Here is a 144,179-nt window from a genome sequence, read left to right as displayed (position 1 = left end):
CAAGTTGAAAAGACATTAAAGGACTTGTCCTAAAGTCGTTCCTGCACAGCACTTTATGGAAGATGAGAAAATATCGATTGTTTATATCAACGATGGGGAGGAGGAGCTGATGAAGTTGGAGTGCATGGCCGACACTCAGCACCCAGCCCCTCTCCCTTCGCCCTTCACTTCAGTGCCTGTGACCCCACTTCTGGCACCTGCATGCCTCTCTGTAAAGGCTTCCTCTTACCCCAGAACCTGCCTCAAGCCCCTGAGGTGTAATTGTCACCCAATCCCTGATCAGACTTTGTGAATAAATACTGCAGCTCACTTCCCCTAGGGTAGGTAGCTGTGGAACTGGCTCCCAGGGATTCCCAGGAGGGTTAAGCCCCAGTCCCTACAGGAGTAGCCAGCTGCATAAATCCTGTGGTGGCTGCTTTCCCTCCCCTGTCCCGGCTTCCCACCTCTCCTCCTGTTCCCTGCACATATGAACTGCTTCCCCCCGAATCCCTGTCTCAGGGTCTGCTTCTAAGGGAACCTGAACTGAGAGAGGGTCCCTTGGCACAGTCACTGTATTGAACACAACCATAACATATTTTAAAACATTTATGCCAGCTACTCGGGAGGCTGAGGCAGGAGAATCGCTTGAACCTGGGAGGCGGAGGTTGCAGTGAGCCAAGATTGCGCCATTGCACTCCAGCCTAGGCAACAGAGCAAGACTCCATCACAAAACAAAATATTTGTGAGGGTGAGATAGAAAAAAAAAAAAACCCTATCAAAAATAATTAAAACACTAAATGCAAACTATCTGCTTTGACTACTTACTGTCTGCTATGATTTGGATATTTGTCGCCTCCAAATCTCATGTTGAAATTTGATCCCCAGTGTTGGAGGTGGGGACTAAAGGGAGGTGTTTTGGTCATAAGTGCAGATCCTGCTTCATGAATGGCTTAGTGTCAATCTTGATGGATTGAGGGAGCTCTCACCCTTATTTCCCATGAGATCTGATAGTTAAAGAATCTGGCACCTCGTTCTCTCTCTCGCATCCTCTCTTGCCATGTAATCTCTGCACATGCCAGCTCCCCTTTTGCCTCAGATGCTGGTGCCATGCTTGTACAGCCTGCAGAACCATGAGTCAAATCAACCTCTTTCCCTTATGAATTACCCAACCTCAGGGATTTCTTTATAGCAGTGCAAAATGGACTAAGACACTACCCAAGAGACTGGTCAAAATGATAGCATTCTCAAGCTTCTTAAATTCCTTTTCTGAACACAGTGTTCTATCCTATGCATCCACTGAGGGGCATTTAATGATTTTAATGATTAGTAAAAGGGAACGGGATTTTTTCACCTTGAAGTTGACTATCGCAAAGCATATGTACTTAGTTACTGCTGTATTTCAACTCAACTTGAACATGCTTATTTGAGTGTAAAGAATGGATTTAAATTATAAAATCATTTATTTTTGAATTACCCTATGTGGGCCAAAATATTTGGATTAAATGCTGTTTGTTTCTGTGCAAAATGGAATATATAATCAGATATTTTGTTTTGAGCCTTAAAAAAGCAACAGCTAAGAAAAGGGTCTTAAACGAAACTAGCTAAAATCACCTCTGGTTTCTTATCCTTCACCACTGAGAGATGATGAGAGCAAGAGATACTAAAATGCAGCAGCAATATGTTAATAAAGACCTTTCTCCAGTGAATTATGGCTTTCATTAATGAATTAATGCATAGTTGTACTTTATAATTAGGGTTAATATGCAGTCTATATTTCACACAGATATTCAGAAAATAGGAAGTAATTCTGAAAACCCGAAAGGTTATTTCAACTGCTTATGACTGATGTTACAACCAGAGCAAACTCAGCTGTAGATGTGTTTTTGTGGCTTGCAAATTTTTTGAAAATTGGTTGCCAATGTTTAAAAACTGGAAAATTTCATGTAAAAATCTAGGTTCCAATTTCTCTTGAGAAATTGTAAGAACTAGCCAAACCAGGCCTGCATTCCTAAGCAGTGGAAAAAAAAAAAATCAACTGGAGTTGCCTTTTTAGCTGGTACCTCCCTATCCTGCCTGGCCCCTGCAGGCATTTGGGGTTTAAATGTCAGGCTTCTGACGTTAGAAGAAATATGAGATAAAAGGAAGAAACACAAACAAATAATAAACCTTACAGTTTTCAGGCAAGAAGAAACTCTTCCTTGCATATTTACAGTTGTGTGGACAGTGTTGTGCTTTTGCTTGTTTGTCAGAAATCTCTTCTTTGGCTGTGGAATGAGGAGCAGGTAAGAGCGTGTGGGGTCATTGCTATGGAAACAGGAGAAAACACTAGCATCAAGCTTGTGGGCGTTACCTCACCCAGTGATCTTTACACAATTCCCTGAAGTTTCCCGCAGTTACATTTTACTGTGTATAAGAGGCTAATACTATACTGTTTAGGGGCATTTTTGTGATTTCAGTAATGAATAATTACAAAATATTTTGCAACTGTGGATTGCCACCAGGAAATGGAACCACATGGATGACTGTGGCTGCAGAGCTAGAAATAACAGTTCTAGCTTTCACCATGATGACACAGGTGCCTGGAGGTCTCAGGAAAAGTTCCCGAACCATGGGCTTTTCTCCCAGAGCTCTTCCTTGAAAGGGCAACTGAGAGGCCACTGTGTGCTCCTGAGAGGCTGGAGTGAAGAACAGCTTCTGTTCTTGCTCAGCAAGGCTGGTGATGTGAAATTGCCTTTGAGAGCATTTGCCCGCCTGGCTGTGTGCCTGGCACCTTTTAGATAGACTTTGATCAAGCGTAACTCCAGTGTGCACGGTAATCATGGAAATTTTCAGCTTTCCTCTCCAAGGAGAAGCTGATAAAAAGAACAAACTGCCCTTGGCTTTTTCCGAGCCGTGGAAACAGAACAGTTCTAAGACTCAAAAAGTCAGGGCACATTTTGCAAAGGCCTGATTCTAGTATTTGGCCTTAGTTATAAATACCATAGCATTGGACCATTTGGTCACAAGTTTAATTTGTCCATGTGTTCATTAAACATCTATGGAGCCTTCTCTCTACTCAGGGATTGCGAGTTTTGCCTTCTTGGTTTTGTGTTCAGCCAAGGCCAGTTATGACGCTCAACCCTGATGGCCATGTTTCTAGAAGTGGGTGCATCACATTTTTTTCTGTGCCTGAATTCGTTTCATGACTGCTATGCTGCAAGTGGGCTCACAGTATGTGTTTTCTCCCAACAACCTGAAAGGGCTTAAAGAAAATGGATAATTGCATTAATTCCTTCAGGCAACTGTAACTTTCTCGGCTTCCTACCAATTCTAATCTATTGGTGGTGTCCTGAGTTAATCTGGTCCAGCTGCCGTATTTGATTTTAGCACATTCAGGGGTGTATTATCTTAATTGGTCTTTTCTCACAACTGAACACAAAACGTCTGGTATCCACGCTACCCTTGATACTATAGCAATAACAATGCTAACATTTGCTAAGTAGTGTTCTTGCAATGCATAACGTGCCATGCTAAGCGCTTTACATGGATTTTTTTTACTTAATCCTCTTAACAGCCCTAGAAAGTAGTCCTATATTTTCTCCCCTTTGCAGGTAAGAAAACTCAAGCTTTAAAAGTTAATTTAACCAAGGTCACATGGCAAGAAAGAGCTAGAGCCAGGACTCAGTCCAGGCCTGGTTGAGTCCAAACCCCTATACTTTTCGTCATTTCCGCAGCTCTGCAAAAACCAATATGTATCTAGACAGAGTTGAGAATTTCTCTCTATAGTGAGAGGGTTGATTTTGTATCTTTCTGACTTAGTGAGTTTATCAGCAGGGATCTGGGAATCTGGTGCTCTTTAGAAAGCCTAACCCTCCTGGTTTCTGTCAGGAAGGAGCTCTGCAGGAGGGTGAGCTCATGGAATTTTCCATGTGCATAGAAACTCATGCTTTGATTGAGATGAAGTATAGAAATGAGAGTCACTGCTTTTTTTTTTTTTTTTTACATTTGAAGTTGAATATCTGTGTTTTAAATCTGACTTTACTCCATCAAAACATTATGTTTAACTCTGGTAGAATCAAAGACAACAAACTTCCCTTGAATTTGGCCCTTCTCTCTGACTGTACAACTTCTGTTTATGGTGCTACCCTCCATCCTGGCTTCAAGCTTCAAAGTCTTGTTGGATTCCTTCTTTCCACTTCACCTCTATATGAATCTTACTGAGTTTCTTTGCTGTATTTCTCATACGTATTCCAAATTTTCCAGTCTTGGTATCACACTCTGGTTTGGGTTATTATTCTCTTACACCCAAACCGTTTTCATCAACTCCTAACTTGCCTTTCTGTGTCCAGGCTTTACCTGTTCTTATAAACCCTACACACCACTGTCAGATTATCTATTCACCTATTAAAATCCCACCTAGACTTGAGGGTGCAAGTCAAATTCTACATTCTCAAGGAAGCCATTAAGTACCTACAAAAAAGTAATCTCTCCAGTCCCCTTTTTATGGCTCATAATTTACGGTTATGTGTGGATATATCTGTTTTGTTTTTTTTGTTTGTTTGTTTTTTCGAGATGGAGTTTCGCTCTTGTTACACAGCTGGAGTGCAATGGCGCAATCTCAGCTCACTGCAACCTCCGCTTCCCGGGTTCAAGCAATTTTGCCTCAGCCTCCTGAGTAGCTGGGATTACAGGCATGCACCACCACGCCTGGCTCATTTTGTATTTTTAGTAGTGACGGGGTCTCTCCATGTTGGTCAGGCTGGTCTCGAACTCCCGACCTCAGGTGATCTGCCCGCCTCGGCCTCCCAAAGTGCTGGGATTATAGGCGTGAGCCATGTGTGGATATATCTTATCTCACATGGCAGAGATGGCCAGATATTTATCCAGTATTCATATTCTTTACTTTAGCCAGAGAATGCTAATATTGTCAAGTGCAGTTATAGTCCAAGATCTAAAACGATATTTCCCAGCTTCCTTATAGATAGGGCTGGCCAATGATATACCAGCTGAAGTTGTCAAGTGGTGTCTTAATTTGGATCCCCCAGAAGTAGACCCTGAGACAAGGATTCTAGTACAGCTTGCTTAATTTGGAGGTTGTCTCAGGAAGCATCAGTAGTAGAAAGAGGCCAATAAAGCAATGCTTATTAGGAACAGAATCACTTTTGGTGACTGGAGTTTCATCCTACTGGGGAACTCTGGGATGTAGCTCAAACGCTAGAAGTTTCCTTCACTATCATTAACACTTAACACTGAACTTATCCTAAAATTGGAGTAGAGTGCATTGTAAGGGTAAGAGCAAGGAAATATGGTTGAGTTTTTAAAAAATATTATTTTCACTTTTACTATGAGCATATACAACTTCTTGAAATGTAGTGATATAACAAAATAGAAAAAAGCTAATGATTTAATGCTGTGTAGAAAGAAGTAGGATATAAAAATGTTTACCATAACTGTAAGTACAGAACACAACAACTGATGCATAGTTTTATGGAATGGGGGAACTAAACCAGAATGCTCACAGCAGTTGCTCACCTTTGCAGTCCTGGCTCCTAGCACAATACGTATGCAATAAGTATTTGTTATTCTTAAATAAGTATCAGGAGGCCGGGCGCAGTGGCTCATGCCTGTAATCCCAGCACTTTGGGAGGCCGGGGCGGGAGGATTACCTCAGATCAGGAGTTTGAGACCAGCCTGGCCAACATGGTGAAACCCCATAGCTACTTAAAATACAAAAATGAGCCAGGTGTGGTGGTGGGTACCTGTAATCCCAGCTACTAGGGAAGCTGAGGTGGGAGAATTGCTTGAACCTGGGAGGCAGATCATCGTGCCACAGCACTCCTGCACTCCAGCCTGGGCGACAGAGCAAGACTCCGTCTCAATGGCAAAAGAAAAAAAAATCAGAGTTAAGAATGAATTCATTTATTTTCCAAATTTTCTGTAATGAGCTTATATAACCTTCCTAATGAAAAAAAAAAAACTGTATACAAATAATACTGATTTTACAACCCAAAACAATAACGCAGGTGAAGAGGCTTTCATGCTTTTGCTTGGAAGACTTCGAATGTAGCATTGACAACAGGGGGGCTTCTGGAAAGCTTCCTCCAGGGAACATGTCCTTCTTCCTTCTTCCTTCTTCCTATCTGGAACATTGACAGGATATTATGGCAGCCACCTCAGACCAGGTGTTGACCCAAGAGATGAAACCATGTGTTAAGGATACTGGAGGAAACGCACAGGACATGCCTGCATCTCTGATGACTCAAGAGCAGCAATACTAACTCTGCACTGACTGCCCACTGGCCCTCATTATGTGTAACAGTCAAACAATGTGCCAATGAAAAGTCAAACTCTAAAAAATTTGAAGAGATGTATTCTGAGCCAAATATGAGTGACCATGGTCTGTGATACAGCCCCAGGAGACCCTAAGAACGTGTGCCCAGTTGGTCAGACTACAGCTTGGTTTTACATATTTTAAGGAAACATAAGACATAAATTAATACATGTAAGATGTACATTGGTTCAGTCTGGAAAAGGTGGGACAACTCGAAGTCGGGGTGGGGTGGGGGTGTCCAGGTCACAGGTGGATTCAAAGATTTTCTGATTGGCAAGTGGTTGAAAGTGTTAAGTGATTATCTAAAGACATGGAATCAATAGAAGGGAGTGTCTGGGTTAAGATAAGGAGTTGTGGAGACTAAGGTTCTTATTATGTAGATGAAGCCTCCAGATAGCAGGCTTCAGAGAGACTAGATGGCAAATGTTTCTTAACAGACTTTAAAAGGTGCCAGACTCTTAGTTAATTCTCTCCTAGATCAGAAAAAAGACCTGGAAAGGGAAGGGAATTCTCTATAAAATATAGGTTTTCCCCGTAAGAGACAGCTTCGCTGTGCCATTTAAAAATGTGTCTAAGAAATATATTTTGGGATAAAAGATCTTGATTTCTTTCAGGTCCTGCTGTCTGTCATGTTGTTATCTTATTGCTACACAGAGTCTGTTTCGTCAGTCTTATGGTCTCTGTTTTAATGCTAATGTTAGTCAGCTGTGCCTGAATTCCAAAGGGAGCAATATAAACTGAGGCGTCTCTGATCACACATTCCCATCAAGGCCTGAGCTGGTGCTTCAGGCTTATTTTAGAATGCCCTTGGCCAAGAGCAGAGGTCCATTCAGTTGGTTGTGAGGCTTAGAATTTTATATTTGGCTTACGAATGAAACCTACCATGTTGTTTATACTGCCATTGTGTTACCATTATTTGTAGACAAACCTCATCCTCGTTTGTGTTTCTAAGACCAGGAACCTTCTTTAGGGGAATTGTCTCTGTGTCTTTTTTAATCTCTATCATAGCATCCATACAGTGCACATAGAACCAAGTCCTTGATAAATATTTGTGGAATGAAGAAGTTGAATTCAACCAACTTGGAGAATGGTGTGGAAAGTACTGGGCTAGATGACGTGGGTTCTGAAGATGAAGAGAACAGTATCTCATTCTCAAAGAACTGATAGTAAAATTGCATGTGGGTTGTGGGTGTGTCACTGTTTGCCACCGACACACCTGGGTGGGGTCAGGCAGAAGGTGCCTGTCCTCTGTGTCTCAGTAAAACACAAGATGCCCATTCACTTCTGGTTTTCTCCTGGTATTCTTGGCTCTTCGGTGTCTGCTGGAAAAGCTGGGCTTTTCCCAGTGTTACCATGACGTCTGAGCTTTGAGAGCTGTTTCTTTTCCCCTTGGAGCCTGAGAGAGATTATTCCAGTGATATCTGAATAGCTTGAGTTCACTGGGTATGAACACAGAGGAAGTGGTTCCCTAGCAACAGGCACCTCTGAAAGCCTCTTAGCACTCAGTACTTCTCCGGGCTTTTTGTTTCCCCTCGTCCATGCTGCCTGTCAGCAAATGGCCAGAGTGATTGCACCTGCTCCAAATTAGGGCCGGTCAGTTCGACCCCAGCAGTTCAGTTTTACTAAGTCAAAGGGCTCTGTTCCTCTTTCGGTCAAGCTTCCTTGTTGAGGCCTGGGGCCTGTTTTGCCCCTGGTTAGACCATAATTACCTCAGATCACACTTCCTTCTTTGTTGTCTAGATTTTGACCAGAAATGGAAAATACCGAAGTGACTGAGATCATTTTAATTGAATTAGTAAAAGAATACTTTTTTTTTGGCACATCTTTTCAAATATGCTAAACCTCTTAAGAAAATGTTTTATATCGCCTTTTTTTTCCTGCTAAAAATGGATTCTCACTCCATTCTCTCAGTTTCTCGGCAGAAGACTTAACAAATTCTGCCTTTCTTAAGAGTGTCAGCATCTCAATACATATTTGAATATATGAGTTGGTTGGGGCAATATTAGAGGGTGTTTACCGCATTGCCTTGGCGTCTAGAGACAGCCCTTACTGAGGGTGTTGGTCATTGGTACAGACCATGGCATATAACTCTGAGATGAGTCCAGAATTGTTGACTGCAAATGCCTTGTTTCATTTTCAAACAGCAATCCATATTACTGTTTGAATTAGCAATCTTTTTTTTTTTTTTTTTTTTGAGACGGAATCTAACTTTGTCACCAAGGTTGGAGTGCAGTGGCGCGATCTTGGCTCCTCTGCAACCTCCACCTCCCAGGTTCAAGTGATTCCTCCTGCCTCAGCCTCCCGAGTAGCTGGGATTACAGTCACCCACCACCACTCCTGGCTGATTTTTTTTTACTTTTTTTAGTAGAGACGGGGTTTCACCATGTTGGTCAGGCTGGTCTCAAACTCCTGACCCCAAGTGATCCGACCACCTTGGCCTCCCAAAGTGCTGGGATTACAGGCGTGAGCCACCGCGCCCGGCCTGAATTAGCAATTTTATAGCAGATGATTATACGTCTCTGCCTACCAGTTGGTTAATATCGATTTGCAGCGCTGAAAATCTGGCCAAGACTGTGGTGATGAATGACAGCATACAACTAAATTATAATTGAGCCTAACAGCTCCCAGAATTCTTCTTGTCTGTACCTTTTAAAATATTTTCTTTCCTTCATTCAACCAACAAATATTTGTAATTATAATTGAGTATCTGCTATGTGAAAGACTTTCTGTTATGTCTTGTGGGAAAAACATGAATGGCCCATCTTAGGAAGATCTCCATTTAAAAGAGGAGAAAATGGGGCCGGGCGCGGTGGCTCACGCTTGTAATCCCAGCACTTTGGGAGGCCAAGGCGGGCAGATCACGAGGTCAGGAGATCGAGACCATCCTGGCTAACACGGTGAAACCCCGTCTCTACTAAAAATAGAAAAAAATTAGCCTGTTGTGGTGGCGGGTGCGAGGCTGAGGCAGGAGAATGGTGTGAATCCGGAAGGCGGAGCCTGCAGTGAGCCGAGATCGCGCCGCTGCACTCCAGCCTGGGTGACAGAGCGAGACTCCGCCTCAAAAAAAAAAAAAAGAGGAGAAAATGGAAGGTAAATCAGTACAACCTCTATGGAAAACAGTATGGAGAGCTCTCAAGGAACTAAGAGTAGATCTACCATTTGACCCAGCAGTCCCACTGCTGGGTACCCACCCAGAGGAAAAGAAGTCATTATATCAACACCTTGCCCTTATATGTGTATTGCAGCACAATTCACAATTGCAAAGACACGCAATCAACCTAAGTGCCCATCAAGCAATGAGTGGATAAAGAAAATGTGGCATATATATGCTATGGAATACTCCTCAGCTATAAAAAAGAATAAAATGTCTTTTGCAGCAACTTTGATGGAGCTGGAGGCCATTATCCTAAGTGAAGTAACTCAGGAATGGAAAACCAAATACTGCATGTTCTCACTCCTAAATGGGAGCTAAGCGATGGGCATACAGAGTGTTACAGTGGACATTGGAGACTCAGGAGGAGGGAGGGTGGAGGGGGGTGAGGGATGAAAAATTCCCTATTAGGTACAATGTACACTATTCGGGTGACAGGTACACTAAAGGCCCAGACTCCCTCACTATATAATTCATCCATGTCACCAAAAACCACTTGTACCTATAAAGCTATTGAAATAAAAAAAATTTTTTTTAAGTGGGTAAGGTGCATACACATGTAACTAATGACTGTCAAGCAAGATCACAGCCTAAAGAAGGATAAGCCATGCATTACGGACAATCTGTTTAATCACCTCTTCCCCGAGAGGGCAGTGGTGGAGTTTTAGGGTGACCCACCTTGCAGAGTGATCAACTGGAGAGGAGGGAAGAGAGCTGAGAAGGTTGTGTCTGTTCTGCAGATAAATCGAGGGCTTGTTTCCAACACTATTAGTCCAATTCTTATTGTTAACCTTTCATTCATTAAAACAACAAAACCATAAAATCCCCTCTGTGTCATGATATTCATTTCCACCCAATGGGTTATTTTTCGTCAATGTTAAGAGCTTGACATATATCAGCCAAAGTGATGTATAACAGAAATCAGGGAGAGAATTTATCTGGGAGCTGGTAATAGTAAAAAAATAAAATAAATCCTAGCTTAGGGGAAATTGGAATTGCCACTGTTTGTCTTATTTTCCTCCCAGGCGTTATTTTCCACTTATAAATGAGAAAGGAAGAAAAATACGTCTCAGTAGCCAAGCCCTCTGGGAGAGAGGTTCTCTCTTTAACAGCCACATCCCCCTACAAGCTGAGGAGTCTCTCCAGGGTCCTGTGCTCAGTTACAATCACGGTCACAGTGAACCCGAAATAATGAGTTATAAATGAATGGAGATGTGGGGGTGAGAAAGGACCATCTGAATCAGACAGCCACGGCGTGTTCTTTCTCAGGCTTGCTTAGACAAATGGGAAGCAGAAACCTAAAAGCCATTCTTGGTGTATACAGGTGACAAGCCCTTGGGGATCATTTCGGACTTACTAAAACAGCCACTGCCTTCTGTGCAGTTGACACCCCTGGAAGATTTATAAAGTGGAGAATGTGACACAGGCAATAAAGGAGCTTTTTGTAGCCAAATAAGTGATTTGCACCCTTGGGCAGAAAGGACAGTCAGGTCCCGCCCATGAAAAGAACTACGTTTCTCCAGCAGCATGTCCTGAATCACAAGGCTGGGGCCCTGTTGTAACCAAGCGGTTCCTCAGGCATAGTTCCCTCTCCCCACCACACTCAGTATTTTCCATTCTGAATCAAATCACGTACAAGAAAGATAATGGCTGATTATTATTTTTAGAATCCTGGAAATGGATTCCCCGTGACACTTGGTGAGCAGGTAGGCACCAGGCTTTGACTCCTATGCCCATTCATGCAAAGTAAGGAAATTAACATTTATTGAGCACCTACTAGACCAGACATGCTATGTATATCCCTTCTTATAATTAGGAGGCAATTTATTTCCTGCTTTGTGCAGCTGGCCACAAAGATGATGGGACAGAGGAAGCATCTAAGAAAGACCTCTCCTGTCTGATGCACAAAAAGGAGGAAGGTTTTTGTGTTTTGTAGTAAGCACACTCATACCAATACCTGCATTTGTATGGCATTCTTCATAATGCTTTCACAATCATTTTATTTAGACCTGCCATTAAAATGCCTTGGCATAGGATGGGACAGATAAAAATTTCACTTTACAAGAAATTGAGTCATAGAGAAATTAAGCAATATGTTAATGTCATATGGCAAATGAGAAGCAAAACCAAGATGAGATTTTCACATTTTCTGAGTTCTAGTGCAGAGGAGAACATCAGACATATCTGTATTATTTATTTCTGTTAATGTACGAATGTACATGGTGTAATGGGTCTTACTTAGCTGGGCAGGCAGCATACGCATGAAAGAACAAAATGGGCCATGCTGGATGCAAATCCCAGCTCAACTTCTGGTTTGTTGTTTGACTTTGGGAAACGTCTTTATCTGTAAAATAGAAATAGATAAATGACCTACCTCATCAGCTAGGTGTGAAGATAACACAATGTAATATATGGAATATAGTAAAGGGTTAAATAGAGAATTAAACGAGAAGAGTGTCTGGAACACCGTAAGCATTTGATAAATGTTAGCCATCATCATTATCATTGTATCATTGTAAATTTTCAATAAATGTTGGTCTCTTCCCCCATGATTCTATTATCTTACTGCAATAACAGGATTATGTATACAGAGTGAGAGAGAATAAGAATACAAAGAGAGAGAGGAAATATCCTTCATTCTTACCCTCCATCTCTCCTTCTCATTAGGCAATTTCTAAGTAAGTAATACAATAGCAGCTATAAAAATTCTTAAATTGGACAGCTGTTTTCTTATGTCTTTGACCAAAGTGATGTTGTTGAAATTGCCTTCTTGAGGAATTATTTCCTAGAAGACTGCAGTTGTTGTGGAGTACTAAAATCATGTACCTGAGGGTCTGTGCAATGATTAGTTTTATGTGATAACTTGAGTGGGCCTTGGGGTGCCAAGACATTTGGTCAGACATTATTCTGGGTGTGTCAGTGAGGATGTTTCTGGATGAGATTAATGTTTGAGTTAGTTTGCTGCATAAAACAGACTGACAGCCGGGCGCAGTGGCTCACGCCTGTAATCCCAGCACTTTGGGAGGCCGAGGTGGGCAGATCACTTGCGGTCAGAAGTTCAAGACCAGCCTGGCCAACATGGTAAAACCCTGTCTCTACTGAAAATACAAAAATCATCTGGGTGTGGTAGCATGTGCCTGTAGTCCCATCTACTCGGGAGGCTGAGGCACAAGAATCACTTAAACCCAGGAGGTGGAGACTGCAGTGAACCAAGATCATGTTACTGCACTCCAGCCTGGGTGACAGCGTGAGACTCTGTCTCAAAAAAAAAAAAAAACAAAACACAAAAATTAGACTGACCTCCGTAATATGGGTCTTTGAAGACCTGAATGAAGCAAAAAGGCTAAGTAAGAGGGGATTCCTCCTGCCTGACTGCTTGAGCTGGGATGCTTGTCTTTTCTAGCCTTCAGACTTGGACTAACATTGGTTCTTCTTGGGTTTTAAGCCTGCCAGCTTTTAAACTGAAATTGTGCCATCAGCTCCACTGAGGCTCCAGCTCACTAATTGTAGATCCTGGGAATTCTCATCCTCCATAATCACATGAGCTAATTCCTTATAATAAACCTATATATCTATCTATCTACCTACCTATCTACCTACCTACCTACCTATCTCCAGTCAGTTCTGTTCCTCTGGAGAAACCTAATACAAATTTTGGAACCAAGTAGTGGATTGCTACTGTAACAAATACTTAAAAATGTGGAAATGGCTTTGGAATTGGGTAATGGCTAGAGGCTGGAAGAATTTGGGGGTGCACACAAAAATATGAACATTAAGGGCAATTCTGGCAAGGTCTCAGAAATGAGGATTGTGTTACTGGAAATTGGAGGAAAGATGATTCTTTTCATAAACTAACAAAGAACTTGTATGAACTGTGTTCTAGAGTTTTGTGAAAGACAGAATGTGTGAGTGATAAAATCAGATATTTAGCTGAGGAGTTTTCTAAGCAAAGTGTTGAAGGACTGGCTTGGTTCCTCCTGGTTGCTTATAGGGAAATGTGGGAAAGAAACATTAATCAAAGAAGGAATTATTAAGCCAAAAGAAACAAGAACTTGCAGACTTGGAAGATACTTCATCTATCCATATTGCAAAAAAAACACCAAGGTCATGGCCAAACTATCACTTGATAGTGTTTATAGGGTTATATGAGCAGAAACAATGCCAGTTTGAACTGAAGGGGATAGAGACATGACAAAATGAAGGAAGGCTATTGGAATTCTTGGATTTCACTAGATGAGAAAGTAGAGGTACTTGGAACATGCACTATTCTCCCAGAAGAGAAAAAAATGATGCTGAAGTTGATGCAGAGCTCATCAGGCCCAGGGCCTTGGTTTCAACCACTGGAAAGCCCCTACCTGAAGCTTAGCAGGAGGACCATCCAGAGGAGCCTTGGGGACACAGCCTTCTGACAAGACCCAGGGTCTGCAAGAACCACAGGGGCAGGACCCCTGCCTGGAGCCATTGGAGTGATGCTTCCACCCCAGTGAGCCTGGAAGATGGGACGTTGAGCCAAAGAGGATAATTCCTGAGCCTTAAGATCTAATGGGATTTGCCTTGCTAGGTTTTGGACTTGCTTGGGGTCTGTCACTCCTTTCTTTCTTCTGAGTTCTCCCTTTTGGAATGGGAACATTTATCTTATGCCTGTCCCAATGTTATATTTTGGCAGTGCATAATTTGTCTGGTTCCACAAGTTCACACCTGGAGAGGAATTTTGCTTCAGGATAAATTGTACCTCACATTTCACTCATATCTGATTTAGATGATATTTAAAGGAGACTTTGGACTTTAGACACTGCAGTTGGTGCTGGAACAAGTTAAGACTCTTGGAGCTGTTGAAATGGAATGAATATATTTTGCATACAAGAAGGATATGAATTTGGGGAGCCAGGGATATAATGTTATAAGCTGAATTACGTCTCCCTCCTGCCCCACTGCAAATTCATATGTTGAAGCCCTAATCCTCAATGTGATGGTATTTGGAGATAGGGCATTTGGGAGATTTAAAAGATTCCCAATTAGGTTCAGATGAGGTGATGATGTTGGGTGATGTGAATAGTGCCCTTAGAAGAAAAGACATCAGAGATCTTCCTCTCTCTCTCTTTCTCTCTTTGTCATGTGAGAACACAACAAGAAGGTGGCCATCTACAAGCCAAGAAGTGAGTCCTCACCATAACCTGACCATACTGGCACTGAGATCTTGCACTTCCAGCCTCTGGAACTCTGAGAAAATGAATTTCTGTTGTTTAAACCACCCAGACTATGGGATTTTGTTATGGCGGCCTGAGCTAAGAGAGCCAGTCATCTGAAACTAGCCTAACTTGGTTTTGCATCTATTAGAATAGATGTCTAATCCAAGTACAGAGCTCAATGCAGCAAACCAATGTTGGCTCATGTGCCAGAGGACCGTTTAAATATTTGTTACAGCAGCACTCCACTACTTGGTTCCAAAATTTGTATTAGGTTTCTCCAGAGGAACCTAATTAATCAGAAGTCTCATGTGCCAGAGGACCCCAAAATGCATTTTATCTGTTTATCTGTCAAAATTGGTACTTAATATATAGCTTGGAAATTGTAGCTGTTAGAAATGGAAATTACCAGCTTGGTTATCATATCTACCTAAGAAAAAACTACAGAAGGTGGTAGGGCTTTGTTGATGATCAGTTATATTATTTAAGCAAACACATTTGGTGAAAGCATGTTTTCCCCTTCTGCTAAAGCTGCTAAAGTAATCTCTTCATTTGTGAGACAAAAGAACATTCACCTAGCAGGACATTATAGAGTCACCATAAATCCTTTGAGTCCAAGCCAGTTTGGAGTGGAGACCATAGATAATTACGCTGGGTTAAGGGGAGACAATTAAATCTAGATTAAAACTTCTTTAAAGCAAGTTTTTTTTCTTTAAAAAAAGGGAAAAATGTGAGAAATGGGCAGTCCCCTTGAAGAAAAGGAATGTGCCATATCCTTTGGGAGTGTTTTGTCTCTTCTGGACGCTAACCCAGCAATCATTAACTAGCTGTGTGACCATGAACAGTTTGACTATTTTGCTGATCTAAGCCTCAGTTTCCTTATCATTAAATTAAGGGGTTGAGATGCACCATCTATCATTCCAGTTGTTAAATTCTGTGACATTAACTAGCATTTATGCAAGGTGCTATCCTAGGGAATCCAGTAGACAAAAAGAAAATTCACTGGTTTTATTTTGCTTGCAGGAAAGCACCTCTTTATTATCCAGTATTTGCCACTCAGCTAGGTCACACTGGGCTCATCTCAGAGCTCTGTTGGTCCAGGGTTGACCAGTTCTCTGCTTTGTTTCCAAGAGAACTCAAGCAGATGGGAACTTTCCTTGAGAGATGTGGATCCAAAGAGAGTTTACTTTGGGTATGCTAAAGTGATCAATGGAGGCATATGGAAGGAACAGCTGATCACCTTCTACCATTCTGGAGAAATCATTCATTTGGGCACCCATTCATTTCACTGGCACTCACTGAGAGGCAGCAGAGCATGTGGTTAATGGTTCAGGCTCTGTATTCAGAAGCCCTGGGTTCAAATTCTGGTTCCATCACATGTGCTTTGTGGCCTTGAACAAGATACCTAACTGCTCTGTTCCTTCATCTATAGTCCTCATCTCAAAGGCTGGTTGTGAGGATTAAATGAATTAATAAATGCAAAATATCTATAACAATGCCCAGTTCATAGAAATTATTCAGTGATGGGTATGGGTTACCATGGCCAAGCTGTGTATTATTAACAGATACAGATGGGATCTCTGAGAGATGTTGCTATGGACAAGATCAGCATCAGCATACAAAGAAGCAAACGGGTGGCAGTCAGGGTGAATTTCATAGAGAAGGCAATTTCAGCTGAGTCTTAAAGTTAAAGTTAAGATAAGCCTTTGTTAGACAAAGAAAGAAGGTCACTCCAGGTAGTAGCAGCAGTGTTAGCTGAAGGAGGAAGGTGCAATTCATGCTTAGATTCAGATGACTGTGCTGAGTGTGGCGGGAGTATAGGAGAAACGGAAAGCAAGGTGGGAGATGAGGCTGGAAGAGTAAGTGAGGTCATGGAGGGCTCCAAGATGGGGGCAGTCTATGCTCTATGGAAGCCATTAGAGATGTTTTAAGCTGGGCAATACCATAACCAGGAAGCCCTCAGGTTTGGAGCAAGGCTGGAATTGGAATGATAAGGGAAGTCAAGGAACGGCATTGAACTCAAATCCAGGGTCTGGTGGATCTTGGAGGTAGTCTTGAGAGGAATGAGAAATCTTGTTAATTTTTGCTTATTTCAAGATTCCCAGTCCCATGTCACTTATTTATACTGGATTTCCTGACTAATCCCACATTTGCTGAACCAAAAATCAGGCAGCTTTTCAAATCTGAGTCACAATCTTTTAAAATGGATTGAATACTTGCTATACGGAAAGGACTGTACCCAGAACAGATATAAAGATGTAAAGCTGGTGGTACCTAACCCTAAGGTTGCTGGTCTTGTTTGAGTTCAGAGGAGAAAGAGGTGTTTTTGGCTTGGTTAGTCAGAGAAAGCTGCCTGGAGGAAGCTGTCTTTGAGCTGAATATTTAAAGATAGGTAGAATTATTATTATTATTATTATTATTATTATTTTGGAGACAGGGTGTTGTTCTGTCACCCAGGCTGGAGTGCAGTAGTGCCATCACTGCTCACTGCATCCTTGACCTCTCAGGCTCAAGCGATCCTCCCCCCTCAGCCCCCCCAAATAGTTTGGACTACAGGTGGGGCATGACAATATGCGTGGCAAATTTTTTAATTTTTTGTAGAGATGGGGTCTCACTATGTTACTCAGACTGGTCTTGAAATCCTATACTCAAGCAATCCTCCCACCTCAGCCTCCCAAAGTGCTGAGATTACAGGTATGAGCCCCCATGCCTGGACAAAGTAGGTGAAATGTTGATAGAGAACACTCTAGAAGGAAGTAACCACCTGAGAAAATTGAGGAAACGAGAATGCAAAAGAAAGGGCATTAAAGAGAAAATAGTGCAACATCTAGACATGAGATGGTGAGAGCCTAAACTAGGGGGATATTGGCTGCAGCACGGCAAAAGGAGAAGCCGACACGAGAATACTAAGGAAGAAAAAAGAGCTCTTGGTCACTAACTGGATAAGGGGTGAGTGAAGGTGAGCACTGGGAAATGATGAGGAAACAATCCCCTGAAAGGCAGGCAAAAATAGGTAGCAGGGATTTTGGAAAGTAAGGTGCTTAATGTCAAGATAAGACCTCCAAAAGGAAACTATTTCTAAGAGGCAGCTAAAAATGTGGATTGGCATTTTGAGAAAAAGTTAGCATTTGAGATAAAGTTGAGTCTCAAACTTAAAGGCTACATGCCAACATTGGGAGTAGGTGGATTTTCTGGAGAAAAGAACATTCATTCAAAGAGAAGAGAGCATAATGCTTCTACTTTGACTGGAAACCTTTAAGGCGTCTTCCATTTCTAGCAATATGGAGGACTTTATAACATGAAACATATCCAGCTTACAGAGGGGGAAAAAACCCCTTAGTAGGCTGTATGCAACATAAGATTTTTGTAAATCCACAGCTAATTGTTAAAGAAAATAATAGAAATTCCCAGGGACCAAAAGCAAAGAAGAAACTGAAAACCAGAGTAATAATTTTACAAATTACTCTTATCACTGCTCTTGGGGCAGGTCTTAGAAATCTTTGGCCTTGGGTTTGGTGACCATCTGAGTTCGGAGAGTATATTAGTTATCCTTGGCTATGTTACCACATATTACCACAAACTTAGTGACAAAAAGCACAACATATATTTATGATGTTCCAGTTTCTGTGGGTCAAGAGGCTAAGCATGGCGTGGCTAGGTTGTCTGCTTGGGGTCTCAAATGACTGCAATCAAGGTGTCTGCTAGGCTGAGGTCTCCACTGGAGAGGAATCCACTCTTGTTGGAAGAACTCAGTTCTTTGCAGGTGTAGGTAAGATTGAAAGCTTCTGTTTTTTTCCTGGTTGTCAGCAAGTACCCCACCCTTAGTGCCACATGGGCATCCTAATATATGCCACCCCAACATGTCAGCTTGCTTTGTCAAAACCAGGAAGGGAATAAGAGACTCCAGCAAGGTGAATAAAATTATCTTGGAATCATGTCCATCCTGTCACCCTTGCCGTCTTTTTTTGTTTGTTTGTTTTGAGACAGGGTCTTGCTGTTGTCCGGGCTGGAGTGCAGTAGCATGATCACAGCTCATTGCAGCCTCAGCTTCACAGGGTAAAGCCATCCTCTGACCTCAGCCTCCTAAGTAGCTGGGACTACAGGCACCACAAAAAGTTAGCCACCACACCTGGCTAATTTTTGTATTTTTTGTAGGGATAGGTTTCGCCATATTGCCCAGGCTGGTCTCGAACTCCTGGGCTCAAGTAATTCACCTGCCTCAGCCTCCCAAAGGGCTGAGATTACTGGCGTGAGTCACTGCAGCTGGTCTCATATTCTATTGGTTAGAGTCAAGTTACAGGTCCTGCCTACACTCAATAGGAGGGTATTATTCTAGGGTATGAACACCAGGAGGTAGGGATCGTGGGGGCCACCCCAAAAATCAGACTGCCACAGGGAAAGGCCTGGGTGCTAGGAGGGGCGTGGTGTTAGAAATAAGACCCTCGTGAAGCTGAGACCTTGAAGAATGACACTCTTGTTAAAAGGGAGACACCGATGAAGCTTGTTTGTCTCGGCATAAGCCCAGAGTAGGAACAAAGTCTCCCCTGAGAATTCATGATCACAGCTTACAGAGTGCATGAGTTTGGGATTTAAGTTTACCTGTAGAGTATAATGACTTCCTAAGTTGAAAAATGAACATACAAAACATCCTAGATCAGTAAATCCTCCAGGACATCTGGCAAAAACAAATGCACAACCTCTTTAGAAAGATATGCCCACAATCCTTTGGAAGGATACCCGCAGATAAAGCTGCATGGGCCATCAACTCAAGCAATTCCAAATTATAAACCCTGCAAGGAGCTGAGCCATAATGAGTTGGAGTTCAAGGCTATAGCAGCAGGATTCAACCTCCAAGAACTCGACTCAGTAGACAGCAATATGCATTATGGGCTGAATTATCTTCATACCCACTCCCCCACCCCCCCTAAAATTCACATGTTGAGCCCTAACCCCAGTACTTCGCCGTGTAACTGTGTTTGGGGATGGACCTTTAGAGAAGTGATTAAGTTAAAATCAGGCTGTTAGAGTGGACCATAATCCAATATTACTGATGTCCTTAGAAAAAGAGAATATTTAGACACACAAGAGATATAGTGTTCAGTGCTTTGCTTTTCTACTGAAATCTGATTCCTTGGTTCTTATTCTAAAATGTATCATCATTACTTTGAGTTATTAAATAGTTCATATACTCTACCCCCAAAAGGAGTTAGAGGTATGTAGACAACAGGCAGAACGTATACATTTAGTTCTATGTGCACATAGAAGTAGACATTTTTTTCTCTCTCTCTCACATGATCCTGGAATTGTTGTTGGCTTTTTTTTTTTTACTCCTTTTTATAAGAGTCACACTATGGCAAAATCGTGAGTGCTTATCCATCCTATTCTGATTGGGCATAGGATGCCACCATTGTGTATGGGGATGGGGGGTGCTCAGATTGATTGGTGAAGGAAGACAGTCTTGAAGCCAAAGGAGCATCGAAGAAGTAGTTGTGCTCCAGGAATTTCAAAGTGTGTTGTTTGAAACTTGGAACACATTTTCTCATAGAAGCAATAAGACAAGTCATGGTATTATTTGTAGATTGGTGTAAAGACTACTGAATTCATTGTGCACCTGGCTCCACAGGAGCTATCATTTATCATAGAATTTCAGTGGAAAACACATTCTGGCCAGGCATGATGGCTCATGCCTGTAATCTCAATGCTGTGGGAGGCCGAGGCAGGCAGATCACTTGAGGTCAGGAGTTCAAGACCATCCTGGCCAACATAGTGAAACCCCGCCTCTACCAAAAATACAAAAATTAGCCAGGTGTGGTGGTAGGCGCCTGTAATCCAAGCTACTTGGGAGGCTGAGGCAGGAGAATTGCTTAAACCCAGGAGGTGGAGGTTTCAGTGAGCTGAGATCATGCCACTGTACTCCAGCCTGGGTGACAGAACAAGACTACATCTCAAAAAAAAAAAAAAAAAAAAAAAAAAAAAATGGAAAAACACATTCCAAGTTCCAATCAGGGAGGTTTGAAACCTTTCCTTAGAGCAGAACTAAGTGTGTGTGCAATTGACATTTTGAGTAGAGTAGAACTTCGTGGTATGGGGCTGTCTCTTACAGTGCAAGAAGGGAGATCCCTGCCATATCCCCACCACACAATGGAGGATCACTGGCAGAGGGTATCGATTGTTTGTTTTAATGAGTGGTGAACAATAGCTAAAATCTCCGTTTAGTTCTTTTAGCCTTAGGTGGGCTGCTCGAAGTCTAATGGTTGCAAGCAAAGTTTAGGCGTCAGCCAAGCATCTGGGCAGAGTTCCTGCAGAGAATTTAGGGCTTCCTGGTTTCTTGCTCCTGTTCTGCATATTTCTCCTCTTCCTCTTCCAGCTGCCATGGCCCCTGACTGACCCCCACCCTAGTTCTTCAGGCCAAAAAAACAGGTTTGTTTCCTTTTCTTCCCCTCTCTCCCTCCCTTCCTTCCTTCTTTCCTTTTTTTTTTTTTTTTTCTTTTTTTTGGAGACAGGTTCTCTCTTTCTTGCCCAGGCTGGATGGCAGTGGTGCAATCTCAGCTCACTGCAGCCTTCGCCTCCCGGGTTCAAGTGATTCTCCCACCTCAGCCTGCCAAGTCGCTGGGATTACAGGTGTGCACCACCACGCCTGGCTCATTTTTGTATTTTAGTAGAGACGGGGTTTCACCATGTTGGCAAGGCTGGTCTCGAACTCCTGACCTCAAGTGATCTGCCTGCCTCAGCCTCCCAAAGTGCTGGATTATAGGCGTGAACCACCACACCCAGCCAAGACTGAGGTTTCTATCCAAGTGTTAGACACACACCCTGCCTACCTCTCCACCCCAACGGTGATGACATCATCTGACTTCAGGCCAAAAGCTGCAAAAGCGGGAAACTCAGCTAATGCCATCCTCCTCCCAAATGTAAACCCTCCCTGCTCCACTTTCTGCCTGCTTTTGGTCACTCAGGTAGTTGGTTTTGGGGTGTTTTTTCTTTTTTCTTTTTTTAAGCTGGCAGCTGTTTTCTGTGGGAGAGTTAATTCCATCATTACTGGAAGCAGAATTTCATCAACTTTCCCTCTATTTACTCCCATTCTCTTGAAAAGCTATTTCCGTGCACATAAACCCAGCTTTGCTTGCCTGTTATCCAAAATGTGGACACCAAGTAAATATTTTGAAAAAAAATTTTTTTTTTTTGAGGCAGAGTCTTGCTCTGTGGTCCAGGATGGAGTGCAGTGTGCACTCTTGGCTCACTGCAACCCCAGCCGCCTGCGTTTAAGCGATTCTCCTGCCTCAGCCTCCCAAGTAGCTGGGACTATAGTTGCCCGCCACCATGCCTGGCTAATTTTTTTTGTATTTTTAGTAGAGACGGGGTTTCACCGTGTTAGCCAGGATGGTCTCGATCTCTTGACCTCGTGATCTGCTCACCTTGGCCTCCCAAAGCGCTGGGATTACAGGCGTGAGCCACAGCGCCTGGCCTGAAATCTTAAAAGCTGTTTCATATCATTTTAAAAATCAATAGCAATGTCTTAAAAACATAACTCAATTAGGGACAAAACATCACAGTCTACTTTATAGCACTATGGAAAAGCCTGCATGAAATGTTACTGTGTCTCTTCACTTTGGGGCGTGTGAGTTGAGGTTTGGTCATTACAACTGGTTTTATCTCTTCCGTAAGTTCTATTTATGCTCCACAAAGTGATGTAATGATTGACCAGAAAAAGAAACATTTCAAGTTTCTTGCTATACGGGAAGCAAAAGAAATATGAGATTAATTTTGTAAACCAGGTGTCTATTGAATCAATATCTTCTCTAGCTGCCTTATGAAAAAAAGTTGTCAGGTTGCAGAATGGAAAATTATAATTCTGAGATTTGGGGGTTAATAAGGGATTTGTTTATGTTTTATTGACTGGCTCAACAAAAATTTGTTAGACCCCTACTGAATATTGTTTAATTTAGCCTATCTAATGAAAGCTAATTTAGTATTCTGTGAATTACAGATTAGCTAGTATATTATGCTTTCATTCATCAATAAATTAATATATTTTATGAATGTAATTAAGTTAATGTAAGAATGAATCAATGAAATAATTTAATCCATCATTAAATTCCTACTGGTTATTCAAAGGTACTAGAAGATCTTGGAACACCTTCCGCAGTATTAGGTTGATTAAGTTTTCTCAGAATAGTTTTAACATCAATTATAACTTGTATAGTGGTATTTGAAAACCAGGAGTCTATGTGTATATGTATTGCTTCTCTTAAGGAATTGTGTAGATTCTCTTTTTCATTAGTTAGTTTCACAATTAAAGACTTATGTAAATTACACATGATCCCTCCAAGGGGCCATCACTTTGACCAGCTGTATGATTTTTTTTTTTTTTTGAGACGGAGTCTCTATCAGCCAGGCTGGAGTGCAGTGGCACAATCTTGGCTCACTGCCACCTCTGGCTCCTGGATTCAAGCGATTCTCTTGCCTCAGCCTCCTGAGTAGCTGGGATTACAGGCGTGCACCACCACGCCCAGCTAATTTTTGTATTTTTTGTAGAGGCAGAGTTTCACCATGTTGGCCAGGCTGCTCTCAAACTCCTGACCTCGGGTGATCTGCCCGCCTTGGCTTCCCAAAGTGCTGGGATTACACGGGTGAGCCACTGTGCCCAGCCTCCACTGTATGATTTTAAATCATTGCTCATTCCTGCAAATGGGTCTCCAGCCTCATCTCTGAATCCCTTCCCCAGTTGGCATTTCTTACCCTGCACCCCTGTCTCTGTAGTCTGCTAGTCAGGACCCTCAATCACTTTGTGACATCTCGTGTCTCTCCCTTCCTTTCCCTGCTTCAGACGCTATCTTTTCTCTCCCAGCCTTTCTTTGTACTCACTCTTTCCTGAGAAAAACTTTCTTTTGGATTTCTTAACATAATTCTTAGATGCTGATTTCTGAATTCTCTCTTTTTTTTTTTTTTTTGAGACAGAGTCTCGCCTTGTTGCCCAGGCTGGAGTGCAGTGGCGCAATCTCGGCTCCCTGCAAGCTCCGCCTCCCGGGTTCACGCCATTCTCCTGCCTCAGCCTCCCGAGTAGCTGGGACTACAGGCGCCCACCACCACGCCCGGCTAATTTTTTGTATTTTTAGTAGAGACGGGGTTTCACCGTGTTTGCCAGGATGGTCTCCATCTCCTGACCTCGCAGATCTGCCCGCCTTGGCCTTCCAAAGTGCTGGGATTACAGGCGTGAGCCACTGCGCCCGGCCTTTTTTTTTTTTGAGACAGAGTCTTGCTCTGTCACCCAGGCTGGAGTCTGGAGTGCAGTGACGCGATCTCTGCTCAGTGAAACCTCTGCCTTCTGGGTTCAAGTGATTCTCTTCCCTCAGCCTCCCAAGTAGCTGGGATTATAGGTGCACGCCACCATGCCTGGCTAATTTTTGTAGTTTTAGTAGAGACGGGGTTTCACCAATGTTGGCCAGGCTGGTCTTGAACTCCTGACCTCAGGTGGTCCGTCTGCCTTGGCCTCCCAAAGTGCTGGGATTACAGGTGTGAGCCACTGTGCCTGGCCAGATTTCTTAATTTTATCAGAGGATTCCAATGGTCCTAATGGCTCAGGAACCTGCACTTTTTTTCATGGGCTACAAGCTGTGTGGTCGTGTGGCAACCTACCTTATAAAAGCCATCACTTGGCTTAATGCTCTGCTGTCACCCTCTAGAAATGCTTAATCATTTGGTGACAAAGGGTCACAGATTTCCATGTTGCACTGGACCTCACAACCTGGGTAGCCAGCCTGGCATTGGAGAGAAATGCTCATGGCATGGGGTTAGAAGGGGTGCAATTCACTGTGGAGCAAAAGGGCAGAATCAGGGCTGATGATGAAGTCGCTGGGGTGGGGACCCAGGAGGTTAGAGAAGGCAAAAAGAGGGGTCATTTTTAGTAGTGCTCACTTTTTCCCTGGAAGTCTCCTTGAATTGCAGGGCTAGGTTTGGGGCGGGGCATGGTGATAGACTTCCTATAAATCAATCAGGCAGGAAAATGATCAAATGGTCACAGTCAATTCTGATCTGCTCTTAAGGAATTTCTGCCAAATTCCAGAAAAGAAATCTGTCTCTAAAAATAGATGGATTCTAAAAGTTGTGCTGTAGAATTTATACACTGGTTCATCTCTTCTGTTTAAACAGATAACCCAATATAAAAGGATAGACAAGATTATCCCAGGAAAGCCATGACAAATCTTGTCCTGACATGGTACTTTATATGGATGTTGCCTAGAAGGAGATGTTATGGGGGCAGTTCACGAAAGAAATCCTGGAAGAGTAAACTAGGAAAGGGACAGTGATGTAGTTCTGTTGAAGGGATGATAGGATGCTGCTCAGGCCCAGCCAGGGGATATGCACCGAGACTCATCTGTGAGAAAAAAGATGTGAGATAATTACAAACTGTCCCAGGGAGAAAAGTGTCTGTTTATCCCAATAGAAAGGTTTTTGTAATGATCAGTACAATAGAAAGAGAGGCAGGGTTTAGTTGACAAATTCATGCCTTTCTGTTTGGTTTTCATTCATTGTTTCACTGGCTCTCAATAAATGTAAAATAATCAAAGTCCATTAGGTAAACCATTTCAAGCAGACTAGATCCCTACATATTCATAGAATTCAGACAATAGCATTTGAAGGTCCTTTACTGATGTTCTACTTTATTTTATTTTAAAATTTTTGTTTATTATTATTATTATTTTTGAGACGGGGTCTCCCTCTGTCACCCAGGCTGGAGTGCAGTGGCACGATCATGGCTCACTGCAGCCTCAACCTCCTGGGCTCAAGGAATCTTCCTGCCTTAGCCTCCCAAGTAGCTGGGACTACAGGCTAATGCCATCATGCTTGGCTAATTTTGGGGGTATTTTTATTTCAGAGGGTATTTTTATTTTAGAGGGGTATTTTTATTTTAGAGTCGCCCAGACTGGTCTCGAACTCCTCGGCTCAAGCGATCCTCCCGCCTCAGCCTCCTAAAGTGCTGAGACTATAGGCGTGGGCCAGCCTAATGCCATTTTTTTAAAAAACACAGAACTGACTGCTTTTAAAGAGAATTAACTTCAAAACATAGTTTTGAAAGGGAAACTAAGAAATATATAATTTATGTATGTAAAATTCAACTCTGCCTCTGCATTTTTTTTTTCTTGTTTGTTGGGATTCTTCAGGAGCAGTGGGCATTTGTAGGCAATTCTATATTTTGCTAATGATCGCTTTGGTAAATCTTGCAATTCAGCAATTTTTTCTGCATTTCTATTTCCATCTTTTTTTTGTTTGTTTGTTTTTTAGCATCAGGAGAGAAGTGAGGCATAGTGAACTGCATAAGCATGTCTTAACGTTGTATATGGGACATAAACTGCTTACTTTAGGTGAAACTGCTGAAGTGAGCAAGAGAAATACATTTTGCATGTTTTCCTAAAAGTCTTGATTCTTACGCTGAGATTTAAGTATGGAGAACAGGAAATTCTTCAGTAAAGGAAACTCTACTTTACACAGCATCCTGTGGAAGGAGATAAAGCTCTATCAAAGTTGCACGTGATAAATATTGTTCATTTGTTGTGTAACATCAAAAAAGATATATCCATTTTCATGTATCTTAAGTTGAAAGTGTGTTTGCAGTTTTGTGATTCATGTGGTTTTTTAGTATTAATACTTGATTTTAAAAAGTAAATGTAAAAATCATGGTTTTTTTCTTAGATTTATATCATATTATGCCATATATAATAATAATAAATCTTAAAAATTATTTTTATGGGCCAGGCGTAGTGGCTTACGCCTGTAATCCCAGCACTTTGGGAGGCCGAGGCATGCGGATCAGGAGGTCAGGAGATCAAGACCATCCTGGCTAACACGGTGAAACCCCATCTCTACTAAAAATACAAAAAAATCAGCCGGGCATGGTGGTGGGCGCCTGTAGTCCCAGCTACTTGGGAGGCTGGGGCAGAAGAATGGCATGAACCTGGGAGGCGGAGCTTGCGGTGAGCCGAGATCGTCTCACTGCCCTCCATCCTGGGCGACAGAGCGAGACTCCATCTCAAAAAATATATATATATATATAATATTATATATCTAATATAATATTATATTATATAATATTATATATCTAATATAATATTATATTATATAATATTATATATTATATTATTAATATAATATATATTATATATAATATATTATTAATATATATAATATATATAATATAATATATATAATATTATATTATATGATATATATTATATATAATATATTATATATTATATATAATATATATATAATATATAATATATAATATATAATATATATTATATTATATATAATATATATTATATATATAATATATATTATATTATATATAATATATATTATATTATAATTTATATTATATTATATTATGTTATAATTATATAAAATATTAATTCTATATTATAATAATATTATATATACATTATATATAATATATTATATATACTATATATATTTTTATAAATTTTATAATTATAATTTTTATAATTTATATTTATATAATATATTATATAATATATATTTATATAATTTATATTTATATTATATATTATATAAATATGAATTTTATATATAGTGTATATATATATTTTTATGTCCTTGGTTAATATTTGGTTCCACTTAGAAACTTAAACTCCTTTAAACATCTTAAATTGCATTCATATTTACAAATTTTATATATTTAGTTTTCTTTCTAAATCCTTCAAGTTTTTAATACCACAACTTTCCTGAGACTTGTAATATAAAGCTAATATATATATAATATATTTATAAGCATTTATGTAAACTTTAATTCTCCTAAGCTTTTCAGTACTGTTTACAAATTTGGTTTTATTGTGTCAACTTAAAAGCACGAGTCTAAATCTATTAGTCATACCAAATTATTTCATTTTATTTTATTTTATAGAGATGGGGTCTTGCTGTATTGCCCAGGCTGGTCTCAAACAACTAGGCTGAAGCGATCCTCCCACCTCAACCTCCCAAAGTGCTGGGATTACAGGTGTAAGCCACCATACACTGTTCCCAAATTATTTTATACAATACAGACATTTAAAATATAAGGCATGCACAAAACTATTCCCTATATTAACACACAAATCATACTGTGAGTTTGATTTAGTTAATCATCTTTAGGCTTGACTAGGATCTAACCTTGCCTGGGGTTAAAATATATTTACCCACCAAAGAACCAATTACAGTATCCCACATTCATTTCATTTATCTTTCTAAGAAGTTTACAAATACTTCCCCAAGGATGTTGGGGTTTCCATTCCTAGTGCATTGGGGTTACCTTCTCAGAGACTGAGTAGCACATAAACTGGAAAGAGCCATTTGGGTAGGAAAGATAGAGCTATGGGCCGGGTGCAGTGGCTCACGCCTGTAATCCCAACACTTTTGGAGATCAAGGCAGGTGGATCACCTGAGGTCAGGAGTTTGAGACTAGCCTAGCCACATGGTGAAACCCCATCTCTGCTAAAAATACAAAAAAATTAGCCAGGCATGGTGGTGGGCGCCTGTAATCCCAGCTACTTGGGAGACTGAGGCAGGAGAATCACTTGAACCCAGGAGGTGGAGGTTGCAGTGAGCTGAGATCGCGCCACTGCACTCCAGCCTGGGCAACAAGAGCGAAACTCCATCTCAAAAAAAAAAAAAAAAACCCAGCAAAACAAACAAGCAAACAAACAAACAAAAAGAAAGAGTTATGGACTTCCAGCATAACTTTTCTCACGAATAGACTGCCGTATTGACCTTTTCGTAATAATTGTGGCTTATACCAACCATGGACTCCAAGTCCGTGTCTTCTGCCCTAAGCCCTTGAATTCACGCCTACCCTTCGTAGTTACTCTCAATTATATCTTGTGGTTAAGGCAAATGACGTCCTGTGACCTTCCTTCCAAACCCTGATTCTGACCTCCCTCTTTATGCCACTCTCTCATTGGATTCAACCAATCTGTTAAATGCTTATTTCTACTCTGATTTTTTTTTTTCTTTTTATAGAGACAGGGTTTCACTCTGTCCCCTAGGCAAGGATGCAGGTGTGTGATCCTTGCTCACTGCAGCCTTGAACTCCTGGGCTCAAGCGATCCACCTGCCTCAGCCTTCCAAGGAGCTGGAATTACAGGTGTGCTCAACCACGGCTAATTTTTAAAATTTCTTCGTAGAGATGGGGTGTCGTTATGTTTCCCAGGCTGGTCTCAAACTCCTGGCCTCAAGTGATCCTCCTACTTTGGCCTCCCAAAGTGTTGGGATGACAGGCATGAGCCATTGCACCCAGCAATGTATTGTTTTTACATTCTATCTTCCTGTCTAGCAGAGCTGCTATTTTAACAGATATTTGCATGATTTTAACAGGTATTTGCGTGACACCCTTTAGATTCCGCAGATCTCCTCCTGTCTGTTTATCCATATGGTCCGTTTCTAAAACCATTCTAATGATAATATTCCGAATATAACGTTAAACAGCTTGGGATGGAGAAAATCAGGACTGTGATGAAAGTATGTTTTGGTAGAATCAGATTGCAATACTTTAAGAATTAATAACATCTATTTAGGAAATTTTCCTTTTTAATCTTATGACCACAATTTAGACTGCTGTTCAAACCATGGTAATTTACCTAAATTGCCCTGGGGTAATTGGTGCCTGGCAGGAACTAGGTCCACCAGTGTCTGTCTTGTAAATATCCTGTTTGAAGCTCACCTTCAGGTTATGGTCATATCTAATTAAGAGTGTCCGGAGAGGGAAGAGATGTTGATGAGAAGAGGGAACATAGCCATTTGGTGCAGAAGCAAATCCAGATAATAAATGAGGATTTAAATCCAGATGCCCAAAAGATAGAACGAGGTACAAATAGATCAGGCGGGTGCAGATCAAACACTAAATCAGAGGCCATCGATGATGTGCTCCGTAGTACTTTTTATGCAAGGCCAAAGAGCTTTGCTGAGATACACGGAGTCTCTTAAAGGTACCAAGCAGCACAAGACAACTAATACTATAAAATGATCCATCTCAGGTGGGCAGATCACGAGGTCAGGAGATCGAGACCATCCTGGCTAACACAGTGAAACCCTGTCTCTACTAAAAATACAAAAAATTAGCCAGGCGTGGTGGCAGGCGCCTGTAGTCTCAGCTACTCGGGAGGCTGAGGCAGGAGACTGGCGTGAATCCGGAAGGCGGAGCTTGCAGTGAGTCGAGATCACGCCACTGCACTCCAGCCTGGGCGACAGAGCGAGACCCCATCTCAAAAAAAAAAAAAAAAAAAAAAGATCCACCTCAAATTCCACAGTTTGTTTCCATGAAAGTCAGGTCCTGTGATAACTAACAACCCAAATGAGAAACCAAATAGCAGAGGTATTGTGAGAGAGTATGCTCTTTTGCACCTAAATTCCAACATTTCCAGCTCTTAGACAATTGCACAGTCCGACTGAAAACTGTAAAATTCCCTTCAAATATAGACCAGCATTGTTTTTATTGTTTATGTAATGAATCGTTTATTGAAGACAGAGGAGAAGGGAGCGATCTCAGTGAACTCATGCTATATGAAGAGAGTCCTCTGTAAATCCCAGGCGACCCAGGGGCTGGCAGTGACCAGCAGTGACCAACCTTCAACAGAGTAAATAAAATCATTACCATAAGAGAAGATGGCTTTTCTCTTCTCTGCTTTGCCAGCTTCAAAACAACCACGGTCTTAAAAGAGTCCCAAGTGTACTGGGGGGGACCCAGTGTCCCAAGCCTCCCCTTGGATCTAATGAGGAAGGAGGATGTGCTTTGCTTTGATGTACAAAGCTGTATGTTCTCTAACGATGTAGGCGACAGATCAGATTCCATTATGACTTCTCCTTTAAGCCTTGATTATTCAGCAGCCCTGTTGAAATTAGCTTTTTTTTTTTTTTTTTTTTTTTTTTTTTTAAATCCATGAGCAGCTGCATGGAGGTCGGATGGTTTTGCTTGTTGTGTTGTACTGAATCTGTCTGGGCCAAAGCACTCTTGAATATTTATTTAATTCAATTTCTTCTGGGCCACTTTTTTTTTCCTTCTAAGCAATAGCACTGGACTCTGAAACCACGAGAATTTCACCATAAAAATGACCAAGAAATTTGATCTGGATTGTAAAACGCAGCTCAGTTCTAACAAGAGATAAATCCTTCTGTCCCTTCCGCCTGTTTCTCTTGCACGCGACATTAATGCCTATTTTGGCACACCATGTCACAGCTGCCAGGCAGAGCTGGGCCCTCCTGTTTCCCCGTTCTTATGAGCTCCCTGCAGAGCTGCCAGGATAGTTGTACTCATGGCTGTCAGGCCCTGGCTGGAGCAGTACAAAGGCTTCATCTCAGAGCAGGGGGCAGGCTCTGCTCATTGTTCTGGAGAGGTGTTTGGGACTAGATGAGGCATCATCAGAGAGTCAAGGAAGATGAAATGAAGGATAACTCTGAGACAAAACAGAGATTTCATGGCAGGTCGAAAAATTCCCAGGGCTGGGAGGGATACACACACACACACACACACACACACACACACACACACACACACGACATTCCTTGTTTTTTTTTTTTTTGAGTCAGTCTTACTCTGTCACCCAGGCTGGAGTGCAGCGGTGCCATCTTGGCTCACTGCAACCTCTGTTTGCCCGAGTTTAAGCAATTCTCCTGCCTCAGCCTCCCAGGTAGCTGGAATTACAGGTGCATGCCACCACGCCTGGTTAATTTTTGTATTTTTAGTAGAGACGGGATTTTACCATGTTGGCCAGGCTGGTCTCAAACTCCTGACCTCAAGTGATCCACCTGCCTAGGCCTCCCAAAGTGCCGGGATTACAGGCGTGAGCCACCACGCCTGGCCACACATGACATTCTGATCAACAAAACTATTGTCATCCACCTAGATCAGTGGATTACCAGAGTTTCTTACCCTTGAATATTTACTGATCTAGAGAAACGAACTTCCTTATGTATGTGCTTCTGTTTCTCATACCTCTGTATTATTGATTTAACAGCTCCACCCGCTCTGTTTTTCTTTTCTTGCGTTTGCCAGCTGCTTCAGTTATTTTATGACATTTGTCGTGAGTGCAGCTTGTTGTGCTCAAATACGAAAACGGACTCAGGGACGTTCAAATTGTTTGGGAGTTGACCCTCAAGTCTTTTTTTTTTTTTTTTGTGAAACGGAGTTTTGCTCTGTCATCCAGGCTGGTGAGCACCAGCAGGATCTCTGTATATTGCAACCTCCACCTCCTGGGTTCAAGCAACTCTCCTGCCTCAGCCTCCCGAGTAGCTAGGATTACAGGTGCACACTGCCACACCTGGAGTATTTTTGTATTTTTAGCAGAGATGGGGTTTCACCATTTTGGCCAGCTGGTCTCCAATTCCTGACCTCAAGTGATCCACCCGCCTCAGCCTCCCAGAAGTGCTGAGACTCCCCCAAGTTCTTTTGATTTTGAGATGGGGCAGGATAGACAAAGCTGTGACCCAGTGGAAACTGGCTTGGCCATTTCTTCTCCAGCTTTTCCCACCAGCCTTGGGACAGCTTCCACACTTCTCACGTCTTCTGATGGCTTTCATGGTTTTATTCATCATCCTTATAGCCACTCCATTGTTTGTATAGTTAATAGATCTCTTTCAAAGCCTCTAGCGGTTTTTTAATGATCCTCTGTGGGTTTTGTGAATTGGGCACCAGCTTCCCTCACCTGCCTCTCCATTGTTTTATGTTTCCTAGGAGCCCTTTAGGGGTCAGTACAGTGGTTGCTGAGGACACAACTGATATATTGTGATGCTCCATTCTTCAGGAGAAGGCTTTGTAACAAAGGGTGGCATGTTTATTAAAATAGTGGTGTCTTCACTAGGTTCAGTGTTGATGTTGAGAAAGATGAGTTTGACATTCTCATTGAGCAACAGAAAAATTAAGGAAAATGAGTTGTTTCATATGCCATTAAGATACATAGCCCAAGTGTGAGCAATTTACTTATTTATTTAAGACAGAGTCCCTGTCTGTCCCCCAGGCTGGAGTGCAGTGGGGCCATCTCAACTCACTGCGGCCTCCTCCTCCCAGGTTCAAGCAATTCTCGTGTCTCAGCCTCCTGAGTAGCTGGGATTACAGACCTGTACTACCATGCCCAGCTAATTTTTATATTTTTAGTAGAGATGGGGTTTCACCATGTTGGCCAGGCTGGTCTCAAACCCCTGGCCTCATGTGATCCGCCCGCCTTGGCCTCCCAAAATGCTGGGATTACAGGCATAAGCCACCACGCTGACCCAATTGTGAGCTAGTTAGCTTGAAGCCTGAGCTCTCTCGACAACTCCTCTGAATATGTGTGCTTCCTTTGTGCCCATCTCAGCTCTCTGTGTTGGTCACTCTCCTTTGAATGTCTGTACCTTTTCTGCAGTAGATGTTTTAACAGATCTTTACTTAGCCACAGTTGGGATTAACTGTCACCTAAATTCCTGATGAAAGATGCACAGGATGAGTCTTGTGGCCTGCTGGACTTTTGCAGGTGATAAGCTGTCCTCCACCTACTTCTGTGTCTACAGATTGAGTTGTTTGCTTAAGAAGAATAAGGTGCGTTTGCCTTATTGCTTTATTGCGTTGTGCTAGTTGTTATTTTAATACTGTTGTATAATTAAATATTAAATCAACAAAACATGAACACCAAAAGAAAGAGGGTTGTGATGATCAAAATCAAGTCAATTGCTTTGACAAGAATGAACATGAGCAGCTTAAAACAAAATGCTGTCAAATTAGGTGTGGGTAAGAGAATTGTATCAGATGGATAAACTAGTATCAGTCAAGAAGGATGCTTTACTCAGGTTGTTTTGCAATTCTCTCCACATTCCCGTTCCCCTTTGAAGAGGCAAACTAGAAATTGTGTAGTTAATGAATGCATTAGGAGTGTGATTTCTACAGGAAAGAACTCCCTGTGATTTCTACAGGGAACTCCAATTAGAAGATTTATGTTTAAAGGAAAACTGTGAGCCTACAGTCAAATAAACTGGGACACAAATGCTCAACATATGTTTTTGTTAAATGAAGTGTTTAAGGCATACATTATGTTTCTGTAATTTCCTGTTCTGATTAACTGACCATGTACTTGAACCAAAATAGCCAATAAGAGTATGTCTAGCGTACGGAAGCTTTAATGTGCTGCTTAGATGCCTTCTCCTCCAGGAAGCTTTCTGACTTTCTCTCTCTGGCCTGGTTTGAGAATCTCATGCCTGTAATCCCAGCACTTTGGGAGGCTGAGGTGGGCGGATCACGAGGTCAGGAGTTCCCGAACAGCCTGGCCAACATAGTGAAACCCCGTCTCTACTAAAAATACAAAAATTAGCCAGGCATGGTGGCATGCACCTGTAGTCCCAGCTACTCGGAAGGTTGAGGCAGGAGAATCTCTGAACCCGGGAGGCAGAGGTTGCAGTGAGCCGAGATCACACCACTTCACCCCAGCCTGGGCAATGCAGCGAGACTCCGTCTCAAAAAAAACAAAAAAATGTCTCATATTGGCTCCCAGGTGCTTGTCCATCACAGCATTTGTTGTATTATGTTTGCTCCAATGTCTGTCTCCTCCGCTAGGCTGTAAGTCTGCTGAGGGCAGTGACCTCATTTTTCATCTCCATATTCTTAGGTCCTGACATATTGCCTGGCCCCCGTTGGATGCATGGATGTTTATTGAATGAATGTTGAAAGATGGACTTTATTAAATGTGTTGATGGAAAAGCCAAGATGAAAAGCCAGGCATGTTACTCCATGGAGAGACTGTGGAAAAGCTTTGTTGGTATAAGGGGTCATTTTTTGGGGTATTTAAGATGCATATGATTAGTTGGAAGAGAAAACACCTGGAATCACAGAGCAACTTGAACATATTTTATTTTTAGTGTTCGTTGACTTGGCAGACCCTCTCTTAACTGCAAGGTACTTTTGTACATCTTTTTTTACCCCGAAGAATTTTTCCTTCCCTTTCTTTTTGCTTTCCAAGCGTTATACTCCACTTTCAGCAGCTAACAAGCGAGCTGTGGAATGGGGCTGGTGGCACCCCACATCAGCTGGGAAGGCCTCAAAAAAGCCAAATCCTGTTTCAAATCTTGTTTATGCTCCTTCCTCTCTTCCCCAACTTCAAATCAACAGATGCTTCTAGTCTAGGAACCTAGGGGAATTCTCAAGGCCATGTATCCTGTTTCTTTTAATAGAATTGCAGCCTGACTAAGGTAAGAATTAGTTTCCTTTTTATATTCTTTAATTCCTTGTCTTCACTCTTTAATCAAATGTCTTGTTTTAATTTTTCCTTGCCCTGTGGCATTGGCTTATGTCTAGCCACAAAATGTCCCATTTCATATACGTTTTAAAAAGTGGACCACAGGAGGAAATATTTTATCCAAAGGGAACATTATAGTTTCAACACTTAAGATCTAGAATCAAAGAGTCTGCAGTAGGAGTCAGTCACAGAACACAAATAACAGGGGCACAGTTTAACAGAAAAATTTAGAAAGGAATCTACGTAATATAAACAGCAGTTTAATGTTGCTTTCAAAACATCAAAATGTGAAACCAAATCTCATTCTCCTCACTGGCAGTGGACATGCCTCTTCCCCTGAAATTCCCTGAAAAGAATGCCAAATTTAAAAAAACACAGACACTAAGAAATAAAATGGTCTTTATTGCAAAAGACATGATTATCTACATTAAAAATCCCAAAGAACTATTTAAAAAATGACTAAGAACTATAATATGTGAGTTTGTCAAGTTCATAAGCTACAAGGTCAATCTGTGGGAATCAACTGTATTTTTATATACAAGCAATAAATAATTGGTAATTGAAATTCTAAAAATGTATAATTTACAATAACATCAAAACCAAGAAATACTTGGGGATGACTTTAACAAAATACATGTAAGGTTTGTATGCTAGAAAGTATAAAACATTGATAAGGAAATCAAAGAAGACCTAAATAAATGGAGAGATATACTATGTTGATGTGTCAGAAGACTATATATTAAGACATCAGTTAAACGCAGCATGTTCTCACTCATAAATGAGAGTTGAACAATGAGAACACATGGACACAGGGAGGGGAACATCACACACCAGGGCCTGTGCGGGGATGGCAGGCTGGGGGAGGGATAGCATTAGGAGAAATACCTAATGTAGTTGATGGGTTGATGGGTGCAGCAAACCAACATGGCACATGTATACCTATGTAACAAACCTGCGTGTTCTGCACATGTGTCCCAGAACTTAAAGTATAATAATAAAAAAAAAATACAGTAAGCATTTTGAAAAAAGTCAACATTATTCTAAAATGTATATGAAAGCAAAGGGCCTAGTACAACCAAAATAATTTTGGAGAATAACAAAGTTAGATGACTCACAAAACCTGGATTTTAGAGCTATTGTAAAGTAATACAAATAAGATAGGGTGGTGTTGATGAAAGGTTAGATATATACAGACATGGAACAGGATAGAAAATCTATAAATAGGCTGGGCGCGGTGGCTCATGCCTGTAATCCCAGCACTTTGGGAGGCCGAGGTGGGTGGATCACGAGGTCGAGAGATCGAGACCATCCTGGCCAACATGGTGAAACCCCGTCTCTACTAAAAACACAAAAATTTGCTGGGTGTGGTGGCACATGCCTGTAGTCCCAGCTACCCGGGAGGCTGAGGCAGGAGTATGGCTTGAACCTGGGAGTGGAGGTTTCAGTGAGCCGAGATCATGCCACTGCACTCCAACCTGGTGACAGAGCGAGACTCCATCTCAAAAAAAAAAAGAAAGAAAGAAAGAAAGAAAATCCAGATGTAGATAGACACTTATACAGTCAACTGATTTGCAACAAAGCTACCAAGTTCATCAATGTATAAGACATAGTCCTTTCAAAAAGAGAACAATGGAACATCTGTATACTAATGAAAAAAAAGAAATTCAACCTTTACACCATTGCCTAGCACGATACGAAAATATTAATTTGAAATACGTCATAGACCTAAATGTAAGAGCAAAAAGTATAAAACTTCTAAAAGAAAACATAAGAGAACGTAATTGTGTGCTTAGCTTGGGCAAAGGTTTTTTTTGTTGTTGTTTTTTTTTTTTTTTTTTTTAATCTAGGACACAAACACAAATCATAAAAGAAAGCATGGATAAATAAGCCTTCAAATTTAAAGTTTTTTCTTCTTCAAAAGACATTGTTAAGGAAATAAAAAGAGAAGTCATAGATGGGGAGAAAATATTTAGAAAACACACACCTGTAAAAGAACTCTTACAACTTATTAAGAAAACACACACGACCAATAAAAACTGGATAAAAGACTGGAACAGACGTTTCGCTAAGGAAGATACATGGATGGCAAATAGCACATGAAAAGGTGCTGAACATAATAAGCCATTAGAAAAATAAAAATTAAAACCACTGTTCACCTATTAGAATGGCTAAAATGAAAAACACTGCTAGTGTCGACTGCTGATGGATCATAGAGCAACCACGACTCTCATGCATTGCTGGTGGGAACGTCAATACCGGTACTTTGGGAAAAAGTGCCCATTAAGTGAAATATACACTGACCGTACTGCCTTATTTTCCTAGGGTTGCTGTAACAAAGTATCGCAAAGTGAGTGGCTTAAAACAACAGCAATTTATGTCTCGCACTTCTGGTGGCTACAAGTGTTGGATGAAGGGATCTACAGGCCTTGCTCCCTCTGAATCCCTCTGAAGCTCCCTCTGAAGCTCATAGTAGAGTTTCCTTCCTCACATCTTCTAACCTCTGGTACTTGCTGGCAATCCTTGGCACCCTTTAGCTTATTGATACATCACTCCAATCTCTGCCCCTGTTGTCACAAGGCCATCTTCTTCCTGCGTATCTGTTTCTGTGTCTTGTCTCCTCTTATGAGGATACCTACCAGTCAGATTAAGGGCCACCCTACTCCAATATGACCTCATCTTAATTACATCATCTGCAGTGACTATTTTTTTTTTTAAGACAGTCTCACTCTGTCGCCCAGGCTGGTACCCAATGGCATAATCTCGGCTCACTGCAGCCTCTGTCTCCCGGGTTCAAGCGACTCTCCTGCCTCAACTTCCTGTGTAGCTGGGATAACAGGTTCACACCACCATGCCTGGCTAATGTTTGTATTTTTAGTAGACACGGGATTTCGCTATGTTGGCCAGGCTGGTCTTGAACTGCTGACCTCAAGTGATCCACCTGCCTTGGCCTCCCAAAGTGCTGAGATTACAGGCATGAGCCACCGAGCTCAGCCCGCAATGACTTATTTCCAAATAAGGTCACATTCTAAGACTGGAGATTAGGACTCAACATCTTTTTGGGGGGCGTGGGGGCAAGGGACAGAATCCAACCCATAACACCATACAACCTGACAGTCCCACTCCTAGGTTTTTACTCAAGAGAAATGAAAACATATGTTCTCACACAGACCTGTGTGAGACGTTTATAATGGCTTTATTCATAGTCACCCCAAACCGCAAACAAGCCAAGTTCGTCAACTGTAAATGGATAAACTGAGATAAACAATACAATGGAATACCACTTGGAAATAAAAAGAACGAATTACTGATACACCCAAGAACATAGAGAAATCTCAAAAGCATTGTGTGAAGTGAAAGCAGCCCCGAAGGAGACTGTGAACTGTGTAATACCCTTTATGTTGCATTCTGGAAAAGGGAGAACTATGGAGCAAAAATTGCAGAGACTGTGGGTGGGGAGGACGGAACTCACCACAAGGGGACATGAGTCAACTTTTTTTAGGTGGTGAAATATTCCCTATGGTAATTGTGGAGGTGGTTACACAACTTTATTACATGAGTCAAAATTAATAGATCTGTAGACTAAAAAGAGTAAATCTTACTGTATATAAATTTCACTTCAAGAAGCTGGGTGTGGTGCTTCACGCCTGTAAACCCCACTTCCCAGCTTCAAGCAATTCGCCTGTCTCAGCTTCCCAAGTAGCTGGGAAAACAGGCATGCGCCACCACGGTAATTAGGCACCAAACTCTGGGTCATGGGCCTGTCTGAGGCCTTTTTTTTTTTTTTTTTTTTTTGGCCTCTACCTGAAACTGTCTCTAGTTGTTTATTCTTTACTCCTGACCGGACAGCACCTTCCTAGATGCAGCGGTGTCCTTTCTTCCCTACCAGGACAGCTTGCTCTTGCTTTACATGTGTTCAAGCTCTGAGCACACAGTTTTATTTTTGTCTCTGCTCAAACATAGATAGCCACTTCCGTGTTTCATCACTTCTAAGCAGCCATCAATTGTGAAATTAGGATATCTTAAGCTTCAGATGCCAGAATGTACAATTTTATGTTAAATCATATTCAGTTTAGACCATTTTTGAAAAGACAGTGTCTCCTGAGTGGCTTGACTCCTTGGGAGCAAGACCCGGGCTCTCCCTCACTTCCTGTTGCAAGTTTGAGAGATCCGCATCCTCCCCAGGGATTAAAACCAGTAAAGCCCCCCGCCCTCTGCCCACCTCCCTGTCGGCTCCACGTTCAGGTGCAAGCCCCTTCTCTTTGCAGATGCTTTTATCTTGATATGCAACAATTGCTAGCAAGGTGCAGAGCAGGAATTACACACAGGTCTCAACAGGAAAGGCTTGTTTCCTGAGTCTTTCATTCACAGTGAAAACTGGGGCGTGATCTTCAAAAAAAACTGAAAATATCCCGAGTCGGTGAATTTCCTTTTCCTTTCCAGCCTCTTTATTTCCTTTTCTTCACTCCTGCCGCATTCTTGTCTGTATTAGTTCTTCCTCTCGGTTCTCTTTCTTCTCTCTTTTCTCCTATTGCTCCTCTCCTTTTTCTTCTCTTCCTTATCCTTCTCTTATTCACCCACCTGCCTGCCTTATTTTTATTTTTACTTTCCTTACTCTCTCTCTGTCTTTTATTTTATTTTTATTTTTTTGAGACAGGGTCTCCCTCTGTCACCCAGGCTGGAGTACAGCAGCACAATCATGGCTCACTGCAGCCTCGACCTCCCAGGGCTCAAGGCATCCTCCCACCTCAGCCTCTGAAGTAGCTGGGACCACAGATATGTGCCATCACACCCAGCTAATTTTTGTATTTTTTGTGCAGAGACAGGGTTTCCCCATGTTGCCCAGGCTGGTCTCCAACTCCTGGGCTCAAGCGATCTGCTTGCCTTGGCCTCCCACAGGGCTGGGATTACAGGCGTGAGCCACTGAGCCCAGCCTCCTTACTCTCTGGAGTGTACCTTTCATTACTGCTGTTCTTATTCAGTAAAGTTTTGTGTTCTCCAATACGCCTAGAAGAAAGTCTGCCACAAACTTGCCAATAATATACCCACTGGGTCTTTCCATTTTTTATACCAGGCTGACCTAGGCAATGGAACAATACCTTTTATCCACTTCTTGGTGTGATTACAGCTCATGCATATTCATTTTCAACCTCATTGATAGTCCCCTGGGCTTACTTTATGTCATCATCAGGAGAGTGAGAATTATGGAAATCTCAGTAAAAACAATGCCCCTTGTCTTTTCATTTCTGTGGTATTTTTGAAGCTTGAGTTTCCAATAGCTCCGTAGAACTGCTGATCAGATTTTTTCCTGTATATAAAACTGAGTCTTAAGAATAGTCATTCCAACAAACGTGCAACATGCCCTTAGTTCAGCTTTATCGAAATTTTCAATAAAGATACTCAGTTCAGTCATCCACAAGCAGGTCAATATTATTATTATTTTTTTTAAAAACCGCTGTCCTTAGGCTCTTTATTTAACACAGCAGGGACATATCTAACCACTTTTAGAAAGTTTTAAAATAATTGTTACAAAATGTTTGAAGGAATAAACTATTAAGGGAAGTTTTTGTGATTCTTTTACACAATTGGGAAGTATGCCTAAGTAATTCCTTCATATTTATTTTTAATTTAATTTGATAAATATCTATCTAGCTCTGATTATTAAGTACTTATTGTGCTAGGCACGAAAAAAGATTAAAACATTGATTCCTGCCTGCCTTTAAGGTTGACAAGGTAATCAGGGAACACGTACAAAAAATTATTACATAGGACAAATAAGAAGTTTGTTAGCTTCTTGAGTATGGAATGGTGCTTTTTATTTAACTTACTCTGTTCCCAAATCTAGCTCACTCTTTTCCACACAGATACTTAGTAAGTAATTTATAAATGCTCAGTGCTATTAAAAAATTACAGAAGCACCTGTTCTAGATTATGAAAGTTAAGGAAGGCCTCGTGGCAGATCTAAGATTTGAACAGAAACTTAATGCATGGGCAAAACTTGGATCTGCTAACAGAGGGGAGGAAGAGCATTTCTGCCACAGGGAACATCATGGATGAAGATTGGGAGGTGGAAGTGAATGTATTTATGCCTCACAGGAAACTTGGCTAGAGTAGAGTTCACTTCAGCGAGGCCTAGGCTTAATGTCCAGAAGACTAAAAGATATCCATTAATTCTCTGCCTACAAGATCATTCCTAGCAGCTTACAGAAAATTATTCGTTTCTGCCTTTTTTTTTTTTTTTTTTTTTTTTGAGATGGTGTCTCACTCTGTTACCCAGGCTGGAGTGCAATGGCATGATCTCAGCTCACTGCAACCTCTTCACCTCCTGGGTTCAAGTGATCCTCCTGCCTCAGCCTCCCAAGTAGCTGGGACTACAGGCACATGCCACCATGCCCAGCTGATTTTTGTATTTTTAGTAGAGATGAGTTTTCACTATATTGGCCAGGCTGGTCTTGAACTCCTGACCTCAAGTGATCCACCCACCTCGGCCTCCCAAAGTGCTCAGATTACAGGTTTGAACCACCACACCCAGCAGTTTCTGCCATTTTTAAAAACAAGCAAAACAATGAAACAAAACCTTTCTTGGCCCTGGATTCCCCTCCATCTACTACCCTTGACAAAGCTGCCTATACTAGCTGCCTCCAATTCTTCTTTTCCTATTATGTCTTGAAGTCACTCCAGCCAGGTCTTCATCCCTGCTGCTCCCTGAGTGATTCTTGGGTTGGTATACAGTCCCTGTCTCATGCAACCTGGTAGCAGCGTTTCACAAAGGTGCCCATCACATCCTCTCTTGCTTGAAAGCCTGGTCTCACTTGGTTTCCAGGTTTCATTCATAGCTCCCTTGGGTCCCATTCACTTTCAGTGGACATTCCTTCTCTGTCTCTCTTTTTTTTTTTTTGAGACAGAGTCTCGCTTGCTGTGTCGCCCAGGCTGGAGTGCAATGGCACGATCTTGGGTCACTGCAACCTCTGCCTCCTGGGTTCAAGAAATTCTCCTGTCTCAGTCTCCCAAGTAGCTGGGATTACAGGCATGCGCCACCACGCCTGGCTAATTTTTGTATTTTTAGCAGAGACTGGGTTTCACCATGTTGGTCAGGCTGATCTTGAACTCCTGACCTCAGGTGATCCACCTCCCTCAGCCTCCCAAAATGCTGGGATTACAGGCGTGAGCCACTGCACCTGGCTCCTTCTCTGTCTCTTTTGCCAGTTCCCAGCAGCTCCCCGACCACTAAATGCAAGGGCGCCCTGGGCACAGGCCTCAGTTTCTCCCTCGGTGATGAATGCAGGCTCCTGGCTTTCAGTATCACACACACACTGATGGCTTCTGATCATGCTCAGAGCCTCTAAGAGCCCACAGGACCTCATGTGATCTGTGACCCTCACAGGACAACAACTGTTTAGGGGGAAAGAAAGAAGCAACTTCAAATTTTATTTATGTATTTATTGAGATGGAGTCTCACTCTGACGCCTAGGCTGGAGTGCAGTGGTGTGATCTTGGCTCACTGCAACCTCTGCCTCCCACATTCAAGTGATTCTTCTGTATCAGCCTCCCGAGTAGCTGGGACTACAGGCGCCCGCCACCACTCCTGACTAATTTTTGTATTTTTAGTAGAGATAGGGTTTCACCATGTTGCCCAGGCTGGTCTCGAACTCCTGACCTCAAGTGATCTGCCCACCTCGGCCTCCCAAAGTGCTTGGATTACAGGTGTGAGTCACCGCCCCCAGCTGACTTTGAATTTTAATAAAAGAAAAGCCAGTTGTCTGGCTTTGAGGGGAAAGCGTTGTATAATTTGTTTTACTAGATTAGCCTAGCTGATGTGGCCTGTTTGTGAGATGACTTGAGTCATAGCGTATACTTGTGTGGGGCAGACGGAAGGAGAGCGGTATTAGTGGATATGCCCTCTGAGGATTGTGTGTCTGTGGGCCAGGCAGAATTTGATAGAGATGGAGAGAAAAATGTAGATTTGAGAGAAATGATAGAGAAAACAATGTCTTGGTTTTGTCACCAAAGTAGATGTAGGGCGTAAGTGAGGAAATTAAGATTATCTTGAAGTTTGTGCAGTGAAAAAACTGTCAGGGTTAGTAAGGGGGCATAGGGGTAAGTAAGGAAGTTCCGAGTAAAAAGAGAAGTTCTGCTTTTCATTAGTCACATGGATAAACTGTCTTTTAAAAGATTATGAATCTCTCCAATCAAGCTAAGAATGGTCATAAGCAAATCATTCTTAAAATCAATTTCCATACCACTAGGTTCCTCCTGTTCAATGATAACATTTTAATTGCCAATTCAATTCATTGAAAGTTTATGGGTTCGGTGCGGTGGCTCACACCTGTAATCCTAGCACTTTGGGAGGCTGAGGCGGGCAGATCACTTGAGGTCAGGAGTTCGGGACCAGCCTGGCCAACATGGTGAAACCCCGTCTCTCCTAAAAATACAAAAATGAACCGGCCATGGTGGTGCACACTTGTAATCCTAGCTGCTCGGGGGGCTGAGGCGGGAGAATTGCTTGAACCTGGGAGGTGGAGGTTGCACTGAGCTGAGATTGCACCACTGCACTCTAGCCTGAGCAACAGAGTGAGACTCTGTCTCAAGTAAATAAATACAATTTAAAAAAGAAAGTTTACCTATTTCATCCTGAGTCACTTGTAGCTACTTGTATTTTTCTAGGAATTTTTATTTCATCTACATTTCCAGACAAAGTTGCTCATCGTGTTTTTGTATGCTGTTTTTAGTTTTGGGGTACCTACAATTATGTCTCCATTTTTATTCCCAATCTTTTTTACTTGTTCTTTCTCCCTGTGTCTTTGTCTCTCAGCCTGTCTGTCACTTATCATTTTGGACAAAGCTCTGTTATTTTCTTTGGTCTGTCAAAGACAAGGACCATTCTATCATATCTTTGTATTTCTTTATTTTGTCCTTGTAATTATTTGTGTATGAAATGATACAAATGATAGCAAATGGCTGAAGCAATTGTTGCAAAGAGAAATAAGCTGAGAAAAGCAGGTGCATGTCAAAGTATAGTTTTCTGCAATGTGTGTTAGCTGCGGACTTAGAAAAAGGAGGCCACCAGAACAAGCTGGAATCTTGGACAGGGTAAGTAAGGAAGGACAGGGCAGGTTGTTCTGAGTGCTGATGGCAACTGAGAGATGAACAAGGAGAATTGCAAAACCTTTCCAGAAACTTCCCTCAGCTGCCCAAGAAGGACTCTGTCCTTCCATCACGCATTCATTCTCTCTTTTTCCTTATAAAGTTCCAACTTTTATTAAATTAACATTATCCAGCTAACACTAACATTAGTTAGAATTTTAGTTCATGTTAAATTTGGTGGAACAAACAGAAGAATGTTATTACTTGAACAGCAATTTTAAAAGTCCAGTAATCATTAGCAGTTCAAATGTGTGGGTCACACACTTCTCTAAGCAGAGTTAATAAGCAAACCTTCTCTGGCACAATTTAACATTAGCTGCAGTTTGAACTTTACTTCTAAGGTTGGAGTGCATCACACAGCTCCCTCTTCCAGCCAAGCCTGAGGAGCAAAACAACTAAAGCTGGAACTTTTTATATAAATAAGGACTTACATATATAACATGTATATATACTTACACTCATACACACACACACATACACATATACACACATATATAAGGACATACAAATGTTTTATATGTATGAGGATATAAATATATAAATATGTGTATTTGGTGGCTGAGAGTGACTCCCAGCAAATAACTAGAAAGGATAAATATATACATATATATTTTTATATATATTTATAAATGAATGAGCTTAGAAGAGGACCTTGAGCTCCAGACGACATGAACTATGAGCCCTGCCAAGATCTTGATTTTGATTTTGGGAGGCCTTCAGCAGAGAATGCAGCCATGCCACTTCTGGACTACAGAAATAACTATGAATTCATTTACTGTTAAGTCCAGAGGAAACTGAAGCTTTGGATAAATTTCTTATCCAAGGTCACCAGGCAGATCTCTTTAGTCCTAGCCTAGCCTTCCTTCCATTCGTCCATGAACTTATTTTATTGCAATTAGTAGAAGTTAGGGGAATATATATATATATATATAAAACTGGCATTCAACTAGTTATTAATAATGTAAGCATTCCAAGGGATACTTCCTGCTAATGGAAATGTCTGTATCTAGAGCGAATATCAGAAAGAAGAAAAAAAAGTTGGAGCAAATTGTAGAATGTTCACAGAAATTTGGCCATTTGTATTGTATGTTAGTTATTTGAATTAGGAAATTTACAGAAATTATCTTCATATTGCTTAATTGCAGAGATGGTTTGTTTACTCATTAGTGTCGACCATTAAGGTACCTTAATATTTTTGACAGGATGAGCGCGCTTAAGGATTTTGTTCCCCCTCTCTTTGCTATTTAGAGATTTTAGTTTTAATACACAGGAAGACTCTCAGGAAATCCTTTTTTCTGGTTTTGGATTCATGTAAAGAAAAAAAACGTAAAATGCAGATCTTTGCATCATTCAGTAGTCGTTTATGTGAGTAACAGCTGTTTATCTTGATTCTTCGTGATGTACAGTTACAAGTTAGAACCACCATTTCATAGAGTCCCTTTGATTTTAAAATTGTGAATAGTGAAAAGCAAGTGTTCTTTAAAAACGAAATTAAGTGTTTTAGGCAATACATATATTAAATGTTTGGAAAATAAAACTCCTGAATTTTTAAACTCTCTAGAATTGGCAAAGTACTCAGTTACATTATGAAATATAGCTCTGTTTTGGAGCTTGCAAAATGCTTTTGTAGCAGATAACTACTGCAGGGGACAATACTCATCTTTACTGTTGGTGCTGTTAGCATATTTAATGAAGTAATTCCATTCCTGTGTTCACAAATGCTCATGTACAGAGGCTGTTTTAATGAAACAGCTTATCATCTGGTTTCTAGCATGTTCTTTCAGATTTGCGCATATCATTTTGATCCTTCCTAAGTACTATTAATTTAAAAAGGTATGCATGTGCTATATTTGCTTGGCAAACCACACAACTTTTCACAAAAATTTTCCACAAATGAGTTCTCTAAATCTCTTTATTGAAAAGCATTATATTCCTGGGTTATGGAACATTACATTAATGTCATACAACAATTGTGCAAACCAGTTAAGCAAAATAAAGGAACTTCTGTTATATTTACATGATTATGCTATTTAAATGATAAAATTAGGATGTCATGTTCTTTTTTATTTTTTTTTGAGATGGAGTCTTGCTCTGTCACCCAGGCTGGAGTGCAGGGTGTGATCTTGGCTCACTGCAAGCTCTGCCTCCCGGGTTCACGCCATTCTCCTGCCTCAGCCTCCCGAGTAGCTGGGACTACAAGCGCCCATCACCATGCCTGACTAATTTTTTGTTTTTAGTAGAGATGGGGTTTCACCGTGTTAGCCAGGATGATCTCAATCTCCTGACCTCGTGATCCACCTGCCTCGGCCTCCTGAAGTGCTGGAATTACAGGTGTGAGCCACTGTGCCCGGCCTAGATGCCATATTCTTAACTTTGTTTTCCTTTCCCTATTGTTTTCAGTATTCAGGTCATCAGGGTTCAATGACGACTTGGTAACCACTGAACCATTGTGGGAGCTCGGTTATTACTCAATAAGAATTCCTTCTTAGGCCTGGTTCCTGGTTTACTGCTGAGCTCTGCATGTGATACCTCTCCAAGGTTTCCACCTTCTGCCTGCCCTGACATTCTATGTTTATATTAAAGAGCATCTGTCTGTTTGCCTGTTCTTCCATCTATCATAGAATTCTAAGATAGCTTCCACAATTCCTGGCCTCTGGTATACACACATCTTCTCCAGTTATTCAGTCATACCCTAATCTAGGTATTGCTGCAACGGGATTTTGCAGATGTAAGGAAGGTCTCGAGTCAGTTACCTGTCAAGATAGGAAGATGATCTGGGTGTGCCTGACCTAATCACATGAGCACTTTAAATGTGAGTCCAGAGCCCTAGATGGTTGAGTCAGAGACTGGAAGCATAGAAGGATTTGTTGAGACACTGCTGACTGGAAGATGGGGAGGGCCACATGACGAGGTTTCTGGGCAGCCTTTAGCCTTAGCAGCTGAGAGTGGCTCTCAGCTGACAGCCAGCAAAGAAACTGGGTCCTCAGCCCCATAACCACAAAGAACTGAATTCTGCCAGCAATCTGAATGACCTTAGAAGAGGACCTTGAGCTCCAGACAAGATGCTATGAGCCCTGCCAAGATCTTGATTTCGGCTTTGGGAGGCCTTCAGCATAGACCCCAGTCATGCCATTTCTCGACTAAAAAAAGGATGAGTCAATATATGGGTGTTATAAGCCACTAAGTCTATGGTGAGATGTTATGCAGCAGTAGATATCTAAAACACTGATTTAGAACCCAATCCACCTTAGTTGCATTATAGTCCCAAAGCCTTTGTTGTTTTTTCTTTCCCCCATCTTTTTCTTATTTAAACCAAAAACAAATAAGCAGGAATTAACTATTTTCTCTGACCTATCAATTGAGGCCATGAGGCCAATACCAATGTATTGCATCTGTCTTTGTGGGTTTTATGTTGAATACCAAAGTGCTTTTGTCTTATCATCAGAAAGATTTCCCTTGAGACTATTGTTAGCACCTGTTACTTTGCCCTCCATTCTGTAGTTCCTCATGTCTGATTCAGAGGAAGATTATTTGTAAGGACGGCCACAAGAATTCCTCCTCTCCTAGTATTGCACTCAAGCCCTATTGCAATATGACTATTGCTTCTACCATCAAGGGGGGTCTGTTTCTCCAAATCTTGGATTTGGGCTGACCTTGTGACATTTTTAATGGTAGAATGTAGCAGAATTGTATCGTTCTTCTAGACCTATAATGCTAGAGCTCCAGGGGCCTTACCACTTCCTCTTTCGCCCCCTCCTGGACCGGGCTGTTGTGTGAGGAAGTCCTATCTACCCTGCTGAGAGGCCATACAAGGGGATCTGAGATGCCTGAACTGACAGCTGCCATCAACTTCTGGACTTCGAGACCACTCAGGGCAAGCCAGTCCCTGGCCAACCTCCCAGTTGACTGCAAACGCATGACAGAGCCAAGCTAATGCCACATGGAGCAGAAATAAGATATCCCAGCTGAGCCTTGTCCAAATTGCCAACCCACAGTATTGTGAGCAAAGCATGTGTTCTTATTTTAAGCCACTAAAGTTTTGAGGCGATGTGTTATACAGTCATAGATAATTGACACAGAATGAGAAGAGTGTGGCTTAAAAATAGGATTTTAAAATTAAGACTTTATTTCTTTTTGAATGGATTATGATTCAAATGTCCACGTACACAGTGCAAAATTTAAGATACAAAAGAGTATACATGTCAAAACAAATTTCCCTCCTCGAGGGCATTGTTGAGTTTTTCTCATCTCTTTGGAGCTCTTCAGCATGGTGGTTTGGGTGTAAAGTAACAATTTTAAGATTATGCATGAGCAAAATGACCAAAGTAGAAGATAAAAAAGCAACACGTCTTATTCCAAATTGATTTGCTTTGTATCATTTTACGTCCCCAAATAGTCATTTCTGCTTTGTTCAGTTTTCCTTAGGGGTGAATTTGCAAGGTCCCCAGATGTCCAAGCTAAAGGATGAGGTCACAGTGGAGTACATAGGTGACCCTGTAGGCTGCTGCTCTGAAATGGAAAATTATTATGTATGTTTTCCAGTAATGCAAGATCAGAGAATCTATCACCAGTGATGGGTTAAGTGACTCAGAAACCATTCAGCGGAGTGTTCCCTTTGTATTGTAAGGGAAATCAGTATTTGTATTGAAAGCAAATCAGTAAAGACCCTCTAAGCCACCTGATAAACTGGGTCAGCCCCAGAACAAAATCTTAAATACAGCCCAGCAGGCTATTTAGGCCACTAGTTCCCTTGACTTTTTCCAGAGTCCTGTCTACATTCAGAATGTGAAATCTACAGTATATCAGACTCAGGCTGAGGGTCCGGTGTTGCCCGTTATAATCCTCGGAAGTACCAGGCTTATTCATTCCACAAACATCTATTACACACAGAGTGATATGTTGCAGACACTGTGGTGGATGGTATGGATACAAATGGAAATATCACCATAGCGCATAACCTTTAAGTTTTTATTTCCTGGGATCCACCCACAGTGGCTCCAGGGGTCCCAAACCAAATTGGATGCTTGATCTTACCTGTATTAAAATCCCACTAAGATTCCCTAGGGATGTGAGATATTCAGCCTAAAAGAGCGGATTTAATATATTGATACTGACCTCCTGTCTTTTATTTGAATTAATAAATTCAAAGTAAATATTTGCTCTTATTTGTTTTTGGTTTAAAATAAATTATGCAAAAGGTAGCATCATGATTTTGAGCCTGTAGGCATTTATACCCCAGAGTATGGAACAAGCCTTTGTTTCTATTTCTCTCACGGGGCAGGGAAAAGACCTGGCCACTTACCACATTCAGACACTCTGCATGTGGCCTTGCATCACAGATGTTCGTCCAGGCTACTTTGTATGGAGAAGTCAGGCTCACTGCTGGGATGGGGTTTAGAATCTCGAATCCAGTGCATCTTTGGTTAGAATCTTGAATCCAATGCATGCTTCTCCTATTCATCTGATGGGGCTGCCATAACAGAATACCCCAGACTGAGTGGCTTAAACAAGACATTTCATTTTTCCACAGTTCTGAAGGCTGGAAGTCCAAGATCAAGATGGCAGCAGGGTTGGTTTCTGGTGAGGCCTCTCTTTCTGGCTTGTATTGGCGGCCTTTTCATTGTGTCTTCATGTGGCCTCTTCTCTGTGTTTGGGCAGAGAAAGAGAGAGTGGGGAAAGGGACAGTGGGGAAGGAGGGAGGGAGAGAGGAAGAGAGAAGGAAGGAGGGATCTGGTGTCTCTTCCTCCTTATATAAGGCCACCAGACCTATGAGCTTAGGGTCACACCCTTATGACCTCGTTTAACCTTAATTACCTCCCTATATGTCCTGTCCCCAAATACAGTCACATTGGAGGTTAGGGCTTCAACGTATGAATTATAGGGGTACGTGGTACACAGTTTAGTCCATAACACTTCCCATATGCCAGATATTACATTAGGCAAGTGGGTATAAAGATATGTATATATGTCAAGCACAAACTCTGGGCTCACAGAGGCACATATTTACGATACAGTGCAATAACGGCAATACCATGTTGGGTATGGGAGGGGCAGAAAAGATCCATTTAGTGTGAGCAGGTCAGGAAAGGCTTTCCAGAGAAGACTGATTCTCAGAGAGGAGAGGAGCTCTTGGGGATTGGTGAAGATCTGCTAGGCAGAGGGGAAGCCTGTGGAAGAGCATGACAAGGCCATATATTCATTATTTCATCCAGTCTTCATCACAGAGCAGGGCCACTTAGCAAATACGGCACTCTGGCTGAGTGGAGCCTTGGACGTTTGCTGGGGAGCTTCGACTTGATCATGTAGCAGGAAGCAGGCACTCACTAAAGTGTTTCAAGCAGAGGAGGAAACTGAGCATCTTGCACCTGGAAAGTTCACTTGCACCCCAGAAAGTTGAGAGGAAAAGCATGTGTTAGAGGCTGAGGCCAGTTAGGAAACCCCTGCCACCATATTGTGACTGAGCCCAAAGGCAACGGTGGCAGTGCCAGCAGAGGGGGAGGGAGATAGCCAGGAATTGTGCACACTGCACAAGCCTTGGAGTTGATGCCAATGTGGGGAGGGAGGGAGAGAGTTTAGGCTGGATCCTAGGTTTTGGTTTGGTGACTGGTGGAGCCATTGCCAAGAACAGAAACACAACTCAAGGACGGGAGACAAGGAAGAATCATAGGAAACACCATGTATAAAGTTCATGGAATTCAGCTCCCTGAGCTGGGAAGGAGTTTCTTTAAGTTCTCTGACAGCGATTCCACCCCTCAGTGGGTTCCAGGGACCCAGGGACGGCCAGACCCTTACTTGGCTGGCAGGCTGTGGCTTAGAGCATGGTGTGTGATAGGTATCTTTGGAATAAGTAATTTGTTTACCAAAATCTGTAACTGATGTGACTTTTCAGTATGACTATGACCCAAACTGTCTTAGTCAGAAAAATTTCCCCATAAATAAACCCTTAGTCATCTGTTGCCAAGACAGTTAAAAAGCTTTTGATCTGAAATCCACGAACCTGTTGTCCTTTTTGCTACGCTGAAACAGATAACTGTTTCAGTCCCTGATTTTGTACCTGCTGTGATTCAAGTAGATTGTAATCTCAGAGCCTTAGGGTTAGCCAGAAAAGCACTTGTAAGAGAGCTGAAGAAAAGGAGATCAGAGAGCAGAGAAGAGGCAGAATAAACCCTTTCTTTCTTGCATATTTAAATTTTCAATTACCCTTTGATGAAGGGAGAGGAGGAAAATGGGTGAATCCCCAGGTCACTGGATTTTGGGTCCTGGCTTGACCGTAAATTTGTACAATTACAACAAATGTCTCCTTTTCCTCCCTGATTCCGTCTGCGTTTTCTTCCAAGAGGAATTGGCAGGATTTCTATGGGGACGGCCTCTGAGCATCGCAGACTTGCCGGGGAGACGGAGCCCGGACATCCAGGAGCCAGACGCTCTTGGGTACTTAGTGTGTGAGAGAGAATAAGAGAGAGAGAGATGGGGGGTTGAGCACAGAGAGAGAGAGAGAGAGAATGAAAGAATGGGACAGGGGAGAGAGAAAGAGAATGAGAATGAGGGAGAGAATGAGAGAAAGAGAGACAATGAGAGAGAAAGAGATTAAGGGAGAGAGAAAGAGATAAAAGAAAACAAAATGTGTGTGTGTGTGTGAGAGAGAGAGACAGAGAGGTAGAGGGAGAGAGCGAGGGAACGAGGGAGTGAGAAAAAAGGAGAGTGAGCGCCCCGGAGCTTTGTGACTGTGACCCACGCGGCCGCCTTCCCACTTTCCCGGTCATCCGGGGCCGCCGCGCTTCCCCTCCAGCCCTCGCGACCACCAGGTCCCCGAGGCCGAGCGCTGCAGCCCCGGCTGGCGCCCCTCCCGGCGCGGACGCCCGGCCTTTCTGGATCTCCGCCCGACGCGCGAGAGCGGTGGAAGGAAGGCGGGGGCGGGGCTGCCGGGGCGGGGCGCGTTGGGGGCGTGGCCTTGCCGCTCCGCCCCGCCCCGCCCCGCCGCTTAATTCGGACGCGCGGGGCCGCGGGCAGCGAGAGCCGCCCTGAGCCAGACTGGCTTGCGGGCCGGGCCGCCGCCTCCGGAGCCGCCCTCGCGCCACCTCGGGCCGCCGCTGAGCAGTCGGGCCGCTGGGCGCCGCCGCGGGCGCCCGGAGCGAGCCGGGAGGGAGCCGCGCGCCTTTGTGCGCGCCGAGGTAGGTTCGCCTCCCGCACTTACTTTCCACACAAAGACGAGGGGCGCGGGGAGGCGGGCGGCGGCCCGGCCCGACCCCGGCCCCGGGGACCCTCTCGGCTGGCGGCCGGGCGGGTGGGGGGGTTCCCGTGCGCTGGAGGGCAGCGGGCGTGCGGGGACCACGGGTCACCCCGCGCGGCGCCCGGGAGGTGCCGGGGCTCAGGGCGGGCACGCGGCGGGGCCGGGCGGGGGGCGCCGCGGAGGCGGGGGCCGTTGCGGGGAAGGGGCCCAGCGGCCGCCAGGTTCATTGTTGCCTCCTCGGCGCTGCCGCGGGGGAGCCCTACCCGGCGCGGTGTGCTCTGCCTGGCCGTGTGCGCTGTATGCCCGTCCTCGGCGCCCCTCGCCCCGCGGCGCCCGGCGTGGACCGGGTCGCGCCCCGAAGCCAGCACCCGCCCGGCAGACAAAGCGGGGCAGGGGAGGATTGCCCCGCGCCGAAGGTGGCCGTGACACTGACTCCAGTCTGCAAGTAACTTTTCCTCTTTTGCCTCTTCTCTTTCTCTACTGTTCCAGTGAACCCAGCATATGGGGTGGTGTAACACACACAAGGAGTCCTAATTCAATTTGGGTTCCATAATTTCCCCCAGGCATCTTTAGGTTGGAGGTGGCACTGATGCGTATGGCCAAGTGTTAGTGTTGTGTAGGGGATGGTGTCCACCACTTGTGAAATCTGCAAGAGTAATTAGGTTGAGAGGGTAAACTGCAGATTTCATTCTCTGCTGCAAGGTACCAAGCCTGCTTCCTTCCTCCCTCCCAAAGATTTTAGGCAATGACAGCGGAGCAAAGTTACTTGATGGGATGGGTGGATTTTGAGGGGTCATAAAGAAAAACGGAATGAGGCCTGTTCGACTTCACATTCTTAAACTTGCGATTTCTTGCTATCAAGTACATCGGTTTTCTCCTCCAGCCACGTTTTCCTAACATCACTTTGGAAATTCTATCTATCCAAGTGGCTTTAAGTTGAAATAAGTGTCTGGGCTGCCTGTCCAGAGAAGATTTCTTAGCGCCGCTGGTTTCCGGTTTAAAACTTTTCATTAGAAAATTTTATATATTAATTAAAAAATTGAAAATATATAGAAAAAAACCACTCATATGCTCACCACCCAAACACACCCTAAGGATGAAGGCATCTTTGCTTAATTTATGACTTGGCAGCCATAGTGTGTGTGTGTGTGTGTGTGTGTGTGTGTGTGTGTGAGATAGAGAAAGAGGGAAAGAGAGAGGGAGGGAAAGAGGGTGAGGTGGTAAATGAGAGCATTACTGATCAGCCACATCAGCCTAAAATATATTTAATCATGATAATTCTACAATATTTGTATGCCACTTACATCCAAGATTAATACGGACAAGTTGTTTTGAAATATATTTTCTTATAGGTTTGCAAATAACCACCTGTACAGAAGGGAGAAGAAAGATACAGGAAAAACAATGTAAATTTCCAGCTTATTTGGAAGAATGGGCTGACAAAAAAGTTTCATGGACTGTATTTTTGAATTCAGGAGTCATTTGGTATTGACTTTTGTCTTTAAATGAAATCTTTCAGCTTTAAAAATATTTTAAAGGTAACATTGTGTTCTGAGATTCATGAGAAATATGTGATGGAAAGGAATTCTTGTTTGTGGAACAAGGAATAGCAGTGATTGTACAACCGGGTGCGTGCTGGCTTCTTAAAGACCTTGCACTGAGGAAGTAAAATAAAGGTTTTCCTGAGAGTCGTGAGTTGTGTTGAGTGTGTATGTTCTTTTAAAATAAAATCGTTCTTTAGCCACAGATTTGGCCACTCGAAGCTTTTGTCATTACATTCTTTTATTTTCCTCTTGTAACATTTTTTGGACTTTTGAATTCTCTAATATGCAAAATAGAGGTCTTTGAGACAACCGTTTAGAAGTAGGTTGATCATTAGGATGATGCAATACATTTTGAAGTTAGAAGAATTTACAGGAAGGAAGTTGTGGCTATGTCCACTCAGGTGCATTTTTGTTGCAGTTCCTAACACTCGGGGCGCTTTAAATCTGCACTAACGCTCAGGGGAGCGTTGCGGTGTAGTAGTGGCCTGTGAGTGAATGAGTCATGCATATGCAGTCTGCTCTGATGATCGGCATTCCTTCAGGAGTCGTGATGCCTTTCTGTCTGCAAAAGTCAAACGAAGCTCCAATAGGAAATGTCACAATCTCCTACCCCAGGGGACTGGAGATCCCCTTCCTTGGATGGTTAAAAATGGACTTGATTTGCGCTTCTGAGAAATTGACATGTGAAATCTTGTTCCTGATGTGGGAGGATGGATGGCGTCATTCATTCATTCATTCATTCAGTCTTTCCTTTGACTCTTAATTGTTTAAAATGTCACAAGTGAAGGTGGAAAAGAGTTTTACTGATTTTCTTTGGGAATGTTGGAGAGGTAGAAGACTTCTCTCCTGATGGAAAGAGGAAAGATGAGGAATATGGCTTGATGTTATTCCTAACTTACCTTCTGCCCCTTCCCTCCAGAATTCTGTGTGTAAGTGTTTTAAGGAAATGAGTTGGGAGTTTGGGTAAGTGAGATCTAGATTTTGGGCATTTGTAGAAGTCCCCGGCTATCTGGGGGAGTTGTCGCTCTTCTTTCAGCCTAGAGAAGGTGGCTATGGGTGCTAGTGTGCTGTGGGGCACACTCGGGGGTGGGAAAGCTGCTGTGGAGTGGGATGTCCTCTGTGCATCATGGGGTCTTGGGAGTGTGGCCTTGGGATGACCTCATGAGACCTTGCTGCATTTCCTTATATAGTTCCCTTGTCTAATCATGGCCTATTTTTGCTTTTCCTTCTAGAAACAAGCCATTTTTCTCCCCTTTTCCTTTCTAGTTCAAGAAGGGCTGGGCCTGATCCATCTGAAGTTTCCCTCACCCTAAGTACTTAGGAAACGTGCTGAAGAGGAATGGACAGTCTTACCCATCTCATATCCCTGATTCCGGTACCCCATCAGTGAAAGAAATAAAGATTATTTGGCAAGCTGGATTAGATTGCCATTTAGTCATGGTGCATGGACAAGGGGCTATTTTAAGGTTGATGGGGGAGGCTTTGCTTGTCATTTACTCTCCATTCACCAGACATTTAGTGCCCGTCACGTGCCTGGCACTGGGTTTACTGCTGTTAACAAGGCTACAAGGCAGGTGAGGAAGATATTTAAAGAACTGGGCTTTAATCCCAGTGCTTTGGGAGGCTGAAGCAGGAGGACCGCTTGAGGCCAGGAGTTTGAGGCCAGCCTGGGCAACATAGTGACCCTCACCTCTACAAAAAATTAGCTGGGTGTGGCAGTGCGCTCCTGTGGTTGAAGCTACTCGGGAGGCTGAGGCAGGCGGATTGCTTGTGACCAAGAGTTTGAGACCAGGCTGGGCAACATAGTGACCCCCATCTCTACAACACATTTTTAAAAATTAGCTGGGAGTGGTGGTGCATGCCTGTAGTCCCAGCTACCTTGGAGGCTGAAGCAGGAGGATCACTTGAGCCCAGGAGTTCGAGGCTGCAGTGAGCTGTGATCACGCCAGTACACTCCAGTCTGGGTGACAGTGTGAGAGCCCGTCGCTAAAAAATACATATATATATACATAAAAAAGAATTATACAGAATTACACAAAAATTGTTTAATTAGTTAAGAGCTGGGAAGGGAAAGCAGTGCTTGGTGAATTAAGGTATCTCAGAAAGAATGATGTCAATGCCAGTGAAGGTGGGGGTTGAGTTTCTGATGGTGGAAACGTCAGGATGGGTGGGTGCGGCAGGCCATGGAGCCGCATGGGGATTTGCCCAGCGCCCATCAGTTCAGAGCCTGCCGGTAGAGGCTTAGCTGAGCAGATGAGGTGGACTGTTCAGTTCTGTCTGGAATTTGGCTGAGGGGTTTGGACGCTTTGTTGTTTGGGATTGAGGTGGATCGGGAAATCGTATGGTTCTGTCCCAGTGTCCTTGCTGAAGGTAAACCTCATGGCCAGTAGCCCTGGGAAGCCGGTTGTGGTAGGACGTGGTGTCCTGAGCTGGCCTGGATTCCAGGAGTGAGGACTTGTATCATGCAAAGGGCACCTGACTATAGCTGTGCCCACCAGAGGTTTTGTTGCAAATGAAAAGATAAGAGGAATTTATGGGGAAAGAGTGAGAAGACTTATTTAAGAACATTATTCGGACTAGATGAGCTGTAGGAAGGAAAATGGGGAGAGAGAGATGCAGAAAAAGGAGGTAATGTTGCATTGACACCAGGTGAACTCTTGACTTTGGGACTGACTTTTTGTTTTTAAGTGAAAATAAATCTTTCAGCTTTAAAAATATTTAAAGAGTAAAATTGAGTTCTGAGGTTCACGAGTTGTATGTGATGGAAAAGAGGTTTTTTTTTGGTAGAACAAGGAATAGCAGTGATCCCACAGCAGGATACATGCTGGCACTGAGAAAGAAGGGCTTCCCCATGAGGAGTGAGTTGTTGAGTGTGTATGTTCTGTGGAAATAGAAATCATTATTCAGCTGCAGATTCTACATTCTTTTATATTCCTGATCAAAGATGTTTTACCAAAGATGTGAGTTAAGCATATCTTTTTTTAAAAAACTGTAGAGATGGGGTCTCACTGTGTTGCCCTGGCTGATCTCGAACTCCTGGGCTCAAGTGATCCTCCTGCCTTGGCGTTCGAAAGTGCTGAGATTATAGACATGAGCCCTCAGGCCTAGCCTACCAAGGATGTGAGTTAAGCACCCGTTAATAGTCCTAAAACAGGCCCTGTGGTCTGTAGTGGTGTTGGGCGTGTGTGTAAGTCACATGGTTTTGTGACAGTAATGTTTCCTCCACACAGCAAAGTCTTGGGGTTCCTGCTGTGCCAGAGAGACTGGGGTGTAAGAAGAGCACCCCCTTAGAGGCTGTGAGAGGGCAGGGGACCCTCTGGGCTGCTCAGCAGGCCTCTTCCTGGTGGGGCTGCTGAAGTCCTTAGCAGTCAGGAGACTTAGAAGTCTTGAAGTGGGGGGACACTGAGCCCCAGCAACCCTCAGGTTATGTATGTGTTGTCAAGTCTCCCATAGAAACAAGGTAGAAAAAATGCAGGTTGCAGACTGGCTCTTCCGACCATGGCAGGTTTAGGTGCATGTGGTTAGAGGGTTTTGCCTCCTCATTCTCTCTCTCCTTTCTGTTGTCAGTGCTGACTTGAATTATGCTGGAACATCCCTAGGTGACAGCCCTGCCCGGCCACAGCCTGGGCCAGAGGAGTGGAGTTGCTGAACGGAGCAAGGTGCTTAATGTGGTGTAGGGGAAAGTTGTGGAGCTGTCAGCCTGGCCTGTCAGGGTGAGGATCCAGGCCCCAGCTCTTTGACCTCCAGCCAGTCCCGTAACCCCTTTGAGCTCTAGTGTTCTCATCTGTGAGGCCGCCTTGGTTATATGCACCTCCCATGCATGGTGGGGACATATGGTCCCTGAGATTTGGCAAATGAGGGGTGTTTATGCTGTTATGCCAGTGCCCACAGCCTTTCAAAAAAAGTTCTTTGCAAAATGTTACTGTGATAAGAGCACTTAACATGAGATCTACCCTCTTAACAGATTTTTAAGCGTACGGTGTTTTATTGTTGACCTCAGGTGCAATGTTGTAGGGGAGCTCTCTAGAGCTTATTCCTCTTGCTGAACTGAAACCTTGGGCCCATTGATTGGTGACTCCCCATTTTCCCCCACTGCAGTCCCTGACAACCACCATTCCACTCTTCAAATCTATGAATTTAGCTACTTAGATGCTTCATCTAAGAGGAGTCACATGGTATTTGTCCTTCTGTGCCTGGCTTCTTTCACTTGGTCCTCCAGGTTCATGCATGCTAGTGCATGTGGCGGAACTGCTTCCTTTCTAAGGCTGCCTGGTATTCCATTGTATGTATATTACCACATGTCTTTATCCACTCATCTGTCCTTGATGGTTAAGTTGGTTTCACAGAACTCCTGAAAGAAAACATAGGGGAAGATGTTCAGGACACTGGTCTTGGCAGTAATTACGCGGCTGCCATACTAAAAGCACGGGCAACAAAACCAAAACTAAACAAGATTGCATCGAACTAAAAAGCTTCTGCACAGCAAAGGAAACAGTCAACGGAGTGAAAAGGCAACCTGTGGAATGGGGAAAAATGTTGGCAAACTACATATCCAATAAGGGGTTAATATCTGAGAAGTATAAGGGATTCCCACAAATCAACAGTAAAAAAACAAAGAACCCAACTCAAAAATGGGCTAAGGACTTAAACAGACACTTCAACTCAGCGTTTTTTTATTATTTTATTTTTTTGAGACGGAGTCTCACTCTGTCGCCCGCCCAGGCTGGAGTGCAGTGGCGCCATCTCGGCTCACTGCAACCTCCACCTCCTGGGTTCACGCGATTCTCATGCCTAAGCTTCCTGAGTAGCTGGGATTGCAGGCCTCTGCCACCACGCCCGGCTCACTTTTGTATTTTTAGTAGAGATGGGGTTTCACCATATTGGCCAGGCTGGTCTCGAACTCCTGACCTCAAATGATCTGCCTGCCAATCCCCTCCCAAAGTGCTGGGATTACAGGTGTGAGCCACCGTGCCTGGCCTCAACTCAGAGTGTTAGTAATGCAGCCGGCAGTGATGTCAAGATGCGGACACGGGGACACTTGGGAGGGAGGATGGGAGCTTTGTCCCTTGTCCTCACCTGCTCCTTAGTATCTCTTCATGCCTACAGGAGAGTTTTAAAGATAACCGGGTTTTCATATTAGAAATAGCCTGTTTTATTCTATTCTTGTTTTGGCATTGTTCCTAAAGTGTCATAGTCAAGTGTATAGGAAAGAGGGCTGTCATACTGTGATATAAGCTTTCCTGTGCCATTATTAATATATGAGACAGAGCATACTTTGTGAAAGTTAAAACTCATGCTTTATCCAAGTTTTAAGGTGCCTGGTGAATGCTAATGAGTTTACAAAAATTGTACAGTCTCATTATGAAATCCTGCAGTATAAATAATCACAAGTGGTATGTGAGTGTTTAATGTAGGTGTATCAAAATTCCCGTGTCCTGGAGGAAGTTGAGAATGCCATTTGTGCATATGCATATGTAGAGGGGGCTTTGTAATATTCTTTCCCTTGTAACTTGATTGTATTTGAAACATGTAAAACTGGTCAGGGTTCTTTTTCCTTTTTTCTCTTTTTGGTGGATGTGCAGGGTAAAGTAGTGTATTGGAAAGAGAGAGGCCTAGACTTGAAAAATTTTCAGACTCTTAAGCATAAGCTTGCCATGAATGAGTATATGACTTTTGAGCGTGTCATTATTTCTGTTTCCCAGTGTCGTCTTCTGTAAAACGGAAACAGTCACACTCACCTACCTCTTAGAGTTGTCTTAGGGTGAGATAGAAGCCTGCATTCTTTATGCCTGCTTGTCCTTCTAGGGAATGCTCTGGAATTGGAACAGCATGTGGGCCACCCCTCAGGAGAGGTGACTCTTAGAAGGTGAGAGGAGGCAGGGCGTGGGGTGTGCAAGAGAATCAGCTATATCATCTTTCAGGTTCCTGCTGCGGTGGGTGAATTCTGTTATTCTGTGCCCATGGAATGGGAGGTGTCTTAGAAGTCATAGACATCAGACGTAGAGTTTGACCTGAGTGAGTCAGTTGCCCTCTTGGGGCTCGCATATTCTTACCTGTGAAATGCAGTAATAATACTGGTAATATTATTATTATCATCAATGAACAGTTCTTGATCATCTTATATGTGGCCATGCATGGGGTCAAATTCTTTATGACATTTCTTCATTCATTCAGCAACTATTTAATGAATGCTGCCATATGCCAGGCACTGTTCCAGGCTCTGGGGATCGATCGGTGGCATCACTGGCTGGGTTGGTGGATGGGACTGACAGACTCCCTGCCTGCATGGAGTTTATATGCTAGTGCATGACAGAAGGTAAATAGATACATGGATGAGGTGATTCCCGTGGTCAGTGCTGTAAAGAAAACTAAGTCAGCTAAGGGGGCTAAAGTCTGGTGGGAGAGCAGGTTGTGTTTTTATTAGGATGAGGCTCCTCCGAGAAGGAGAATTTGAGATCTCAGTGAGGCAAGGGGATGAGCCTCGCAGAAACGAGTGCAAATATCAGCCCAGTGGCTGGAGGAGCTTGCTGTGGAAGGAATGGCCGGAGGGCCCGTGTGGGAGGAGCCAGCAGGCAGGGCAGGAAGAGAGCTGTGCGGTGGGGTCCGAGGAGGCCTGGCAGGCCACGGTGAGGACGTGGCTGATGAGGAAGCCACAGGGGAGTTCTGAGCAGGGCGTGCAGGAGATGGACCTTGTATTTTGTAAGTGTGTCCCTGTGGCTGTGGAGGGCCGCGGGGACTGCAGAGGGCCAGGAGACCAGAGCAGGAAGACCAGCCAGGGTGCCGCTGGTGAGATGGATTGGAGTTGATACAAGAGAGAAAGGCATTGCAGTGACGTCTGCTCTTTTGGCCTCAGCCTTTGGGTGAAAGATGGTGCCATTGATTGATATGGGGAGACTGGTGGAGGATGAGCTTTATGATGTTCACATCAGCCTCTGGACTTAGTGTTGTTTTGTTCCCATTTTATAGATGTGGAAACCAAGGGGGAGAGAAGTAAAAAGTTTGCCCTAGGACTTGGCCAACAAGGTCCTGAAACCTGTCTCTACTAAAATTACAAATTTAGCTGGGCGTGGTGGCGCACACCTGTGGTCCCAGCTACTTGGGAGGCTGACGCAGGAGAATCGCTTGAACTCAGGAGGCAGAGGTTGCAGTGAGCTGAGCTCGAACCACTGCACTGCAGCCTGGGTGACAGAGCAAGACTCCCTCTCAAAAAAAAAAAAAATTTGCCCTAGGAAGAAGCTGAGCCAGGATTAGGATCCAAGTATGATCTATGCCCAAGCCTTGCGTTTTCAGTCATTTTTGCTGTACTCTGTAAATATCTGCATTTACTCTCATTGCCAGATTGATACAAAAGTACCTGCAGAAATGCTTGGGAGACGCATCTGTTTTGTTTTTAGCATAGCTTTATTGCGATATAATTTATATTCCATACAATTCACCCATTATACGTACACAGTTCTGTAGTTTTTAGTAACTTTGTAAGGGTGGGCAGTCTCCCCCCAGTCCAGTTTTTAGACTTTGAAGTCAGTTCTCCCTTTCACCCCCAGCCTTAGTTAATCAGTGATCTTTTCTCTGTCTCTAGCGTTTTGCTTTTGTACAGGTAGAATCACAGTGTGGCCTCTTGTGTCTGGTTTTGTTCATGTAGCATAGTGTTTCTGAGGTCCATCCATTGTTGCCTAAGACTTCTGCTTTTAAGGAACCTTCTTGGCATTTGTCATCTGTCATAAGAGATACTCTGTGCTGATGAGAAAAACATCCACTGAGATGTGCCTTAAGATGAGAATAAAAATAACAGTGGCCAGCATTTCCTGAGCATTTGTTATATGCCAGGCACAGTTATGGCCATTATTTTCTGTGATTTCTAGAAATCAGTTTTAGAGGCACCAACCAATGCAGTTCCATGAGAGGTGCCATGATCAGTGTTTTTCAAGCGAGGAAGCCGAAGCATAGGGAGGTTAAAAGCTTGCTGAGGGTTTTAAGAGCTGCGATCAGACTTGGGCCTTTTCTCCTCATAGAGCTGTGTCTTTACTGCTCCTTCACACTCCCTTCACCATGTGTTTCAGGCTTGTGTCTTCGTAGCCTCACAAAGAGATTGGGATTCCAGTTGAAGAATGCATTTGCCAGTTTTTTTTTGTTTTTTTTTTTTGGTAGGGTCTTGCTCTGTCATACAGGCTGGAGTGCAGCGGTGCCACCCTAGCTCACTGCAGCCTTGAACTCCTGGGCTCAAGGGATCTTCCCACCTCAGCTTCCTGAGTAGCTAGGACTGCAGAGCGCTTCACCACTCTAATTTTTAAATTTTATATTTTGTAGAGATGAAGTCTTGTTCTGTTGCCTGGTTGGTCTTGAACTCCTGGCCTCAAGCAATCCTCTTGCGTTGGCCTCCCAAAGTACGGGTGTGAGCCACCATGCCTGGCTGAAAATTGTAGTTTTAAGGGGAATATTTGTACTGAATTTTTATTTTGGCGTTACCGTATGGAGATGATAGTGTCTTAAAGTGATCCATTTGTGAAGTAGTTTTCTTAGGCATAGTGTCAGAATGGCACCAAATTAAAAACACGTAATTATGTCATCAGGCAGAGCCTGTGTGTTTGAGTTGTTTTAAATGTTGTGTTTACCAGAAATGCCATTTTTGTACAGTGTCCCAAGGCTGTTACCCTATTAATGAATGGAATTTAATTAGGCATCATGCATTTTTCAAGATGTTTATCTAATTGTATTATATATTAATACATTTTACTCTCGAACAGTTCTATATCTAAATGGTATTTTTTCCTGCCACATATAGTCTATATTGGAAGATTTCGTAGTTTTGTATTGCAGAGGAATTCTTTGTATATCACAAGAATTCTGAAATTTTGGAAAAGATTTTAAACACCTTACACACTCAAGTAGCTTGGTAAGAGCTGGTTACATAATTTTAGCCATGATAAGCAATACTTTTTTTTTTTTTTTTTTTTTTTGAGACAGATTCTCACTCTTGTCCCCTGGCTGGAGTACAGTGGTGCGATCTCAGCTCACTGCAACCCCCACTTCCCAGGTTCAAGCGATTCTCCTGCCTCAGCCTCCTGAGTAGCTGGGATTACAGGTGCCGACCACCGTGCCTGGCTAATTTTTTTTTGTTTGTTAATTTTTATTTTTAGTAGGCATGGGGTTTCACCATATTGGCCAGGCTGGTCTCGAATTCCAGGCCTCAAGTGGATCCGCCCACCTCGGCCTCCCAAAGTGCCACTGCGCCCGGCCAGCAGTAAACTTTCTGGAATAAGAATTAATGTTACACTGGGTTCTACCCCTGGTTTCTGGTAGAACAGTTTTTACTGGTGTCACATCTTCCTAAACTTTCTCAAATGGAATTATGGTGTCGTTAAACTTATTTTTCACGTTTAGTATGTTTTTCACTTTTAAGGATTTTTAATTATAATTTTAGTTTACTAGCTCAAAGTAGCAAACAAAAAAGCTTTTTATGTTAGAATACCTACTTTTAAGAATAAAAATTAAGAATTAATAATATTAAATTTTAATTTAAAAAGACTTCATTCAAATCTTTGTTAATCTCTTTATGTGGTTAGGACCCCAGGGAAGTCTGCCATTTTTTAAAAGAAGATTAACCCGCAGAATGGTAGGCCTTTGAAATGAGTGAAAGAGGTCAACCATTGTTCCATATTTGTTGGGCAATTCCAGGCAGTGCAGTGGCCGGTTAGAAATCCTCACGACTTGAGCTGGAAGCCTGGGGGAAAGTAGGATTTAGGGGAAGAGGTAGGTACTGGAATGGTGCAGTGAAGAAGCTGTTATCTTCCATTGCCAAGGGACTCTGTTAGCTTTAATCTGTGTCCTGGCTGGACGGTGCATGTCAGCTGCCTAGGCTCCCAGTGTGCAGGGCGCAGGAGTTAGAAGCAGGCCCCAACCTGTTTCTTTTTCCATTCCAGAATCGCTTCTGACTGGCACATGCCTTGAGGAGAGGAGATATTATCTTGCAAAACTGATCCAAGTAAAATTGAAATTGCAGAGAGTGAAAATTGGGCTGTACACGTAACGCATGCACTTTATGCAAGTTATGCCTCAATTATATATTTTTAAAAAGATACACAAAAAACAAAGCCAAACCACAACACCCCTGGGTAGAAATGCAGGATTAGACACTGTTAAGGATGCAAAATCTAAGCCACCTCTTAGGTGTTGCCTCTTTTTCTCCCCTTTCACTTCAGAGGTGCCTTGTTTTGATTCACGTGATAAATTGACTCTGGGCAGACCTGTGATTTTATGCTTTTTTATGTGAATGGCTTTCCCATGAAGCCTCAGGGTTGCTACGAACCTGCTAGCAAAAATTTCCAGCAAAGGAACCTGTACATTTACTCTCTATTAGCCCCAGGAACTGCCTCTTCCTTTGCCAAACCTGAATCATCTTACCTGAGGTTATGCCTTTTAAAGCTATATACATGTGGAACAGTTCTTCTGCCCCCACCCCTTCTCCCCATGCTATTGACTTGTTGAAGGAATCAGGTCACTTGTTCGGTAGAATGTTCCACATTCTGGATTTGGGTGCTGGTTTTCTTTTAAACTCATCCCACTAGTCCGTGTATTTCTATAAACTGGAAGTTATCATGAAAGCTTGATCAGATTCATGTGCAGTGTTTTTGGCAGGATTAATTTGTTGATATCATCTGGCTTAACGTTGCATCAGCTTAGGAAAATGTCTGACTGTCTCACATGTAGTGATTCTAAAACTGAGCGTTGGGGTCCTGTGGTGGGTGGCAGATTGACCCTTTCATTTCCTCATCGATCTTTCTCCCAATGCCGTTAGCATTCATTGGTGACTGTTGTTTGAATTAATTATTTCATCAGAGATTGTTGATTCTTCTCTCTTAATGAGATGGCAGTGAGTGTGGGATGAGATTTAAACTGACCAGGGTGTCAGGGAAAACTGACAACATTGATACAGCTTAGGTGCATCTAAAGAATCAACAGAAAAAAGCAAAGATTGGCTTGACTCTTGCAGTTACTGTGAGCGCCTCCTGTTATTAAAGCTAATTACCGTTTGCACGGTCTTCTATGGATGTTACCATGTCAGGTTAATTTTGTTATTTAAGTCTTGAGTGGCAGCAATATTAAATTCTGTGCATATATGCTAACTCTCTTTTTTACGTAACTTGGGTGCCTGTTCACCTAAGTTAGGAGAGAATGACGTAGGTTTAGGAGGCAGAATTCCCCGTGATGGTGCAGACCATGATAGAGAGTATCTTTTTCAATTGTCATTTTAAATTTTCTGACTTGTAAGGAGACATTCATGCTCAGTCTTTTCTTATAAAATATCAGTCATTGATGAGTTTAAAATAACTAGAGGAGAATGATACATCTGAAATAGTTTTGTGTTTTCTTCTGCAAACATACAGAAGAAATGGATCTTTTTTTTTTTTTTTTTTTTTTTTTTTTTTTTTTTTTTTTTTGAGATGGAGTTTTGCTCTTGTTGCCCAGGCTGGAGTGCAACGGAATGATCTCGGCTCACTGCAACCTCCGCCTCCTGGGTTCAAGTGATTCTCCTGCCTCAGCCTCTCAAGTAGCTGGGACTACAGGCGCGTGCTACCACACCCAGCTAATTTTGTATTTTTTTTAGTAGAGACAGGGTTTCTCCATGTTGGTCAGGCTGGTCTCGAATTTCTGACCTTGGGTGATCCACTTGCCTCACCCTCCCAAAGTGCTGGGATTACAGGCATGAGCCACTGCACCTGGCTGAGAAATGGATCTCTTAATGGCACCTCTCAACTTCATTGTTAAGAGTGTTTGGAGAGGGTAGATGCTTGCATTGTTTCCGTTAGGAAGAAATTGAGAATTCCTTTGAAAGGAGCATGATCGTAGCGAATGAATTTAGTTTGTATATGCTCCATCAGCACCAGGCTGCACGGTGACATACTACACCTGCAATTTGATTTTGGGACAACTTCCATAATTGAAGGCAACCAGAATGGAAATATATTGATTCTAACTATCATGGGCAAGCCTGTCTTTTGCCGCAATGTGTTGTTTGAAACCCGATTGTTAAAAGGATCATTATAAAGTAGGTTCTAGGATTCCCATAGTCACAGTCTCATTCTAAGGAGTCATGCTGTTGACCAAACACTTGATTTCATATAAATCATGGCTGTGACCAAGAAGTCCTAGAAGAAAGGTGTGAAAACTAGAAACCTGAAAGAGTTTGAAATCATAAATGATGCTTCTGTTGTCAGAGAGGTCTTGAGCTTGGAGAAGCTATAGAAATAAAGGGGTCATCTAATCAAGATTCTTCATTTTTGGTGAATAAACCAACGCTTAGATGTGTTAAATCGCTTGCCCAGGACCATACAGCTAATGATTTGTAGAGTTGGAACCAAAGCTCATCCTGGAATAAGGACCGTTAGTACGTAAGTGTTTCTTTTGAACATGTTAAATGCTTTTTACATGCATCATTTTTGGATCCTCATGACAACCGTGTGATTTAGGACTGTAATTGGTTTTATTTTCTGAGGAGGACGTTGAGGCATAGAGACATTGAATATCTTGTCCAAGATCACCCAGGACTGCGATAGATTCACTACAAAGAATGCACTCTTTTTTAAAAAAATTTTTTAAATTTTTAAATTTTACTTTCTGTTCTGGGCTACGTGTGCAGTACATGCAGGATTGTTACATAGGTATACATGTGCCACGGTGGTTTGACGCACCCATCAATCTGTCATCTAGGTTTAAAGCCCCGCATACATTTGGTATTTGTCCTAATGCTTTCCCTCCCCTTGCCCCTCATCTCCCGAGAATGTACTCTTATTCACCCTATGGTGTACTGCCTTCTGATTCATTCATTCATTCGTTTCTTCCTTTTTATTATTATTACTGTTTAAAATTCATTATTTCGTGTTAAAGGAATGCCTTATTCCTAACAGCCTGTAAACATTGCCTTTCAAGGACTTTCCATATACTCTTAAAATCTATATTTTTAAAAACCTACCAGCTCTAATTATTGCAGACATGGTCAGTGGAAATCACTAGCTATAATAAATGTTATTTTAATAATTGGTAATTGTGCCTGGCTTACGAGTATTTGAAAAAGCTTTCAGATTATAGATGGTTCAGGACTCTTAAAAGATGTCTAGGTAAGTTTGAACTGATAGTTTCTTTCTTTTGATAAATGTCCTGTGCCAACCCACAGCTTTAAAAATAATTCCTTTGACCATTCTTTTGAAAAGTCACCACTTACTCTTTTTTTTTTCTTTTCTTTTTTTTTTGGAGACAGTCTTGGTGTGTCACCTAGGCTGGAGTGCAGTGGTGTTATCTCGGCTCACTGCAACCTCCTGGGCTTAAGTGATTCTCCTGCCTCAGCCTCCCAAGTAGCTAAGACCACAGGCATGCACCACCATGCCCGGCTAATTTTTGTATTTTTAGTAAGGACGGGGTTTCACCATGTTAACCAGGCTGGTCTCGAACTCCTGACCTCAAGTGATCTGCCTGCTTTGGCCTCCCAAAGTGCTGGGATTACAGGCGTGAGTCACTGCGCCCAGCCTCAGCACTTATTCTTTAAATTCTTGGAAACATCATGGAGGAATCGACTTGGGATGGGTTTGGAGCCCTCATTCTCTCTCTTCCTCCTTTTCACTCCCCTTCAGTAACATCCTGGGCAGCCCTGAAGCTGAGATTTCATAAAGATCAGATGTGTTTTTGGGAGACAGTGTGTGTGGGGTGATGGGTGGGGAGGAGTGGAGGTGAGAAGTCACCCTGTGGCATGGGAGAGGGTGTTTGGTGTTGATTTTCTGAATGTCAGCCTCTTGTTTCTCAGGATGGTTGGTCGACTGTTCTTTTCTCTATTTGCGCTGCCCACAAAGAGCTGGATGTGGGTGCCTCCGGGGGTTTATGTGACCCACTTACCTGTGTGAAGCTGGCTCAAAGAGGGGGGGAGAATGGGTAGACCCTTGTAGCGTCCAGGGAGACTTTCACGTGGGCGTGGTTTGTACTCTGACCCACTGGTGACTTTAAACAATTTGTCATCAAATACCACAGTTGGCTTTGCAGCTATCTGGTATTTGTGCCCGGAGTAGGTTTGTTTGTTTTGTTTTAAATGCTTCTAAATTACAATTCTTTCTGAGCTTCCTGTTTCGTACTTACAGCTGAAATATGTGATGACTGAATCTACCAGGACTGCTTTTTTCCCCTTTTCTGCATTTGTGCTGGAAACAGAACAGCTTGCACGCACAGCCTGGAGCATGTTGCCTGCATGTGCTTCTTGGTGGACCATAGCACATGGCTGACTAATTTCAAAAACCGCCTATTTATATCCTCTTCAGAATCGCTGTCAGACATTAGGCACTCTCTCTACTAATGTCATGTCGATTAATATGGATTTTAAAATGGAGGTAAATTACTTTTTACTCATGGGTGAGTCATTAGATAGTCTTCTTTAAATATACATCCCACCATTTCTCTCAATTGTGTCAAACTGGTAATTGGCCCATGCTGGAGTTTTCAGCAATTATCATAGGATTGAATGCAGGACGAGGCCGTGGAGAACACCTAACCCTCTGATTTTATAGATGAAACGACAGCCCAGGCTTGCGGAATTACTCAGAGCTCAAAGCTCCTTGGTGCAAATCTAGGACTAGAGCTCTCTCCTCCTGTAGCTTCGAATTGAGCACAGTGTCCTTTACTATCACCCACCTTGCCTCACCCTACCTACCCCACATGCTGGCACTTGCCATCACAAAGGAATAAAAACAAGGACAGGAAATAAAACTTCCTAGTTACTAGGGTTATGGTGATGATTTTGTAGCAGAAAAGAAAATAATGTTTAAAATATGTAATCCTAAAGAAACTGTCTTTTTTTGGATGTTCGTGTGAGACAAATTCTTATTCATACTAATGGAAAGTCTTAAAAACATTAAACATGAAAAAGAGTTGTTCATACCATGAATATAAGCCTAGGCATTTATTTAAATGTATGAGAACTATCTTTGTCGACTGTGTCTTGTTGTCCACATTTTGACTTCTAGGGCTAAGCAACTTCCTGTGATTGGATAAATATGGGATTTCTGTCTAAATAAGTATATGAGAATATATTTCTGTGCATAAATACATGAGAATAAATACATGAGTACCTGCACCGTGCCTTACACTGCCATTATCCTCAGGCTTTTTTCAGATGTGTGTTATCATTTATTAGTTCCGACACTGGCGCATTAGAAGGACGATGAACTTTATGCTAGATAGACCTAGGCGGCATGTCGTAAGTGCTTTTATCTTGGTGAGTTCAAGTTTTCTCATCTCTGCAGTGTGACTATTATCAGGCAGGAAAAGCACCTGGCACAGTGCCTGTACACAGGTGTGAACAGAGGTTAGTGTCTGCTCCCCCAAGTTGGTGTTGTGATGTGATGTCATACGTGATTGTTTACACTCTCACCTGATGGGCGAGACTATTCAGTTCTCATAGGACTCAATGAGAGAGAGTTTGTCCCAGGATTGGGGTGAATGTTTCACCTATATCATTCTCTTGGGCCTTCTCCACCTGAAATGTAGCCTAGTTTGATAAGCAGTGGGAGAATACAGAGACAGGTTAGGAACCTAGTGGGGGTAGAGGGTCCATACTGGAGCTCTGGGGTCTAATTGGAGAGTTGAGGAGTGACCCTGGGCTCAAACGTATGGCTGTCTTCATCCGTTTGGGCTCCTGTGACATACCACAGGAATGTGAAATACCACAGACGGGGTGGCTTAAACAGCATTTATTTCTCACAGTTTTGGAGGTTGGGAACTCCAAGATCAAAGATGCTGGCAGATTTGGCATCTGGTGAGGGCTCCCTTCCTGTTTTGCAGAAGGCCACCTTTTTGCTGTATCCCCACATGGTGGAGAGGGAGATCATCTGCCTGGTGTCTCTTTTTCTAAGGGCTCCAATCCCATTCATGAGGGCTCCACTTTTATGATATAATTACTTCCCCAAAGCCCCACTTCCAAATATCATCACATTGGGATTAAGGCTTAAACAGTATGAATTTATGGTGGAGGAGGAACAAACATTCAGTCCATAGCCATGGCCAAGGTGGGCAGAGGCTTCAAGTCTATGGGCAGGCAGGATTCTCACCTCGTATTTTTTTTTTCTTTTATTTTTAAATCTACCACAGAGACATTCTCTGCTACAGGTAGGATTCTTAAAAGCAAAGAAGTGTTCTGTAGAGAAGGTAGGTTTTCAGTGGCCTGGGATGGAGGAGGATAAGGAGGATGTGAGTTGTAGAAGTGAGAGTGAGGCTGTAGGTCAGGAATTGAACTAGCACATGAGGAATTCGGGTCAGGAGGTCACCAGTAACCAGGAGTTGACAGTGATGCGGACTCAGTGCTCTTGCCCAGGTATTTTCTTGCATGCTGGGTTCCTGTTTATGCAGGAGCTGATGTGCTGGCTGGGGGCACCCCTGCACGCCTAAGCAAGAGGAATCCAGGGTCAGCAGTTAGTGGCAGGAGAACCCCCTGAGGGTGCCTTGTATGCAGGGAGAGTGCATCTCCTGTTTGGTTTGGGACGAGCCTGGTCCGGGTGTAATTAGTAACAGAGGCTTCCTCCACACCCAGCAATGACTGCTGTGGTCAACAAATAATATGGTCACCCTACTCACGAGTACTTGGTTGCAGAGATTATTTGTTATGTGTATGAGTGAAGATCCTAACCAAAGATTTGACCAACAGAAGGTTCTGTGGTGAGTCCATGGTTAACCTGTCTCATGGGCGGAGCTTGGCTGCCTCTCTTTGTGTACTTGTTATTTGAATTCCAAAGAACGTTCTGCGCCACACTTTTCAGAGCTCTTTTCTCCCAGCGTGTGTTTTAGATGGCCGTCTGTTTTGTCATTGATAAGCTAATTCTGTAAACCTCAGGGCAGCTGCACACACAGCATCTGTAATTGCACCTCTGTAATTGGCTGGAGTGCTTGAGAGACTGTACTTGCTTTTCCTGGCGCCCCCCAGGGTACGTGGCTTCACCTAAAGGCTTGGTGGCAGTGACTGGTGAGAGAGGGAAGAGGAAGAGAGGAAGGAGAGGATGCTTGGTCTTCTATTCATCGGCCTGATTGACAGGGGCTGGGAAAGTCTGATTCTTAGTTGACTGCCGGGAAGATGGGGCTTGCGAGAGTGGAGGTGGCTGAGGTGGGGTCCAGGTGTTACTAGTGGAGGGTGTCCAGGTTCTTGGCATTTTGAACAAAGAATTGGACAACACGCACAAACAAAGCAAGGAAAGAATGAAGCAACAAAAGGCAGAGATTTATTGAAAACAAAAGTACACTCTACAGGGTGGGAGCGGGCTGGGCATAGGGGCCCAAGAGCCCAGTTACAGAATTTTCTGGGGTTTCAATACCCTCTAGAGGTATCCTGTTTGTTACTTGGTGTACACCTTGTGTAAATGAACTAATGGCTCACTATCGGTCTGATTGGTTGCAGGAGGGGACCAATCAGAGGCAGAATCGAAGTTACAAAGTTACACCCTATGCCAACATCCGATTGGTTGTGAGAAGCAACCAATTAGAGGCTGAAGTGAAGTTACAAAGTTATACTCCTATGCAAATGAAGACTTGGCCTGTGACCAGCCTGATTGGTTGGGAGAGGGGACCAAGCAGAGGTCCTTTCAGTTTTTCACCTGCCATGCAGAAAAGGTGGGGGTTGCAAGGGGAGTGGCCTCAGGTCCTTTTGTTATGTTGGTGTGGAAAGTTGGGGTTTTCCTTTTGATTTAGTTCTAGGAAGTCAGTGTGAATTGGCCTTAGGTTCCCTGCCTCCAGCCCCTATTCTCCTGCCTCACAGGGTCCGTATCGTGGAGCTGTTTATAATTGTAGGGAGAGCACTGCACGTGTGTTCCTGGTTTTCTTTTGGCATGGTTTCTCAATCCCTTTTGGGAAGAGTTGATGCACTTCCTTGAATTTCTGCACCAACTATTTTATTTGGATCACAGCATCTTACAGGCTGTTGTCATGTTTTGAGACTCTTGTTTATGGTGAAATGGAGTGAAAGACTCTGAGTGCCGAGGGCCATGGGGTGCGAAAGCATAATTCTCATCGGCAGCTGGACTTGGGAAGTCCTTTTCCACCTTTGGGTTTTCCCCTGGTCACTTGGTTATACACTGAGTTTTTCCATATCTGGTTGGCAGCTCTGAGGACAGGGACCCTGGCGTCCTCATCTTTGTGTCTCTTTAGGGTCCTATAGGGATTAAGTGCTTCTTCCTGAGTCATTGCTGCTGCTCAGCTGAGACACCAACAAGCTACCCAAATCAGACCCGGAGTGTTGCTGCTTATTTAGGTGGCAGCCTCAGGGCTGGGCATCAGGAGGGCCTGTCTTGCTTGGTCCCTTTGTCAGTCTTTGTTTCGGACCCAGTATGTCTCAGCATCTGGATCTGCTGGAGTAGCTAGGAACTCCTGCTGAAAGGCAGCGTTTATTTCTGTGTTGGTGTCATTTTAGTCCCACACTTCCTGAACTCAAAACCCTCTTTCCTAAGACTTGCCATGAAACACTCCCATGAACAATGGTGACCACAAGGCCCTTTCGGGGAGAGTGTCGTTTTGTACTTTGTATTGTGTCCCAGGCCCTGGATCCTGAGGGGTGGCCTTGGGTCTAGGAGAGTGCCCAACAGTGTTCGCCTATAGAAGATTCTTCCAGTGAATGGACGAACTTGTGGCCTTGTGCGGTGGTTTCTTTTCCTTTTTCCCCTCCTTCATGGCAGCAGATGTTGGCAAGGACGTGCCCAGATTAGTTAGGCCCAGCCTCTTCTTCTTTCTCTGTCCCCACCCACCTTATCTTTAGGACTGGGGTGGGGTGATGTGTCTGGCACAACTTCCGTGACCGCTTTTTAAAAAAATTAAAAATGGAGAGCCACGCCACATGCTTGTGACTTCCACAGGTGAAAGAATACTCAGCTCTAGAAGGGCGGAGGTGAGTGGGTGGTGACTTCCCGCTAAGGTGAGCTTAGGTCCTGTTTTCAGAGTTCTGTGGTCTGTGCTGCGGTCCTGCACTTCATGTCATCTGTCACTAAGGAGCAGCGGCAGCTACTTTCCCTGCGGTATCTTCATCTCCGACTCTACCCCGCCAGGGCCCTGACTCTCAGGTAAGACACAGGCTGTCCTATTAGCCAAGCAGAAGGGATATGTCCTCTTCTCTCTCCCTGGGTAACTTCTGCCAGATGAAGAATTTTTCTCCTTCTGGTTTCTTTAGATGGAGAAATAGTAATAATATGATTTGATTTGTCAGGCTCTGGAATGAGACTGCCAGGTCCACCTTCCAGGTCTGCCATTTACCAGCTTTGTGATCTTAGGCAAGGGAGTCACCTGCCTGAGTTTTGACTTTCTTTTTTTTTTTGAGACAGAGTCTCGCTCTTTCGCCCAGGCTGGAGTGCAGTGGCACGATCTCCGCTCACTGCAGCCTCCACCCCACTGGGTTCAAGCAATTCTCCTCCCTTAGCCTCCCAAGTAGCTGGGATTATAGGCGCATGCCACTACGCCCGGCTAATTTTTGTATTTTTAGTAGAGATGGGGTTTTACCATGTTGGCCAGGCTGATCTCAAACTCCTGACCTCAGGTGGTTCACCTGCCTTGGCCTCCCAAAGTGCTGGGATTATAAGCATAAGCCACCATGCCCGGCGAGTTTCGTCTTTCTTATCAATAAAATAATAGTGCCTCCTTCATAGAGTTATACAATAATAAAGTTGGTATATGAGTAGTGTGCCTCTGTGGAATAAGTACTCAGTACAACGTTAAAACATGTGGATAGGCCGGGCGTGGTGGCTCACGCCCGTAATCCCGGCTCTTTGGGAGGCCGAGGGGGGTGGATCACAAGGTCAGGAGATCAAGACCATCCTGGTTAACACAGCGAAACCCTGTCTCTACTAAAAATACAAAAAATTAGCCGGGTGTGGTGGCGGGTGCCTGTTAGTCCCAGCTACTCGGGAGGCTGAGGCAGGAGAATTGTTTGAACCCAGGAGGCAGAGGTTGCAGTGAGCTGAGATTGTGCCACTTCACTCCAGCCTGGGCAACAGAGTGAGATTCCGTCTCACACAAAAAAAGAAAAAACAAAAACAAACATGTGGGTGTGTGGTTGCAATAACTTACACTTCGATGCTCTGGTACTGTTTTTAGAAGGACCATTATTTATTTCCTAGAGGTGTGGTCACAGTTCATTATCTAATCAGGATTAGAGTGAATTGTTTGAAAACTAAGTGTATATTTATGGGGATAGCAAAGCAGGATATTTGAAATTGAAGTATCTTAGAAACCTTGGATCCCTTTGGTAACCCATGGCAAACAGGCTGCTGCTGATATTCTCTGTGGCTGAAGACAGGGTTTTATTCTTATGTGCCATAACTGGGAGTGTTTAGTCACAAAGAATGTGTCAACAATATGCCAGAGTTGAAACTGTCAACTTGGGCAAGCATCCTATACAATTTTAAACAATACCAAATTCTGTACAGCATGTCTCCTTATGATAAATGGGCATTGATTTTATTTATATTTATTTTATTTTTTTGAGACATGGTCTTGCTCTGTTGCCCAGGCTGGAGTACAGTGATGTGACCACAGCTCACTGCAGCCCCAGACTCCTGGACTCAAGTGATCCTCCCACCGCAGCCTTCCGAGTAGCTGGGACCATGGGTGTGCACCACCACGCTCACCTGAGTTTTACTATGTTTTTGTAGAAACGGAGTCTTGCTGTGGTGCCCAGGCTGTTCTCCAACTCTTGACCTCAAACAGTCATCCTGCCTTGACCTCGCAAAGAGCTGGGAGTACAAGTGTGAGCCACCGTGCCTGGCTGGGCATTGATTTTAAAACTGCTCCTGGTGTGGACACCTGCCGGTGATGGCAGCCAGGATTAGATGTCTGCTGGGAACATCCTGGTGGCTGGATGAGACTGTGGCGGGGATGGCTCTGAACGAACGTCTTTCAGGCCAGTTAATTTTTCCACTGCATTTGGTGGCCTGGAACTCTGACACTTGAATCAACTGCTTCTTGAGTTGTGGACTGCATCTGAGGCTGAGCCTGACCCGGGTTCCAGCCGCTTCCCTCCTGGCACCCTGCCGCAGCCACATTGGCCTCTTTGCCGTTTTCCCTAAGCAGCGACTCATGTGCTTGCCCAGGGCCTCTGTGTTTTTCCAGATCCCTCTCAGGAAAACTTGCACCAAATGTGCTGCAGAGGCCTCCGGGCCACCCTTTATGAATGCGACATCTGACCCGCGATGCTCTCTTACTCTGCTCTTGTTATTTTTCTCCGAGCACTGCACCAGACCGACTGCAGATATGTGCGTGCTCATTTGCAAATTGTCCGTCGTCTTCCTCCCCTGGCCCGGCTGCTAGAACCTGCATTTCATAGACTTTGGGTTTTGTACTTGCTGTTTCCAGCAGCAGAGACTTGCTTTAGTTCTTGCTCTGATTTGCTGTAACTTCAGGTGCATTCAGCCAGGTGAGATTGCTTATTGAACTTACCAAAGCAACAGAGTAAGAGTTCTGGAGGTTTTAATCACTGTGCTCTCAATAAGCCAACAGAAGGAAATGGTCTCTGGGAAGAACGTTCTGCAGAATACATTACGTTCCATCTTGGTGTGAAGTTAGGATCCTGGGAGGCCAAGTGTGAGGATCCTGCTAGCATTTTCTTTCAGTGAATTAAAATGATTTAAAGACCAGTGAATTAAAGGGTAGGCATAATCCTATGTCTTTGGCCTTTAACAGTTTTTTTGTTTTTTCTTTTTTGTTTTTTAATAAAACACAGCCATGTGTTCAGTGTGCTTTTATTTGGCATAAATGAATAAAGGCTTTTGTCCATGCTGTAGTGCGTTGTTCCTTGTGTAACATTCCATGTGGAAAACTTCTTTTAGGCAATCATGCCATGATATTGTTTTCTTTTCCTTGAGAAGATGGATACTTATTTTTTTTTCTAAGAATGTATAGTATGTACCTTTTTATTTTTGGTCCTGGCCCCCAGGAAACTCAAAACCACACTTAATACAGAGATCTGGAAATTATATTAGCCCTTGTGTATAACACTTGCTGTTTCTTTTGTAGGGTGGCCTTGACTTACTTTCTTTTTTCTTTGGCATGGAGTCTCACTCTGTCGCCCAGACTGGAGTGCAGTGGCGTGATCTCGGCTCACTGCAAGCTCCGCCTCCTGGGTTCATGTCATTCTCCTGTCTCAGCCTCCCAAGTAGCTGGGACTACAGGTACCCACCACCATGCCCAGCTAATTTTTTTGGATATTTAGTAGAGACGGGGTTTCACCGTGTTAGCCAGGATGGTCTTGATCTCCTGACCTCATGATCCACCCACCTGGGCCTCCCAAAGTGCTGGGATTACAGGCTTGAGCCACTGCACCCGGCCTGGCTTTCTAATGTTATTTTATTTACCTAGTTGAATGTATGACTTTTTTTTTTTTTTGAAATGAAGTCTTGCTGTAACACTCATGCTGGAGTGCAATGGCGTGATCTCAGCTCACTGCAACTTCTGCTTCCTGGATTCAAGCAATTCTGCCTCAGCCTCCCAAGTAGCTGGGACTGCAGGTGCCTGCCATCATGCTTGGCTAATTTTTGTATTTTTAGTAGAGACGGGGTTTCACTGTATCGGCCAGGCTGGTCTCGAACTCCTGACCTCAAGTGATCTGTTCTCAGCCTCCCAAATGCTGGGATTACAGGCATGAGACATGTATGACTTTTAACACACTCTAAATCTTCTTTGGAAGGAACTAGTGAATGACAGAACAGTTTTATCCTCCTCTTATCTCCTAATATGGGGTATTGAATAACAAACTTGGTTTTGAAATTCTGTTGCCCTTGTGTGCTTTTACTTGGGTAATGCAACTAACAGAAATTTCTGGATTTGCTTAAGTAGAATTTCCATTTCTTTGCTTGATAAACCCCAGGGTTGCAATTTTAGGGCAGTTGCCAGCCGGGTAGAGAGGTAGGAACGGTTTTGAGATGACCCTTTCACTGGTTTCCTCTGTTTATTCTAATTGTGAGATTTTGGTTACTTTGCGATAGAGGCTTTAGATAGGCACTGCTTTACAGCAACCAGGTAACTGGCTTCTGAAGATTGAAATACGGTTTCTTCAGCATTGCTGTTTCCAAGAGAGTTTAGTTTGTTTTCATTCATCGACTTAGTGCCTTCCTCTGTTCAAGGAATTCTACTCATTGGTATGGTTGTTTCCAAATGATGCTTAGCTGGCCGACCCTTTTTTGGAGAAGCTTACATTTTAAGAAATTAATTTTCACAATGGGTATGTCAAATTGGTAATTATTTCAGAAGCAAATTAAGATAACATCTTAGAAAATGAATTTACGGACTTGAGCCGAGTGCTTCATACACAAATGGGTTTTTTCTAGGTGTTTGTCACCAGGGATTTTCCTGAGAGGCTTGTATATATTAATGGAAAAGGAGTGTAGCTTTTTTTTCTCTTCGTTATAATTTACATAAAGTCTTAGTGTGTGAACAAGGCTGTCATTTTTAGCTTGCGTTTGAATGAAAACATGCCATACTTTTTGGAGACTCTGACTGAGTAATCAGTACTTGGGGTAGTGATAAACCACAGGTGAGCTAACTTGTGGCATTCTTTAGATTAAAATTTGATTGTCATTGTTTGTTCCCAACAATGATTTGCCAGGCATGATATGCATACTCCTCTTCTGCCCCATTCTTCCTTGTTCTAATCTCTTCTTAAATAGTTCTGTTTTTCTTTTGCTGAACAGGAATTCCGAAGTAAATAATTCTTTCTTGTGACTGAGGGTGCAGTTGGTGAGGTCTTCTTGTCTTCCGAATGGCCAGTAGCTGCTTCCGGACTCCGGAAAATACGTCTCAAATGAAGACTGCTATCACTCACTCTATAAACAGGACCAGAAAGTGAGCAATTTGGCAAGGTCCCCTCTCTCGGCAAGTCTGATGGATTTCTTTTTTTTCCCCAGTGAAGACTTGTCATATTTATAAGCCAATGGTGTTATTTCAGAATCTCCGAAGGAAATGTGCCTCCGTGATAGGGAAGCAACTTGTTTATTCTAGACTTTTCTTCACTATATTTCTAACGTTGAGGAAATTGCTCAAAGAGGATTGGCAGAGTGAAGACAGATAAGAGAGACTGGATTGAGTTTGTGGAATGTATTAATTCAACTGATGTTTGTTCAACTCCAAATGAAGGATCCAGCATCCAGGGCACAGATCAGTGCAGGATATTCGCCCTCAGGGAACTTCCTGTCATTAGGGAGGCTGGCACCTGCTTGCAGTTAACAGAAATGTTAGCGTAGTTGCTCATTCTGCTTGGAAGCGGAGTCATTACCATTTCATTTAATGAACTTTTCCAAATGGAAAGAAAGCTTTGTACCCGCACGCACTGACTCTGGATGTAGAGGTTGAGAGCCCTGTGAAGCTCTTATTTAAACATGAAAATGGGTGTCAGCTTTAGGACTAAGTTCCGTTGGGAAGAACTGGGGGAAGGGAGCCATTTTTACGTGGCATTAGCCATACCACCTTTAATAAAAAACTAAGTGTAACTCAATGCATTTCCTGGCTGGCTGCAGTTACAGAAATCTTAACTGTCCAAAAATGTTTATTTTAAAGAGAAACGACTTCAATATTGGAGAATGCACAGAAAACTGTAGATTATAAGTAAATATTTTGTTCACATTGGGAGTTAAAAACATTGAGCCTGCTTCATCATGGTTATTAACGTGGACCTGTGTTGTTACGTTATAAGCAGAGGTTTACAGATCTGAGTTTCAAGGCTTGGCACTTGGAAATGAGCTGAGATTAGCATTAGAGAACAAGGCCTCTCCTGCCGTCTTGGGAGCTGAAATCCCAGGATCTCAACCTGAAAATCAGGGGCTAACACTCTGATATTGATCTATATACCTTCAGAAATACAGTTTTTAAAAAGAAACAATTTTTAAAACTAGAACATTTCTTTTTTTATTTCTTCATACTATGCAAGTTTATATACGTAGCTGTAAAAGGCAAAACGTAAGCTCGCTTTTTTAAAGATTCACGTGAAACTGTTTTCTTTCTGTGAATGGAAGAGTTTGACAGAGAAACACCTTGGTAAGCACCCATCGAGAATACGTTATTAGAACATGATTCTTTCTCCATTGGGCCCCATGAGGCCAAGCAGAACAATCCAGCAATAGAATGCAAATATGAGCATGCTTTCTTTAAGATGTATGATAAACTGTTTTCTGTCAGGAATGGAAGGATTTGACAGAGAAACACCTTTGTAAGTACACGTCGAGAATACGCAATTAGAATATTTTCTCAGTTGGGCCGTGTGAGGCAAGGAGGCATATCCAACCATAAAAGGCATTTGCATGTTTTCTGTAAGATTTCATCATAAGCAGTGTTCTGTCAGTGAATGGAAGCATTTGAATAGAGAAGCTTCTTTGTAAGCATACATTGACAATATGAAGAAACAATTATTGATCGAAAAAGCCATGCATTATTATATATTTTTTCCAATCTGCTTGTAATCAGTGTTTGTGTTTTTTCATCGTGTTTAATAGAGGCAACACATGACTGATCCCAGATACTCTGGGAAGATTTAATCTAAAATACCCCTTCTCTATTCAGGGATCTGATCATTTCTGTTCTTAACTAGGTTTTCATTGGTATTCTCTACTTTTCTAATAAAATAGTTTTTGAGCATTGCAATTTTCTTTCATTTTGTAGTAAGTAGCCTTATTCCTGTTTTATAGATAGAAAAAAAATAAAGTACAAAGATGTGTTTGCACTGTTAGAATTCTAATGCCACAGAATACTACTGTAAATGTTTCATTCCAATTGTGCCAGTTTTACTAATATCACATAGTACAGAAAGCCATAATTTTGTAAGAGTTTTCCCACTGTTCATTGCTTTCTAACTCAGTGGCTTTTTGTCCCGTTGTTGTTGTTGTTGTTTTTGAGATGTGGTCTCGCACTGTCGCCTAGGCTGGAGTGCAACTGCACGATCTTCACTCACTGCAGCCTCCGCCTCCCGGGTTCAAATGATTCACCTGCCTCAGCCTTCTGAATAGCTGGGATGACAGGTGCCCGCCACCACGCCCAGCTAATTTTTGAATTTTTAGTAGAGACGGGGTTTCACCATGTTTGCCAGGCTGGTCTCGAACTCCTGACCTCGTGATCCACCCGACTCGGCCTCCCAAAGTGCTGGGATTGCAGGCATGAGCCACTGCGCGTGGCCAACTCAGTGGCTTTTTAAAAAATCGTGGTGAAATATACATAACAAGGTAAGCCATTTTAACCACATTGTTGTGCAACCATCTCCACCATCCATCTCCAGAACTTTTTCATCATCCCAAACCAAAACTCTGTATCCATAATACAATTCCTCCCCATTCCCTTCTCCCAGCCCCTGGGAAGCAGCATTCTACTTTCTGTGAGTTTGACTCTTCTAGGGAGCTCATATAAATGGAATTGTACAGTACTTGTCTTTTTGTGACTGGTTTATTTCACTTAGCCTGATGTCTTCAAGGTTTGTCTATGTGGTAGCATGTGTGACAATTTCCTTCCTTTTTAAGGCTGAAAAATGCCTAATATCTGTCTTGTATGGATAGACCACATTGCTTATTCTTTCATCCCTTGCTGGATCTGACTCAGTGTTTTTATACTGAGGGTCACAGCCCGCATTTTAAAACATAAAGTAGATAAAGAAATATGTGCCCATATGAGGTATTTGTATTGTTTTGTGAGCCCGTGCACACATGTGTCTGTCTGCATTGTGATGTAAAATGTTTTTCTGGTTGTCAGTTGCTGTTAGAAAAGTTCAGAAGCTGTACCCTAAAGATCTTTTAGATGTTAGGTTTCCCTGGGCCCCTGTGCCTGCGTGAGCTCCTTTGTGACGTGTGTGGTGTTCCCTTGGTGTCCAGGCCATCACACAGTGCTTTTTCTTGGCTGTGTTTGTATTGCTCTCCATTGAAAAACTTCTTGGCCGGGCACAGTGGCTCATACCTGTAATCCCAGCACTCTCAGAGGTTGAGGTGGGCAGATCTCTTGAGGTCGGGAGTTCGAGACCAGCCTGGCCAACATGGTGAAATGCCTTCTCTGCTAAAAATACAAAAATTAGCTGGGGTGGTGGTGTGCTCTTGTAATCCTAGTTACTCAGGAGGCTGAGGCAGGAGAATCGCTTGAACCTGGGAGGTGGAGGCTGCAGTGAGCCAAGAGTGCCCCACTACACTCCAGCCTGGGCGATAGAGCGAGACTCCATCTCAAAAAAAAACAAAACAAAACCAAAAAGCTTCTTTAGCATGTGATCCCTAGCACAGGGAAGTACAAGCTACTTAAACTAGCAATTCTAAAAAATATGCCACCTGCTTTATTCAGTGCAAGAAGCTTAACCCCTTTTTAGTGCTTATTATTGACTCATACAGATAACTTAGTATTAGGAGCTACTTTCCCAATGGTCAGTAAAGTCAGTGTTTTCATTAAAGGTCAGTATGAAAGACTGTTAATAAAGGAGGCCATATTTCTTTTCCTGGTGTGTTCTCCAATGGGGCACACTGTGCCCTAGAGTAATATGAGTTTTGGAATAAAACAGGCCTGGATTCAATCATCCTGTTATTTGCTAACTGTGGCCAATTATACACGAATTACAAAGAGATTTCACCATCTTCATACAGAATTTATAGGGCCATATATGACTTGTGTCCGGAGTGGAGATGCTTTAGGGAAAAGTGTGAATGTAATGTTATTAAAAATCAAGTAATTTTATTTCCTACCCTTCGTACTAACAGTATAATTTCATAATTCTTTTTCTAGGAGTTGACTAAAATGTACTAATAATATGTGAGAGGTCTGTGTGCTAAGCCTTTTCTCAGTCTCCTCTCTTGGCCAGTTGTGGTCCATTGGATAAAAACAGTATGTCTGGCCTGCTAGTCTGATTGGCTGCCAAGAGGTGGACAGTTGTGATCAGCTACATGGGCTTTGTTCTGAGACTTGGGTGACGGCGGAAACTCCTGATTGGCAGGAACTCTGCAAGTGTAGGTGGGAGCAGTGTTTCCCAAATGCTGTTTGCCCAGGGCACACTTGTACTGGTCTGCAAAATGTCCTACTGAAGATCCTTTTTAATAATGTGTAGGTTAAAACAACAACAAAACCAGGGTTCAGTTTTGAGATATTGGATAGATTATATCCACCGTGCATACATATTGTGATGTCTCAGGGTACAGAATGTAAAGAGTAACAGTTCACTCTTACAGATTCAGTTGGGAATAACTGTGTCAGGATGCCTGAGGAATATCACCTTGTTATCTATTTATTAAATACTAATTCAAAATTTTTTCTCAGGGTGGCATGCATATTCAGTAGTGTTTGTGTATTGTACTAAACCCTGTTCTTACTGAACTGATATTTTGCATTTTTTATAAGCAGAGGGAAGCTGAACCCTTAAGTATCTACCCTGGTCTTGTGGCATTTCATGTTGAGAGCACCAAAATATTTTCTGTGTCATGGGATGGGTAGATTATGAGAGAAGGAGCAGAAAGAGCAGATAAACTCCTGGGCCCTAGGGTGTTTTTTTTTTTTAAATATATCATGTATCTACAATGATCATTTGGAAGGAATCCAAGTGAATCAAGTGTGAGTCAAACAGCATTGTTTATAGAAGCTGTTGTAGTCTGTTCTATGCTGCTGTAGTGGAATACCACAGACTGGGTAATTTACAAAGAAAATAAACTTATTTACTTATTTATTTATTTTGAGATGGAGTTGCCCAGGCTGGAGTGCAGTGGTGTGATCCCAGCTTACTGCAACCTCTGCCTCTGGGGTCTGTGTGATTCTCCTGCCTCTGCCTCCCAAGTAGCCGGGACTACAGGCATGTTCCACCATGTCCTGCTAATTTTGTGTGTGTGTGTGTGTTTTTAGTAGAGATGGGGTTTCACCATGTTGGTTGTCTAGGCTGGTCTTGAACTCCTGACCTCAAGTGATCCTCCTGCCTTGGCCTCCCAAAGTGCTGGGATTGCAGGCGTGAACCACCGCACCCAGCCAAAAATGTGTTTCTTATAGTTCTGGAGACTGGGAAGTCCAAGGTCGAGGGCCTGCATCTGGCGAGGGCCTTCTTGCTGCATCATCCCATGGTGGAAGGTGGAAGGGCAAAAGAGGAAGGGGGCCGAACTCTTCCATTTTATATCCCACTTCCACGATAACAGCATTACTCCATTCATGAGGTGGAGCCCTCATGGCCTCATCACTGTTGCATTGAGGATTAAGTTGCAACATATGAACTTTGGGGGACAGAGTCAAACCTTAGCAGACAGTTTTCAGAGCTTTCCACCGAGCCTGTTTCTCTCCACAGTGCACTGACTGAGCAGGGCTGCGGCACTGGGAGGTAGCTGGTGTCTGCCATGCACTGGGCTTGGTGCAGGAGTTGAAATGTACTTGTGGGCCAGATATCACCAAGTGGGCATCTGTATGTGCCTCTGCAATGGTAATTCTACTCTTGCTGCTTTGATATGTATTTGCTATTTCCTGATAATTTAGTAATAACAATCTAGAACTGGAAGGAAACTCCTTGTTTTAGAGGGGGAAGGATCCTTCAGCCCAGAGATCAGACAGATATAGTTGGGCAGAATTGGGACTGGAACTCAAGTCCCTTCTGCTTGTAGTTTTTTTCCACTCTAATATATATGTATATCTATGTATACATACACCTATACATACATATATACACACACACACTCATATATATATATATATATATATATATTTTTTTTTTTTTTTTAAAGAGGTGGGGTCTCTCTGTCACCCAGGTGGAAATTCAGTGGCTATTCACAGATGTGATCATAGCGCACTATAGCCTCAAACTCCTGGGTGCAAGCGATCCTCTGGAGTAGCTAGGACCACAGGTGCACACCACTGCACCTGTCTTCCGCTATGTTAAACATAGCCCTTCCCCATAGAGAATTCTCAGCACATTTTATAAAGTGGGCTGTGATGCCATGAATCCCAGCCTCGGGAGGGCCATTCTGATTGGTCTCAGGCCTCCATGCTGTAGGTGTTGTGGTGATGCTCTAAGAAGTGCGAGAACTTGGCCTCCTCCAATTGGAGATTGACTCACGCATGCGTCCTGCAGTCAGGTTGTGTGAGTGTCACAACGGGGATGGTACCCACCCAGGGCTGGAGAGGTCTGCGTGCATATTTGCTTACAAGTAGAGGAGCTGATTTTTTTTTTACCGGCAAGTACATTTCACCAGTGCTGCCAGCATGTTCTCTTGGTCTGGAAGGCCAGTAACTGGTACCAGAGTTGGTACGGTTTGTTTTTCATTGTTTGCTCTGGCTTCTGTGCCGGATGAGGTCATTCAGTTGCATACAGTTCCTGCTTTCAGAAGTTGCTAGAGTGTTTCTCTTTGAACTTGAACTGTGGCTCTTTTGATATCCAGAAAGAGAGTTCTTTGGGGGGATGGTTAATTCTTGTTTTGGGTGCTTTTCTTCACCGCTCTAAGGAACTACCACAGTCAGAAGGTGCATTCTTACTGCGATCTTTTTATTTGCTACCTTGGGCTTGAGGAGCCTGCCTGTATCTACCGAGGTGAGGTTAGGTCAGTCTCTGTAACCGTTCGTCACTTAGGCCTTGATGGGTGACATGGATGGGGATGACTTCCTGGGCTAACTCTTCTCTTGCTAACGGATGATTTTTCACCACCTTGAATGCTCATGATTAAAACATAAACAAGAAAATAGATATCCGAGGTAAGAATAAGCACTGGGACCTTTCTACGGCTGTTGAATAATGTAGTCCTTCTCTAGAAAATGTTGTGTGAACTTAGACTTGTTAACAGAATAGCAGACCTGTATGAGACTAAATAAAAATTATATGTTGTTACAGTGAGTGGTATTGAATAGTGTGTCTTTGCTAGGAAGAGAGCTTTGTAATAGGCTGTGTCTTGTGTAGTCGTGAACTATTTTTTTTTCCTAAAATTTCTTCAGATGCCAACCATGTCTGTCAAACTCTGGATGAGTCGCCATTTACTTCGCTTTTTAAGAAATCTTTTTGGATCCACTAACTTGTATCTGCATTATTTTATCCATGCTCTATTAAGTGTCTAGGATCCTGATAATTACGCATTTTCTCTGAAGATATCTATTTCCAGTAAAATTTGACTGTCTAGTGAAGATTGTAGGCCTGATAATATATTTTGAAGTACTTGTTATGGTCTGACTGTGTGTGTCACCCCCAAAATGCATATGTTGAAATTTGAACCCCTTATGTTATGGTTTTAGGAGGAGGGGCCTTGGGGAGTCCTGAGAATGGGATTAGTGCTTCCAGGAGAAGAGACAGGAGAGCTTTTTTCTCACTCTTCCTGCTGTCCACCATGTGAGGACACAGCCAGAAGGTGGCTGTGTGCCAGTCAGGAAGGGAGCCCTCACCAGACACCCGATCTGCTGGCACCTTGATCTTGGACTTCCCAGCCTCTAGAATTGTGAGAAGTAGACAAGTGTTGTTTAAGGCTCCCAGCCTATGGCAGCTTGTTATAGCAGCCTGAGCTAAGACATATTTGATTTTAGCAAAATAGCACTTGATTTGAAAGCATTCTGCTCATTGCCTTCACCTCTTCGTTCATAGTTGTGGATAAAAAAAGAAAAAAAAAAAGAACACGCGACCACAACAAAACACTGATAGGTGCTGAGTTTAATTTGCTTCTTTTTTTTGAGATGGAGTCTTACTCTGTCATCCAGGCTGGAGTGCAGTGGTGCAGTCTTAGCCCACTGCAACCTCTGCCTCCCAGGTTCAAGCGATTCTCCTGCCTCAGCCTCCCAAGTAGCTGGGATTACAGGAACTCGCCACCACGCCCAGCTAATTTTTGTATTTTTAGTAGAGATGAGGGTTCACCATGTTGGCCAGGCTGGTCTTGAACTCCTGACTGCAAGCGATCCGCCCACCTTGGCCTCCCAAAGTGCTGGGATTATAGGCGTCAGCCACCGCGCCCGGCCTTTAATTTGCTTCTTATTCCTTGGTTAGGATTAGGGGGAGAATGTCTTGGGTGGCCGCTGTGGAAACAGCATTTCCAGTCCCTGTCGGTACTTGTCTAAGGAGATTTAAATGCTCTCCTTCCTCTTGGGCAGTCATTCTCACAGTGGCTATGGCTTGTCTTGCTACATACACTGTGTAACCACCCTGCCCTGCTGGGCCTTGGTGTACACAGATATTGGGTAAAAATCTAATGTTGACCTAGACAAACAGATCACACACACACACACACACACACACACACCCCCCCACACACCCCACATTTTTTTGGTGGGTACGTTTTCAATGTCGTTTCATTTCAGAAAAAATGTGGGCTACCCTTATGTTAACATAGGACACTTAATTACCTTGTATGCATTCACATTTATTTACATACAGTTTTTTTTCTGTAGCAATGATAAATGCTATCCTAAGTAATATTGGCTTAATGTTTGGATGCTTTAATTTATAAAAGCTTTCCCTTCTGTGGCTCATGACAGTGATTTATATATTTATTGGTAGCTCTGTTTTAGAAAAGGGACTGAGTTGCTGGGTGTTTCTGCCCTAGTTTCTGGTTTCCGGGAACCTTTGGGCTCGCCCAGCCTGCCTGGTTGGTTGTTGGCTGAGGCTGGGCAAAGTTCTTGAAACTGTTGACACCTGTGAGGCTCTCTGTCCATCTCAGTAGGGCGTGAGAGTTCCAGATCTTGTTTGGGGAAGCACGGCCTTGTATTGAGGAGGGAGAAGGGAAGAAAGAACTTGATTATGTCAGAGAAGAGACAGAGGAACCTTGGTTTCCCTCAAGGTCTCAAGTCTGGAGTACCTGTCACTTCTGCTGACCCGTGAGCTGACTGTGTGAGGGCTCCACACCTCCAGTCCTGGCCTATTTCCATCTTCCCCAAAACTTGAGAGGAAGGTTACACTGAACAGAAGTACCTGTGGTGTTCTTGAGTTGAGGAATTTTTTTCTGCTATATTTTTTCTAAATGATGCTAAACTTTTTGCTGGAACAATATGTTAAGTCTGTCTAGCTTCCCGAGGACTTAGATCACCACATGTTATGATCTTAATGTAACACATGTGTGCATGTGCACACACACACACACACACACACACGTGCACAATGCAAACTGCTGCTCACCACAACACAACATGTACCCTCCCCTTCCTTTCATGGGGATAGGATAACTCGAATCTTCCTTCTGACTTTTATTGTCAAGAAATATTTTCTACACTCTCTATTTCTATGTCAGTTATTGGCAGTTATATCTGCAAACCCATGAGAGTTTTCTGGATTCAGATAACAAACACACATAATTTGTGGAATATGAGGAATTTAAGGAGACTCGAGGGTGGGCAAAGATTTGAATAAACATCAGAACGAGGATGATGATTTGTGAAACAGACCTCTGAGAATTGAGTTCCAAGAGCAACAGACCTTTCGATGAGAACCAAAAAATTCATTCTGTAGCTCAGAAAATTCCTAACTTCATTTCTTCAGGATAAACTTGTCATTATACCAAATAGCAATCTCAGTGTGTTAAAATCTACCTATGCACTGTGTCCCACAGACATCGTCAGACGCCAGCTCCCCTGGTGTTGCCATTTATTATGTTGCCGACGATTCTGGGATTTAGGATCCCACCCTCATGCCCTGTCCCTCCCACTCCTTGCAGGTTCCTGGGACTGCTCTTTGCCTCCGCCTTCCACCCCACCCTCACTCCCTTCCCTTCCAGCCTCTTCCACCAGGTGCTGTGCTCCTGCCTTGGGATCAGCCAGCTCCCGTGCTGCCTTCTTCCCCAGTATCTTCACCTCCTAGTCTAACCCAGAGATCAGCCACCCTCCTCCTACCCGAGTATCTTCACCTCCTGGTCTAACCCAGAGATCAGCCACCCTCCTCCTACCCGAGTATCTTCACCTCCTGGTCTAACCCTCAGATCAGGCAGCCTCCTCTTACCTGAGTATCTTCACCTCCTGGTCTAACCCTGGGATCATCAGCCAGCCTCCTCCTCTAGCATCTTCACCTCCTGGTCTAACCCTGGGATCATCAGCCAGCCTTCTCCTCCCCCAGTATCTTCACCGCCTGGTCTAACCGAGAGCCACTCTCTGAGTTCACTGCTGCCTCGGCTCCCTTGGGAATGGGAGTGCACCTTCTCCCACCCCGTGTATGCCTTGGGATCTGGAGGCAGGGCTCAGGTTCCTGCCCTCCTGGCCACTTTGGGGTCATGACCCTTCCCCTCACTGCTGCATTAGCCTTGTCTTGGTCATATTCTGTCCTCTACCCTCAGCGCTAGCATTTCCTGGTCGTAGCTCGTCGTTCGTTCATTGAAAGTTTTGGCCCCTGGCTCGCAGTCATCTGTTGCAGGGGTCAGTATTTGTCAAAGCTCACCGGAGACTCCATGGCAGCTGGAGCTGAGTGACCAGCAGCCTGGTTTGCCTGAGACTGAAGTGGTGGCAGGAGCTTTATGGGATGGGGATGTTCAGTCTGAGGACTAAGTAGTTTCACAGGACGCAGGACTTTCAGTGCTCAAACTAGGAGGAGGAGGTTACCCTAAAAAGACACTGTTAATACCAGGAACCGCTTCTGAGCTGAAATCCAGAGATCCCACTCACCAGAAGCTTCTGTCCTTCAGCTCAGCTGACAGATTACAATAAGAACATCAGATTTTTCCCATTCCAGGTCCCTTTCCAACCCCTCTGCTCCTGCTGGACTTCGCCTCTGCTTTTAAATTCCAGCATTTCAGCGATGCGCTTGTCAACCCACTGGAATCCCTTCCTTCACCGTCCTGGAGGATTGGGCAGCCCACCCATGCCTGTACCTGGACTTCTGAGTTCTGCCAGAGAAGGTTACACAGTTGCCTCTCTATGATCCTGATCTCTGCCTCACCAGGGCCTCAGCACTGCCTGGAAATCAAATTTTCCTCATCAGCCCTCTTCCTCTCCATAATGACTTTTCCATCCTCCTCCACACTTCTTAAATCTCTAAGTTCATACTGAGCCTATCCCTCCTCCTCTCATTTCACTCTCGGCAGATGATCTTTCCACAGCTCACGGGACAGTCGTGCGAAGGCCATTCTCTGACCTTCCCACTGCCCCTTTGCAAATCTGCCTGCTCCTGGACCTGTACTTTTCTCATTTTTCTGTTTATAGTGAAAGAGGAATCTTATTTATTCTGTAGAAATCCATTTCTGCACCACCATTCTCTCCCACCTTCAATTTATTTATTTATTTATATTTATTTATTTATTTATTTATTTATTTGAGACGGAGTCTCGCTCTGTCACCCAGGCTGGAGTGCAGTGGCACGATCTTGGCTCACTGCAAGCTCCGCCTCCTGGATTCACGCCATTCTCCTGCCTCAGCCTCCAAAGTAGCTGAGACTACAGGCGTCCGCCACCACGCCTGGCTAATTTTTTTGTATTTTTTAGTGGAGACGGGGTTTTACTGTGTTAGCCAGGATGGTCTCCATCTCCTGACCTCGTGATCTGCCTGCCTCAGCCTCCCAAAGTGCTGGGATTACAGGCGTAATCCCACCCTGCCCGGCCCCTGCCTGGCCACTGTGCCCGGCCCCACCTCCGATGTAAACCTCTCTCCTGGTATTTCCTTCTCATTAGCATTTACAAGTGCTCAGGTCTCTCCTATCTTAAGACAAAAACAGAACCCAACCCCTTCTTGGAACTCTCCTCTTTCAGTGACCACTTTCTGTCTCCATCACTTGATGAAACATTTTGAGAGCATGTTCTACTTTCTGCCTTGTTCTATTACCTACTGCTACACCGCAAATGATTGCACACTCAGTATCATAAACAACCTGTGTTGGTTCCCTCACCAGTTCTGTGGCTCAGGAGCCCGGGCACAGCCTAGCTGGTTTCTGTGCTTCAGGCTCTCACCAGGCTGCTGTCCAGGTGGGCGCCAGGGCTGTGGTCTCATCAGAGGCTCAACTGAGGAAGAGTGTTTCCAGGCTCCCTCAGGTCATGGGCAGAATTCATTTCCCTGCAGTTGTGGGACGAGGGTCGCCTGCAGTTCCATGCCGCACAGGTCCTTACTTTCTTACAGCTGGCAAGGATGGAAGATTGCAGCATGATGGCTTCACAGGAGTGACATCTCATCACCTTTGCCATCTTCTGTTGTTAGAAGCAGGTGACAGGTGAACAGTAGGTGGAGAGGAATGTGGGATCACCTTAAAGTCACTGTGTTACCTACTTATTCTTTCATTCCCCTTTCACTCCTCAATCCACTAGATTCTGTTTTTTATCTCTGCTACTTTAGTGAAACTGATACCAGAGGGTCAGGATTGGCTAGAAAATTTTCTGGGCCCAGGACAAAGTGAAAATACAGGGTTCTTTGTTCAAAAATTAAGATTTTCAAGATGGTAGCAGCAAAGCACTAAACGAAGCGTGGGGCCCCTCAGGCATGGGGCCTGTGAAGGTCCCATGCCCACGAAGCCAGTGCTGCATAGAGGCCTTAGGTCCGCCCTGCTGCGAGTTCCGTGGGGCCCTTGGGTTGTGTTCCTGCTTGGCCTCTCAGCAGCATTTGCCAGCTGGGATTTACCACTGTGGAGCACATCCTCCTCTGTGAAACATCCCCTTGCCCTCTGAGCGCCTGAGACACTCTCCCCTGGGTTTCCTTCTCCCTCTTGATTATACCCTTCAGCCTCCTTTGCAACCTCCGATTCCTCTCCCCACCCCTTTATATTTGGGTATTTTGAGGACACTTTTGCTACCCTGCTGAAGAATTATCAGCAGTTTCAGCCACTTCGTTTGCTGTAAGATTTTGGCTGTCACATCTACGTATCCAGCCCATACCTAACTTGTGAGCTCAAGCACCTATGTCAGTGCATCCTTTCTAGTCTTGCATGCTTTCCAGGTATCTAAAATGCAGTGAGTCTCTAACAGATTTCCTTGTTTTCTCTGATCCATTGAACTGGTTCTTCCTCAGTGTCGTCTGTTTCAGCACTTGGCCTCACTCTTTACCCGGGGAGTCTGGGTTTGTATCTGTGCCCTAACCCCAGGCCTGAGCCCCATCTTTCTTCTGGCTCATCTTGTGCTCCAAGCCCATGCGCCTATTTCTACCGAGGGTTCTCCCCTTGGACTGCATTTCATCACATGCTCTCCCTGGACTTCCGTGGTCTGTTCTCATGGTGATCTCGGCTTCCTCTGTTAAAACCCAGCACACTTCATTGCTACTCCTTTGTCGAATGCCTGCTTCCCCCAGTAGAAAATAAGCTATGATAAATAAGTCCATGAGGCGGGGAGTTTTACTGCTTTATCCTCAATGTCAAGACATATGCCTGGCACATGCTATACGCTCAATAAATATGTGTTTTAATGAAAGAGTTTGTTTTAATTTTCAGCCCAGTTTTTTAAAGAATTAAATTGATTTTTTAGAGACCGGGTCTTGCTGTGTTGCCCAGGCTGGTCTTGAACTCTTGGGCTCAAGTGATCCTCCCGCCTCAGACTTCCAAGTAGCTGGGATTACAGGCATGAGCCACCATGCCCAGCCCAGCCCAATTTTTCAAGTGTGACCATTTTGTTGTTTTAGAACGAAAGTGTAGAAAATACTGTATACGGAAGAGTAGGACAATGGTATAGTAGGATTCCTGTTCTTGAGATATTAGAAATATCTGTAATGTTATAATAGTTTTGGGCCTTTCAGTTGGATTGTTACTGATTAGAAAGTAAAGCTGTAACAGGAAATAAATGGGTGTTTTCTTATTTCTGTTGCGATCTGGGCACTAACAGGTGGAAGGAAACTGGTGCCATTTGCCCTGCAGAATTCACAGAATTAACTTGTGCAATTTGGGTGGGAGGAAGTAAAAATAGGTGATGATTAACCATGGAGATGTGAGTGTAGTTCAGATACCGTCATCTGAATCAGTTTGTCCTTACCACAGCAAAAATGTTTTGATAATATTTTGTCTTATTTTTTTTTTTTTAAACAAATAAGTGGTGAGGTAGTCGTGGTGAAAGATCTGCATCTCTGATTCTTGGGGGCGCTGTTTCCTCACAAACCTGCAGTATCTGCTTTGAAAACTATTTTGATGTAGAACGGTGAAATGGATCAAGTATTTGGGGGCCTAATTATTCAGAGACTAAATGTGGCCGGAAGAGGAAGAATTCTACCCAAGAAAGCTGCCGCTGATCTGCTCAACGTCTCGGAGCAGTCTCTTTTTAAGCAGAAGTCAGTAACAAGCAAACACAATGGCATTGGATTTATTTATCTGTTAAACTCTTCATTCTGTTACCTACTGGGTCTCAGTCTTTTTGGCCTCAGGACCCCTTTACACTGTTTTAAAAAGTATTTGAGAATCTTAAAGAACTTTTTTTTGGTTATATCTATTGATATTTTACTATGTTAAAAATTGAAACTGAGAAATTTTAAAAGTTCACTTAAAAATAACAAACAATAATAAACCTGTTACATACTAATAAAAAGGCCACTTATAATGAAGAATAACCTTCCTAAAACAAAAAAAGTATGAGATGAATGTTTCACATTGTTTTATTTATCTCTTTAGTGATTTTTTAAAGTGAAAACCAAAAAAATATTTAGTGAGAAGAGCGACACTGTTTTCCATTTTTGTGAATCTGTTTCATAACCGGCTTTGATAGAAAATAGCTGTGTTCTCATGTCTGCTTCTGTAATCAGTCTGTCGGGATAAGTTGTTTTGGGGGTCGTATATGCAGAAAATCTAGTTTCACACAGTTACATCATTGGGAAAGGTCAGAGAATTGAAATAACCTTTTCAGATAATTACGGACATTCTTGCTTGATACCACACCAAAACCTGACGAGTGGTAGTGTCTGAAAGGTTAGTTACAATATTCTGAAGCCATAGCAATGATCTTTCCTACTGTGTTACATTAAAATTAATTTGTCTATCTTGCATTTTGAATAGGACAATAGAGGAATAGCTAAGTCAGCTATAATACATTCCTGTAATGGCAGATTTTGCAGCCATATATTGAAAAAGTTATTACAGGTAAAATGCTTACAAATGTAATAAATTGTCTATTTAATATCCCAATTTTGCTAAAAAATGAAAAGAGGTGTGTATTGTATTAGTTGAAAGGAAATGTATCAAAATATAAATATTTTAAATGATGCATTCATGGACGAAATTTTCTTTATACTTTTCTGTATTTTCCAAATTTTGTGTGATCAGCACATTGCTTTTAAAATCAGAAGAAAAAAATAAGTATTTTTTGTTACGAGAGAAATGTTTGTTAAACTGTCTCCCTCATCTGTAGGTTGCCTTCTACGTGTAAAACCACAGTATTTCCAATTTGAGTGGTAACAAAGATCTGTTTTCTCCCTCAAGTTTTTATTTATTTAACAGACTATTGTAACCTTTCTGTGGCTGTTTTAAGCTTCACAGTTTTTCCGCTTTATTTCAGTAGTAGTTCATCGATTGAATAGAGAAGTTTTGACTTGTTCAAGAAAAGTTGCATAAATTAAACTTTCACATGTAGCAGAGACATAATTTGCTTTTTCTCATTTCTGTTATAACTCAGGCAAGTTCTATTTCTTATCTAAGTGAAATGGCAAAAGAATATCTTGTCCTATAGGATAACAGAGCTACTCTCATGATTGAGAAATAACATGGAAATTAGCATGCAATCAGCTTCTGAGTTATTGTGTCTGAGCTGTTTGCCAATGGTGTGAGTGTCACAGTTTTATGGCTGGAAGTTCAAGTAGCTTCAGAAATGCAAAGGGCAGCTCACATCTGGGGATTAGTTCCCTGCTTACCCCTGGATTTAGAAAGGATGTTTGCAACTAATAAGGTGGCTGACGTGGTATTGTCGTAAAGGATTGCTACTTCCAGAATTTTGTGTCTTTTGTGGACAGGACTCCAAATTTGATGATCATCTGTTTTCCTGCAAGTGGAAGATTTCATCATGTTTTTATTTCTTTGTTTTACATTTCCTATGATATAGTTGATTATTAAGATGTCTACAGAAGCTACAAAGCACCCACAAAGCAGGAAATTAGCAACTCTGCCTCTACCACTTGTAGTAAAGCTTAAAGACATTATCACTGACTTCTCCAGCTGAATGTATAGTTCTGTGGCTTTAGTTAAATGTGTCAGTGACTCTCAGGGTTTAGAATCTCTCCCAAGACTATTTAGGAAGGTGCATCACCCTTTGAAGTGTAGACTGTGATGGAAAACTACTTAATTGCATATTCTAATATTGTTTTAGATTAAAAGACCATTCTGTCCTCTGCTTAAAACAATTGAAGATATTATATTTGAGGGCATCCCTACTGGTTAATATCATCATTACATTTGAAAATGTTCAAATTTACTTTCCATCACTAAGTATGAGTTGAACTTTTTGGAGTAGAAAATGCACTCTAAGGCCGGGCGCAGTGGCTCACACCTGTAATCCTACCACTTTGGGAGGCCAAGGCGGGTGGATCGGTTGAGGTCAGGAGTTCGAGACCAGCCTGGCCAACATGGTGCAACCGTGTCTCTTCTAAAAATACAAAAAATTAGCTGGGCGTGGTGGCACTTGCCTGTAGTCCCAGCTACTCGGGAGGCTGAGGGAGGAGAATCCCTTGAACCCTGGAGGCAGAGGTTGCAGTAAGCCGAGGTCATGCCACTGCACTCCAGCCTGGGTGACAGAGTGAGACTCTGTCTCAAAAAAAAAAAAAAACAAGAAAAGAGAAGAAGATACACTCTGAGTATACCTAATGGTTTATTCTTTTTTATTGTTGAATCCACTATTTACATTTCTTTCTTTCTTCTGTGTATTAAACTGGACTAGGAAAGGTTTACAGATCTAAATAAGGAATGAGGAGTGTTATTATTATTGTAATGCCATGACCACAAACTGTGGTGCCTCTCGCCCTTGCCCCCCGCTGTGGTTTTGAGGGTAGGAAGCCTTACCATAACCCAGTTCCTGATCATGCTGCCTCCCTGCCGCTTTCCTGGTCAGGCCTCTTCGCTGTCCCCACCCACCCCAGGCCTCTGTGTTTGCTGCTCCGTCTGCCTGAAGCTCTTTCCCTTGGTAGCCCTTGGCTCTGTCCCTCACTTCCTTCAGGTGTCTGCTGTCTTCTCAGCGCGGTGTTTCATGAATATCCACAATAGTGCAGCCTGCCACTCCGTTGCCTTACCTGTATTTCCCTGCGTGGCACTTTGCACGGCCTGATATTATATTTCCCTCGGTTTGTCAGTTGGCTGCCTGCCCCTGAATGCAGGCTCCAAGAGGGCAGCGGCTTTGTGTCCTTTGCTGCTAGGCCCATGTTGTTGTGAACAGTGCCTGGCACTTAATAGACACAGACTAAATACTTGATGAATTAATGGGAGGATGAATTCACCAGATTCCCTTTTGTGGGTGACTCTACACAAGATGGCATTTACTCGCCAGGTGTCCGGCTCCCTTCAAAAGACAGAGAATGATGGCTGGTTTCGTTGTAGCTTGACTCAGTGGCACGCCCTGTGCCTGACACCCAGTTGACAGATGTGGAGGGGACAAAATTACAATGGGATGGCCACACAGTTGGCTGTTTGTACTCATTGCTGCCAGCTGTCTCCCAGAACAGTCATCTGCTCTGTAGGGGGAGAAACAGGGACATGAAAAGCCCTGGAAAGTTGTCAGGAAGCAGTTTTGAATTTCTAATATGTAAACACCGGGGCTTTGGCATACTTTGAACCATTTGGATGATAGGAATGGAGGTGTTAGGAGCCACCCTGATGAAGTTCTTGTTGAGAATAAACTGGCGCACCAGACATGTACATAGGCTGAATCAATGTTCATGGCAGCTGTGTTTTTAATCCATGTGCCTAAAACAGTGTCCCTCATACCTGTCTCTTGCTGAGGCCCCTGTCGCAGGTGAGCCACGTCTGACTTCCGAGCCTTCCATCGACTGCTCAGTCCACCTCTTCAGCCCTATTTCCCATGCTTACCTAGTGAGTCCTCCTTGACTCAGGCTGGTTCCTCCATTGTTTCTACCACCTGCAGGCCATTGGTGCTCCTTGAATACCGTGTGGTGTCATCGCTGACTCGTGCCTCCAGGGCTTTTCCGCTCTGACAGCTCTGTGTTTCCTTTTGCTTCATATAGCTTGCTTCTGAATTAGCATGCAATATTATGTGACACTCATATGTTATGTATCTTGGTTTAGTTTTTACAGAAAGATTAAAGACTCTTAAAAGGGATCTTGGAGTTGTTCTTGTACATCTTTTATATCTCCTAAGCCTTTGATGGGCGCTTGTTCCAAATGGGAAAGAAAAAAATAGACGAAAAAAAAAATAAGCCACCCAGAATGCAGATGGGACAAACTGTTGGTGTTAGAGCATGGTGGTCACCCAGGCCTAGAGTGTGGGGTACATAAGGGCCACTGAACTAAAACCGTTTGATGGTCTGGATCAGGCTATTGAGTAGAGCAACGGGTTGTAGAGTGCCTGGCACGCAGGTTGCAATGAGATTGGGGAAGCAAGGGTTGTGCGTTTGTTAATTCAGAGATTGTATGAAAATGGAAATAATTAGGAGGAGGAAGTTGAGGTTTATACTAGTAGTATTCTCTCCACATTTAGAGAAGGCTCTTACAGTTCCTTTAATCCAATACTACACAAAAAACTCTTCTGAGAGGCCGGGCGTGGTGGCTCACGCTTGTAATCCCAGCATTTTGGGAGGCCGAGGCGGGCGGATCACGAGGTCAGGAGATCGAAACCACGGTGAAACCCCGTCTCTACTAAAAATACAAAAAAAAAAAAAAAAAAAAAAATTAGCCGGGCGTGGTGGCGGGCGCCTGTAGTCCCAGCTACTCGGAGAAGGCTGAGGCAGGAGAATGGCCTGAACCCAGGAGGCGGAGCTTGCAGTGAGCCGAGCTTGCAGTGAGCCGAGATTGCGCCACTGCACTCCAGCCTGGATGACAGAGGGAGACTCCATCTCAAAAAAAAAAAAAAAAAAAGAAAACTATAAAGATCTGTGTCTATTTACTGATGATGAAAAGTATGGTCATGGAATATGGTAATGTACAGTTGCGAGACTTGTCTCAAAAAAAAAAAGTCCTCTGAGAACTGAGTGAGAAGTTGCAGGCTTATAGGACTGAAGTTCGGTGCTGAAATTGCTTAGGGGACCCTTTTCAGTTGCCTCCTCTTTTTTTTTTTTTTTTTTTTTTTTTAAGAGAACAGGGGCATTTAAATCTCCCTGGTATGGTTTACATTAGAATGGAAGCTCTTTGGCAGGTCTGCCCGGACCATTCATCACCTTGTACCTGGTACTGGTACCCAGACCTCAGTGCTGGCAAAGCTGGGCTCATGAAGGCTGGCTGCACAGGTGGGTGGCTGGCTCACATGCTTGGTCCTGGAGATGGGGGAGGAGAGATGGGTCCACCAAATGGTTCTTGCAGTTCTCCCCAGCCTGCCCTCTGGACATGGTTGTGTTGCGGCACAGGCCGTGTTGTATTTGTGGCTGATCTTGATCGATTCTCTTCTCTGCTCCCTGTGTGGAGCTAGACACCAGTTTTTTGTTTTTGTTTTTGTTTTTTTTTGAAGTTCCACAGGTGATTTTGATGTGTGAGCGGGGTTGAAAGCCACAGCTGGACTGCATTGGAAGGGAAATGGAGGTCAGCTTAGGCCAGTTGGTTCACATGGAAATCAACAAAACCAGCGTGACTTTGAAGGGTGTATAATTCTGTTACTCTTTGTTGGACCCACACAACTCAGCAGTTGAAGTTTCTTATTATTTTTTTTTCTCCTGCGTTTTCATCTCCTAATTTGGGCTCCCCTTCACGTAGAGCTTTTGGAAGTAAATAAAGAATTCCAGCTCATCAGGCACATTTTCACTACACCTGGCAGAACATATTAAGGTGTTTTGTTTTAAAAAATCCATCCACAAACTATAGGTGGTCTCCAGCTCCACACACTTAGCAAGCCCCCTGCTCAACTCCCCACCCAACCCCAGTTTTCCAGTCCTTCCTGCGTTCACCAGAGGCACAGTCAGGATCACCTTAGACGCTGCGTTCAGAAATGGAGAAGGAATACAGTTAAAAAAAAAAAAAATCAAGATCAGGTGAGCAGTAGCCAGATGGCTTCTCCACACAACTCTCTTTCTGGCTGCTTCTGGAAATTGCCATCCAATTTTGGTCATTGTTTTGGCTGTATAATAATTCAAACGGTGCTTTATGAATAAGTTACCTTTTAAAAGTTATGCATTTTAGCATCTATAGGAAGGTCAAGGAATTATTTTCCTTTTACACCTCAGGGTGAAATAATTTAATTAGGTATCTTGTTTACCCTGTGTCTTCTGAAAGCTAGAGGGAGCAAATTGGAGCTTTTGAAAGAGTGTGTGCGCGTGTGCGCGTATGTGTGTGTGTGCGTGCACGTATGTATGTGTGTGTGTGCGCGTGCACGTATATGTGAGTGTGTGCGTGCGCATGTGTGTGAGTGTGAGCATGTGCACGTGAGTGTGTGTGTGTGCGCGTGCACGTATATGTGAGTGTGTGTGCGTGCGCATATGTGTGTGAGTGTGAGCATGTGCACGTGAGTGTGTGCACACACACACACTGGTAGGGGAGGCAGGTGATTATGGGCTGTGTCATGGATGCCCAAGCCTAGCGGTGCATTTAATGGGGGTAGTCCAGGGAAGCAAGAGGAAACTGAGGAACAGGGAGGCCAAGCTTGAGGAATTAGGGAATTACCTGGACTCACAGAGGGGCTCAAAAGACGAATTCAATCTTTTTCTAAAAGCATTTTAAACAGTGGTTTGCCTGACTCCAAATGAGGAAGAGACAGCTTCACCTCATCTCTCCTGCTTCCTAGTCTGTGGGCTCCATTAGCAAGGGATGAACTATCGAGTAAGAGCTGGCGCTCTGGCATCAGGTGGACCTGGCTGGGACCTGGCTGGGTCCTGGCTAGGCCCCTCCAATGGCATCACCGTGGGCAGGCTGCTAATCCCCCTGGGCCTCAGCTACTCCTCCGTCAGTAAGGATAATAATACCTCCCTCATAGAACTGTTGTGAAGGTTGAGATGAAATATGAGTGTTTAAAGCAGTGCCTGGGATGCAGTAAGCGCTTCGAGTGTTAACCAGTAGTAGCAGTTGTATTTCTGTGGATTACCTGGGAACTAAACCATCATCGTTGATATAATTTCTATTACCAGTTTTAAACAGTTAAATAACAAAGAATCCCATTTTAATCAAGACATTACAGTAGAGCACAGACCCAACCTGGTTGGGTACATAGTAGGGAGAAATAGAGGCTAGAAATTAATAATTATGCCCAATACCAGTGAACAGTTGTTTTCGCACTGTGACCAGTTTAGTACAAATAAAAATGTTTATAGACTGCATCTTTTCTCCATGCACAATTTATTGAGGTATTTCATCACTTTAACAGATGATAATTGAACATTTAGTATTCCTAGCCCTGAAGATCCAGCGAGGTACAAACCAGAAATGGCCCTGGCTCCTAGGTAGCTAAATATCAAGCGGGGAGAAGATCAAAAACACACATGGGGCTGGCGATAAATTAAACAATTACAGATGGTGAGAGTTGGGAAACAAGCTTAGGACAGAGATTGACCACGGAGGGACCCGTGTTGGGTTGGTGATCCGAGAAGGTGATGATGAAATACAGACTGAGAAGGTGAGGAAGAGCCAGGGGTCAGGAGAAGTGTGGGAAGGGGGCTGGCTTGGGAGGGGCATGCGCTCCAGGTGGGGACATCATGTGTACCAAGACATGCAGCCCAGGAAGAGTTTGGTGTATTCCAGGAATGAAGGCAGGCCTGTGTGGCTAAGGCGCAGGGAGCAAGGTGGCGGAGAGACTGACACGAAGCATGAGAAGCAGGCCCAGGTCAGATCAGGTGGGGAGTGAGGGCCGCTGCCAGGGCATTGGAGAAGCTATTGAGAGGCCCTGACAATCCCATGGGGGGAAAGTCCATTCTTAGTGCACATTTCCTGTTTTGAACGTTTTCTATTCGATAACGAAAACCTAGGTACTATATTTGTTTTAGCCACAAAACTATCTGGGTATCTTTGAGAAGTGGCACTTGCTGAGGTGGCCTTCTAAATCTTTGCCTGCTGTTCCGTGGCAGGATGCCTTGTGAAGCCAGGTGTGGCCTGTGGCCCAGATGGACCAGGGAGATCTCGAGTGAGGGGCAGTAGCACGGGGCACACAGTAGGTGTCAGTCAAGTCTAAACATTGCGCACGGCTTTGTTTTGTCCAGAGTTGAGCTGTCGTTAGGTTGGGGCTTGACAGATGTGAATATTTTGGCCTGGGCTGCTCTCTGGCATGTTGAGTGCTGACTGGTGTATTTCCTTTTTCAACCAGAGAATCCTGGTCAAGCCCTGAACAGTCCAGAAACTCTGAGATCAGCATTTCTAGATCTTCTATGCATTTGGGAGGAGTCACCATTGATGACTTTATCAATTGTAAATTTCCGATACCAAATTACTGGCCTTCCAGTCAGTCAGTTCTGATGACAGGAAGGACGAGCGCTCTGGAAAGTCACTTTAAGCTAATCATTGTTAATCAAATAGTGCTGTTTTTGTATATTGAGTATTGAGAAGGGAATGTGCTTGGTCTGTCTTCTCTCTGTGCTTCGTCACCTGCCAGTCCTGAGGGCCCCAGGCAGCAGTGCAGCTTTAATGTGGATTCTTATGGATCAGAGGTGTCCTAGGGCTCACCTTGTTATTCTGCATTGCACTTGCAGCCAGGTAAAATCAGATTTCTCCTGTTTCCTCTTTTGGGGGTGGGGTGTGTGGATTTGAAAGGCCTGTCACATGTGGCCTGATTGCACTGCCCAGTGTGGTGTGTGTGCGTGTGTGTGTGTGTGTGTGTGTGTGTGTGTGAAAGATGTCTGCAAGTTGAGCATTGGCCTGTCCTGATTAGTGAGGACTTCTGATTGCCTAGGCCAGGGCTCAGGTGAGGATACTTTGACGCTGAGTGGGTGAACTTGCTTTCTGAAGGCACAGAGCCTCCTGGCTGGCAGAGCAAGGACTGGGCCTGGCATTTCTGACGTTTAGACCTGTGTTCTTTGATAAAGCCATGATGTTTAATTGTAGAGAAAATGGTTCAGCAGCAGATGCAGTGAGGAAACAAATAATGCCCAATTTTTCCAAGTCACTGAATCGAATCTTTTTATCTCTGAAGTGAACATTTTAAGAGAAAACAAGATTTATTTCTTGCTAATGGGGTGGGAATAACTTATTTAAAAAAATAAGAGTGAGCAAAATAAAACTAGATTAAAGACAGAAGTAAAATGTTTAGAATACTTTGTTTTATAATCAGGCATTAAATTATGTCAGTGGGAGTATGATTCCAAGTTCATAATGTCATCACTACTTAATTAAAATAATAGGTGTCTTTGTAAGTCTGCTTTTGTTAGATACTATTATTTAATCCAGTAGTCAGTTTTATAATCAATGTTTTTTTCTTGAGGTAAAAAAACATCGTATGACTTCAAATCATTAAACGACTTTATAATAACAATGTCCTGTTTCCCGAACATTTATAAATTCAGTTTATATCATTTAGGCTTATGGGTGATTTTCTCCAAGTCAAGATTATGACTTTGGTTATAAATCCCTCTGGTTTGAGAAAGTAGTGATTTCTTAATACTTGGAAGATAGTTTTTATAATAATTAGTTGTATATTTATAACATAAAACAAAGAGCACAACTGCTTATGACTAATCTGAGCCAGCAGTGTTGTGTACTGTTGCTATGACAACTAACAATTTCGGTCTGACGTTGACAGGTAACTTATTAGACCATAGGAGCTTGCATACTCACAATTGCTCTATACTTGCTTTAAAAAATGCCTGATTCAGTCATCAGGTGATAGTGTATTATTGGCATATTTTTCATCCACTTGGTTAAATGAGCTTTTGGTTGATATACTTTGGTTAACTTCATTGACCGCCCATCACTGCTTCTGCTGGCCCACTTTTTTGGTAGAGGATTGGAGGGGGTGGCATTTGTCATCTACCTTACACAGGAAAGAAAGGGACAGTGTAACCCTGTTTTGAAAAGTTCTGTTGAAACTTATTAGCTGCTTGGTACTGGTACTTCCTGTTTCCAAAACCAATGTTTATGCAACGCTACACTCCATTGTGAGATTATTTATTGCCTTAAGCAGAACTCCTGGCATATTTGAGACCCTGCCCCTCTCATTTGTGCCAGATCCCCAAGTCACAACTGGTCCAGTCCATTTCACACCAGCAGTACCAGCCTTCATCCCTCTCCTGCCTCTCTTCTGTTGGGTGGCAAAGACCTTGTTGGGTAAATAAGTTTAATCTAATGGCTCTCCCAGCACATTCCTCCTGCCCAGTCTGAGTTCCGGCCCTTATGGCTCTCTGACTGTCATCGTCTTGGCTTCGAATTGCCTGGCACTTTTGCCCTGTCAGAGCAATGCTAGCACCCACCTCCCTTCCTTTAGTAAACATACTCATGATGGGTGTCATGTTTCTCATGCCTGCAGTGCTGTGAACTAGGTCCTACTGCCATAAGGTGGGTGAGAAGTATTTGTGGGGGAGGTGTGTTTGTGGGGTAAGGCAGTGGGAGGGTAGAGGAAAAGGAGATAAAGAAAAAGCCCATTTCTAACTCTCTGAACAGGCGAGGCCAGCTTATCTGAGATGCCTGTGATCAGGTGAGTCCTTATCTACTATACATTAATTATATATGACATATGTGTGGCAGTGAGCCTCTTGGGATGGGCCAGAGGCGTCAATCCTTGCAGCAAGCCTGGGAGGTAAAGACAAGGAAAAACGGGCTCAGAAAGCTACCTGAACCCCCTGAACCGCTTTAAAAGGAGTCAGGCTGTGTTTGAAGCCTGGCCTTCCCATTATTAATTGTTATTAATTGTATGAATTTGGGCAAGTTTCTTAGCCTCTCTGGCCCTCAGAACCTACCTCAGAGTGTTGTAAAAATTCACTGAGGTAATGGCAGTTAGGACTGCCAAGCTCAAAGCTAATATTAGTTAAGTAATTATTTTTGTTGTTTTTGCTGCTGAACTAAGGCCAGCTGATGATACATGGCAGAGCTGGGCTGAGTTTCTCAGACTCTAAAGCTTGAGCTCCTTCTGCGATTCATACTATTACTGTTGCCTCATCTCTTTTGGTCAGTATGAAAAGTGCCTCAGTTCTTAGTGTCTCCCCTACTCTTTTTGCCCAGTTTCCTGTGTGGTGGGGTTAAATGGCCCTTGACTGTTTGGTTCCTGGTACCAGGGACCAGAGAACTTCCTTCTTACCCATTGTTAATTTGAGCTAAGGGTGTGGAATTTTGTTCAGCTTCTTAGAAAATTATACAGATAGAATGATTGCTTTGGCATTAAGAAACTTGTTAACTGACTTTCACTATGATTTTGTTTTTAAAAGGAGAATGCAGTTGAAGCTAATTTTATTTTATTTGTGGATAGAGAAACTGTTGGAACTGCTTTACAAAGTGTTTTAGTAAGTGTGGGGAAATTTACTGTCTCGGGCATCCTTATTCCTCAGCTTTCATCATGATGTAGGGGAAAAACTTACCTGTGAACAGAAATAATTATTGAAGTCATCTTTAATTTGTATTCTCTCCCTCATTCACACACAGGTAAAAAAAATTTGAGATTATTTTTTAACAATTGGAGAAGGGTAGTTTAAAGATTAGGTGGAAGAGAAGATGATGTCTTACTATCAGTAATATTAACCCAAATAAAGCTGTTTAAATGTTTCCCATTTGGAAGGGATCATGACAGGTGGTATAGAGCAAGCTCATCCAATGTACATTTCTGTTGGACGTTTTTGTGTGCTTTCACTAGTCTTAAGAGAGCTGCCAAATTATTGTGGCAAGTTTAAGTAAGTGAATTAGGGCAGGATTTTCCAAGCTGCTAGGCAGTCTGTTAGTGGGTCATAAAATTGGTTTAGTGGGTCACAACAAGCATTACAACAAAGTGAAATAATGACTTTTTTTTTTTTTTTTTAATAGAGTCTTACTCTGTCACCCAGGCTAGAGTACAGTGGCGAGATTTTGGCTCACTGCAACCCCTCCATCTCCCGGGTTCAAGCTTTTCTTGGGCCTCAGCCTCCCAAGTAGCTGGGATTACGAGCATGTGCCTGGCTAATTTTTGTATTTTTAGTAGAAATGGAGTTTGGCTATGTTCCCCATGCTGGTCTTGAACTCCTGGCCTCAAGTGATCCACCCATCTTGGCCTCCCAAAGTACTGGGATTACAGGCGTGAGCTACCACGCCTGGCCGAAATAATGAACTTATCAGAGTATACAGCGTGTTGTAAAGGCTATGTATTTCTCCTGGAAACCTTGACTTCATTTTTTTTTTCATTGTTGGGTGTGTGTGGGTATTGGATCACTGTATATAAATAAAGTGGGTTTGAAAGCCTCCGATCTGAGATATTTTAGAAAGTTTATCCGAGTTCTTTAGAGCAAGTCTAATTGCGCAGAGAAGGAAAGTGCTTATAACTGAGTCTTTCTTAGCTGTATTTCCATCACCATTGAGTGGATTCACCGTGACCCGTTTTAGGGTTTAGGACTTTGGTCATCACAATGGCAATGTTTTGCAGCATCCTCCTTCCTTCTGTGCGTCCCACTAAGATCTTCCCAAGCATCATTTCTAGGTGGGAGAGTCACACATGGCCAAGTCAGTTATCACAGGCAATTACACAGAGTAGGTGTGACCACACAGACTGTCCTTTTCAAATTAAAAATGTTTTGTTTCTCTAAGGCTGTCATTTTTCTTTTCTCTACACTAAATAAAATAGTTCGCAATCCTTTACAATAGAACTACACTGTATGTCACAGAAGGCAGGTCTCCGAGAGGCTAAATGTGTGGCAAAAGTAGAGAGACAGGAAGCACAGTCCAACCGCTGTAGGGTTGAAATATGAAAAGCTACTGTCACAGGCCACCGAGAAGGCTCTGAAGCCTTTTTGGGGGAGAATTGGGGAGAATTTGATAAAGCCAGAAAGGTACAAATAGGGACTATTGAGACTGGCATTTCAGTGGATTAAACTATAGAAGGAGAAAAAGAGATTCCTTAATACTGGTGATAATATGTTGTTATCAGGTATAACAATTTATAGTGATGGTAATACAGAGATTTTTTTCCAGAGCTAATATATTTTGTAAGTGGAAAATAAGGTTTATGTCTTCAATTCTAAAGATTCATAGATGAAATTAGGAAAATAGTGTCCTCAAAAAAAAAAAAAAAGGAAAATAGTGTCCTTCCTAATTAACATGTCCCATGTATCATTGTGTTTATGTACTTTCTACTATAAACTGAATTTTAAAATCTTGAGTAAAGTATACTCACAAATAATTGGAATCTTACTCAGTTTGACATTTGTAAGATTATCGGCCCGGTGAGGTGGCACACACCTGTAATACCAGCACTTTGGGAGGCCAAGGCGGGGCAGATCATCTGAGGTCAGGAGTTTAAGACCAGCCTGGCCAACATGGTGAAACCCCATCTCTACTGAAAATACAAAAATTAGCCAGGCATGGTGGGCGCCTGTAGTCCCAGCTACTCAGGAGGCTGAGGCAGGAGAATCAGTTAAAACTGGGAGGTGGAGGTTGCAGTGAGCCGAACTCCATCTCAAAAAACAAAACAAAACAAAAAAAACACAGTAAACCAAAATGTAGAGAATGACTTTTAGATTTTGTTCTTTCAACTCTGAGTTGCCTCTGAAAACTTTTAAAAGAATTGTCTCATTTTTCATGGCCTTTGTGCTACATTTTTAAATACTCAATCCATTTAAGGAGGTAAAACTATCCCACTGTAATTAAGCTGTTCAGATTAAATTTTTTTAAGGCATAAAGGAAGTAGTTAGCTATGATGATCTGTATTTTCTTGTTAGATAATTATTTTACAATTGTTCCTCTAGAAGTGATGAATGATTTCCTTTATAACCAGCTGTCAGTAAAAGACAAGTTTTCATTATGAGTATGTTAACGTGTCCTTTGTCCTTGTCCTTTTCATTTAGTTAAAGTAACCAGTAGCTCCTATTTATGTGAACTTAAAAAAGGTACTGTTAAAAAAGTTCTGACCTTTGTGATAAGAGCTGTGAGTGAAGTCAAAGCTGATAGGATGCTGGGTTCTTGGGTAATGAATCCTGTTACAACAAAAGAGAGCACGACAACTTGGGTAACTCAGGGAAAGAAGCCGAGTTCTCCATTTCATGTGGACTTCGTATCAGGTGGAGCATTTACTTAAGGGGTGCCACGCCACCTTTTTCTGTTCTTTCCCTGAGTCATTACTGCTGCTGTAGGATTTAAATCCCTCGATGGTGTGTTGAGACTTTGGGCAAACATCACTTGGCCATAGAGTTATTAGGTAGTAACAGACTTGATTGCAATGCAATGAATTGCCAGAGTGAGTAACTTGATGGAGGATATGTATTGGTTCTTGGGGCAAAAGTCCTCATACCTGACAGCTGAGGACTAGAGGTGCAGACTCAGTGGTAGGTGGTGGTGGTTTTCACAGACTTGTGTAGTGGGAGGAGTGACTATTAAGGCTTTGTTTTGAGAGAGACAGACAGAGAATTGACTCGAGGATGGATGCTACAAAGTAGACATGAGATTACTGCAGTAGTCTTAAATGATCCTTGAAAGCATCCTGTTGGAGTCAAGATGAATCGGATCACTTCACTTCTATAGGATCTGGATTATGACTGATGTCTCTGTTCCTCATCACTAAAATGAAGTGATATTTCTCCAAGGCCTCTTTTAACTCCAGAATTACATGAATTTTTGAAATGTTGAATATTTTCTAAAACAGCCTTCTTTCCGTTCCCGTAAGAAAAACAGTTGTTATGCTCTATATATAGACATGTGGCACCCGATGTCTGGGTATTTACCAGTGAGCTCTTTGTTTTTAGGCTTTGATCGTTCTGTGTTCCTTGTTTGCCAAGTAGGATGCTCACTTGCAGGCTGCGGTCATTTTCCCATTCAGCTTTTGAGTTTTCCTGTGTCTGTTACTGTCCGTACAGATAGTGAAAGGCTTCAGCTGAGTCCTGTGGGGAGATCACTTCGAGTTTCTGGGTTTGGGTGTGCTGTGATGGGGTGACTGAGATCACTGTCGGTGGTGAGTGAACGGTCTCATGGAGCTGGGGTTGCCTTGCTTTTGTTTACTCGTGACTCTGCAGGGCAGCCTGTGGGAAAATGGCAAGGCTTGGCATCTTGGAACCGCAAGCCTCCAGAGGGAGTTGAATTAATGTGCAGAGTTGAATCAGGGAAAGTTCAGAGGCAGTGTAGTTTACTCCCTTATTCCAGTACCCACACTCACTACACATGTGTTTACTTTTAAACTTTTGCCAAAGCCCCCTTAGTTTAAAAGGGAGGCTTCACATAAATGGAAAAGCTGAGGCTAAAAGGTCTAAATTTCTCTCATCTTTATTGCTTATTACAGCTTTTATTATAGATGCTGCGAGTACTTAGCACTTCTAAGAAACTCCCATTGCTCTTGTTTCCCTTTCAGCTTGGAGCTGGGATCCAGAGTAGTTAACTGAGGGGCCTAGCGAGCCCCTTGTCAGGAGGATGGCTTGCCTTTGAAGGCAGTTGACTCTTGTATGTGTCTTAGTCTCTTTAGGCTGCCATAACAGATGCCATAGACTGGGTGGCTTAAACAATACATGTTGATTTCCTCACACTTGTGGAGGCTAGAAGTCCTAGATCAAGGTGCCAGCAGATTGGGTTCTTGACTTGCAGACAGCTGTCTTCTCATTGTGTCCTCACATGGCATTGAGGCTGGAGAGTACAGGGAGAGAGATTGAGAAAGAAGGAGCTCTGGTCTCTTTTCCTCTTCCTATAATGATACTGATCCCATCATGTGGGCTGCAGCCTCATGACCTTATCTAAACCTAATTACCTTTCAACGGTCCCACCTCCAAATACTGTCACTTTGGGGGTTAGGGCTCCAACATAGGAATTTTGGGGAGACTCAGCATTCAGTTGGTAACTGTGTGTATGTGTGTGTGTGTGTGTGTGTGTGCGCGCGCGCATGTGTACTTGTAGAGGAGGGTTGATTGTCCACCTGACAGCTGTTGCCATCCCCTCTTCCCTGCTGGATGCCAATTTGCATTTTTCTGGCGCGTTTTGTGGCTAGAGTGGTCATGTGACACTGTTCTGGCCAATGAGGCGATGGAGGAAGGCCCCCGGGGGCTTCTGGGAGTGCCTTCCTTCCCAGCTGGAGAGAGCCCTCCTCAGGGGCTGTCCCTGCCTTCGCTTCTTCCCATGTGTGCCTGGGGCAGCTGAGGCAGGGCTAGGAGAAGAGCCCAGGTCCCTCCTGCCACCTCCAAGCGATGAAGCAGCCCTGGGCCAAGTCCAGCATTCTCGTGTGAACTGCAGAGGAGCCCTGCGCTTCCAGCTACTTGCAGCCAGGTGCTGTTACCTACGCCCCACGCACCCTCACGGACCTGTGTACAAGGGCACAAGTGCCTCCCCTGGAGCTGGCAGGAGGTGCAGTCGGAAGAGCATCTGGTCCCTGAGGCCTCCCTATGCCTCCCCCTGGATCCCCAGGCTGTCCGTGTTCACAGCTGTTGACCCTCGGGTGCGTCTGTCGCGTCTGCTCTCTTCTCCAGGCTGGGAGCTCCTGGACCACGTCTTGCTCCCATCTCGATCTTCAGGCCCACCCCGTGCTCCCCCGTAGGAGACATAGTAACTGGTTCAGCCAATCAGGTTCACTCAACCAGCGAGCGCTGTGGGTCCTGGTCTTGCTGACAGCTGTTGCTTTACTCCTTTCTTGTTTTTGGTGTCCTCCCTGAGAAGCCTGCGTATTGGTTGTTCACAGAAAGCCCACGAGGTGGCCTGAAGAGAGGGAAGTGGGAAAACAGACTTTAATTAAAAGGGCCTGGGCCGTGGAAATAGCTGTTCTCTAGGGTTTGGTTAGAGACAGACAATCCTCCAAAGACCCAGACAGAGATGTGTCCCATCCTCACGCTCAGTTTTCATTGCGGAAGCAGAAATCAAATAAGAGCCAACTTAAATTCTTTTAATTATGGAACATTTTAAGCCTACAGAAAAAACACATCATTGTTACCGTTGTTTCTGGCATTAAGGTCTCTTTTTTCTTTTTAAGAGTGAAAAATGAAATTTTCCAGACAAACACTTAACTAATTCAGTATTTCAAAATTGAAATACAGGCTGAACATCCCAAATCTGAAATCTGAAATGCTCCAAAATTCAAAATTTTTTGAGCACTGACATGCTGCTTAAAGGAAATGCTCACCGAAGCATTTCAGAGTGTAGATACTCAGAAATATACCAAATATTCAAAAATTGGAAAAGCTTTGAAATCTGAAACACTTCTGGTGTTTTGGATAAGGGATGCTCAACCTGTAGTGAGTGAGTGGTTGGAAGTTAGAACATATTCTTCTGTAGAAACAAACCTGTTTGACCCACAATTTGGCCAATTTACGGAGATTTGAGATGAAAAACTTACAAAATGATAGGATGACTGGCTGTCATTTTACCAGTAAGGAAACAAACCCAGAGAAGTGAAGTCAGGATTTAGGTTTGTGGACCTTTTATTTAAGGTTCTTTCTACTCTGCCATACTTTACTAGTGACTTCAGACAACAGTGTCGAATTTCATCAGCCAGAACCCACCAGGAACACAACGTGTAGTTATACAGAAGTTGGCTTCATTTAACTTGCTTCTGCCGGGGCCAGTGTACCCAGAAGAACCCTGGGACTATTTTGGAAAGGCAGACTTGGGGTTGTTGTTGGACTGGGTGATTTGAAGGTAGAATTAGGGAAATGGGACCAGATCTGGTTAGGATGTGGCCAGGAGGCAGAAACAATTCAGTGATTGGGTATCCCAACAACTTTTATCTAGGAGGTAGGAGATTAAAGTAGAGTTAGAGCGGCCATGCAGTAAAGAATTTGCAATCATACATGTTGGTGAGAAAAGGGGGCATCTGGTTATTTTTGTGGTAGTAATGTGGGCCCATCTGTGTTGGTTTTTGAGCATTCATTATGTTCTGATGGGAATATGGGGGTCAGGTTGTCAATTAGACTGGTCTTTACTTTGAAGGTTGGTAGGGTTGAATTTAATTTGTTCACCAACTTACTTAATTTCATTCTTAATGCTGATGCTTGAGGAATAGTAGGTTTTAGTAGGAGCAAGATGCAGTGGGAAGTAGGGACTTAAAGGATGTCTAAATAACTGTGTCTGAGCAGTCACTGGTTTTTAAACATTGTAGCTGCTCAATGGTAATACTGCAAATTTTACAAGGCAGATGGGTAGTTTTCGCCTAGCTTGAGAAGCTTTAAAAATCATCATGATAACTTTGTACTATCTTAAAACTTGATCGGCTATAGAAGCAGATAAAACTGTTGAGCTGTTATTAAAGTGTACTTACAGTTGAAACATATTAGTCTTCAAAGATGCCATCCAGTTACTGATCCAGAGGTAATGTTAATGGTGGTGTTACTCACAGTGCCAAAACACCCACAGATCAGTAGAAAATGTGGACAATCAATTTAGAAAATTTGCAAAGCAGTCAGAAGTGAGAGGCAGTGCTGGGTAGTGAAGAGTGGACCAGACTCCGATCTTGGTCCTAGTCCGAGCTTTGCCACTGTGTGGTCCAGAATGTCTTTGCCACTCTCTTAACTTAGTCATTTCATCTCTCTGGGCCTCAGTTTCCTCATCTGTCATAATGAGGAAGTTGAACACCTGGTCTCTGTGTTCCTTCTAAAGTTTCTGTCATTAAGTCTGTTTGAAGATAGTCTCTTCTTTTGAAAGTATTAGTTGGTTTGGCCAGTTGGGCCAGGTCATAAATATTACGGAATTATTATTCAGCTCTTGAAGACAGGAATGTTTGAGGGCTTTGAAAGCTAGCCCAGCAGGAAGCTTTTCGTGGTGTCTGTAGTTTCCTTCCTCTCAGGAATGATTAGGCTGAAATCAACCATCTTCTCAGTCCATCCTCTTTGTAGTTTCCTGAGATGAATGACCGAGGTGTTTTCTCCTCAGAAAATAACATAGGAGAAAAATTCCAAGGGAGACCTCTTTATTCAGGAACTTGCAATTTAGGAATTAAGTGTGATAACTTTATTTTATCAATTTTAATTTTGTGACTATAACATAATATAAATAAGGATTCTGTTACATGCAAATTTTGAAATCATGCAAAAACCAAAAAAGGAAAAGAAGTCAATCAAAACTTGTATAGTTTCAAAGATGGGGGCCAGGTGATTTGGAAGCTGTGCATGGGATTGCCACGTGGCCGCTCCCCTCTAGCAGGCAACAAGTGCCTTGTGTGTTTAGTCAGTATCATGCTGCATGTCATTGCTGATGGCATTCAAGTTTTTGCTTATGTGTGCTGGTATTTAATGTGCACTTAGATCTAAATATCTGTTTTTAGCCTTCAAAGATGTCAACCAGGTATTCATCAAGAGGTATATTAATGGGGATGTTAGTGATAGAGCCCAAGACAACCCTAACCCCCAGATCAATAGCTTTGTAACAGAAGCGCTAAACCACTATGAAGATGATCAGACAACAGTGAGATGCATCCTGCCATTAATTTAGCAGAAAGAGCACATGTCCAAATAGGAGAGTTAATATAGAGAGGTGCTGTACAAAGTGGCCCAGAGCATGGACTCTGGAGCTAGCTGCATGATGCTGCCACTTAATTAGCCTTGTAGATTTAGGCAAGTCACCTAGCCTTGCTGGGCCTTAATTTCCCTATCTGTACGATGGAATAAATTTAATGTCTACTGCAAAGGTTATGTGACACTTAGCAAACATGATAAAACACAGGTTGCTGGGCCCACCCCCCAGAGACTCTGATTCACTGCATCTCAGGTATTTGCATTTAACTAATTGCATGATGGTGCCGATGCCTCGGACCCTGAGATGACACTTTGAGGATCACCATGCTGTGCATTTGTACACACAGACACACACGTAGGCATTTATTTTCCAAAGTAAAGGGCATAGTGTTTGGAGCCTAATGTTTTTCTCCTATTTAGTGCCTTGTGAATATTTTCCCTTTCATTATTTATTCTAATAATGGATGATTTTAAGCTGCACTGTATTCCATTATTAGATATTTAAATGGCTTACATTTTTTCACTATCATAGACCATGCTGGAATAAATATCATTCTGTGTACACTTGTCTACATCTCTGTTGATCTCTTTAGGGTAAATTCCTAAAAGTGGAATTACTACGTTCAAAGTGTTTCATGGTAAGGCCTTTTGCTACACATCACCAACAAATTCTTCAGAAAGAGAGTAGCAGAAATTTGTCTTCTTACAGGTAGTCTATGAGAGTAGATGCTGATTTTCTAAATGTAAGGGAATAAGAAAAACTTCATCATTCACTTTTTTTCATGTGTATTTGGGCTTTGGTGGGAGTAAGCAAGAAGAATATCCGTGGATTTATAGAGTAAGCAAAGGTATGTCAGGAAAAACTAGGGAGGAAAAATAGGGCTGAACTGTGGCTTGATTTCAGGAGAGTTTCTGGGATTCAGACTGGAATTAACTGAATGATGCTGTAATGTACAGGTGTTGGTATAGGTGATTTTTTGCAAAGAAGAATAAACATTGGCTTACTTTTATTTATCGTATATGGTATGGGTGACTACTGCTGCTAGTTCAAGGGTCTTGATTTTTAAAAAATGTGTTTCTTCACTGTGATAGCTGGGAGCCCCAGGATACAGACTTTTGGTTAAATAACATCTGCTCCACTCTGCCTTCCCACGTGGGCCTCTCTAACCCTGGGCCAAGCAGTTGAGTCTCTCCTCGGGGTGCCTGGAGTGAGGGTGGGTACAGCTTGGGTAATTCAGCATCCATACCTAAAAACTTACTCAAAATAGGCTTCAGGTAGAGAAGTCAGTGGTTCTTGGGAACAGGGGTGAGTGAATGGAGGCGAAGGTGGGGCCCTCCACAGGTCAGTCAGGCCCTCAGGGTGGGACAAGAGCTGTAGGGCTCTTGATTATAAGCCTGTGTGGTAGAGACCAGCAGATAAGCCAAACTCTTCTTTATTATCAGAACATTTCGCTAATAAGGGATCTCAAGGGTCATCTGGCACAACCTTCTCTTTTTGCAGATAAGGAAGCTAAATAATTTATTATTTCAGTTAAGCTTCACCATATGAGAGTTTTTGGGTTTTTTTTTTTTTTTTTTAAGTTTTTAGGATCAGATAGTGAACCTTGTAACAGAATTGGCTGCTTTTTGTTTCTTTTTTCTGGAAGAGCTGAACTTTAGAGAATTGTGGCTGCATGGTAGACGGGCAAAGCAGGAAGGACACAGTGCAGCTGCGAGGGTGGCCTGTGGTCTCTCGTTTGGCCTGGAGAACGGGCTGATTCCAACTCCTTCTGCACTGCTCCTGAGTCACGGGTCCTACACCACCGTGCCTCTCTCCCGAGCTCAGGAGGCCGAGCTCAGGACTGCACGCTCCTTCCTGAGTGGTCTCCAAAGGCTTCAGAGTGGCCTTGGTTGAAGAGTTGCTCTCTTCTGTGCCAGTCATGTTTTTTAGAATTTACGTACTAGTTTTCTTCTTGCAATTCAAAAAAGTATTTTTTTCTTTTCCTTTTAGTAAAAAAACACATATGACGGGTTATTTCTTTTAAAAAGCAACAGCTCCCCTGAACACCAAACTGTGCCTTTTACCACTGGGTGACACTGTTAGACCACAGAACGTGCTTTGCTGGTAAAATCAAGAGTCATTGAATTTCAGATTTCATCAAGCTACTTTACATAGGAGAGAGAAACTCCAAATCACTTAATAGTCATCTATCAAATGTTATTTGATAAGTGTAATTTATCAATTTTAAGGCCAATGAGTTTCAGGCAATCAGTTATTAAAGAAATCCATTAATTGGGCAGGATTTTGATTGCTTAGAAGTTTTTGCAGATTAATGTGCTGCGTATTAATGAACTAATTATTTCATGGGAATATTTATGCAAGCCAGTGTACTAATATATCTATTGCCCACCAGAAAAAAGTCTAAGTTATCTTTCTTTGGCAAAAGACTCACTGTTGATACACAGCAATTAATGTTATGGACTTTTAGTGAGGATTTTTTTTGAGCCATCTTATTCAAAAGGAAGCACGTCTGTTGGTTAGAGAAATGAGTATTTGGTTCTCTGTACCGTTATGTGTTAAGAAGATTATGTCTTACTAGTTCTGAGCTCTTTCAAGATCAAATGAAGACAGAATTTGTTCAAAGCGTGGGTTGACCTCCCCTACTCTGCTTTTGGCTCCTTTTGGAAATCTGATGTCTGCCCTTCTAAGTGTAAGGTGAGCATTTTCTGGTCAATTTCAGCTGACCGCTATGTGACTGAGATGTTTCTGAGGTTAAGAATTGAGTGCGAGTCAGGTCTTCCCTTTGTGGGGTTAACATGAGAAAGAAGACAACTTCAAATTTAATTTTAATAGAAGCAGACTTTAGTATGCTACGAGAGGTATTAATGGAGTCCTGCAGGAGTGTAAAGGGGAAACACTGAGGAGGAGCCAGGGAAGACTTGGTGGGGTGAGTTCCTCCATTTGGATTCTCTAAGCCGCCCGTATTACCCTGTTGATTCGATACTTTTTTTTTTTTTTTTTGAGATGGAGTCTCACTGCATTGCCCAGGCTGGAGTGAAGTGGCGCGACCTTGGCTCACTGCAGCCTCTGCCTCCTACGTTCAAGCGATTCTCGTGCCTCAGCCTCCTAAGTAGCTGGGACTACACGTATGCACCACGATGCCTGGCTCATTTTTGTATTATTATTATTATTTTTTTAAGTAGAGACGGGGTTTCTACTTGGCCAGGCTGGTCTCAAACTCCTGACCTCAAGTGAAATGCCCACCTCAGCCTCTCAAAAGTGCTGGGATTACAGGCGTGAGCCACCGTGCCCGGCCTATTCAGTATGTTTTAATAAGGTACACACAGTGTGACATACAGCCCAGGGCTGAGGAAGGAAATAGGAGGTAAGACGAGAGGTTTGCGGGCCTCTGGAGGTCAGCCAGAGGCACAAGGAGTCAGTGGCTCCAGCTTTCTCCTAGCTCTTCTGTATCTGCTAGTCACTGTGAGGCCGCTGCTACTTTGTATGGCTTATGTACAAGCCATTGTGCCAGAGCATAGGGGAGAGAATGGAAGTCACTCTCTGCAGAGTGACTTTCCCTTCTGCAGAGATTCACTTCTGTGTCCTTCAAGGGGAGACAGTGTGGAAACATGTGGGAAATTAGCCCACAGGCGGGGAAGTGCCTGGGGCGAGGGGCGTCCAGTGGAGTCTTCCACAGCAGTTCAAACAGGAGGACATGTCTCTGGAGAGGACCTGGGAAGACTGGGGGAGGCAGGCTGTGAGTTGGTCTTTGCAAGGTGCCTGGAGTTTTACTGGCCAGGGAGGAGGGATTTCTGCCCAGGAGGAAATCGGGAGCAGAGGTGGAGATGGGAACGTGCACGGGCTTGGTGTGTACTGGCTGCCTGGAGTTGATGCCAGAGAGTTAAGAACCACACATTTGTAAAGGTAATTGAGGACTCCACTATCGAGAAGGGGGCCACAGAAGGCCAAGCAGTTTAGCATCCTCCCCTGAGGTGACCACTGATGCTCGGCTTGGTAGCCCTGATCTGATTAAATGAGTTAGCTCATTGGATTTGACTGAGGATGCAGCTGGATTAGAGGGAAAGGCAGCCGGCGGGGATGGAGGCCATGAAGCCAAGTGTACAATTCCCAGGATGAGAGATGAGCGACTGGTGATAGGGGGCGATTTTCAGATGCGTTTATGGAAGGGAACTGATGATCGATTCTGTACTTAGGGTTGAAACCTGTGAGATGGAACCTTTGGGAGAAATAAGGAAGTTAAGGGAAGACTGCGAGGGATTGTTTCTCAGCGGAAGAATGATGTGTGTGCTGTCATCTCTGTTGCTTTTGAGAAACAATAGCTCCAACTCAAATTTGCCTGGGATGACTTCTGCTACAGTGTAGGCCCTGTGGGGTGGGGTCGTCTCTGTCCTTTCAGTGTCCTTTCCAGCACCTGGGCAGTGTCTGGCACCTCGGAGGCCTTCAGTAAATGGCGAGTAAAGTGGAGCTCAACTTGACGCCAGTTGATTCTGAGGTGAACATTCCAGTACGAAGTTGGAATTTCAGAGCCAGAGCTTGGGAAGTCAGAAACTATCTCCACACACACTTTAGAAACAGCTCTTGTAGCAGAAGGGGTAAAGGTGTGTGGGGTCTCCAGAGGCGTGACCGAGAGAAGAGGACAGGGCTGTGGCCCTCTGCCTGGACTGCTGGTGGTGTTAAAGGGAGGGAAGAGGAAGTGTGGGCAGAAAGCTGGGGGAGAACGGGGAGGACAGAGGGAGGGTGGTCCAGAGGCTGCCTTCTCATCAGCAAGAAAATAGACACCAGCCCCAGACCCAGGAGAGGCCTAGGAGAGTGTCACCAAAGGAGGGAGCCCTGGATGGCCTGAGAAAGCCCCGCCGGGTGTGGACTGTCATGCAGATAGAAACATGTTGTTGCTGTGAATATTTGAAGGATGACATTTGTTGTCTGTTAGTGACCACGGATCACAGCCCTTGGGGACAGACCTTGAGGGCCAGAAGCACAGGCACTTCTTACCAGAAAAAACACCTGACAAGCCAAGTGACACTGCCAACTCCTAGGTAGCAGTTGGTCTGGGGAACATTAGCCAAGGTCCTTCTCAGGGTGAAATTTCTCTGGAATAGTTCTCAGGCCCAGCCATTGTCTTGGGAATAAGCCCAAATGCACCTGTTTGGTTGATGAACATTCTGTGCTTTGGGGCTTCAGATGGGACTGACTAGGCTGGGACGCCCAGAGCTGCAGAGTGGAGCAGGCTCTGACTGCGTGTCACGTCCACATGGTGAACATGGCAGACGTCTGGTTGCCCTTCTCGTTTCTCCCATAGATATGCTGCTGTTGGCTGAACGTAGGGGACGTTCCTCCCTCCCACCAGGTACTACTCACAGGATGAGGGTAGTTCTGCAGTCTACCAGGGAATTCTAGAATCTGCACAGGAGTAGAGGAAGTGAGGGTGCAGGGTTTATGTCTTATCTGCAGTCCTAGGACTTTCAACTGGGTGAAAAAAGTCACCAAGGATCAGCCTCTTGCCAAGACAAGGGGCTGTTATAGTTGGCTGTGGGCCCTTGAAGGATTTTATTCACCCCTTAAGCCATTTTTACCTCCTCCCCTGAGCCAGGAATTGAATGAATCTTTATTTATTTTATATTAGTTTTCTTCTATCTAGAGACTTCTTGTTCTCACACACTAGAGTATTTTTGTTTTTGTTTTCATTTTCTCTCTATATTTTGTCTTCAGTCTTTTCTAAGTTTGTTTGAGTATCCAACTTCCTGGCAAAACTAGATTATGCAAGAACTGCGGTTTTTTTTTTTTTTCAACTTTGGCTTTGATCATGATATATTTGGACAATATAGAAAATGCCTCTTTTTAGCCAAGATTCAGACTTTGGGGAGTTACAAGGCCGAAGAAATTTAGTTGCAGGAGTAATTTGCTAGTTTCCATAGAGAGCAACCCAAACTTCATTGGTTGACCATCAGCCTCACTTTCTTCTGACAGATAGCAGCTGAGTCTTGGGTACCCAACTTTGGCACAAGCCTCTCTGATATCCTGCTCCAGTCATTTTCTTTCTTCCACAACACTTTCTCCCTTCCCTGTCTGCACTGGAGAAATGAGCAGAGGCCAAGATTGGGTTCATCATTATTCTTTTTTGTCTAAACTAGTGTACTTGTGGTATACGGTCATTCACTTTCATGTTGATGGAACATTAAGTAACGGAGAGTTAGAGTAATGAATTGGTTTGTTGGGACTGTTTGCCTACTTTGTTGAGCATCTGCCACATGGGCAAGTACTGTGGATGGTAGATGTTTTCCATGAGTTTTCAAGAATGCTGAGACCAACTCTGCACATGCAAGTGTACTAGCTCTGATTTCCAGTTGAGGAATCAAGACTCAGGTTAAATAATTTTATAAAATCACATAATTGATGAGTGACCTAACCAGGGATTCTCATTCAAGATGGGTGGTCTTCAAGCCTGATGCTTTTTTCCATTATGCTGTATAACTTCCCATGGACTGTGCACAGTTTAAGATGGATGAAATGACAGAATTGTCATTATGCAGCAGCAACCAAGTGACTTGTGGATAGTAATTTTAATAGCTGTTGCACGTGTACTCTTACACATGCAGAGGAGGACATGCACCAAAAAAGTGTACCGATTGAGGGTGAATGTTCAGAGGAAACACACCTGTGTCACCAGAATCTGTATTATCCAGAAACGATCTTTTCCAGGCCCTGGAAGCCCCATTTGTACTGCCATCTATTCACTCCCGAAATAACCATTATCCTGACACCTAACATCAAAGGTTGGTTTTGCCTGGTTTTGAACATTATGTACATGGACGCGTGCGTGTATACTCTTCTGCATCTTGCTTTGTTTGCTTAACATTGTATTTGTGAGATTCAGCTGTGCTTTGTTTGCAGAATTGCCAGTTCGTTCTCATTGCTGCGTAGTATTCCATTACATCAGCACAGCGCTGTTTACTTACCCATCGTACTGTTAGTGGACATTTGAGTTGCCTCCAGTTTGGGACTATTATGAATGGCCTGCCGTTAACATTCTTATAAAAAAGCATTTATATTCATATGTTTTAATGAAATATGTCTTTCCTGCCTCCCATCTCACTTTAATGTCATCCTTTAGAGGTTTTCTGTTTGGGATCGTAAAGCTGTGATATTAGAAAGCTTCTAAAGTCCTGTTGAGAGACAGGAAATCATTCTGTTAAAGTCAAACCTGGTTCCTCCATCCGTCATCCCAGCCCATGGAGTGCTTTAGAGCTTCCTTTTGGAATTACACAGACTCAAGGTCAAATCTTGGTCCTGCTCTTTAGTAGCTGGGTAACCTTGGGCAGCAGTGACAGCATTATTGTTACTAATTTATTCTTATTCATTGCCAGCGACAGCGCTAATAGCAGGTGACATCTATTGAAGGTTTACTGTGTTGTAGGCATTGCGTTTGGTGCATTTCATTTTTTTTTTTTTTTGAGACAGAGTCTCACTCTGTCTCCAGGCTGGAGTGCAGTGGCGCAATCTCAGCCCACTGCAGTCTCCGCCTCCTGGGTTCAAGCGATTCTCCTGCCTCAGCCTCCTGAGTAGCTGGTATTACAGGTGCACACCACCACGCCCAACTTTTTGTATTTTTAGTAGAGACAGGGTTTCACCATGTTGGCCACGATGGTCTCGATCTCTGGACCTCATGATCCACCCGCCTCGGCCTCTCAAAGTGCTGGGATTACAGGTGTGAGCCACCGCGGCCCGGCGGGTGCATTTCTTATTTACTCTTCATGGCAGCCCTGTGAGATCTGTCAGTCCTTTTTCATTGTTGCCTTGTTGAGCCCGCGAAGGCCCTTACCCAAGATCACATAGAGCAAGTGAGGAAGCTGGAATGCAGATGCAGGTTGCCCCACCCAAACCCATGCTCTTGAAGCTGTCAGCCTCATTTGGAGACTGGGAAGTCATGACCCCTACCTCATGGGCCATATGAGGACCAAGTGACAGGGGAAGCTTACATATACCCCCAGGTGACATGGACACCAACTCCAAGATGGATTCCTTTCACCGCATCTCTCAGAATGGCCAACTGCTTTTGGGGTGTGCTTTGACTACAGTGCAGGAGGGCAGAGCGGGCATGGCTGCTCCACTCTGGCTGTCCTAAGGAAAGCGGACCTGCCATTCCGGGTCTGGACACCTCATTAGTTGAGGAGCTGTCGCCACCTACTGGTCGTACCCACCTCACTTGGGCCAGCTTCTGGTTGCTGTGGTGTAGGCAGATATCTGTCGGATGTTTCTTGCCCTCCTTAGTACTCACTCCCTCCTCCTCTGCCATTTTCTAAATATAAAATATGTGCCTTATTTGTAAAAATACATTTTCGGGGGATGAAAAAACTGATGAGGAAATGAATTTGATACTTTCCCAAGAGCATCACTGTTTGGCATTTGTACAGCAGCATATTGGCGGCAAGTCTGTTGAGTTCGTCATTGTTTTAAATGACCATCCTGGGAAGCCACAGGGGACTGTCCTATAGCTGTAGTGGAGCTTGGCAGAGTATGAAACCATAACATCTCTGCACTTAAGCAGATGATTCTGGTGGGACGTCGTTTCTAAGCCTTGGTGCACCAGGTTGGTGGCCACAGAAATCCCCTGGGCACTTGTCCGTTGCCCGGTCTAAGATGGAAATTTTTAGGTTTGCCTTAGGGCCAGGCAAGTCAGGAGTTTGTGATGAAACCAACTGCACTTTGGGAAAAATTATTACCGGAACTCAGGCTCCTGCCTGTCTGGGAACTGTGGGTGCTGAGAGAGAGGCTTTGGATCTAAGAGGTGTCTTTCCGTTTTCAGGCTGACCTGGCCTGGAGTTTGCCGCCTCCGCCTTACGTAACTTGGGTTTCTCAGGGTATTGCCAGAGGGTTGGCAGAATCTTAGAGACAGCTTAGGAAACAGATTCTCCAAAAGTATCTTGGAATTATTTTAACTTTCCAGAAGTTTTTGCAGTTCAAAAGGTTGTTTCACTTTGGTTGGTGGTAGCGCACCTGTAAACTGTACACATTGCCATGTGCCAAGAGATTGTTTTAGAAAGGATTCAAGTATTAGTGCTTCTAGATAGAATTAGGTCTTAAATATTTAGGTAAACATGAAAATTAGCATAATCTCTAAATTCTGATTTTTAAATATTAGAGGATTAGGTTTTGAATTCATCTGTTTGATGTAGAAATATGCAGATATGGAGCCAGAGCAGTCTGCTGGGGCAAGCCAGCTGTGGTCTGGGTTTGTTTTATCAGCCCAGTTGTGAAAGTTTTCCAAGGGAATGGTAATTCACCTCTGGAAAGCAGTCAACAGAAGTGCCTGGGATAGCCAGAGAGCTGGGCCGGGAGTGAACTTTGTAAAGGGAAAAACATGAAAAGCAAGGACTCAAAATCCATCTGTAAATATGGGATTTCCCAGTCCTCTGGGATAGTAGAGTCGAATAATGACTTCCATGTGTTGCCTAATGGAAATTAAAGGTAGAATTCTCATCAGGCAGCATTTTTCAGTACACATAGTGTGTCTGTCTGAAATACAATTCTCTGTTATTACTCAACAGCTTAAAAATCTTTCAGTGAGTCCCCTCCATTCAGAACAGCACGAGAGGCCCTTGTCATCAGGCCTGTCTGTTTCCTGCCCCACTCTGAACGACTGGAGCCATTCAGAACTTCATGCAGCACCTTGGCAGTGTGATAGACAGACCTTTTTAGACTTTCCAGAAGCTTCTTATGTTAGTTGCATGAATAGGTCCAAGAACCATTGAACATTATCAGTGAGAAAGTCTGTGGGTCATTCAACTGAAGTTACAGTTTTGAAGAAATCAAAGCCCAGAGAAGTAGAGTTTCCTATACAGAGTTTTCCAGGCCTCTAAATAAAGTATGTAATGTTGCTGGTCGCGTAGTTGGGCTTATAATAGCTTCTATTGAGTTCTCATGTTTGTGTCAGGGATTAGAGAGAGTCCTTGCATACACATTTTACTCAGTTTTTACAACATTCATTTTACACATAGGAGAGCTGGGGGTCAGGGAAGTTAAGCTTTGTCCAGGATCTCAAACCAGTTTTATTTCTCCTTCCCTGAGCTGGTCCTGGTTTTCTTTAATTGACTTAATACATTTAAAAAAAAGTTACTTTGAGTAGGTTACTTGACCAGTGAAGTGACTGTGACAAGATTATCTTTGTGTTTATTTCTAGAAACGTTGTTTCATGTCAGTAATAATATTTGCTTGCAAAGTACTTGTACCTCTAGACATTTCTACCCCATCTTTACTCTCAGGCTCCTGGATTCCTTGTTGTTCAGTGAGGAAATGTACCTGGCCGCTCAACCCCACTTTCTGCACTATACCTTATGGCAGTGAAATCCAAATGGCTCAGGGACACCCTCTGTCGTTAGCCCATGCGTTTGTTACTTCATTTAAGTAATGCTTTCTGAACAAGTCCAAGGGGTCAAAGGAATAGAACATAAACCAGACATGTTCTTTGCAGTGAAGAGAGGATAAGATTTATATCCATGTTGCTGTAATACAAGGTGGTGGTTGACGAATACTAGGAAAAGAGAACAAAGAACATCCCATAGAATTTGGGAAGGCATCAGGGCAGATGCGGCATTTATTTGGATCTGCTGGATGCGTGAGTTTGGCTTTGTGGAGATCCGGGGCTGCAGTGGGAAAAGCCTCAGCATGCCTTCGGAGGGAGCAGTGCTATAAGCACGCTGGTGGAGGAAGGCGGGGTGTGAGGATGTGGGGAGCAACAGCGTTTGTTTCAGCTTGATCGGAAGATAGGATTTGTGAGATGCAAGAGTTGCCTTATACCAGAGTTGTATTTTCCAGCGTTGGTAGCAGTGAGCAGGATGGCTGGCAGAGGGAAGAGAGCTGTGAAGAAGGTCATAGTGATGGTTATTGCCATGTGCTAGTCACAGCTCCAGGGCGGGGTGTCACTGAGAAGCAGCTGGAACCCAGATCCCACATGATTCTCCCGCCACCACCACTGCCCTGAGTACAGAGACTCAAGGAGGGGTTGCTCCGGCCTGTTCACCCCCTTGTTACTAAGTGACCATTTTCCAGACCCCAATGTGGCCTGTGCATGAGGAGCTGCAGGGACGGTGCCACCTGTTCTGAGGACAGGCTTAAGGTCTCCATGCTTAACTCAGACTGAGAGGCTCCTGTGCACCCCCTTTTCCAGCTCCAGTTGTGAAGAAGGACAAACCAGTGAAAAAGAAGGAAGGTGTTTGCCCGTGTGTTGACAGCATATACATATACTTCACCACACTGTCCCACGGAAAAACATCCTCCTGGGCTGAAATCCCAAATGCACTACACACACCTCTGTGCAGCCACAAGTGTCTAAAAAGTCAGCCGCAGCCCTCCCCTCCTCCACCGGCTCCCAGTGCCCGTGTCTCTCTAATAGGAGACAGGCTTGGGTGCCCCTCACCCCACTGGTCCTATGTGAGAAGAAAGACTTCCAAGCAACTAAATCTAAAGAGAAGTCAGAAAAAAGTCCCAAGCTAGGGCCTGTTTCCTAGATTCAGAACTAAAGTCATTTCATTCTGCGCACTGGAAGCTCAACCTCCCTCCTGGCAACAAGGCCCACGTCATGTTTGCACCTCAACACTGATGTCCAGGAAAGGCTAAGTGGGCATCTTATGCTGTCTCTAGTTGAGGAAGAAGTGGGAGTGCAGGACAGAGGATGAGGGGACGGAAAGCGGAGGGCAGGCAAAGCCTGAGGCCATGGAGGGCCAGTCAGTCAGATAAAGGAGAGCGAGTCAGTCAGGTAAAGGAGAGCGTGTCACCCGGGCTTGAGCGCTGGCTGCACCTGCCCTCTCAGTGTCACCTCTTCCATGTCGATCAGACATCTCAGACTCGACACGTCCCAGATCCACTTGCTCTTTCAGCCTCCCGTCATGGCAACTTGAGCCTTATGGTTGCTCAGGCCGGAAACCTCCGAGTCATCCTTGATTCCTCTGTGCTTTTCACGCCTCGGGTCCAGTCCTTCAGGAAGTCCCAGAGACTTTACCTTTAAAATACATCTTGAATCAGGCGCTCCGCTTACCTGTGCTGCTGCTGCGTGAGTCTAAAGCATCTCTCACCTGGATGACCTTTGCAGCTGCCGCCCTGACTCCTTGCCTGCCTGCCTGCCTGCCTGCCTGCAGCCGGTTCTAAACCTAGGAGCTGGAGTAATCTTTTAACTCATGAGTCAGATACTGTCATTACTCTGCTCAGAACCTGGAAATGACCCCGTGGCCCTCAGGGTGAAGACAAGAATGCCAGCACTGGTGCTCAAGTTCCCGTGCTCTATATCCTCATCATCCCTCCCTCCCCTGCAGCCACCCTCGCTGCTTTGCCATTCCTCATCCCCCCCAGGCACCCTCTTACCCTGTGGCCTTTGCATGCGCTCTTCGCTCTTCCCGCTGCTGATCGCAGGCTGGCTCTTCTGTCACATTCCCTCCAGCTCCTCCCCAACTGTAATAACGAGGTCAAGGTCAGAGGCAGTTGTCTGTCTGGGTTTGGCGTCATGGAGATTATCTATGGGGAAGGGCAGAAATACAGAGCCTTTTATGGAAGTTTGTAGCCTTCTTGGTCTATGATTAACTAGAAGGAAACTGCAGTTGAGTTTTCAGACACCTGTGGCTGCGCAGAGGTGTATGTAGTGCATTTAGAATTTCGCCAAGGAGCACGTTTTTCCGTGGGACAGTGTGTTGAAATCAGCCTGGCTGTGATGGGTTCCCTGAGTCACCCTCTGCAAGGTTTGTAATTCTCAATTCAGTTCAGGTTGCAGGCATTCTTGTTGTTAAAAGATCAATGCAAATAGTGTCTGAGGAATGTTTGGTGTAATTTATTGTATATGCCTTATTGTTTGATAATTTTGAGCCTTAATCATGCAGTGATATTTAAGATATTTAAATAAATGTTGCAGCTACATTATTTTTCAGTTGGCTTAGCCTTTGGATTTTCATTCTGTTTATTTTCACATTAACTTTGTAAAGATGTTGCTGTGGTTTGGTGGACAGAACATAACACAGGGAGGTGCTGGGGCCAGGGTCATACTTTCCAGCAGGGCGACTAGGAGGTCAGGCCTCTCTGAGAAGGTGACGTTTGAGGAAAGACCTGGAACGATAGAAGCAGGATGAAGCCCACAAGGTGCTTAAGGAAGGAGACAGTGACCAGTGTCACAGGCCAGCGAGTACCGTGCTGAGAACTAGAAGCCTTTTCCACTGGCACAGGGCCAGCATTGATATGTTTGTAGCATAGATTGATTTGCTGAGGCTGAAGGATTAGCAGTAAAGGACCTGGGTCTGGTGCCTTTTGACCAACAAGTGAAACAACAAGCACTGAAACTTAGAGAAATCACAGTTAGATTTATTCAGAGCCAAGTTCGAGGACTTACTTAAGCCTGAGAACACAGACTCAGTGTAGACTGAGAATGGGTCCCAAAGTAAGTTATGTGAGGTGCAATATATATATATGTTTCATTCCCTTTCCTTTTCTGTTTTGTTTTGTTTGAGACAGAGTCTCTCTCTGTTGCCCAGGCTGAGTGCAATGGTGCGATCTCGGCTCACTGCAACCTCTTGCCTCCCGGGTTCAAGCGATTCTCCTGCCTCAGCCTCCCAAATAGCTGGGACTACGCCACCACGCCTGGCTAATTTTTGTATTTTTAGTAGAGACAGGGTTTCACCATATTGGCCAGGCTGGTCTCAAACCCCTGGCCTCAAGTGATCTAGCCACCTTAGCTTCCCAAAGTGCTGGGGATACAGAATGAGCCACTGTGCCCAACCTTTTTTTTTTTTTTTTTTTCTTTTCTTTTAGAGATATGAGGTCTTTCTCTTGCTCTGTCACCCAGGCTGGAGTGCAGTGGTGCAATCATAGCCCACTGCAGCCTCTCAACTCTTGGGCTCAAGTGATTCTCCCACCTCAGTCTCCTGAGTAGCTGAGACTACAGGCATGTACCACTGTGCCCAGGGCATTTCCAATGTTTTTTAAACGTATGGGGTCTTGCTGTGTTGCCCAGGCTGGTCTTGAGCTCCTGGCCTCAGTGATCCTCCCACATCATCCTCCCAAAGTGCTGGGATTATAGGCGTGAGCCACCTTGCCCGGCCTTGTATTTTGTAACAGGGGAATACATGTGGCACAGAGGTGGGAGAAGCAGGCAGTGAAGCAGCAGTTTCAGTCCTGTGATTGTGATTGATGCTCAGAGACGCTGTGCATAAGATAAGGTAAATATGCAGCTGAGTGGGTAGGAGAAAGGTTAGGCATCTTAGAGTCTGGTAGAGGGTGACTGATTCCATCCCGTCTTTGTTCTGTATCTGATAAACAGATTTATGACCAATAACCATCAGTGAAATATTTAACAAACTCCAGTAGGACAGGCAAGAGGTCAGCTTTAGTTTATAGGCCCCGCTTTCCTGACGCATGTGTCCAACTGCAGCCATTGTGGGCCAGTGTTCAAATTTTCATTTGAACTTTCTTTTTTCTGACATACTCAAGTGCTTGTTCTGAAGTTGATATGGAGACAGGGTGGCAGGAAGCATCCTTTGTGACTGGAACTCAAGTTGTGGCAGTGGCAGTGATAGAAGTCAGGCCACAGGGCTCCCTGGCCTTAGTCATGGGCAAAACGAGGCCAGGCCACCATTCTCTTCCCTCCCCCACCCCAGTTACATTCCATGCGCTTAAGAAGATTTATCAGTGATACCCCAGAGTGGACTCAGGAGGATGGCATGTGTTAGCATACTGAGCACAGCCTTAGCAAAAACTGCAAATGAGTGTTTCTCATCTTTCTCTTTCAGACGGCCCACCTGAGGATATCGACCCTAAGGACTCATATCTCATTACAAGAAGCATCATGGCCGAGCCAGACTACATAGAAGATGACAATCCTGAACTCATTAGGCCTCAGAAACTGATCAATCCTGTCAAAACCTCCCGGAACCATCAAGATCTTCACAGAGAACTTCTTATGAATCAAAAAAGGTAAAATGGTTTCTTGAGCATAGTATTTTTTTTTTTAAGAGGACTTTTAAGATCATGATATCTAGTTTTAATTGTATTTACAAAGGCTTCAAAGAGTCTTTGATTTCTTGCCCTTGTTAAGGCTTTCTTATTCCTTCTCACATCCTAGAACCGGGTTACCCCTCCGTGAGGCAGATGCCCTGCAGGTGGCCATCACTGTGGTGGCCAGCAGTGCTTTCAGACTCCTGCAGTTGCGGGTTCCCTTCTGAAATGGATGTGTATTTCCAAATTCGGATGGAAGAGGCTGGATTAAGGATAGCAGAGAATGTCCTAAGTAGAAGAGAAATATGTTCTTAAATTTAAAATCTCTGAATTTTCTCCTTACACTGGGGAAGGTGTAGGAATCATGTAATTACCGCCTACTCCGGCATTTGTCAGTAGCGGGGAGAAGTCTCTAGAACCATATTAGACTTAATAGATAGGACACTCATGTTTTTGTTTGTTTTTGAGTAGCATTTTAAATGATTATTATCATAGTCTTTATTATTAATTATTTTGGAGGACAGGAAAACATTTACCTTCTATCTACTTTGCAAACTCCATCTGTGCCATAAATCATTTTGGATGTTGAGTTGCTATACTCTGCTTTTTAAGTAATTTGGGCGGGACAGGAGACTAGGGGAACTGAGGATGAAAGGCTACTTTTTCAATTTAAGAACTAGGAAGTTTCATTTAGGATTATTTTCAGATCTCGTAGGACTATAGATGGCTCATTTGCCCACTCTTTGCTAAGCCCTGGTGAAAGGTCTCCCACTGAACTGAAAGATACGCAGATCAAGTTTAGCATTAGGGTAATTTTTTACAGGGAGGCCTAGTTAAACAAATGTTTTAAAGAGGATCAAGGGGCATTTTGATGGCAATTCTCTTTCCTGAGTACACTCCAGCTAGAACTAATGACTCCTATCCATCCCAGGAATTATTTGTAAATACATTTCTCCCTCTAGAGTGTGGGAATGTGGCTTACTCCTGTTTTATCCCCAGCATATTACTAGGAAGCTGTTGGATTAATGTGTATTAAATTGAATACAAATAAGTTTTTAGCTTCCATCTGCCTTTGTCACACAATAGAAGAAAGAATATATGAATTTGGTATTATTATGGCCAAAGCAAAATGAGACTATCAAGTTCCTAAAATAGACCACAGAACTTAGAAGCCATCCTATCCTGCCTGGGAAATCATGTCTTCATTTTGGTGGAAAGATTGTCAGTTTAGTAGGCTCCGAAACAGAATAGCAGTTGTCACTCATAGATTTTCAGATTATCTTCACCTCTTTGGCCTCTGTTCCCTTATCTATAAAGTGTAAGGTAGGAGACTTAGCTGTTCTCTAAGAAACATTTTAGCTCCAACTTTTTCTTCTAGGAAAACCTATGAAAGGGCTCCAAGTCAGAATAAAGGTCAGAGTAAAACCACCATTTTCAGAATAAGTGTTCTCTAAATTATAGGCTATGAATTATTCTGCAAAAATGTATTTAGTAGTTTGGGTCATATTGCTGTAAAACCTACAGATTTGTGCAGTTGAGTCTGTTTCCACATTTTTTAGAGAAAGGGCTTCCATTCTATCTTTGTCTGGCCTGTTCTTTCTTCTCCTTGTTTGCCCAGCTCAACTAATCTGAGACAGTGCTGGGTTTCCCTACAGTACTATGGTGTAGAGAGGACGTGGGCTTTGAGGTCAGAGAGAAATGATATGAATCTTGGTTTTACCAGGACTTAACTTTACCTACCTTATGATCTTGGCCAAGGTATCCCCTCTTGAGATCTGTTTTTTCATCTATAAAGAGGGAGATAATAGTATCTTTCTTATCAAAATTAAAGTAGGCTGGGCACCGTGGCTCACGCCTGTAATCCCACCACTTTGGGAAGCCAAGGCGGGTGGATCCCCTGAGGTCAGGAGTTCGAGACCAGCCTGGCCAACCTGGCGAAACCTTGTCTCTACTAAAAATAGAAAAATTAGCCGGGCGTGGTGGCACACGCCTGTAATCCCAACTACCCTGGAGGCTGAGGCAGGAGAATTGCTTGAACATGGGAGGTGGAGGTTGCAGTTAGCTGAGATTGTGCAAGAGAGCAAGACTCTGTCTCCAAAAAAAAACTTAAAGTAAATAATAGCTTGTATGAAAATGCTTAACATAATAAGTGATCACTTAGTCACATCTATCTTCCACTTCCTATATGGCAACATCTGGAATTTCCTATTGCTTTTTCTCCCTTTTCTTTGAAGGATTTTGGTCGGGTTGGAAATACATTTAAAAAAAAAGAAAAAGAAAAGGCAGATTTCAAAATCAAATGAATATATCTCATCTCTTAAGAGTTTTTAAGGTCATACCAAACTTGTTAGAAATACACTGGTTTTAGAGTGAGAATTTCTCAGTTTCTTTCCTTTTATTCGTCTTTTATTTTATATAGTTTTTAGAGACTGGGGTTTTTATTTCTAAATTTTAGTGTCAAACTATAGGATACATCACATCAATACTATGTATGTTTGATTAATGAATAACCAGTCTTGATTACTGCATGGTATTGTAATAAAAATCCGTTTGCTTTTCTGCAGTTTATAACAAGTCTTCTTACATTTTGTCTCATCTGGTGCTCTTTCTAATAGCCCAGTGTATGTTATCTTCAGGTTACCCTCACTCACGTGAGTAATCTCAGGGTGACTGGTTTAAGGAATCATCTCAAGATTACATAATAGTTTTTTGAAATAGTGTTTAGAAATAAAAACAAGTTTATGTGGAGACTTACACCTTTGCTACGCATAGCTACAAATTAAGCTCAGAGCTCTATAGCAGTTCAGACAGTTTTTCCGGTTACATTTCAGAGATTATGTGTTAAAGGCCAAGTCACTGCTTAAGAGAACAAGCACCCACAGGTCTTCTAACTGCGAAACCTATGCTCTTTCTAGTGTATAATCCTATTCCTCTATTTACCATCTTTGGAACCCAGCTTAGTTTCAGGTTAAAAGTCTTTGAAGCCTCTAGGTCTGATGGTTAAAACCCTGTGTCAGGTTCTCACTTTCCATAGGTGTTTTCAGTAGTATAAAAAGGCAGATTTGAAAATGCTTTTTTTTTTCTTTGGTTAAAAGATTACTATTGAAGAGATCTTTAAAAAAACAATTAAGAAAGGCCGGGCGCGGTGGCTCACACCTGTAATCCCAGCACTTTGGGAGGCCGAGGTGGGTGGATCACGAGGTCAGGAGATCAAGACCATCCTGGCTAACATGGTGAAACCCCTTCTCTACTAAAAATATAAAAAATCAGCCAGGCGTGGTGGCGGACACCTGTAGTTCCAGCTACTCAGGAGGCTGAGGCAGGAGAATGACGTGAACCTGGGAGGTGGAGCTTGCAGTGAGCCGAAATGGCACCACTGCACTCCAGCCTGGGTGACGGAGCGAGACTCCGTCTCAAAAAAAAAAAAAAAAAAAAAAAAAAAAAAAGCATATTTCTGATATTATTTAGAGAGAGAGATTCTGTGCTCTACAAAGATTACTTTTTGGAATAAATAGGTCAGTTACTTAAACATATCCCTAAAATTGGTTCTTTGGCTTGTATATTTCGAAGTCAGTGGCCTCTCGTTCCTGGTTTTTAGCTGACATTCTTTTGGCATGCTTTACTAGATGAATAGTTCCTCAATAAATACTTGCTGCTGTACAACATGGAAAAAGATAGGGGGCAGTTCTAGAGATAAAGGATACAAGTGTTTGTGTTCCAATCCTTGCAGGCAAAAATGACTAAACCAGAAACGTAAAAGAGGCAGGCCAAACCAGAAGATTACAAGATTAAAGAACAAGGGCTGAAATTCAGGCCCAGCACGGTGGCTCACACCTGTAATTCCAGCACTCTGGGAGGCCCAGGCAGGCGGATCACCTGAGGTCAGGAGTTTGAGAGCAGCCTGGTCAACATGGAGAAACCCCATCTTTACTAAAAATACAAAAAAATTAGCTGGGCGTGGTGGCATGCGCCTGTAATCCCAGCTACTTGGGAGGCTGAGGCAGGAGAATTGCTTGAACCCAGGAAGCAGAGGTTGCAGTGAGCCAAGGTCACGTCACTGCACTCCAGCATGGGCAATAGAGGGAGACTCTGTCCCCCGCAAAAAAAAGAACAAGGGCTGAAATTCAAATCAACTTTTCGCGGTACCCTAAGAAAAATAATTAGGCCAGGAGATGTTTGGCTACGTGGGTAGGCATTGTTCTGTGATGGTCTGAGCCCCAGACCTTTCCTCTGGCTCTGGCTGAATGCTCTCCCAGGTAATGAAATGACTTCACTTATTAATACATAGGTACACAGAGTTCAGGTAGATGTGGAATGAATGTGGACTTGCCCCGTCTGCCCTTGAATGTATTTAGTGGTTTATGTGAAATGTACCTTTCAAAGTTGTCTATGTTTCATACTCTAGTGGTGGGAATATAAATCATTGCAGCCTTTTTGTAGGGCACTTTGGCAGTACTCATCAAAATATGCAATGTGCGGATGCTTAGCCAGCAACTCAGCTTCTATGAATCTAGCCAACAGAAATGCTTGTAGAAGCGTGCAGCTATAAATGTCCACAGAGGCTCAGAGCCTCATTGTTTTTAACAGTGAACAATTGGAAACCAAATAGATGTCTGTCAATAGGGATGTGGCAGAATTGTGGCATGTTTATATGGGTATAGAAAGTATGGAGGAACATAGATCAAACTGTTGGTAAGAGTTATCTCTGGATGCAGGAATAGGTAGGGGTTGATGGGTACAGGGTCTCTACTTTGCATAATTTTGGGGCCACTGTTCACATAGAAAATTTGCAATGGAGTGGTGCTCCTCGATTTGTTTAATGGAGAGGGTTTGGATGTGCTTTTGCGTTTTATTTAACATATGGGTATATTACTTTTCTTTTTCTGCAAAGAGCACTTATTAATTTTATAGTTTTTTTAATTGGCTTTGCCCGCTTCAGTAGTCACAGGTAGCTACCTGACCTAGAAGCTGACTTGGGAATTACTGTTACTCTTGGGTGATGCTGTCATAAAGGGGTTGAAAGTACTTGTTAGCTGTATATGTCAGAATTGATTAAAGAGAACCAACGATACTTATGCAAGGGATGGTATGGTAGTTAATTATGAAATTTGGAGAAACTCATTTCTGTCTGTCAACACTATCTCTGCTCCATTTAGACTTAGAGACTTATATGGGCAATGCTTGACTTTTTCCATTCAGCACAGAAAGTTAAGTAATCCACTGTGATAAAATATTAACTAAGTTTATATGACTTCTTGACTGCTGTAAGTAGAGAATATTTATCATATAAGCACCATTTTCCTGAATTTTGTTACTACATATTTTATCTTACTGTCACTATTGTGTAAAATCTTTGAAAGGAAAATGAATACTGTGTAATAGTTAAACCCATTCATAGGTTGCAGTAGAGTGTCAGCCAAATGTGTCATACATCAAATCTTCAGCAGCTTTTGCATAATCCAGGAGAATTTAATAATAGTTGAAGTTAATTTTGCCAGTGAAATGTAGGGAAAGAAAAATGTTTGAAATTTAAATTATTCAGATAGCTAAATTCTTAATCCTAAAATTTAAATCCCTTAATTCTGTCACATGTAGTGTTATATCAAGACTTTTTAATAGTCATGAAACTGAGTAAATCTTTATTCAGATTACTTAAAAACAGCTTTTCCTGTGGTTAATAACATCTTTATTTTGAACAGAGTACTCTTAAGCAACTTATATTGTGCTGATTAAAGATTTAATCTGTCCATATTTTCTACCCTGTTGTTCAGTCTTGATAACTATGAGATAAACCATAATTAAATCACAAAAGTCACCTGCCTCTTTTGTTTCCCTGGAAATTTGGCCAAATTTTTTTTAACGGAAAGTTCTGCTAATGAAAATTGGGAAATTGGAGACATATTATTTTGACTGTGTGTCCTCTGTCATTAAAGATGGAATATACTAGCTGGGTGTGGTCGCTTATGCCTGTAATCCCACCACTTTGGGAGGCCAAGGCAAGTAGATGGCTTGAGCTCAGGAGTTCGAGACCAGCCTGGCCAACATGGTGAAACCCCATCTCTACAAAAAATACAAAAAATTATCCGGGCGTGGTTGTGGGCACCTGTAATCCCAGCTCCTCGGGAGGCTGAGGGAGGAGAATCGCTTGAACCTGGGAAGAGGAGGTTGCAGTGAGCCAAGATTGTGCCATTGCACTCCAGCCTGGGCAACAAGAGCAAAACTGTATCTCAAAAACAAAAACAAAACAAAGAAAAAAGAGCTGGGCGTGGTGGCATGTGCCTGTGGTCCCAGCTACTCAGGAGGCTGAGGTGGGAGGATCGCTGGAGCCCAGAAGGGAGAGGTTTCAGTGAGCTGAGATCATGCCGCTGCACTCCAGCCAGGGCAACAGAGAGACCCTGTCTCGGAAAAAAAAAAAAAAAAAAAAGATGAAATATACCGATTTTTACTCTAAACAACAACTTTGAATTAAGTTTTTGTGATTTTTAAAAACATCTAGATAGGAGAGATGCCAGAATTTTTAGAAATTCTAGATGAATGAGGAAGTATGCAATTGAGGATTGGTTTACAGATGTGATTGTGTGGACTTGAAAGGGATCAAGGTGAGTGTGCTGTTGAATTTCTCTGGCCAGAGCACATGTATTGGAAATTGTTATTTAACAGTTGCTCAGATGACTCCTAGTTGGTTAGTCAAGGTAGTTGATAGGAGTTGTTTAGAGAACAACCCTGTCCCTTGTCTACAGATTAGCAGTCACCAGCAGCCAGACCAGGAGGTGTGTGGGAGGTGCTCAGGCCCATCCCAGAGTTCAGGACAGAGTCAGCAGTGCTTGTTGCCTGCAGTTCAGAAAAGGATGAATTACTGTTCCGCCACGTGCCTGCGTGCGTAGCATGAGTGTGTGTGCGCTGTTACCTACACCCTTTGCTGCCTGAAATTATAGTGCTTTTCCTGTTTGGTGGTTTGTCCTATTTTTATTTTAAATTGTCTTGGTAAATTTTAACATCAAGTTGAGATTACTTATGAGTTGGTGGAGACTGGCTAAGATAAGTGACTAAGAAAGATAATAAGAAGAAAGGTGGGCTGGATAATCCAGCATTCTGGAAAGCCATAGGAGAAATCCTAAGGAAATAGAAAAGGCAAATCTTAAGCTAACAGTTAAACAGAGATCGCACCGGAGAAAATGCTAAGACATGTCTTTCCCTTGACTTCTCTCAAATATTTCAGATGGAGGGTGGCTAGTTCATGGCCTGTTTGGCTTGTTTCTCCCCATTTGGAGAGATGGCAGCCTAATTTATCTCTCAGAAATGTAGGACGTCCCTGAAGGCCGACTTGCTTTCATTGTGAATAATCGACTACACATCTGAAAGGGTTTCGGTGGAGGAGTATTGGACTGAGAATTAGGGGATTAAGGTTCTGCATGGCCATATCCTTCAGTAATGATATAACCTCGGATGTGCCTTTAGATGTACGAGAACCCCCTTTCAGATCTGAAAAATGAAGGGTGGGAACGTTTCCAGGGCATTTTACTGTCTAAGCTGGTCTTGAGGCTGCATTTAGTGCATAAGATCGGGGGCTAGAGGCCAGGTGTGGTGGCTCACGCCTGTAATCCCAGCACTTTGGGATACCGAGGCAAGTGGATCCCGAGGTCAGGAGTTTCAGACCAACCTGACCAACATGGTGAAACCCCATCTCTACTAAAAATACAAAAATTAGCCGGGCGTGGTGGTGCACGCCTGTAATCCCAGCTACTCCAGAGGCTGAGGCAGGAGAATTGCTTGAACCTAGGAGGCAGAGGTTGCATTGAGCCTAGATCACATGCCACTGCACTCCAGCCTGGGTGACAGAGCGAGCCTCTGTCTCAGAAAAAAAAGAAAAAAATCAGGGGCTAGATTTTGGGAAGCCTCCCCTCCATGCAGAGCCCCCTCATTTCCTGACCATCTCCGTCTCCGTCATGGGCACCCGTCACAGTCATCGTACGTGCGTCCCCACCCTCACTGCCCTCCTTTGCGTAGCCTAGTGTCTTGCATACGGCAGGTGGCCAATACATTTTTATCGAATGAATGGATTTTATGTACTCTTTGGAGATCTCCTCTTGCCTTTCTTTCGTGCTAGTGAATTTCTTAGATCACCATGTTGCATGTTGTAGCCTAGTAGGTATCAAGCTAATTCTGTAGACCTTTTCCGTGGTTGATATTGTAAGTTAAATTTCTGTTCATAAAAAATGTAGCCATTAGATTAACGTTTTTTATTTTTGTTAATGCTCTTTTGCAGGGGTCTTGCTCCTCAGAACAAACCAGAATTGCAGAAGGTGATGGAAAAAAGAAAACGAGACCAAGTAATAAAGCAGAAGGAAGAAGAAGCACAGAAGAAGAAATCCGACTTGGAAATAGAGCTATTAAAACGGCAGCAGAAGTTGGAGCAGGTAAGGGGGATTGGCTGGAAGCTGTCTTTTTTTGTTTTTGTCTTGAAGAATGTTGGAGTGTTGGAGCGGGCAGGATTTACCAGACGTGCCAGTGTATACATTTATACTATGAAAGAAATATTGGAGACAAATGTCAGCAAATGGGGTCAAATACGTTCAAGGCAGGGACAAGAATCCTACTGAGGACCTAAAAGATCCCAGAGGCAAAAGCAAGATAGGGACATGGCACTGAATTCACACAGGGTGCTGGAGTAATTTAATGAAATTCACCTTCACGAAGACTCCAGAGCAACTGCGCGTTGACCCCAGGATTTGTTTCCTTAGCCCTGTCTTTTCAATTCTTGTCATCTCGTGGTCCTATTTGCAGTGACAGCCAAGTGGCTTCTGTTTCTGTGCACAATTACCCGGACTCTATCCGTCCATTTTTTAAAAAGTGGGGGACCAGGAGAGAATTTCTTCTGTGGGGAAGTAAAGTTGTCAGGGACTTTGAAAGAGAGAGGAGTATTTTGAAAGGCTGCTTGGTTTGTAAATAATTTTTCCTTTTCTGAATGTCATTTAGCTTGAACTTGAGAAGCAGAAATTGCAAGAAGAGCAAGAAAATGCCCCCGAGTTTGTGAAGGTGAAAGGCAATCTTAGGAGAACAGGCCAAGAAGTCGCCCAAGCCCAGGAGTCCTAGGCCGAGGCTGCACCAAGACCTCGTGTGTCACCCCACAGAGCTGTCTGTGGGTGCCTTCTCAATCTCAGGGCAAAAGCCCCTGGAGAATGTTCCAGCCAGCAGAGAATTTTGACTTGCAGTAGGATTTGGTTTGATTTTCCTACGATCTGGGTGGATGCCTTGCCTGTGACAGTTGCAGTTCCTATTCGCCAAATGAAGGGCAGTGCCCCGCATATAAGTTGGAATGATGGACCTGTGTTCAGAGACTTAACAGAACCAACAAGCAAAACAAGTGAGAACAGGAAAAAGGAAGAGGACACTGAAATCAATTCTTGAGAGTTGCACTACTTGGTTTTTCTTCCATTCCAAGTTTAGTGGGACCCAGAGCCTTTTTTCTTTTAAAAGCTAAAAAAAATGTTTAATTCCGCTTTTTGTTATCTGTTAGATAATTGAGATCACCTAGAAATGCATTTAATCTGTTCACTCACTGTTTGTAAGTTTTGAGGACCCAGAATTTTCTTGTTTAATTTATACTTTCACCCCTGTTGCAGTTAACACCAGAGAAGGAGCGTGTATGTCGAGCACAGCCACTACCCTTGTTGGCACTAAATTTAGAAATAGGGTGAGAAGGTTTAAAAGCCCATCTTGATTTTATTTTCATTCCTTTTGGTTCTCTGTGTAATAATAGCAGGCTACATAGTGACATTCCAGTTCCAAGGAGGTACATCCTGTCCGTTCATTAATTGCTTTGATTACTAGGAGGGTTTCTGTTCAGTTTTGTTTTTAAATGTCTTGCTGATTTAGTTCTTTCAGATGGAATAACCTTCTAGTCCTTTAGAGAGTGGAACTAGTCCATATAACCCAGCTTCAGTATCAAAAGTAGAAGCTGCCACATCTTTTCATTTCTCCAAGAGGAGTGTGGGGAAGGTTCCCATGACCGGCTAGGCAGTCAGGATTTCTCTAGGCATTCTAATGTGAAATAAGTGTAGACTGCTCTCAAGGAGGCTTCATCAGAAGATGTATAGCATTTGAATGTCTAATGATAATGAATATCATTAGAATCCAAGCTTTGAAAATTTCTGATTAATGCCCATATATTTCTTTATCTTTGTTTTTTCTTGTGAAGAAAGACTTTAACACTGTCTGAGTGATGATGCTGTTGATAAGGATGATGTCGATGACTACTATATTGCATCTCTCAGGAACAGCTGATGGGAAGGGAGGGGATGCTGACTTCTCTTGTTCTAGCTAGCAGCAGGCTCCTCAGAGAGGGGGCCGAGTTACAGACAGCAGCTGCATTCTCATGCAAAATTAGTTTTAAACTGCTAGTGGTGGGCATCGTTACCTTTTGCCTGGGTGATACGGAAGAATTGTTGAGGATTTAGTATGCTCCGTAGAGACAGTTCAGCCAGTCATTTCTGCATTGGAGAGACTTCTCATACTTTCTTTGAAGACTCAATAGAAAGCTAGATCCAGAGCTTTTGAATCCTTAATTAGCATAGTAGAAATTAGCTTTCTATGGGAATGCTTTAGTGTTAGCAGTTGACAATTAGGCCCATATTCAATCTGAATGGGAACAAAAGTAAATGCAATGATAATATACTGCTAGTTAGAGAAACATGTTAGTTGATTACACCTGAAATGGATTATTTATCTCATCAGCAAGTATTATTTGAATAAAATGAGAAATGCTTAAGAAAATTGTTGCTCTATAGTAATTTGGTTTTGAAGAATGGAATGGTAACTTTTTTTCCATCGTTCTTTTGAGAGAAGAAAGTGTGATGACTGATGATCTTGAAAAGCCCATTTCTGATTGCACATTGACTAGCATTCTTTCTTTGTGTCTGTGGACTAGCGATGCTGTTTGTAAAATGAAGATTCGGGACTGGCTCATATCTTTTTATCTAACTAGATGTCAGATCTTGAAATCTGTATTCTCGAAGCAATTCTGCCACTTGATCGTATTCACAAGGGCCCTGATAGGCTCCTTTAGAAGGACCAGTTCTGTTCCTAGAGCTTAACTAGAATTCATTATTCTTCACTGAAAAAAAAAAAAGAAAAGTTAATTAAGAAAGCATTTCTTTCCTAATCTCACTCAAATCTGCAGAGTTATTTGTAATTAGTAATACAAAATCTGGCCAAAAGGAGACTTGTAAATAGCGTAAAGTGGTGTCTTATGCTAAACGGTGGAATGTATAGGCAGAGAAGCTCTTTGAAGTTGTCACATGAGCTGGGCTCACAAGCCTGATTCAAACAGGCTGTCAGTCTCCTCTCACCCCTTAATACTGTGCAGGCCAAACTCCTAGGACTCTTGAACATCTGAGCAGTTTTGTGCTTTGAGCCACTTTTTGACAAAAATGGCTCCATTTTTCCACAGCGTGGTTTTCTTAAAATAGTTTAATGTTTTATAGTCTCGTAGTAGTGTTGCTTTCTAAGCTATAACAGTCGACTTTATTCTTCTACTCTGAAAAATCTTGACTTGTTTGAGTGTATATAATATATATAAAGGGAGCCTTAATGGATTGGTTTTCATAATTTAATATTTTTTGTATTTGCTCTTGTATAATTGTTTTTAACGGAAAGTATTAAAGAATTGAGGGTGGAATTCTTAGAACCAAAGTTATTCTTAATAAAAATCACCACATGCTTGGACCATGCAACCATGTTTGTCTGATCTGTTTAAGGTGGGCATCTGGAACAGAACGGGGCTGGGTTCAGTTCAAAGGTGAGAGTTGGTTCCAGGGTCTCCCTTTCGATGACTGGTCCTCATTGACAACCTCGCCCCTCAAATCACTTATGTCCTATTGCCTTGTGGCAGTGAAGCTGACAGTTTATCATATCAAACAGAGTCATCTCAGGTATTTATGGCACTGTAAATTATACATTGCAGTAGACCATATGGCCCTTTAGCAGCAGCCATCAGTCAGTCCTCAGCTCAAAGTATTCTGAATTTTAGATAGCTTGGTAGGACAGTGGGAGACATGTTTTGGGAAGGGCCATTGTTTAGTGTGTTTGACCCCAGTACATATGGCATGTCTGAAGTGTGATTATGAGGGTTTTTTTGCTTATTCAACTAATGTTATTCCTCAAAGAAGTTACTTTGGAAAGGTATACACCTGATTGCATTATACTACTGATTAAAATACTTTGGAGGTTCAAGTCTCTTTATAATTATGCCTTTATTTTTCAGCTACAAATTATTACTCAGTTTGATCACCCAACTTCTAGTGTCCTTGGAGGTTCAAGTCTCTATAATTATGCCTTTATTTTTCAACTACAAATTATTACTCAGTTTGATCACCCAACTTCTAGTGTCCTTGGACTCTTAAAATATTATATCTACTCAGGAGAGTAAAAATTTACTATCTCTAAGGTTACACCATGAACTCTAAAGCCAGTGCAGAAGATAGATTCCAAAAATCATTTGAGGAGTAGCTGCATCCTTGGAATAACTAGGCAGTTTGTCCCGGTGACTGTGTTGAGGCTGTCAATCCATTTAATTTGACCACTTCCCCAATCTCTCTCTCTCTCTCTCTCTCTCTTTCTCTCTCTGTGTGTGTGTGTGTGTGTGTGTGTGTGTGTGTGTGTGTGTGTGTTTTACAGTAGTGGTAATAGATTTGAAAGAAGACAGGGCAATTGAAGTGTTTAGTAAGATTTAAAATACTATAGGAAAGCTAAAAGAAGTTTTAAAATAATACTACCCGGCATACATTTCCTAGTATAATAAGAGATGAAGTATTTTACTTCCAGGGTCTTCGGATAAATAAAATCTTTATGAGCTAGCCTAATAATCACAGTTTCTCCTTCGTTTTGTCTCATGAGAAAACATAGTCTAATTATCAGTTGGGGATCCTTTGAATATCTTCCCACTTGCTCCTAGATTTTCTAGCAAGATGATAATTACCACTCGCCGTGGCACAAAGGGCACTCACTCATTTATTGAAAGTGTGTTCATCACTACTGCAGTCCTGCTACTCCTAGAAACCCTCAAACTGTATATGTGCATGTGTGTCTAAGTGTAAATATGTATGCACACATTTGCATTGATGTTTATTTTTATATCTATATTCATAGACTATCATGAGGTCGGGCCAGGTATGGTGGCTCATGCCTGTAATCCCAGCACTTTTGGGAGGCCAAGGCGGGTGGATTGCTTGAGGTCAGGAGTTCAAGACCAACCTGACCAACATGGTAAAACCCCGTCTCTACTAAAAATACAAAAATTAGCCAGGCATGGTGGCATGTACCTGTAATCCCAGCTACACGGCAGGCTGAGGCAGGAGAATCATTTGAACCTGGGAGGCGGAGGTTGCAGTGAGCCAAGATCGTGCCACTGCACTCCAGCTTGGGTGACGGAGCGAGACTCCGTCTCAAGAAAAGAAAAAAAAGAATATCATGAAGTCACATTGATACCTCCAATCCCAACCTAGTGGCATGTTCTTTTCCCCCTTTCTGAATTTGTCATTCCCTCCTCCGACAGTGACAACCCTGGCTTCCACTGTCTCCACTCATCTATTTTCTCAATCCCCTGACCTTCTCAGCCGCTTTCACCTCCCAGGCACTGCCTAGTGGCTTTTTGACTAAATTAGGAAGGAAGGGAGAAAGAAAACAAACAGCAATTTTTCTTGAGCATTTAAACATGTATTGCTAATTAATTAAATCGCCTCAAACAGCCTAAAGTGCAGCTATAGATTGAGTATACCTGATTGTTTGAAACCTTGTAAACTCCTTAAACAACTATATCAACTATACTTGAACACGATGGTTAGCACATTTTAAAAATAACTTACATATACCCATTTAAAAAATCAAGCTTTATGTCCATTATTACTGTTTTTGAGATAGGGTCTCTCTGTTGCGCAGGCTGGAGTGCAATGGTATGATCACAGCTCACTGCAGCCTTGACTGCCTGGGTCAAGTGCTCCTCTCGCCTCAGCCTTCTAAGTAGCTGGAACTACAGTTGCACACCACCATGCCCGCTAATTATTTTTTTGTAGAGACAAGGTCTCACTATGTTGCCCAGACTGGTCTGGAACTCCTGGCCTCAAGGGATCCTCCTACCTTGGCCTCCCAAAGTGCTGGGATTACAGGCATAAGTCACCATGCCTGGCCATTTGTCCATTAGTTTTATACTTTTAAAAACGCTTTCCTGCTACTATGACCATATTTTTATATTCTCCTAGATATTCAGTTATACTCTGCTTTCTGGGCTTGCGGTAATTTTACCAAGACTAAAAGGAAAGAAATGCCCCCTCAGGCTAACTGAAGGAGCAAGATCTGGGTTCTTGACTGATTCTTAGGATGGAGGGCCTGGCAGCACAGTCCACGCTGCTGCAGTCATGGGCCACGGGCCCTGGACAAAGTCCTTTGTTAAAATTAATTCTTCCTTGCTTTGTCATGGAATTTTTAATATCTTGCCATTTCTTCTTTCATTTTGGAAACTTGGCGTCCTTCCCAGAAATGGATGCTTTCATTTTGCATAGTCAGCCTGACCTACTCATTGTTTTGACTTTTTATGATCTGTTGATCTTGTCCATTAGTGTAATTGAAAACTTACATATGCCTATGAATATCTCATATAACTAGGATCATTTTGAGATTTTGTCTAGTGAGAACCATCAAGTCTGTGTGGGGAATGCTTGTCCCTGGGATATTTGGCTATTTATTATCTTTGGACATAACTGCTGGATCCTCTTTTATTTGTGATCATATATGATCTCAAGCGGACTCTTTTATTCGTATTTATTATATGTGACCACTGATGACGATTTTATTTTGTTTTTTTGAGACAGAGTCTCAAAATTCTGTCACCCAGGCTGGAGTGCAGGGACGCGATCTTGGCTCACTGCAGCCTTGACCTCCCAGGCTCAAGCAATCCTTCCACCTCAGCCTCCCAAATAACTGGGACTACAGGCATGCACCACCATGTCTGGCTAATTTTTTTTTTAGTTTCTTTTGTAGAGACAGGGTCTCACTATGTTACAGGTCAGGCTGGTCTTGAACTCCTGGCCTCAAGTGATCCTCCTTCCTCAGCCTCCCAAAATGCTGGGATGACAGGTATGCACAACGGCGCCTGGCTTCTTTTGTCTGTTTGTACTATGTTTTTCTAGTTTATCTTATGATTTTGTTTATTCCTGTGAGGATAGCTAGAAACAAACACATGTCTATGGTTTATGAAAATGTATATTCTTCATACAACATATGAAATGTCCACACATATATGAATAGTCCCTTAGCTATATCCTATAATCATCTCAATTTTGTATTATAACTCCTTTTTCTCTTGGAGTCTCTATGAATGTGTGTCCCTTTATAGACTTACCTTATACTTTTCATCTCCTTTTTTGGATGCTCAGAATATTACAACTTGACTGGTGAAAGTCTTTCAAGCTTATTCTTTTGTTTTTGTGGGGTTTTGGTTTTTTAAAAAATAAAATATTGCTTTTAACAGTTATGGCAGCATCCTTACTTTGTTACAACAATAGGATGTTTGGGGCCATCCTAATTTTTTTTTTTTTTTTTTCTGACACAAGACATAGGACTGTGTGCTTTTCAAGGAGTCCTGGTTTCTTTTTTGATGAAGAATAGAAACAGAGATGATCTGGCACTAGAAGTGCACAAGAGAGTTGCTAGTGGACAAAAGTGTCCTTGCACTTGTAGTAATGACAGAGCTAAAGAATGTGAAATCATCCTTGTTTTTCCATTTCAACCCTTTATGTGGTTCTACCTTATTTTTCTTATGAGATCTTATTAAACCAGAAATATTTCCATTACACTTACAAAGATTAGTTGCGATATTTTCTTTACAGATAAGAGTTATGAAAGGGAATTTACCAGACCAGATATCAAAACACACCTTCAAGCAACAGTAATTTAACTGGCCCAGTATTGGCTTAGAGAAGACAAATTGTTCAATGGAGTGGCATATAAAGTCCAGAAAATGACTGACTTGCATGTCAAAATTTACAATTATTGAGGTGGGATTTTATTTCAGATCAGTTAGGAAAGGATAAACAATTCAGTGAAAAGTTTTGGGGCAATTGGAACCAAACAAATATATATTCCTCTATGTAAGAATAATTTCCAAATTTATTAGTGTTCAGCATAAAAATAAAACTGTAGAATTCTTAGAATAAATTATAAGGAAATATTTCTATAATCCTAGGGTTGGAGGAGGCTTTCCTAAGCATAACATTTAGCCCAAAATCTATAATGAAGAAAACTGACAGATTTAACTGTGAAAGTTAAACGCTTTTGTACAAGAAAGATATAAGAAAGGTTAAGTGTCACAGACTAAGGCGTATTACATATACAGCAATACCTGGGTTACATACAGAATATCTGTAAATGTTAATCCAGTAAAAAAAAAAATAGTATATGAACAGGCAATTCACAGAAGGTGGAATAAAAATGCTCAATCAACATATGAAGAGAGGCTCACTCACTACTATCAGGAAAATGCAAACTAAAACAACAATGAGGTAACTTTACACAAATATTCACAAGGCAAAAATTTAAAAGACTGATAATAGCTATGGTTGGTGAGGACGTAAAGAAGCATGTATTATATATACAACATCAGGGGAAGTGCAAATTAGTAAAGCCAATTTAAAAACATATTTTCACACGCTCTAGAATGGATATAACAAAAAAGATATACAAATACAAGTGTTGACTAGGATGTGGAAAACTTGAATCCCTTGTTTTATTGCTGGTGAAAATGTAATGGCATAGGTACTTTGGAAAAGTTTGACAGTTTCTTAAGGAGTTAAACAGATTTATCATATGACCCAGCAATTCCGTTCCTAAGTATTTACCCAAGAGAAATGAAAACATACAACCACACACAGAGTCTTGCACAGAAATGTTTATAGCAAGATTATTCATAATAAAGTGTGGAAGAACCCCAAAGGTCCATGAATTGATAAATGGACAAGCAAATGTGGTATGGCCACACAGTAGAATATTACTCAGCCATAAAAAGGAACAAACTACCAATAAATGCTACAACATGGATAAACTGTGAAACAATAAAACTTAAAAAAATGCACATATCTTTTGACACGCCAATTGCATTTCTAGGAATGTGACCTTAAGAAATATTTATGTGCATAGAGATTGTTCTTCAAAGACATTTGTGGCCAGTTGTGGTGGTGTGCACCTGTAGTCATAGCTACTCTGAAGCCGGTTGGGAGGATCGCTTGAGCCGAGGAGTTCCAGACCAGCCTGGGCATCATAGATCAGCCATTTGTTGGGCAAACATTTTTTGTCTCTAAAAAAGAAAAAAAGAAATATTACAGCATTTATCATAATTTATCTTGCAAACAGCCTGCTTATCTAGTAGTAGTTTGCTAGGTTAAGTCTAGCACATTCCCATTCTCTTTATGGACTATAATGCAGCTTTTAAAAGAATAAAATATATTGTTATACATATACATAAATAAGGCTTTGAAGCTATGCCCCATGAATATGTACAATTATTTTGTATCCAAAATAATTAAAAATAAAAAAATTATAAACTGAAATTCTTAAAAATAAGTATTGAACCAAATAGCCTATAAACTGAAAGAGAAAATAATATTTCTCTTAGAACACAGTTTCATTTTTCTCCCTGAAGAAACCTGAAAACATTTATGGACAGACCTTTTTGTTTTTCTGTTTGGATTGACCTAAAATAAAATTTTTATTATCAACAACAAAAAAGCAAGCTGTGGAACAATAGACATATGATCTCATTTATATGGAAAAAATTTTAAGTATTCATATCCATACATCTATACAAACGCTTGCAAATAGGACTGGAAGTTTGCCCAACATATTAACAGTGGCTACTTCTAGGGGAGGGAAGGAATTTAAGGCCAGAAATAGAGCGGCTTCTGTATGTAATCTGCATATTTGTGATCATTTTTTTTCCCCAAGACAGGGTTTCCCTGCTGCCCAGGCAATG

General features: G+C 43.0%; 1 protein-coding gene and 1 long non-coding RNA gene across 8 annotated transcripts; one reads left to right on the top strand and one right to left on the bottom strand.

Annotated features, from left to right (window-relative positions):
* Positions 1–52,005: 52,005 nt before the first annotated feature.
* Positions 52,006–137,892, top strand: FAM107B (family with sequence similarity 107 member B). 7 transcript variants are annotated; one of them, XM_054503744.2, is made up of 4 exons: positions 52,006–52,184; positions 125,956–126,139; positions 134,427–134,577; positions 135,137–137,892. In XM_054503744.2, the coding sequence occupies exons 2-4, from the start codon at positions 126,012–126,014 to the stop codon at positions 135,251–135,253; spliced, it is 396 nt and encodes a 131-aa protein (XP_054359719.1). In that variant the 5' UTR covers positions 52,006–52,184; positions 125,956–126,011; the 3' UTR covers positions 135,254–137,892. The 7 variants fall into 7 exon arrangements, with proteins under 7 accessions (XP_054359719.1, XP_054359723.1, XP_063525640.1 ...); XM_054503748.2 differs by lacking the exon at positions 52,006–52,184 and adding an exon at positions 52,671–52,688; XM_063669570.1 differs by lacking the exon at positions 52,006–52,184 and adding an exon at positions 72,843–72,860.
* LOC129045257 (uncharacterized) lies at positions 121,979–123,662 on the bottom strand. Its single transcript, XR_008504922.2, has 3 exons — positions 123,548–123,662; positions 123,006–123,188; positions 121,979–122,047 (listed from the first exon to the last, which is right to left on the bottom strand). It is a non-coding gene; the product is annotated as an uncharacterized LOC129045257 (long non-coding RNA).
* Positions 137,893–144,179: the final 6,287 nt, after the last annotated feature.

Source organism: Pongo pygmaeus, chromosome 8 (assembly GCF_028885625.2).
Source record: "Pongo pygmaeus isolate AG05252 chromosome 8, NHGRI_mPonPyg2-v2.0_pri, whole genome shotgun sequence".
Lineage (NCBI taxonomy): Eukaryota > Metazoa > Chordata > Mammalia > Primates > Hominidae > Pongo > Pongo pygmaeus.
Note: the sequence above shows the minus strand (reverse complement) of the source record. Positions and strands in the feature narration are given on the sequence as shown.

Bases quoted from the DNA above. Each gene is read 5' to 3' on its own strand.
- FAM107B (XM_063669569.1), top strand. From the start codon at position 88,451: ATGCGCTTGTCAACCCACTGGAATCCCTTCCTTCACCGTCCTGGAGGA. The intron at 88,551-125,955 runs GTTACACAGTTG...TTTCTCTTTCAG, and splicing joins TCTGAGTTCTGCCAGAGAAG to ACGGCCCACCTGAGGATATC. The intron at 126,140-134,426 runs GTAAAATGGTTT...GCTCTTTTGCAG, and splicing joins CTTCTTATGAATCAAAAAAG to GGGTCTTGCTCCTCAGAACA.